The 125000-nt window shown below is 38.6% G+C and overlaps 13 protein-coding genes, 2 long non-coding RNA genes and 3 pseudogenes across 28 annotated transcripts in view; 9 read left to right on the forward strand and 9 right to left on the reverse strand.

Annotated features, from left to right (window-relative positions):
• Positions 1-10019: 10019 nt before the first annotated feature.
• LOC148743270 (uncharacterized) lies at positions 10020-10991 on the reverse strand. Its single transcript, XM_088750607.1, has one exon. The coding sequence runs from the start codon at positions 10989-10991 to the stop codon at positions 10020-10022; it is 972 nt and encodes a 323-aa protein (XP_088606733.1).
• A 1774-nt stretch (positions 10992-12765) lies between these two features.
• LOC148743271 (uncharacterized) lies at positions 12766-14420 on the forward strand (annotated as a pseudogene). Its single transcript, XR_015988700.1, has 3 exons — positions 12766-13034; positions 13126-13348; positions 13426-14420. The product of XR_015988700.1 is annotated as an uncharacterized LOC148743271 (transcript).
• Positions 14421-15057: 637 nt separating this feature from the next.
• LOC148743272 (uncharacterized) lies at positions 15058-17459 on the reverse strand. Its single transcript, XM_088725194.1, has 3 exons — positions 17194-17459; positions 16818-17083; positions 15058-16619 (listed from the first exon to the last, which is right to left on the reverse strand). The coding sequence occupies exons 1-3, from the start codon at positions 17366-17368 to the stop codon at positions 15543-15545; spliced, it is 1518 nt and encodes a 505-aa protein (XP_088581320.1). The 5' UTR covers positions 17369-17459; the 3' UTR covers positions 15058-15542.
• LOC148743273 (uncharacterized) lies at positions 17457-20562 on the reverse strand. Its single transcript, XR_015988705.1, has 3 exons — positions 19420-20562; positions 17813-17886; positions 17457-17475 (listed from the first exon to the last, which is right to left on the reverse strand). It is a non-coding gene; the product is annotated as an uncharacterized LOC148743273 (long non-coding RNA).
• Positions 20563-20572: 10 nt separating this feature from the next.
• On the forward strand, positions 20573-22949 carry LOC111345908 (chromodomain Y-like protein). Its single transcript, XM_022953200.2, has 3 exons — positions 20573-20831; positions 20934-21022; positions 21395-22949. Exons 1-3 carry the CDS (start codon positions 20658-20660, stop codon positions 21810-21812), a joined length of 681 nt encoding a protein of 226 aa, XP_022808935.1. The 5' UTR covers positions 20573-20657; the 3' UTR covers positions 21813-22949.
• Positions 22950-24970: 2021 nt separating this feature from the next.
• On the reverse strand, positions 24971-28298 carry LOC148743274 (uncharacterized; annotated as a pseudogene). The gene is made up of 2 exons (XR_015988706.1): positions 27578-28298; positions 24971-27304 (listed from the first exon to the last, which is right to left on the reverse strand). The product of XR_015988706.1 is annotated as an uncharacterized LOC148743274 (transcript).
• A 203-nt stretch (positions 28299-28501) lies between these two features.
• LOC111324719 (uncharacterized) lies at positions 28502-31100 on the forward strand. Its single transcript, XM_022928344.2, has 2 exons — positions 28502-29415; positions 29973-31100. The coding sequence occupies exons 1-2, from the start codon at positions 29388-29390 to the stop codon at positions 30383-30385; spliced, it is 441 nt and encodes a 146-aa protein (XP_022784079.2). The 5' UTR covers positions 28502-29387; the 3' UTR covers positions 30386-31100.
• A 1552-nt stretch (positions 31101-32652) lies between these two features.
• LOC111333420 (uncharacterized) lies at positions 32653-38432 on the forward strand. Of its 2 annotated transcripts, none has more exons than XM_022938985.2 (5): positions 32653-33419; positions 33653-34123; positions 34622-35479; positions 35928-36224; positions 36518-38432. In XM_022938985.2, exons 1-5 carry the CDS (start codon positions 32853-32855, stop codon positions 37694-37696), a joined length of 3372 nt encoding a protein of 1123 aa, XP_022794720.2. In that variant the 5' UTR covers positions 32653-32852; the 3' UTR covers positions 37697-38432. The 2 variants fall into 2 exon arrangements, with proteins under 2 accessions (XP_022794720.2, XP_088581377.1); XM_088725251.1 differs by having other exon boundaries at positions 34622-34834.
• Positions 38031-41319, reverse strand: LOC111333389 (uncharacterized). Its single transcript, XM_022938938.2, has 2 exons — positions 40442-41319; positions 38031-40202 (listed from the first exon to the last, which is right to left on the reverse strand). Exons 1-2 carry the CDS (start codon positions 40939-40941, stop codon positions 38918-38920), a joined length of 1785 nt encoding a protein of 594 aa, XP_022794673.2. The 5' UTR covers positions 40942-41319; the 3' UTR covers positions 38031-38917.
• On the reverse strand, positions 41143-41652 carry LOC148743275 (uncharacterized). The gene is made up of 2 exons (XM_088725268.1): positions 41445-41652; positions 41143-41373 (listed from the first exon to the last, which is right to left on the reverse strand). The coding sequence occupies exons 1-2, from the start codon at positions 41588-41590 to the stop codon at positions 41190-41192; spliced, it is 330 nt and encodes a 109-aa protein (XP_088581394.1). The 5' UTR covers positions 41591-41652; the 3' UTR covers positions 41143-41189.
• Positions 41653-44562: 2910 nt separating this feature from the next.
• LOC111333421 (uncharacterized) lies at positions 44563-47999 on the reverse strand (annotated as a pseudogene). The gene is made up of 2 exons (XR_015988713.1): positions 45871-47999; positions 44563-45602 (listed from the first exon to the last, which is right to left on the reverse strand). The product of XR_015988713.1 is annotated as an uncharacterized LOC111333421 (transcript).
• A 120-nt stretch (positions 48000-48119) lies between these two features.
• Positions 48120-59458, forward strand: LOC148743276 (uncharacterized). The gene is made up of 3 exons (XR_015988718.1): positions 48120-52431; positions 53531-53679; positions 58457-59458. It is a non-coding gene; the product is annotated as an uncharacterized LOC148743276 (long non-coding RNA).
• On the forward strand, positions 53758-55765 carry LOC111333424 (uncharacterized). Its single transcript, XM_088725292.1, is given in 5 exon segments — positions 53758-54709; positions 55378-55426; positions 55470-55717; positions 55720-55737; positions 55740-55765. Coding segments are annotated over 5 exon segments (735 nt in total). The 5' UTR covers positions 53758-54315.
• Positions 59459-68132: 8674 nt separating the features above from the next.
• LOC111333393 (hematopoietically-expressed homeobox protein HHEX) lies at positions 68133-70284 on the forward strand. The gene is made up of 2 exons (XM_022938946.2): positions 68133-68550; positions 69227-70284. The coding sequence occupies exons 1-2, from the start codon at positions 68259-68261 to the stop codon at positions 69511-69513; spliced, it is 579 nt and encodes a 192-aa protein (XP_022794681.1). The 5' UTR covers positions 68133-68258; the 3' UTR covers positions 69514-70284.
• Positions 70285-81216: 10932 nt separating this feature from the next.
• Positions 81217-100746, forward strand: LOC111333392 (glycerol-3-phosphate acyltransferase 4). Its single transcript, XM_022938945.2, has 15 exons — positions 81217-81378; positions 81712-81757; positions 82830-82951; positions 83486-83528; positions 83931-83985; positions 85216-85281; positions 85746-85820; positions 87682-87771; positions 87887-87980; positions 96728-96843; positions 97442-97497; positions 97972-98057; positions 98389-98517; positions 98655-98734; positions 99154-100746. The coding sequence occupies exons 1-15, from the start codon at positions 81244-81246 to the stop codon at positions 99239-99241; spliced, it is 1281 nt and encodes a 426-aa protein (XP_022794680.2). The 5' UTR covers positions 81217-81243; the 3' UTR covers positions 99242-100746.
• On the forward strand, positions 89296-95357 carry LOC148743277 (uncharacterized). Of its 3 annotated transcripts, none has more exons than XM_088725315.1 (4): positions 89296-93643; positions 93728-93891; positions 94226-94338; positions 94630-95357. In XM_088725315.1, exon 1 carries the CDS (start codon positions 89394-89396, stop codon positions 91131-91133), a length of 1740 nt encoding a protein of 579 aa, XP_088581441.1. In that variant the 5' UTR covers positions 89296-89393; the 3' UTR covers positions 91134-93643; positions 93728-93891; positions 94226-94338; positions 94630-95357. The 3 variants fall into 3 exon arrangements, with proteins under 3 accessions (XP_088581441.1, XP_088581446.1, XP_088581437.1); XM_088725320.1 differs by having other exon boundaries at positions 89296-93586; XM_088725311.1 differs by having other exon boundaries at positions 89296-93891.
• Positions 100747-101266: 520 nt separating the features above from the next.
• LOC111333397 (D(1) dopamine receptor) lies at positions 101267-122190 on the reverse strand. Of its 8 annotated transcripts, none has more exons than XM_022938954.2 (3): positions 122077-122190; positions 114131-114264; positions 101267-104086 (listed from the first exon to the last, which is right to left on the reverse strand). In XM_022938954.2, the coding sequence occupies exon 3, from the start codon at positions 104008-104010 to the stop codon at positions 102505-102507; it is 1506 nt and encodes a 501-aa protein (XP_022794689.2). In that variant the 5' UTR covers positions 104011-104086; positions 114131-114264; positions 122077-122190; the 3' UTR covers positions 101267-102504. The 8 variants fall into 8 exon arrangements, 7 of the variants coding, with proteins under 7 accessions (XP_022794689.2, XP_088581479.1, XP_022794688.2 ...); XM_088725353.1 differs by lacking the exon at positions 122077-122190 and adding an exon at positions 117695-117805; XM_022938953.2 differs by lacking the exon at positions 122077-122190 and adding an exon at positions 114433-114660.
• A 2563-nt stretch (positions 122191-124753) lies between these two features.
• LOC111333401 (kelch-like protein 20) overlaps positions 124754-125000 on the reverse strand; it is a 4432-nt gene continuing 4185 nt past the window's right edge. Inside the window, exon 2 of the mRNA XM_022938963.2 lies at positions 124754-125000. This exon is cut by the window's right edge and continues 1412 nt beyond it. The gene's annotated coding sequence lies outside the window, so the exon portion shown is untranslated.

A 125000-nucleotide genomic window follows, 5' to 3' on the forward strand; every position in this document is an offset into this window, starting at 1 on the left:
AGAAGCTAGCTTATAATCCACATTAAGCAGAGATATGGGCCGCCAATTCCTGGGGTCAAGGCAGTCCCCCTTCTTGAAAGATAAAGTGATGATACCTCTACGCTGAGAGAGGGAAAGAGAACCAGAAAAAGAACAGTCATTAAGTACAGAAACAAGATCAGAGCCAAGCACGTCCCAGAAACGGAGATAAAATTCCATTGGGAGGCCATCCAACCCAGGAGCCTTGTTACGTGCCATGCCTTTGAGAGCATCGAGGACCTCTGTAGGTGTAAGAGGGCCCTCACAACTGTTGGCTTGATCTTGAGAGAGAATGGAAGACAAGTTACCGAGAAGAGAGGATTGGACATGAGGGTCCGTAGGTGAGGCAGAATAAAGACCAGAATAGAAAGAACCAAGAGAAGCGCAGAGAGCAGCGGAAGACGAAACAATTGAGCCATCAGGCTCTCTCAGCGCAGAGATACGACGGTCAGCAGAGCGCTTTTTCTCCAAACGAAGAAAATACTGCGAGGAGGACTCCCCCTCCTCAACCCATCTTACTCTCGCCCTCACCTGGGCCCCCCTCGCAGTATGGGTATCAAGACGAGCAAGCTCAGACGAGGCAGACCGCAGAGGATCCATACAAGAAGTTATCCCAGCATCAACTTTGGCCTGAAGGTGCTGGACGAGGCGCACCAGGGCGTCTCTAGATGAGGATGTCGTGCGGGTCTTGTTATCACAGAAACGGATGGTAAGCCCTTTGATTCGACTCTTACCACGATCCCACCACTTAGCCAGGGAAGGAAAGCGGGGGATGGCAAGGCGCCAAGTGGACCATTCGTCTCGGACGAGCTGCTGGTAGTCCGGATCGTCAAGGATAGACACGTTCAACTTCCAGTAACCTGGGCCAGGTGGGACGACGTCAGGAACGGACAACGACAAACACAAACCACGATGATCCGAGAACGGACAAACATATACGGAACAAGAAGACACTGAAGGAACCCACGCAAAAGGGACCCCAAACAGGTCGATACGCGACGCCAAACTCCGGTCCCACCTGGTCCAGGTGTACCCAGGAGTAGTGGGGTGGAGGTACCGCCAGATATCGGTGACGCAGCATGCCTCGAAAAGGTGGCCAAGCGAGGGCGAACTATCTCTAGACAAGGAGGCATGGTCAGGGCCACGCCTATCTCGAGCCCTATCAAAAACGGCATTAAAGTCTCCAGCCAGGACCGTTGGGATAGATGGGTCAATCTTAGAATGAAGACCATCAAAAAACAGGTCTCGTGCAGGGTTGCGATTAGGAGCATAGACACAGACCACTCTGAAAATTTTATCATGAAACGAAAATTCACACTGCAAAAAACGACCATCGGAAGACCAAGAATTAAGAAGAGAGATAGAAGGACGATAGAGAACAACACACCCACAAGAGTGAATAGAACCAGGAGCTAGCACAGACAAAAAACCAGAAGAGGAGAACCATGATGAGCATTCAGCTAAGGTAACACAATGAGTCTCCTGAAGGCAGATAACATCCACCTTCACCGGGAGAGATCGCAACCACTGCACGAGACCATCACGCTTAGATCGGTCTCGGATACCATTGACATTTAAGGTAAGCAGAGACAAAGCCATAATTAAAAGGAATGAAGAAAGACCCATCACTATTTCTTTTTAGAGACACCCGGATAAGCAGACAATGTGGCCGCATCCGTAAGACGATTAGGAAAAGAATGTTTGCCAGAAATCTTAGTAGACCTTTTCAAAGGACTACGTGACCTCGAACGCCCAGAGTCAGAAAGTTCATCTGGAGAAGCAGATGATGAGCTTATAAGAGGAGCAGAGGCATGAGGCAATTCAGACTCATCCTGAGTGTCAGTGTCACTATCAGAAGAAGGAAGCACGTTCAAAGTCCTAGCCACAGGAGGCTCGACCAGAACTGGTTCCGAGACAACAGCCAAATTACCACCCGGAGTCAACACGTTATCACTGATATAACTAGAATTATTTACTAAAGTATCATTACTATTTATGTTGGTAGCATTTGCGCTACTTTCCCTACTTTCATTATCTACATTATTTTCAGTAACTCCATTATTATTTATGTTGGTAGTAGCATTTGCGCTACTTTCCCTACTTTCATTATCTACATTATTTTCAATAATACCTAAAGTATTTAAGTTGGTAAGATCAGGAGGAGGGGGGAGGTCCTCACCCTCCACCACAACCTCAGACCAGTCTGCAATGCCACTATCATCACCAGGGGGTGGAGGGGGACCTTGATTGAGGACATCAGTCTGCATAGCATCCTCAAAACCAACACCATTCAAAGCCTCATCTCCTAATTCAGGAGCTGGAACGGAAGGGACTTCTGGAACAGTGGTACCTCCAGGGACGGCTGGGACAGCCGCAGTGCCCCATACAGTCACAGTTGGGCACTGACGAGCATGGTGGCCAGGCTGAAGACAGCTAAGGCATTTCCCTCTAGCTGGGCAGGTTGCAGCCTTATGCCCCTCGCTCCTACAAATATCGCAGCGGAGTGGCTGCCCCTTATACCAAACTTTACAGCGCACCCCATTGATGGTGATGAAGCGAGGGATTTCTTTTTTTAACACCATGTTCACCACTTTAGAACCAGTGGAGACGGAGGGTCTACCAGACCAGGATTGATTCCTCACCCCCTTGACTGAGCCAAAAGCAGAAAGGGTGGACTCAACAGCACTATCCGGACCTTCATAAGGGTACCAGTAAACAACCACAGTAGTAACTGGAGGAGGGGGAGGGGGCGGCACGACCACCGGACACTCCACTCCAAGAAGGATCACCTTTCCCTCGTCCTCAAAATGCTTTTTGGAAGTTTCACCCCCTTCCTCAAAAGTCACTCTGGCCATACGGCCAGGGCACTCTTGTATAGACACCACCTTGTGGTCAGACATTCCCTCAAAATAATCGTACAAACCATTAAATATTTCAAATCGGTTTGTACCCCGGGGAACTGGACTGAGATTGATGTCAATCGTCCGGGTGAAAGAAACACGAGAAGCCATGTTGGGAGGCATAAAGGAGGGCAACGCCCTAAAGCCCCACAAAACAACTGGCAAAAACGAAGTTCGGACCCACCAGAAAAAGTTGGAAAGTGGATGGGTGACGAACAAACAAGAAAAAAAGACTGGCGTTCCCTCCCGGCAGGTACTTAGCACAGTCGAGTTTAATTAAGTAATAGGTGATACTTACGAAATCCTTGCCCACAAAAGAGGTTTTGGATCAACACTTGCCCACAGCCCTCGGGATGTATATGGATTAATACCTCCGTTCTCGGTATTTATCTCTTACATAGAACGACACACATGTGACACCCATCTAGAACGTGATACTCCTTTGTCCTTGTGAAACTACTTTCACCAGTCTTTGATGAACCGATGCGACTCCAGTGATTTTTTAAACCACTCTGGGGAATATTTTTCACATGTCAATGTTACCAGTTCACTCATGGCCTCTGCATGACTTAACATGGGATTACGAAACGAGGCAAAGACTTCTGTCACATCATCGATAAAAAAGTTATTTTTCCTTAATCGTTCTCCCAACTGCTCAAACGTTTCCCAATGTTCAAACATGAAGAGTTGCATGTGACCTCCTATGGGGTTTGGCCAGTCGTTGACTTCTCTCACGGTATCATCAAATACTTTTTCACAGGCATCCATGAATCTATACTTGCTGGCTGGGTCTTTCATCTCGAGATCAGGAAATTTCTTTTCAAATACGGCTTGTAAATACCGCAAGAAATAATACACTTTCATGAAATCACGCGATGTAGAAATGATTTCGTAGCGTCTCTTTAGAGATAAAGGGGTGTTGAAATATCCCAATATTCCACATATGACTTCTCGAGGTCCGCTTACTTTTTTAGCGGTATTCAAAACAAACAGATACTTGTTCTGATATAACAATTCATTATCGTTCAATATTCTCCCGTTACTCATGATGTGAATGCTTTACTTGCTTCGCACGAAATGATGAATCCCTGTCTATCACTAACGTTTTTTATGGAATATCCATGGGCTTTTCGTTGACCACTATCCGAACCGGTAAATGACATCTCAGACAATTACTGCAATAATGAGGTGTATAATACCAACAGTTTGTACATTGTAACCATCTTTCTGCCAGTTTTTGGGCGAATCCTTTATTCCAAATGTAGTGATGAGGCATTATTCAATTTTAACCGCGGAGACCCAGGTTTACAAAAAGTAAAACAATGTTCAACATGAATGTTCACATGTCTTCTTTTTCTTTCTGCGAGTCTTCCTTTTCTGACGTTTCTTTCTTTCCAACTTTTTCTACTCTCTTCATTTGGTCCTCCAGCTTACGCGAGCAGATGTGACGAAGGACCTTTCTCACGCTATAATAATAATAATAATAATAATAATAATAATTTTATTTATATAGCGCTGAAATCCACTAATTGTCCAAAGCGCTGTAAACCCACCCAACCCACCCCAGGGGAGGACATCCATCACACAGTAATCTCGTGCGTGGGAAATTAACGTCTCCTGCCCCTAACCCTGCAGGAGACGGGAGCTCCATTTATTCGTCCCTATCCGAGAAGACTAGACAGACAGACAGACAGACATCTATATTTATACAGGATAGCCCCTTCAGTGTAGTAAACACTGGTATCAACGGGGGTCCTGTTACCCACCCAACCCACCCCAGGGGAGGACATCCATCACACAGTAATCTCGTGCGTGGGAAATTAACGTCTCCTGCCCCTAACCCTGCAGGAGACGGGACCTCCATTTATTCGTCCCTATCCGAGAAGACTAGAATATCTAACCAATTCTTGATGTTAAAGAAAGGAAGCATATTCTTCTCAGTTAATTTTAAGACCCTGAGTGTTGGTCCGGCCGGTATTGAACTCTCGACCTCCCGCACAGCAGTCCGGCGCTCTCCCAATTGAGCTAACCAGGCGAGGGCTTCCCTCTTTTTCGCCATATACTTGAGATCTCCATCTACTCCTTCAATTCGCGGCTGACTGATGTCAGTTTCAATGCTTTCCAACATCATTCTCACCGAAATCTCGTCTTCCTTTCTTTAAATGTCGAGAATGGTATCGAGGAGTAGCAGTATCTGCTCCGGGACGAGTCTGGTTATGTATGGTTTCTCTTGTGATGCCATGGAGTAGAAATCTTCTGCTGCTCCTTTAGGTTCAGTTATACGTCTTCTCGGACTTGGAAGGAAAGAGGACGACTCGTGGTTTGACTCTCTCTGATATATACTCTTTATGTTGATCCAGAAATTTTAGGTATTCTGTTTCAAATAAGACTTGTAGTAGATCATAGGCCATCTCCATGGGTCGATGCTTTACATCCCCATATTCTATCGTGGTGTACACTTCAGTCAGGGAACCAGAACTACTACCTCTCTTGCGATAAGCGACTCTAGACGATCTGAGTATGGCTGATCCATCGGATAATCCTTTGAGAAAAGGTGTTTAAGATCGATTCTGATGGTAAGGAAACGTTTGACATTCCCACTTCCCACTCTCCTTCCAAATCCAAACGTTAATATGTAAGTAAGCCGACAACCTTTGCCTGGCGAGAGCTATTTGTCTCACCAAAGCGTGGTACCACAAGAATGACGATAAGGATGGCTATGGGTATGACCTTATAATCTTAATCTCATTCATCTTATAGGGAATCTTATTAACCTCAATCTTAACGATCTTTCAGGTATTACCGAAATCTGAAATGGAACCCCTCGGTGCTTGCTCGTTGTGCCAAATACCTGCACTCCCAAGCCGGAGTACCTGGTCTCAACAACTGTTCAAGTTCTGTGATGGCTTGCTGGCGTAAAAACTCGCGATGTTCGTCATCGGAATGGTCGAAATCGTTGGGTGTATCGTTTTCTTCGTCGAGTGGAATGGCTGCTGGACGGTACCTGGCAAGAAAATCGGAGGGATAAGGGGTCTGGCAGAGGCCGCATGCATTGGCTGTCTGGACGTGGTTTCGCAGACACCTTCTATGGACCCAATTCTGGCAACATGGGGTCGCTGTCGCACTGATCATGTTTACGCAGATTTGAATCATGCATATAAAGCAGTTTACTGGATTACCATCTCTTTGCGGGGATTGATTTCGAAGTCTGCTAGACCGTCTAGGATTATTCATCATCTGTGAAAAAAATATTACTGTGTGTAAATACATTACTTTTTTAAAACATAATGTATTCAAAAGTGATACTTACGAGAAGACAAAGAAAATGCGAGACTCAAAGCAGCTACGAGTACAGAATGATCTGCGAGAGGAGAATGATCATGTATGTAGTTCTCGTTCCTGCGACATGAGTGACAGGTGTCACAACATAGGGGAAATAATACAAAGTTTACAAGCTGCCAATCACCCAAACGACGCAGTAAAATTAATATTCCACCGTTAAAAATATTCAAATATGATTGGTTATGTATCCTCACGTGGGGGACGCTATAATTTTCCTATATAACTAGCGGAGGTTCTAGCTTTAACACAGTAGTTGATTCCTCCAGCTAGAAGAAGAAGCTAAACTTTCATTACAAGAAAGCTAGAAGTCTTACAACAACAACTATCATGCCTAACAACGTAAGTGTTTGTATTCTTTTAAAACTCCCTCTGAGAGTTGACACCCGTGTAGGATATTCAAATTTCGTTCACTTTTCAGACGTGTGTGCATAATTAGTGGTTGTTATTGAACCGTTAATTTTTTAAATGATTCTATTATGAATCCATTTAATGGCGCGTGTACTTTTTAATTGAATTACTTTAACGGTGTGTGTTTCAATGACTGATGCGTGCATATGTTTTTTAAATTGAAAAGGGTAAACGTACATTTGAAGAAGAATTTGGTGATGACGGCATCTCCGATGCAGAGTTAAACGAAATGGGGGAATTATTCGATAGTCCAACAGTATCAGACTCACAACTGGTGGAACTAGGAGAGGACATGGAGAGGAAGTCTTCGCCGTTGTTCCATTTTGAATATCATCCTGTGGGCCGCCCCAAGAAAGCCTTAAATACTGTCAAAAAGCAGTGTGGGACAGCCCAAAAAGAAACAGTTGCGACCAGCCACCAAAAAAGATAATATCGGTCAAGAAATAACACGTGGCGTGGCTGACATGGCACGTCGCGTGATTGAAACATCCAAGGCTCCCGATGGATGAGATCTCAAACAAAACAATCGGGTCATGTTCAAAGGTCCCTGTGGTCGGGCGGAATTACAGAAATTCCAAGACTACCTGGCCCCCGACTACAGACTGAAAGTGATGAGTGTCAGGTATGCTAGAATCTATGACTTACTCATTCCATGACGTAGTTATTCCATGACTTACTCCATGACTTATGCCATTTCAGGTACCCTTATTCTATAACGTTTGAGGGGAAGGTCACTGCACCGTTGGTCCTGAGTCTTCTATTTGAATCTGACCTGGAGGGAGGTATTGGGCATTACCACGGTTGTACTTCGTATGCGGCCTTTCTAGAGAGAAGTTATTTTTGCAACGAATGCAACCGTGGTTTTGACAGCGACGAGTACCGCCACCACCCCTGTGAAGGTCGCAGATGTTCCGCTTGTAAGACGATAGAATGTGGTCCAAAAGAATCTCTGCCTACACTTCACTGCACTCACTGCAATCGACACTTCTTTGACAATTCCTGTATGTCACTCCACCGGGAAAAGGGCCTCTGTCAAAAGTTGATTCGTTGTGGAATCTGTTGTCACGAATTTAAGCCGGAAAAGAAGGATCCACACCGTTGCTACTGGGGTGAATGCAGGAATTGCAAAGAAGGTGTCGACCATCCTTAATATCACCTGAAAGCCTACATACAAACCCTACTGAATTTTGACTGAGCTGACGGAGAAACCATTTTAGCCCCTGCTGATTGGAGAAACGATATCGATTCTCCTCAAACGTACACAGCAAATGGTGTCAAGTCAGACGAAGACGATTTGGAGCCTTATCCGCCAGCCAGCAAGCCAGCATCTTGGCCCAGAAAGCAGATGCCCAAAATTATTATGTGGGAGGGAAGAGCAGAGTACTGAGAATGGTCCCCTTTGTGGATATTTTTCATCAAGGGAAATGGCTAGCACCCAGTACAGAGATAGATTTAAAATTTTATTTCAATCCAGTGGCGTTGTACTTTAACGCAGAATCCGAACCTGGTGCCGAACAAGTGAGACAACATGTAGACGATATCAAACTCACCTTTTACGTCTGCTTTGTGTCCCTCAACCCCTCGGTGTACGATAATGCCATGAGTATCATCACCAAAACTCCAGCCAAATACCCTATCATTCGCACAGAAATGCGACAGTTCCCCCTTGATACTGCGGCTGTGTACAAAGAAATCATCAATCTTTTTAACGGAAAATTCCTCAGAGAGTCGTGATGGGACTTTTAGCCACCAATGGCTTTAATGGGCAATACGATGAAGAACCTTTTGCCTTTGGGAAATTTGGAGTGGAATGGGTGAAACAGATTTGGAATGGAGATTTGGAATGTCGCATCATTCTTCTCAAAGATTGCTTATCGGCAAAAGAAATAATATCCAGGATACTTTCTAACTCGATAACAGCTGCGTTTGGATTGTCCACAATGTAATGTCTTCTATCGATCGCATTCATGGTCATCCTTGACTAGTTTTGAATATTCCAACACCGCTTTAAATATCTGGTTCCTCTTTTCAACTAGTTCACCCGTTTCATAGTCCGAACAAGGTCCTTCTGGATCTTGGTAGTACAATTCTCCTCTCATTATAATTCGCTCTAATGTGTCAGTGTCTGCAAATCTAGCAGTGCTTTCCAATATTTCGTTTATGTAACTGAGACCGAGATTGGGAGAAATCATCTCGCTCTCTTGAATGTTGAATGTAAGAAAAAATTAAACGAAATCACTGCTCTTATTTGACACCGTCGATACATTCATGACCAGTCTTGACGCGTATACTAGTAGTGAATATTCAACACGGTATTTAAATATCACTCTGGTCGATATTTGACTTGTGAATAAGTCACATATGCTAGAAAAGCTGTCATCATGTCCTTGTACAATTGACAATTCTTGTAACAGACACAAAAACACAAGTTTTGTGAATTCTAAAAGACATTGTTTTAAAAAACAATGTTGTATTTATTTGGAAAAAAAATAAAAAAACCAATATTTAACACGCTAAAAAGTCTACCAAGTCATGATCTTCCTCATCCATCCTATTGTAACCGTAGGGAAAAGACCTAAACGCACCATCTTCCATGACACGTTTATCAAATACTAATCTATAACTTTTAATTTGCGTTTCGGTCCTTATTTTCTTTTTGATAGGGTCTCTCACAAAATGAACGGGGTTCATAATGTCTGTTTTTCTGGACTCCTCCAACGGATGTTGGATTTCATCCAAAATGTTCTGTTTCATAATTTGGTAATTTAACTGTTCCATACCACGAACATTGAGGGAAAACCCTTTCACTTTCACACAACACTTTCCATGGAGCGTCACATAACCATAATTTTTGGCACCGGCCGATATAAATTCCACGATATGATCACCGTCCTCTAATTCATTCGTCATATCGCCCAAGTAGTCTCCGAGGGGGATTTCTGTCTCGCCAGGTTTCCACTTGTAGACCACAGAGTCTGTATCGTAATACAGGACTCGTTCCTGTAGTACCTCCAGCGACTCGTAGAGTTTTAAACGGGCCTGACAGGTCGTAAAGGCCGCGATAAACACGTTGGTGGCCTTCCCTTTCTCTGGATCTTGAACATTCCGTTTCGCTACGATTTCTACCAACTCTGGTGACAGGATACGCACATCTTGGACTTCTTGTAATGGATCGTCAATAAGATCGAGCAGTTTGGCGGGGTGGCTGAACTGATGGACTTTGGACTTGTTACAGTTCTGGCCAAACTTTCCCCAGAAGGAATTTAACAGAAGTTTAGCGGTCGCCTTCCTTCCGGGGTTCTTGACGATCATGGCGGGGTCTAGAGCGATGCCCTCTTTTTCTTGGTACTGCTAGACGTACTGGGCTTTTTGCTCCTCCGTCTGGCACCAGGCGGGGTAACCGCTACTTTCTTGCTTGATTTTCAACCAAGTGTCGACGTAAGGAGCAAAGAGCCCACGCTGTCTTTTCTCGAAATGCCACACTTCGTGAATACGGATGAGACGGTACCCCATTTGGATGGCTTTCTGTATTTCTGGACTACACCAGGTACCGGTCAGCATACGCTCCTCGTCTGAGTGAGGACAGACGAAATTTCTTTCTGGCAGGGGTTTCAGGGTTTCTTCTGTCACACAGGAACGGCATAGGGGGAAGGTGAGTTTGGTGGCGGAACCAATCTTTTGACGATGCGGAAGGACGGGATTGAAGAGATTGGTGGGTGGCAGAATAGAGATTTTCATCAGGCCATAGTAGGCGTATGGATCTTGGTTGGCGGGTTCCAGGATGATGGTTGGATGACCAATGGGGTATTCACCGTATTTATTCACCCAAGGGTACTCGGAGGTGACATCCACGTACCGGATCTGTTCCCCTTGGGTAGAATCAATACGGTGGTAGAGTGTCGTGGCACCCGTTCTACCGCAAAAGAATGCCTTGCGAGGTTGCAGGGGTGTGGTAATCTGGAGGGACTGCGTGAAGGCACAGAGATCTGGACTGGTCTTTTTTTGCTGCTCCCATTGACACTGCCACATTTCAACGACGGTATACCCCAATCGTTGCAATGTGGCAGTTTTTTGTGCGGTCTGACGGCGAAGAGCTTCGACGGTCATGCCAGCAGACGAGAAGGCAATCTGATTTCTCTTAGGGAAACAGGAACTACAGCCATGGAACAAACACCCATGAAACTCGTATATAGTACGCGTCTCTGCATGGTACCCATCCACCGTATATATACGAGATCCATGGGGTATGCTATACTCTCCTCCCTGGTGCGCGTGTTGGGTTCTGGAACCCAGACCCCTCTCCGTCGACATCAACCATTCCATTGCCACGTGGGAGTGGTTTGGCATGGCACCTTCCCACCCATTTTCGGTTCAATGGCAATACAATCCGGTGCCATGACACACTTTCGCCAATACCTATAAAAAATCAAAGAATATTATTTAATATTTAATGATATCATGGTGATTTTCCAGAACACAGCATGAAATTTTGAATTTACGGTTCCGTAAAGACGTCGTAAAGAAAGCGTTAAGATCCTCTTTACTTATCTTTACGAGCTTCTTTAGACTTTCGTAAAGAAAGTCTTTAGCGATGTAAATGGTTGAATATAAAGATCACGCAGTGAGACTATAAACGGTTTCTTTACGCGTATTGTAAAAAATCGTAAAGCAAATGTTTACGATATTTTACGGTGATTGTAAAGTGTTTCGAAAGGCGATCTTTACGCCTATTGTAAAAATTCGTAAAAAGGATGTTTGCTAATTTTTATGGCGACTGTAAAGCTTTTGTAGTTTTCCGTTTTCTTCAGTTTTAATCCGACCATTGCAAACGTAGATTTGAGTTAATTTAACGACTTACTCTTATCAAACGCGCATCGTTCAGGGTCTATTCAGAATTTTACGATATTTTACGCTTCAATAAAACGGTCAAACCTCTCAGAATGCACCCAGTCCCAGGAAGAACTACAACACATTTCGCACTTTACAATTTATTTTATTGTCTTACTGTAACGAAACGTTCATAGATACAAGAAAAGAATTGAAAATTTTATAAATATTCTATTATAGACATTACTGAAATATATATTATTTGTTATAAAAATACATTGTCTCATTGGTGTCACACACCCAGCATACCCTTTGCACGCATGGTTTTCTTTCTTTTCAAATTATGGTACAATGCAGCAAAAAATAACCAGAAAATATACACATGTGGAAGAGATTTCTAAAAGAAAATAATGGTTTTTCCCATTCCAAAATTGGCACTGGTCTGTCTTCTAAAGTTACCTGGGAAAAACAATGCAACTGGAACAATAAAAATGTAAAAAATGGTTAAAATACCTATAAATTCTCCTTTTGGATTTGTTGATGGTTGGAAACAACCACTTAAATTGACTTTATTCTAAAAATCATATTTTTTGACGATTGAAAAATCCTGTGCAATGCCATGTATGTGGATGAATGTAAGTACAGTAGTTATATTACATTATCAGTTTAGCCACAGCTGTTCGTTTAAAAAAAAAATACAAAAATAGTAAAAGTGACATTATATATATTTAAGGTATTAGAAACAACAAGAATAGGGATTTTTCTACACCCCATTTGAGAAAATTATTTCCTCAACCTTTTTTTTCTGTTACTTAAAAAAAAAAAACATTTTATTGTGGCTGAAGACACTAAACAAGAAAATCGGGTATGAAAGGGCTAGCCATCCTCATTCAGTTATTAATCACAAAAGCATGAATAAATGACTAACATGTGCCTTCCTTCAGTGATTATTGGCTGATTTTTTTCATTTTTAAAAGAAACTTTGGCTTAAAGCAAGAGAAACCTACAATTTACATGCAATTTCACCAATGCGATTTTTTGGCTTCATGAAATTTTTTTAAGACAGTAGCTATAGTTCAAAGTATATACCAAAAATCGAAGGTGTTAATCAAGGTTGCTAGCCCTTTCAAAGCAACACTCCCTGATTAATGTCTTCCCCGTGCAGGAGTGCTAGTAGCCACTGGAGTGGAACCACTGGTACTCTTGAATGCCCATTTTGGGGCAAATGGAGGTGGACCTCTTGCAGACTGATAGCATCTGACACTATTGCAAATGCTTCTTTATTCGCCTTTGTCACGGTATCGCCATCTTGAAAATGACGTAATGCTTTTTGGCATGAAAACGAGGTCACGCGTGGTTCTTGACACACTGAACACTCGAGCGATCATGCCGAACAAAGATCACTGTTGTGTTCCTAAGTGCAATAACAATAGATCAAAAGTGCAGTCTAATATAACCTTTCATCAATTCCCGAAAGACAAAGACTTAAGAAGACAGTGGATTATAAAAATTAAGCGTGATGTCGGCCGGTCCTTCAAGGTAAATGGCCTTTTATATATCATAGTTCAGTTTAGCGTCGTTTCAGCGTTGTTTATATAGCAAACCTTATATTTTTTCCGATATCTTTCAGATAACCAACAGTACAAGAGTTTGCTCTGATCATTTTAAACCCACAGATATAAAAAAAACGCTAACAGGAAAAAGTGTACTCGTTAATGGTGCTGTACCATCCGTTTTTGAATGGACAACTTTATCAAAGAAACGAAAGTCACCAACGAAACGCGAATGCACAACACGTACTAACACAACCGAGATTGATGTCGTGGATAATATACAGCCAATCTCCTCTACAGGTATTTATTTTTTATGAAATCGTACTTTAGGCCCGCCCTAAATATTTCTAAACATGTTATTTTCTATATTCCCACAGTCGAAATTGGGCCCATCGAAGATTCAAGCGTAGACGAAAATGTCATCGATACTAGCAGCCACATGGAGGACTCCACCGTAACTACTGACACCACAATCATAACACCTACTGTCAACCTACATGATTATTTATTTACTGAACCCGAAAAGCCTGTAGAAGAGCTACTTGAGGCAGCGCAAGCTCGTATCGAACAATTAGAACAGCTGCTTTCAAAACAATCTTTTTACAGACAACTGAAAGGGATGTCAGACAAACGCGTTAGATTCCATACTGGCTTTTCGTCATTTGCTATTTTTGTGAATACCTTCAATGCCCTTAGACCCACAGCTGAAAGTATGTTTTCATGGTCCCAAGTACAGAGAGCACGAGCAAAAAGTGGGAAAGATATAAGTAACATGAGAGACACTCTCAAGACATGCAAACTTAGCTTATTTGATCAGTTTTATTTATGCATTACTAAGCTGAGGCTGGGTACTTTTAATGAGAAACTAGCCAGTGAATTTGATATTTCTATTTCAACTGTGAGTAGAGTTTTTATTTCTTGGGTTAACTTTCTCTATTTTGTTTTGGGAACCATTCCTATATGGCCCTCTCGGGCAAAAATTGACAAACATATGCCTAAGTGTTTTAAATTGTTATATCCTAAATGCCGTGGTATTATTGATGCCTCAGAGATAAAGGTACAAGCACCATCTAGTATGGTTTTGAATAGCAATTGCTATTCATCATATAAGAGCCACACAACTTACAAAGGCAATGTTGTAATATCTCCATCTGGGGAAATTATTCATGTAAGTTCTCTTTTTGAAGGAAGTATTTCTGACAAGGAGCTTGTTAAGCAATCAGGTTTGTTGAATTTACTTGAGCCAGGTGATCAAATAATGGCTGATAAAGGATTTACTATAGAGGATCTATTAAAGCCAATAGGTTGTGGAGTAGCAATGCCTGCCTTTTTGTCAAGTAAGGGTCAATTTTCAAAGAAAGAACTTTCAACCAGTAAACAGATACATAATTTAAGAGTCCATGTGGAAAGGGCCATAAGAAGGGTGAAAGAGTTTCACTATTTTGATAAAGTTATACCTCTTACAGTAGCTGGCAGCATTAATCAAATATGGACAGTGGCATGTCTTATTACCAATTTCCAGGGGCCTTTGTTGCATGAAAAGCAATATATCTAAATATGTATACAACTGTTGTAAAATAGATGGAAGAGTAAGCATCATTTAAAGTAAAGTATGTAAGGATCTGTAATACAAATAGTACTAACAACTTTTAACAACTAAGAGTTAGTTGACATTGAGTGAGGGTACACTACGTATTAGGTCCAACCTAGGTAAGAACTATGCCATCTGTTAACATGTGATGTGGAAGGGTGAATAGTAGGGTGGCCCTATCCCCTAGGGGCACCCTTTTCGTATGTACATGGCATATTGGTTAGGCATTAAAATAAACAGTAAAATCAGTAAAAATTATATTGTTAGTACTATTTTTGTTTTACAGATTCAATGCAAGCTTTCAAACTAGCTTTTTGGAAAAAAAATTATGAATTTAATAACTTTACATTTATTCACAAATTTCATTAATTGCCAAATATTATAAAAATGCCCTTTTGGGGTTTAAATACAAAACCTGTTGAAGTCATTCATGTATTTTTATTTATCATGTTTGTACAGAATGTTCTGTTTAATAACAGTAAAAAACTATTAAATGGCTTGAAATACACCCAACTTAGTCACAGTATTTGAATGCATGATAAACAATGAAATATGTACAGCTGTTTGTAAAAATTATGGCGCTTACAATATATTACAGACATATAGGCTTAAATGAAACTGAATTATCATAAGTATTGTATTTTTGGAAAAAATACAAAAACTATTAAATTACCAATCATGAACCCAATGTTTTTAAATTTGTGGCAATAATTTCTGCAAACAGCTGTGTAATGATAATTACTAGAACAAGTTCTGAGTCTAAGTAGGTTTGACTTGTAATATTTTAACATTTTAAGAATGCTGATTCAAATGTCTTTACTCCACTTCCCACCAAACTTTGTCACACACAATTAGCTTGTTACTTAGGCACGAAGTTATTTTGTATAAGAGACATACAATAAATTATTGAACACATGTATTCAGGTGATAATCAAAAAAAAATAAATTCAGTTTGTCCAGCATTTCAGAAAAGAGAAGTTCATCAAAATATACTCGTTCACAGTGAAATTCGTCCTTGCAGTAAACAAAGAAATCGCACCACTGACTTCCTGTTAAACCAAGGCATCCCATAACTTGATAATAATACTTGTGTGTCTTCTTCAATGAATATGACCCATTTCGTTCATTAAACTTTAAATACTGAAGGTTATCTAGATGACTTGCTGGAGAGCACTTTATTTCTATCAGGCCCCATGGATGTTGCTCAGTGTCGTCAAACACTCTTCTGTCTGGGCTACAGCCTAGGTGTGGGAGACATGGGTTTATAAGAAAACCTACTAGGTGAGTGTCTCTGCCAAACTGTGTTTTGTACATATCAGCAGCTACCCCCTCATTTTGTATCCCATATTTCATGGCTGCAGTTTGGATTACTTTTCCCTTTAGTAAACGCGTAGAAAGGATTTCATGGTCTTTTCTTCTTGAGCATATATCTTTGAAATTTGAAGCTGTAAGCCTAAACTTCCGTAGTTCATGCCATGCTGTTGTAGTTGACTGTTCCCTTGTCTCCATTTCAAAGTCAATAGACTGTTGACCTGATATTGCAAGGGAGCTGAAGAAAAGGTCTTGTTTTTCATTGAGCACTGTATCTGGATAGCTTAAAGATGGAAAGTTGAATGCAGGTAGCTGTATGTTAATATTGCTCTTAACTTTCAACGGCTGTTGATAGCTTATGACACAGCCTTTTGGCACCTTTCCAAAGGCCGAGTCTACTAAAATTGGAGGCTCACTTTGTTCATCTTCCCATATTCTCATAAATCCAGGTTGATTGTTGAGATTTTCAAACTGTGGCGACAGCACACTAGTCAAGTCAAGGCTACTTAATGATTGCTGGAAGGGTTTGTAGATCGTGCTTGCCACACCACACACCTTTCTCTTCTTTTTAGGTTCATGCAATTTATCTTTTGGCTTTGACTTTTGTATAATCAAATCTGTCACTGGCCTTGCTTTAATGCCCTCTTTACGACTGGGGATATGCCATCTCTGCAAAAAAATAATATACAAATATACTATATGAATTCAAAATTGCTTATTGTGTTATGTTTAAAAACAGCAGTGTGATTAAAAGGAGTTTTTAAGGAAAAATATTGCTAAGATACAGTCAAATCTCTATACATTAATGACTGTTTTTTCTTATTGTTTATCATCAAATCTATTATTATTATTATTATTAAATTTTACCTGTGCCTTTGATGTTTTAGAAACCATTGGCGGGACACTTTTTAAGCCTAATAGCTGGAAATGGGCAAGAGTATAGAGCAATCCAAGAACATGATGGCAAAGACCTTGTCCAGCAGCACAACTACACATATACTTGTTGATGCTAGCCTCAATAGAGGAGCTCTCGAACACAACAGACAACTTGTGAGGATCTTCGTTCTTTTTCATACTTCTGAAGCATTTAGCCCGAGCCACTACTCCTGAATCCTCTTCCTTGCAAAGTTTTACTGTTAAAAACCGAGAAAAAAGAGTTAAAACTCAAAACACTGAGCACAGAAACAAAATATTGGAAAGACAGTCAAACAAAGAAAGCTACCACGAGGTCAACGAGGCTCACCTTCAATATCGTGAATATATTCTTCGTGAAAGAATTTATATCCTCTTGTTACAGTGGCTTTGATCGGTAGGTTCTTCTCAGCAAAATCCTCAACAAAAGAGTTTGTAACTTTGGGTATTTTTGTTATATTTTTGTGCCAAAATTCGAGTTCAACGCTATCGCTACTAGTCGCCATTTTGTTTGTGAACTTACCACGCGTGGCCTCGACCTCATGTAAAATATTCAATGACGTAATCCAAGATGGCGGGCCGTGACAAAGGCGAATTCCGTGCAGAGGAAGCACTAAAAACAAAAAGAAGTTGCTTATTTACTACAAAAACATAACTTCAAAATTCGTTAACTGTTTTAACAGTAAACAAATGAACATCATCTAACAGCAAGGGAAGGTACAAATAAAAGTTACAATTCTATGCAGATCAAAACCTTTGAACTCATATACACAGCTGGGCATAGAGGCCCATTTGAACCACTCATTATGGAAACAATGTCAAAAGTTCTGACTTATTCTTCAGCAAATTATGTTTATAACTCATTTTTATTCGTGCACTGTAAGCAATTTTTTAGAGTTTTCTCTAGAGGAAGTTGTTAGACACCATAAAGGCTTGCAGCTGTATGTTACCTTTCTTCCAGATAAAACCCTTGGAAGCTAGCATCATCGTCCATGAGGCATCAATACATTCTCCTAAATTCAGTCTGAAAGGAGATGAAATAATATAATGTGAACATGTTCATTATGTAAGTCAGTTATGTTTGGCCCGAAATCTTATCTTTGATGGAGCAATCTGACTGGAGGGTTTAAATCACAGTGGTAAGATACATGTACAATGTAGGGGAGAGGACAGGCAGGTATTGGAAATTCAAATGTTACCACATTCATTTTTCAAATGACCTCAAATTGTTAAGCACATTGTCCCATATTTTGGGTTACCAGAGTAAAGACAAAAATTACAAAAGTTATGGATTTACAGCTGATTTTCAAAACATAATGCGACCATCAGTCATGTTTCCTGGTCGATTGAGTGATTGAGTGATTAACTGTCAAATGATATGTTCTACATATAACACTAAAATCAGCTACACCGGCGTATCCAATCGAATACAGGGCTGTGCTCTAAGGGCGCCCGGTGGCCTCAGGCGACTAACTTTTGCCTTTGGGCGACCAGATAAACTTACTTTTTCCATATAAGCTTTATACTGGGCGACCTGGATTTCATAGTTTGAAACCTTTGGGCTCCTTGTAATTTTTCTTAGAGCACAGCCTTGGAACAGTTCGGCAATCAAACCCAATCACAGACCAATAGTAACCCGACGTAACTAATAGAATATTTGATTAATCAAACTCAATCGAATTCAATCGAACTTAATCACACGATTCGGTTCGATTAAGTTCCATAATCGAACAAAATCGAACTGTCATAAAAGTTCTGAGAATTGGAACTAATCAAACTGTTCGATTAAGTTCGAGTAGTTCGATTGAGTTCGAATAGATTCGATTTTGATAGAAACAAACAGCGGTCAGATAGTATTCTAATTGAAATGGGGCAATACAAGTGGCATAAACGCGGGATTCCCCAAATAGAGAATAAAAAAAAAGAAAATTGCTCTCTTTAATATTATTATAATTCCTGTTCCGTCGGGGGGATGTGAATCCCTGACGACTCTCTCATTTTCCCAGCGTCTAAAAACAAAAAGGCTCTCTTGCTCAGTTGTCCATTTCTTCGATTTCTTTCACCGTGTTCTGTACACTGAAAATTTCCAGTCGCGCAGGCTTTACTTAGGCTATTTTAAAAAGGCCCTGCAGGGTCAGGAGTAAAACATAAATTATAGAATCGTTAAAGTGAAGTTAGATTAATTTTCCCAGGTAATTTTCTATTGCCAGTTGAACTGTTGTTCAGTTTTAAAGTCAGTGTATTCTCTCGTTTGCAAAATGGTGAAATCAATGTAATTTCCACTCTAGTGATATTTGTGGTGAAGTTAAGACTATTTCAATGGTGTTCGATTGGGTTCGATTGTGTTTGAACGTAATCGAACTGTCACAGAAGTTTTTCAGTTCGATTTTTTTCGACTATTGAACTAATCCAACCGAATCGTTCGATTAAGTTCGATTGGGTTCGATAAAGTTCGATTACCGAACAGTTCGATTAGTTACGTCGGGTACATATGCAAACAAGCTAGGAATCAATGCATCTGCAACAAATGTATTATAATTTATTACAGCTTACTTACCCGACACCTTGAAGGCACATGGATCTTGGATTGGCCTTTTGATTTTGATTCCTTGTTTACCGATCGTGAGTTGTTCTCGGAGATAAGTTTACACAAAGAGTCGACTTTGTTTGTCAGGTCTTGGAACCTTTCAGCATTTTCTTCATCGCGCTGTCTAAACTGCTCCCGTAATATTTGAGTTTCTTTGAGAGAATCGTCAAGAAGAACAACATAACTATCGCTCAGGCTGATACTGTTTGACATTCTTGATTTCTCGATAGAAAAACGGCTCACAAATCACTTCTCACAGCGAAAGTAACTCAGAATTGATAGCAAACGAGGTGAGAAGACACTAAACCTCGTGCGATAAAATGTCTCACCTTTTGATAGGCCCATTTAAGTCTCGTGATCACGATCTTTTACCGAACATTACCGATTTTGTCGGAAGCAGGTCGGAAGGAAAGGCCGAACTAGCGACGAACCGGCGGAAATCTCGTTTCCATAGTTATTGGTCGTTCCCAGGACTCTTCCGTGAATGTCTATAGCTGCATCAGCGAAGGAGAACATGTCTGAAGACACGAAATCCCAGTTTTTTTTGTGGCCACTGCAAAGAATATCTTACAAAGTCAACATTTTATAGACACAGAAGGAGTGACTACAATACCGCGGAGAAAACGTGGCGACTTGCTGAGGACACTAGCCCAAAGGCGAACACGTCTCGAACTTCGCACTCGTCCTAGTACTTTCAAGACGATGGGCCGCTCTTTGACGATGACTTTTTGGAACAAAGCTTACATGAACATCAAGGTAACAGCACTTACTAAATAAAAAGGTGCACTCCTTTCTAAATGGCTTTAATCTTCGCAGCAACTAGGTGAATTGCCCAGTTGAAGGTTTTCAGCTCTTACAGCTCTTATACTCTTACAGCGATTTTTAGCAATCTAAACAGTCGAGGTATCGTGAAAAGTGTTTATGTAAATATCTGCTAGTTCTAAAGGGCGAGCGGATCGATTTTTACAGCAGAAGTGAATTCCAGATGTTTTCAGCGATTTCCGGCCGCCATTACTGTGTCCCAGACTGGGACACAGTAATGGCGTAATGGAATAGAAAACACGCAGGCCAAGGCAATCAGCTGATCTTATGGCTCGAAAAGCTTCCTGTAACATCGCCAGAAATCACGGACATTTCGAGCCCGCTAACAATTATCAGCGGTATATCGTATTACACTCCAGAACAATAGAATATCAAGAGAATTCAATATGGCGGCGATCATGGCTCGATCTGCAAAGAAGCGTGTTTCGTACCACGACTTACACAATTTGAGCACCGCGGATCCTCTATTTGATGAAAATAAAAAGAAAAGAAGAACAGCACGTAAATCTTTGGGATTGTTCGAGGCAGAGCGAATTATTACAAGCCGGGAGGACTCAGAGGTAAAACGCGAAGCTTTGATTATATTCAGTTATATTTCATGATAAGTTTATGAAAGGAAAAAATTGACACGTTAATTAGTTTATCCATATTACATTTTTAAGGGAACGAAATACCTTATTAAGTGGAAAGGCTTCAGCGCATTTCAGAATACTTGGGAGCCTGAAGAACACCTTTCCCAACTTTTGTTGAGGTAATTTATATTCACCATTAACCGCATTAGCAATATATTGATCAATTTGGTCAACTTGCTGTCTGATTGTTAACACAAGGGTACTCTAACTTTCAACAGACTTCCCTGATACCATACACATGGAAAGAATATGAAAGAAAGCACATAAGAAAACAGTAATGAATCACTGTTTTGGTTATACAAGACTGTTCACTCTGGCCGCTATCAACTTTGCATTGGTACATGTACTTGCTGTTAGTGTTGACTTTTATAATGCTTTTGTGTAGCTCTCAATATTGACTAACCAAGTGAGCTTGGAAGTACACATCCTAAGAACTGGGTTGTGAAAGTAAAACGTTTAAGTTTTAAATTAAAATTAACTATTTTTTGCAGGTACTTTGAGTCTCCAAAACCACATGTGGACACTGTCCAGGAGTGTGTGGACAGACTGAGAGTCTCCTTATCGGATGCTCTCAGGCACAAAGGTCCAACACAGGCTGTATCACTGGAATTTCGCCATGATGTCTTCAAATATCTATTTAGTGGAAAGGGAAGACATGCTGAGGAAAAGAACTGGCAATTATACGAAGAAAACGATTTTAGTAGATGTAAGCTTCCTACCAACTGGAGCTGTATATTAGATAAACATGGAGATGGAGTTAGGATTAGGTTTCCAGTTAAAATGAGGAGATTCCTTAGCCTATCTCCAAAAACCTATGAAAGGGTGGCTGAGGTTGTTGTTGAAGCCCCGAGGGCCTATACTGAAAAGATTTCAGTCAAGTTTGTTAAAGTCTCATCATCATGTAATTAGTCAAATTTATATAACATTTTGATATACAGTAACCAGTAAATGAGTACAAGGAGGACTAAATTAGTTAACCTATTATTCTCAGTGCTTCATTGTTTTTGCATGGTGAAATGAATTTTAACAGACTTACTGAATAATGTTATTTCCTAAGTAAATTTACAGATTATATTTATTGTACTTGAGAATTTTCGACAAGAGCCACTAGGTCTTTTTTTTTAAATTTAGTTATATTTTTCACTTTCATTCCTTTTCTTTTGATGACTTCTTTGAGTTGTGCAATTGTCATCTTGTTATAATCTTGGGTGGCACAAGTGGGGCTTTCATCAGATATTTCATCATCCTCGACCCGTTCCATGTACATGGATGTGCTTGCCGAAGAAGCCCGTTGTTCTTTCCTTTTTCGATGGATTTCATCCTCCCAGTAATCTAGCTTCCTTTTAGTGTAGGTGGCTTTCTTACGTTCATGGTGCTTTAGTTCCCACTGCCTACTTTCTGTGCAAAGTATGTCTCTGGCAGCATCCCACTTATTTGACTTGTGAAAGTGGATTCTCTTAGCATCATCGTTATTTTTTTCTACTCCTTGCCCGGTAAATTGTTTGAGACAACCATGCTTTTGCACAAAGAAAGGAAGGTGGTAGGGAATAAGGTGCATATAGGGGGTTACTCTGGGTCTGGTATACCCTTGGCGAACACCTCGTAGAGAACAGAAAAGTTCAATCCAAGCCTTTGCATCAAGAAATATGTCATGAGCAGAAGTGTTGGTGAGGTTAAAATCAGAAATCTTGTCATACAAGTGGCCAAAATCAACCCACAGTTGTTTAACTGTTGCAGATGTATTTGGGTACAGGAATTCCTGAAGGTTAGAGGGCAATCCACTCAGGAGTTTCTTTTTCTGGGACCCAAGGAGACTTGTAAATTCTTTGACCTGGCTTTCAGAGCCATCAGCATTCTTTTTGTTCCAGACAGAAAAAGATATTCCCAGGTCATTTATAGCTTTCACTAGTCTTGTAAGGTATATCCCTTTAGGTTGGCCTCTAGGCTTATCAAAATCCTCCACAGCATCCCTCTCCAGTACCTCATCAATGATATTCTGTAGTAGTTTGTCAGTTATTCGTAACAATAAATGAAGTTCATCAGGTATTACATGTGTTAGTGGAATGTTTAGAAGTGGCTCATGAATGCATCCAAAGTTATCTTTAGAAGAGCAGAGTGTTTTCATTTCTTCGAGAGTGCGCCTCATTGGTTCCTCATTGTAATGGTGGATGGGCTTGCTTGTGTCCCACCTGTCATCTTTGTGAATTTTGCACCAGGCACAAGCATAATCAGCTGTAGCTGAGCTCAACCCCAGGATCATGAGAAGGAACTTCATATCCCCACCTAGAAAAAATTCTAGTTCAACATCCTCTCCATCAATTGCTATTGTACCTGTGCTAATTAGTTGATTTACCTCATCAAAAAAATTTGAGAGTGATGTTTTTAGGGTTTCATATTTCTCTGGCCCATTGATGATTGCTACTGTTCTGTTATGCTTAGGGGACATGACACTTTCATTCAACTGTAGTAATGTAAAGGACATCATCATAAAGTTTGTTGTTCTTGACATACGAGCACCATCCCCACTCAATTTGACTTGAATTTTTCCTTCTTTCAGTTCAGGTTCCTTCATAAGGAGCTCCCTGACATGATCCTTTAATGTAGAAGTGAAATTTAAACATGATCCTGAATACTTTCCAGGTGTTCTCTCGATATGATATAGTTTGTTCATTGCTGTTCTTGACTGTTTCACAAGATAGGATTTGGGTAGGCCTTCAGTGATCATGGAAAGTTCATGATACGTTTCATCACCTACACAAAACTTATCAAGCAGGAACAAAACCTGTTCCACTTTGTTTTTCTCTTCTTCATCCAAATTTGCATGTCCATGAGGGGTAGAATTGGATGCAGAGTAATTTAAGCTGTGAATTAAGCCCTCTTCATCCTGTAGTTTTATCTCTGTCAGTTCCAGTCCAAAGCTTTTGCAAAACCACAAGGCACATTGTGCTTTGCTTTTTAAAAGGCGAAGCTTCCTACCTTGTTGTTTAGTTCCTAGCTGATTATATTTTTTCCCCTGACATTGTAGTGATGCACTTTTTTCAAGGGCTTCCACATAATCTGCTAAGTCTTTGTTGACCTGTTTCAGATCTGTTATTTCTTCTTGCAGTTCATTGATCTCCCTTATCATGTCATCATACAATTTCTCCTTTTCTGCTGCCAAATCATTGAACTTTCTTTTCCATTCGTCAAGTTCATGCTGAGATTTTTCAATTTCAGACTTAAGGGATTCAAATGTCTCCACTTCATTCCTTCTTATACTCAGTTTATATACTTTATCATCCAGTTGCTTCTTTTTTCTCCCACTTGTTTTCCTGTAGGTACTCTTCACCACAGCTGCTGTCTTATATAATAGTTTCTCTACACGTTCGCAGCCCCTCTTGACCATAAACCACCCATCAACCACAGTTGAGTTGAGAAGGTCTAAGTAAGTTGCTTTGATGGCTGTATCTTCCAAAATCTCACCCCATAAGCGTAGCAATGGCCAAGGAATCTCCACACAAAAAAGAAATTCATATTGTTGAGCAGCCTGCTGCTTAACGTAACGAAGAGGGAACTCGGTGCTCAGGCTTAATTTCCATTCAAGCTCACGTTTTTTGTAATCAGTCAATATCTCAGACATGATGTCAGAATTTTGAATTGCTTTTTTAAAATTCTCGCGCCAAGACTACTGAATTTGCATTCAACGCCTGGCATATTTTTATTCCGCAAAGGACCTGAGAACTAATTTATTCCCAGCAAGAACATAAACAAATATGGCCGACGATTCGAAGATCAGCGATGCTCGTGTTTAACCATTTCAATCATAGTTTTCAAAATGGCGTCTCGTCACTTACTCAACATGGAATATAAGGGATATTCTGGCGCGTTGGGAAGTTTTTTGATGGGAGGAAATGGCAATTTTACAGGATATTTGGACGCTTCGAACTCAGTAGCAGTCAATTCGATTGAGAGCAATTGACTTCATTGATGCACTTTCCTGTAATAGGCGAGTGTTTGGGATGGAGAACGACGGATTTTGAAGAACTGTATGGCGACTTAGGTCAATGAACAATGACAAAAGAACTGGCTCGGGAAGTAAGTGGTTTTTATTTATCGAGTCACTGTGAGGTTTGATGAATAGCAGAATCAGTACTGAATATGTCTAGATCGAGAGCAGACGGGACCACGAGCTCCTGATTGTTATATTTTAGAAATTGTACAAATTTCCATACAGTTTCTTATATTATTTGGACGCCATTATGGACGAAATACGCAAGCGCGGCCGCCATCTTGTCCAATATTTCTGCCAATGATAGGCATTATGTAGCTTGTACGCATTTTTGTTCGTCCAATCATACATGTTTCAAAAAGAAAAAAAAAACTAATCTCTCGAGCTCGAAATGGGGAGCGCCTATTTTAGGTTATTAAATATATTGACGCGGACAGCAGGTTTATGCCTGTGTATTGTTTTTATAACTATATAGTATATAGGCTAATCATGGGGATGAGCATAGAGTTTTAAAAAATATAAAAAACTTTGGTTCCAGCCTCCAGTTAAAGTAAAGCAAAATTTTTGGGGTGAATTTCCACCACAATTTTCTTTGTAACTTTTGACAAAGTAAAGCTACAGAAAAATCCTTTGCTCATCCCCAGATACTCTTTGAAAGCAATAAACATTGAAAATTTCAAGTCAATGGGTTAAATCCTCTATGAGATATGTTTTCTAGAATGCGCAAAATGCACATTTTGAGAAAAGTGCGATTAAAGTTAAAAAGCTAAAACGAAGATTGTCTGCACAAATTTGCATGGCTATGAACTATCCAATATCATAGCAAATGTTTCTTTCAGTCACTTAGAAGCCTCCAGGTTCATAGGTATCACCATCAGCCTCCCGTAGGGCATCTTCTCTGCGTGTGCGCCTCATTTGCTCTCCTTGCCGGCGCTTCTTTTCTTTAGCAGAGGTCTGAAGGTCCGATTTTCTCAACCGCCTCTTGTCCTTTTCTTCTGAGGCCTTCTGAGTGTACTCCCCTGCTGGAATTGCCAGTCTCTGCATTATTCTTGCTCTGCTGGCAGCTCCACTATGAAAATGGCACACAGTAGAAGCAACTGCACATCTAATCACCTTGGCACCGTGATGCTTGTGTTTTGGGCAGCGTGCCCACACCAGTCCGTTGATGCATTCATTGCGATTTTGGGTGGCGCCACGCACACACCTTTGGAGCAGCTTATTTTCACTAAGTGTGATGAATGTTGGCTTCAGCAGTTCAAAGAACACTTCAGGCAAACAGTCACCTGCTTCATAAGTATTTGTTCCAGTAGCACAATCTTGTTGCCATTTACACCAGGAATCCTCACCAACAGGGCAGAAGCGAGGTTGTTTAGCAGCATCTTGTGACTGGACACTGTGATGGAGGATGGCAATGATATTTTTCTTCATGGTGTAAACAGCAACATCAACCTCTCTTTCTGTTAGGTTTGCTTTAGTTAGGGTGTTTTGTCTAATGGCTATACCATAGTACTTCTGAAGGCGTTTAATGCGGCTCTCAGTCAGTCGGCCCCATCCTCCAATGGGTTTGCCATCTGCAAGTTTACCTTTGGTTCTTGCTTTAAGATTAAGTAGGTGCTTGCCCATGCGTTTTTGCACGTGCCCAACACAATCCAGCTTTTCCACCTTGCAGTCATCGCCATATATATTCTCCACAGTATTGAATGCCTTACTGTCTCCGTCAGAAACCATCCATTTATACCTTATTTTATGCAGTTCCACAGATCTACTCCAAACAACTATGGCACCCTCAGCTTCCATTGCAAGTGAGCTTCCATTAAAATTAATGTCACACTCATTGGAAGCAAGATGCTCAATCTGCCATGCTTCGAACTCCTCGTCAGTTTGACACTGAGACCTTTTCATGGTACATTTCCGGCATTCTTTTGAAAGGACATGATAGTCAAGAACCTCTCCAGTGTCTACAGATATAACAAAACAACTCCAGTCAGAGAGGTAAACCCCCTTTTCGCCCATGTACCATCAAACGAAACGGCTGCATCGACTACATCATCATTGACTTCATCTCCACTTTCCTTCAGGATGTACTCGCGAACTCTTATCCCTGCCTGTGTCATTTCATCTTTGGCTTCAGCTTCTAAAGCCTCAAGTATTGTGTCTACTTGTTTGTAATAAGCAGGTAGTGATAGACATGGCATGTTCATGATGCTGCAAAAGGTTACTAGCCCTTCATAGCCACCTCCTGTCTCCAGAGAATGATAGACTGCACGACGATTTACGTCAAAAGATTGCCCTTTCTTTGTTATTGTATCTGATGTTTTCAATGGTGTAGCTTCAAGGCAGGAGCTACACTCCACAGAGAGGTCTGCCATTAGCCCATTTCTCCCAGAAGAATTCTCCTTCAGTGTTAAACTCCCTAGAACATAATAACAGTATAGACTAAAGTTATTTTGTGCATTCTCATACATGTATATGAGTCACAAAATTTATTCACCACATACCACACAACAGACAGTTACAACTGTAATTTTTAATCAATGAAAACAATAAAGATAGTACTAAAGAGAAGTAAAAAAACATTCTTAGAGAAAAAAATTAAAACTGCACACTGTTACTTGCATATGCTACGAGACATGAACAGTAAAGAAAAGGTTAAAAGTAAAACAGATGTTCACTTATGTTTTCTCACCTTCCTCGCACACATGTGCTTCAGACAACGTGGCATATAATTTCTTGAGGTCTACAAGTCTGTATCCCTCTCCCTGAAAATCATTTACATCAGAAATCTTTGATGAACTATCTGGTGAATCTTCTGGTCTCATCTTGAGTCTCGAAGCACTGATGGAAGCACTTTCGGCATCTGACAGAGCCTCATCACACGATGAACTCGACGCTGAGTTTGTGACTTCTCTATCCGCACGCGGCATTTTTTTCGCTTTCTTTGCGTATCTCTGCACTCCAGTAAAAGGCTTTCCTTTCCGCTTTCTTCTATATACAGTATTCTTCTTCCCTCCTGGCATTTTAGACAAAAACTTCGCTGATATAAAACTCGAATCTCGCTCTCACAGTATCTCCACAGTTGAAAACACGCCAGCTTTCAATCCCACGCCACCTCCGACTAGCTATACTTCATGTAAGGGGTCATATAGCTTCCTCTTGAAAATACTGAGGAAATTCTGGGAATTGGATGGACTTTCGGGCTTCAAATTGGAGCAAAACTGAAAGATGCTACGTTGCGTTGCCATGGTAACCAAAAATATTTTTTTACTAGCTTGCAGAAAACTTATCGTAGGCAACAAAATAAAGCAAATTAGTCTTAAAAACTCATGTCATGGCTTTCTTCTATGCCTGAAGTTTCAGATTTCTCCAAAAACAAAAATTGCATTTTGTAGTCAAATTTTAGGTTAAGTCCCACCTTAAGAAAGCAACTTTTGTTTTAATAACACGTTTTAAGATTATTATCCTGTGATATATGCTATAGATTTGGAGCATACGTAATTTACTGTACTCACTCGTTTTGCGTAGAACCGGTTTGTCGGCGATAGCGTAATAATGGCCCCACTTGCATCAGTACTGTCGGGTTGATCAAGGCTGAGAAATCTTCGTGTTGTGTTATACACTTTATATTAGGGACCTTAAGATACGACGACGGGAGATCTACGACGGGGAGCTTGAACCGTGTTAAGACTGGAACGAGTACGTCGTTCGTTATTGCTCGACTCCTCTTTAAGTAGTAGTAGTAGTAGTAGAAGTAGTAGAAACTTTATTAAAGTGTCAAAAAACCGTCTAGCCAGGGAACAAATCCCTTACTAATTTGGGGACACCAGGTTAGTCTGAAACACAACTACTACGGAGAGTAATTATGGCGACCTTTCAACGAACGAGAGATGCTCTTTTGCTTGCATTAGATGATGATTTAATAGAAGAAGAGGAATTTTTGATGCTGTTCGACCTTCATACGTCGAAAAATCCAAATTTACCGTACCACGATGTTGAAAAGTTCGACTTAGATCTTATCGATCCGGCCGAGTGCAAAGCCGAGTTTCGCGTTGAGAAAAACGACCTGCCTCTTCTCTGCAATGCGTTGAGGATTCCCGAGACCATCGAGTGCAGACAAGGGAGCATTTGTGATGGCATGGAAGGGCTTTGTATGCTTCTTCGTCGCCTTGCTTATCCTTGCAGTATTCGGAAATGATATCTCGGTTTCCCAGACCGGTGCCAGTGCTAAGTATGATCAACACAACTGTGATGGACTATGTTTATCAACAACACTATCACAGAATCTCCCATTGGAACAGGTTTTTATGAGACCCAAGGAAACTTGAACAGTATGCAATGGCAATCTCACAGAAAGGCAGTGCTTTGGACAACTGCTTCGGTTTTATATAGATGGGACGGTTCGGCCAATTTGCCGCCCTGATGAAAAACAGCGCATCGTTTATAATGGCCACAAAAGAGTGCATGCACTCAAGTACCAGTCTGTGGTTGTGCCAAGTGGAATGATAGCTGTTATGCATGGTCCATTCGGTATGTATCTCTTATCATTCATTTTACTTCATTTTAATTAAAAACAAAAAATTCAAAGTCCATGATTTTTTCATAACCTTGGTTTTTCCTTAATTTCTAGTTCTAGAAAATGAACTTTGAAATTTGCTGTTGAAAGAAAAGCTAGAGGAGCATCTAATTATGATCAATAAAACTCCATTTTTTTTAGAACATTGTTTTTTCAGCCCAGACTGAATGGTCTTTTTTTCACCAATTTTAGCTAAAAAAAACTGTGTTATTAAGTCATTGTTTATGATATTTTGTGTTGGAATGGATAGAGATTTCATTACAAGTATCTGTTGTTTATTAATCATTTTTTAACATTTGGCTTCAAAAGTGTAGTTTAATTCATTTTGATGACCAGTTTTGACACAAGAATAATCCCAACCTTGTGTTTATTCTTAAAATGTTCTTAAAAGCTTGCAAATTAAAGCATCAATATTCTAACATAAAGTAGTAATGTAAAATTAGAAGCCATAGCTCTAATAAACTGCATTATTTCTTCCTTTTTTGTTGACTTATCTTTCCTTTTTGTACAGAAGGTAAAAGACATGATGCTGGGATGCTGCATGAATCAGGCTTATATGATCTACTTGAGCAGCACGCATTTTCAACCACTGGGCAGCAGATGTGCTTATATGGGGATCCAGCCTATCCACTACGAGTCCATTTACAAGGGCCCTTCAAACATGCAAATCTAACAGCCAATGAACATGCATTCAATCGTTCAATGAGTGCAGTCAGAACCTCTGTTGAGTGGATATTCGGGGACATAATTAATTACTTTAAATTCCTTGATTTCAAAAAGAACTTAAAACTTCAACTGAGTGCTGTAGGAAAGTGCTATCTTGTTGCAGCCATTCTGAGAAATGCTCTAACATGCCTTTATCCAAATGAAACCTCAAAGTTTTTTGATGTAGAACCACCAACTCTGGATAAATATTTTTCATAAGACTGAAACATTGACCAGCACATGTCATGTAAATAAAGTAGTTTAATTGAAGACATCACAGAAAACAGTAACTATATTTTTCTTAGGGAGTGTTCATTATTTATGGAATGTACTGGATCACAAAATTTTTCCTCTTCCTCTTTATGGACTGTGAAATTTTAGTGGGAAAACAAGTCATAGTAATATATAATTCACAAATATTTGGATGGGTATCAAAATTTTATGTGCTGAACAAAACAGGCCATGAAAATGTTTAAACTTTTGTAAATTACCTTCCAGACCCAGTATATTTTACAAATGATGACTGGTCCCTTAAAAAAAAAAACATTCTTGTACTAATTTGCCATATTGAAAAATTTTAAGTTTATCTCTTCCATAAAAAATGTTCTTGGAAATTGCTTGCACTTTGTAATGAGAGGTTTTTCAACTATTTTCATAAACACTAACTCAAATTACAAAATTTTTGTGTTTAAAACTTTTTAAATCTTTTAAATAAACTCAACTCTGGCGGTAGAAATATCCTTGCAAATTGCTTGGGGTAAAGGTTATTTTTTCTGAACAAGAACCACAACATATGTGAACAAATTGTCGTTGATTGTTACTCTGATCATGATCTATTTGACATATCATCCCTTGATATGAACTTGATCTTTTTTCAGTAATACCTCAAAAATATAATTTATAGAGATATAAATGTATTTTGAATTTTTTAAAACCAAACTTTAAATCATCCTTGCAAATAAAATATTCATTCAAATGTTCATACTGTGTTACCATGGTAGAAGTTTACTTTTGTGTCAGCTTATTCATCATGGCTAGTATCATGGCCTGAAAGTCTTGTTGCTGCTGCAACTGCTGCTGCTGGGCAAGCATAACTCTAAGAAAATCATCGTGTTTTTTGTCTTGCAGCTCAATGTCTTTTTTCTTTAATTCCATTTCCTGTTTTTTCATCTCATCCATCATTTCACTTTTTTCTTTTAAAAACATAAGAGTGTCACTGCCATTCGATCTCCTTTTCTGCTTTTTATTCCCATTCTCTGCATCATCTCCCTTCTTCCCAAGGCTCTCGCCGAGTGATTCCATTGCTCTTTTCCTCATGGTTTCTGCCTGTGCTCTATCTGCATTTTCATTTTTCTTCTTCTCGTTTGAACCATCTTTTAGTGCTCTTTCAGCTTCATCTTCAATCTCAATAATTTCCTGCAATGCCTCTTCGACTTCAGTCATTTTTGTGGCGATTCCGCTTGCTTTTTCCTCTTCTTTTAACTTGTTCCGAAGTTTACCTGCCAAATAAGCGTACTTTTCGCGGACAGCCCGCGCATCTACTGTGAATTTCGGTTTCTCGATCGCCATCAAATTGTGGGCGATAGCCTTCCAATTCGCCCCTCTTTGGATCGACCCCTTCCTTGTGCCAGTGAACGGGTCCACAGCTAAGATTTCACGGCAAAGAAGCATACAATGCTCATCCGACCATAGCATTCTGTAAACATTTACAAAAATCACGTAGTCAACCAAAATGAATCCTTCTTAGATTTTATCCTTTTAAATGTTCGCAGCAGTTAAATGCACCTCATGAGTGCCAATCTTTTGTCCTTGTAATGTCTCAAGGGATTGTATTAAAACGATCAATACTAGGATGAAATGGCATTTTGAAATGCGCTATTTGAGCGTCTATTGTAAATACTTAGGAAGATTTTCGCTGCGATGGTTTCTTCCCGCCTTGGTCCTGCACCTGGTTGCTTGTCGTACCAGCCACGTTATCCATATTTGTAACTTTTTCGCGTTAAAAGTGTATTTTGGCTGCACTTTTAGACACAATATTATTATATAAAGACTTAAGGTTATACAAAACTTTTAAAAGATCCAAAAACTAGCAGAATTTAACACAAAATTTCCTTCGTAGTAGCCACTACGGCAAAACACCTCAACTCTCGTAGTAGACGCAACGCGACGGGAAGATGACGAGCTTATCGCACATTCTACGCATGACCGGATGTAAAATCTCGTTTCCGGCACTCGTACTAGATTCTCCCGTCCTCGAATCTTAAGGTCGCTATTCTCTATAGAACCATCAAACACTAATTTACCGATGGCATTTATTACTTTATGACAGCAACGAAACTCTACCCTGGTCCCAGAGGCTTTACTTACTCTTTCGTCTCTGTGGTTTTACGAGCCGCGAAGCGGCGAGAAAATTTGACGAGCCGCGAAGCGGTGAGAAGTAAGCGAAAGCCTCTGGTTGGAGACGGTTAGAAACTCACTTCCATGCAAAATAACCTGTCAATCAAACAGAATTAATCCCGTTAGCAAATAGCCAATCAAAACAGAGTTTCCCCCGTGACTTTCTTTATGCTTAGGGAGGGGAGGTCTAAACATTAAGACTACTTTAGGGGGGATAGCACAGTTTTGTTATTACACACACACCTGCTGCATAGGAATGTGACAGATCAGTGTTTACATCCTCGGACGAATGTCAAATACGATTCAAAATAATACTACTCCTTCAAAAAGTGCTAGGTCTCATCCATCGAAAATATGCCGTCATTGCAGAAGTAATATCGCTTGCGGAAGACCAAGAATCCATCTTTTTGGACCGAAATCGCGTAACGAAAATCTGCTCAAACGACTGTCTGACGTTCTTGATGCGGAGGTTCAGCCTCACGACAGCCTTTCAGAATATTTTTGTCAAAGTTGCTATCGAGAATTCTTGAAGGTTGAGAAAGTACTGCTTCAGAGCAAACAGATTGAAGCTTTTAGAGGCAAACATAAAACTTCCATCGAAGAACAACTTACTAAAGGTGTTCAAGGTGGCGAAGGCCGACAAAAGCGATGTAACCGAAATTCTCCTGCTTCAGTAGAACGTCAGAAGAGGCCAAAACCGCTCGGTCCTGCAAATGAGTCCAAGAAGAATTGTATACCGAGTGCTCGAAGAATATTACTTCCAAAAACGGATGACTTTGCCAGTAATAGTCATGAAACGATAGAAGGAGTAACGCGAATTGAAGAGGGACCAATTCTTGACACTTGCAAAACAGAGGTGAGAAATATTCTCGTTGTCGAGTTAAGTCAGGAGCCATTAGTAATGGGCTCCTGGTTAGGTGTAGTATTCTTTAAAATTTTCCTTCTTCTTGGTAAACGCAATGGAATTTTTTAATTGGGATAGCTTAAATTTAAAAGACCAAATTACTATTCACGGAGGCCAAAATAGATTTTTTTAGTGTCTTTAATTTCTGCCTTTTTAAGTATGAGCTATTCCATTTTTTTTTTCAGGTCCATTTAAGCTACCCTTCAAAGAAAGTAATCAAAGTTATCAAAGATGCTACAGATGCTAAAATTATTCGACAACTGGCTGACAGCTCATACAATTATGCAGCAAATGCTATTTGGAGCAAAATCCAGCTAAAAAATGAACTGGCCAAGAAAATTGAAAAGGAAATTGACCAAGAATGCCAGAATATCTGCTGTACAAAACAACCCTCCATGCTGAGAAAATGTGATCCCAATAGTTTGATGAAGTTTTCAGATAAGGAATTTGAAGAGGAGCTTCAACTTCGTACACCGGTGTTCCACACATTTCTTAAGTCAGCTATGGGTGTTGAAAAACAGAAAAAAGTTAAGTCCTCTGCACCTGCAATGACAATGGCTGCTTCAGTCCTTTTGAAGCACAGGTGCCAAAGCATGTCAGCTCATGCTTACAGATATTCAGTTGGGGTCCTCTGGCACAGTGGTGCTAAAAAGCAGGTGCAACATAAATTACAAAGTCACATATAGTGTTAGCTCAGCCTAGTCCTAGGGCATTCCTATCTGAGAAGCACGTGAAGCACTGGGACTGTGAAAGAATAAAATATTGAGGAACAGGATAAACCTGGGGACTAGGCTGGTTTTTAGCTGATGAGATTAATTTTGCATTTGTTGTTGTTGTTGTTTTCATTATTTTCTCTCTTAGAGCACAAGCACTTAAAAAGTGTGCAACATAGTACTAAATAATTGATAAAGTATTTTTCATCAGCATGATTTTCTACAATATAGTGCAAATTGTTGAACAGTTTTAGTGTTTGCACTCTAGTGTTACTGATGAGTATTATTATTAATACAATTTTATTATTAATTTCAAATGAAAGTAAATTTGGACTTGAATTATCCAAAAAACTTCATGAAGCAAGGTTTTACTTAAGTTGGACTTAAGTAAGACTGCAATTAATTAGTATCGTATTAATAATTATGACTTCTTTTGAACAGGGTTTCCTCAGAAGCAACAGGTGGGATGTCTCTGCTAGCCATTCTAGCACTTTAAGCAAACTGGATGAAATGGGTCTGTTATCTGGGAGAGAATTGAAAGACTGGAAAGAAAATCTAGAGAGACATGCTTACATAAAAAAGGCATTATTAGAGGCAAGAAAGCACTGCCACAAGCCAGAGGAATGTATACCACAGGGATTTGTTACCACTGATGTCAGTGACCTCAATTTGTGCTTTCCAGCCCTTTCAATGTCTATGGACATTGACTTACCAAGCAGTGTCAATAATAATCCTCTTCATCACAATAACATGCATGTGGAACTTGAAATCGATATGGTAAATGATGGCAAGGACAATATGAAAGAAATCTTAATGAGGCAAGGCTGTGTTGAAACCTCAATATATAACATGTTTGAACTTATTGAGAAGGAGTTCCCTGACCTGAACTATGGTGACATTGATACATCTATGATTGATAAAGTACTAAAGATCCATGAAAGTCAGAAGCCAAAGAGTTATCAGATCATAGGTGACAATATTGACTTGTATGCAAAGGTAAAACACATGAGCTCTGAAAACAAGAACAAAAGCATTCATTGGTTTGCAATGAATGCTGTTCAAGATCGTATCACTAGGTTGGACCTACCGGATGATATGCCCATTAAAGATATCCTCGAAATGGAAAATATTGAGTTTTTACCATCATCAATTGATAATGAGAAATTTCTGCATGACTTAATTCCCTTATGTGCACGAATTGGCATTGAAAAGTTACCTGCACTGAAATGTTTCAAAGATGTCCAGATCAACCACATTCCTCACCAGTACTCAAAAGAAGCAAAAACAAAGTCAACTCAGGTACATAATGTAATATTTAGCTCTTGTAAGTTTGTCAGGGAGAGGTGATAGACAGATGTGGGAATTAATGTTCAATAAAATAAGACCAAAAAATAAATGGATAAACTAAGTAAAAAGGAAATAAAACAACCATTCAATAAAATAGCTGTAATTCTTTCAAGGTAGTGCTTTGGGATCAAAAAGACTGGAAACTTGATATGATAAATGCAGTATCTGCTGCAGATACTGCATTTATCATGTCACGGTAACATGCTACTGTGATATCACCGTTTGCTCTTGTCTAATCAGAAGTTAATAGTAAAATGTATAGTAAATTTTGTTAAATATGATATTAAATCTACTGTAATGCAATCTTTTTTCAAAAGTCCCTTCCGATATTCTTATAAATACACCCAAAGTCCCTCAACTGTGTATAGCAAAATTGTTGATTGATTTGATTGAATTTCAGGAACCTCTTGGTATTGTTTTCAAGAATGAAAACTTGAATGATGAAATGATTGACATCATCCAAACCATCCATGAAAAATTCCTTCCTGTAACATTACAAGAAAAACTCACAGAAGATGGGGATACCATCCTAGCAACTGAGGTCGCAGAGAAAATTTTCTTCGGTGGTGACCAGCTCACAGATGAAAGAGCCCGAAATTCTGTGTATGCCAGAAGTGACGGTGATTCAGAGTTTGAAAGACTGGAGGGCCTTATCCCTAAAGTAGAAGACTGGCATGCCATCAGACTTGTGTATCAGGTACATAGAAATCAAACTCTGCCATGAAAGTTATGGCCTTCAAGGCTTCTGGAGTACTCATGCTCTAATAGTATTTATCAAATTCCCTCGAATGTTTGCCGGTTAAATATTAACCAAAAACTTGCTTCTATTAAAATTTACATTTCGAAAAAGTAAAATTTATTTTTTTCCATAATTTTGTAAAAGTATTGTATTCATTTCGTAGTTATATTTAAGTTATATTTAATTTCAAGTAGACAAATGAAGGTTTCATTTTACTGCTAAAGGCAATGTTTATTAATTTTATGTTCCAGATAATGTATGATATACTATATCATCCAGGCTCTGCCAACGATGTGGGCAGCATGTGCTCGAACATGAATGTCACCAATAACATCAATGCAAAAACAACAAATGTCCTTGACAATTTTAACTACTGTAAAGATTATGTTAAAGTTGAGACAGAAGCATTTGTTGTGGCTGGTATCATGTCTCATTTCAACATGGAATCCTTAAATTGCAACATAACCATCCCCAATTATGTTGAAAATGCGACAAAGGAAGTTCGAATTATATGGCTGCACAAGCAAATGAAAGAAATGCTGGAAAGATTCATTATGACAAAGCAAAAAGAGGAGCTGGACCAACTACTTCAAGAAGTCCATCAAGCCAATCAACCTCGTCAGAAAAAAGTGTATTTGTGTCGATGCTGCAACAAGTCATACGTGTACAAGAAGTGCCTTGATCGCCATGAAAAAAAAGAGCATCCTGAATTTGAACAGCCAACAGAATTAAAGACAACAGAAATACACGATTCCAAGTCAATAAGAGAGAAAGACGACTGCATCTACAACTATGCTTGTGCACGATTGGGTTTGGGATTACTGCTTCACAATTTTGATGATTCGGTTAGGGAAGGAGATGGTGAGAGAACATTACGGTGCTGGAAGTTTTTAATGTTGATATACAAGTGCTACAACCATACAAAGTATGCAGTGGCTGCTTTACAGCTATTGGCAAATGTCAATGCCATGCTGTCTCCAAGAAAGGCTCACTCCCTTGTGTGGAACAGGACCATAAATAATAAAGGAGGAAAAGGAAAGAACATATCCTTGGATTTACGAATGGAACATATTGTTCACCTGCACAAAGAGATGCTTGCCAACCTTGGAGTTAACCTCACCCCTGAATGTGCTGCTAGAAGTAGTAATGCTGTAAAACCTGTGGAAGAACTATTGAGAACAGTTGATAATGAACTTTTGTGCAAGAGACCATCTGGAAAGCACACAGTCACTCGATCTCAAAATGATTTTGAGCTCATTGTTAATGAGCTCCACAGTAAAGGAAGGGTGTTCCAGTGGAGGCCTGAGGAACACAGGCATTATCAATGTTTTCCCGAATTTAAGAAAACGCTGGTGAACAACCTTAATTACAAAACACTCAACAAATGGATTAATGAGCACAAGAAGCAGTGGTCCAAAAGAGGAAATTGAAGAGCAAGCTGAACAGATTAAAGATTTTTGATGATTTTTCCTCAGTATTGTTTTCAAAAGCTGTAGATTTTCTTCAACCTTTAACAAAGGAATTATTTAAATAATTTAATGAAGACCTTGTATTTTTATACCAAAGGCATAGACATTCATTGAATTGCACTTGTTTATGGTGAGGTTACTTCAGCAAGACCAGTATAACTTTAACAGCTAAAACACCAAAAACTTCCAAATGCATTAAATTAAATGAATAGCGTGAGTTTTGCATTAATGTTCTGGTTGCTTGTGAATGTTTTTATGGTTGAACATTATTTGTTATTGCATAATTCTATATAGGTAGGTTTACAGAAAAGATTTATTGCCACATGTGAATGCATTACAACCTGCATAGTTACTGTGTAATAGTTTATAAGCCCCTTTTGTCTGTACAACAAGAATAATATTCTAACAGTTAAAAAGGTTTTGTTATATTGTCAAGACACTCTCATGTTGACAAAAAATACGTGGGTAGTTGAGTACCCCCAAGTTCAAAGAAGTAAAACTGTAACTCTTGAATCAGTCTAGTTAAATAACAAAACTTAAACATCATGGGTCTATAGAGACAAAACTAGCTATACTTAATGTTTTAACAGAACTTTATCCTAAAGTCTAATGGTCAGTATGTCATGTGTTTTAAACATGGCTTAAAATAAAAAACAACAACTTCAAACTAATTGTTGTTGTTATTGTTTTGCTGTTTTGTTTTTGTCTTGTTTTGTTTTTTTAATTTAATTGCTATTTGGTTGGAATCTTTTTGTCCTCATGAGACAAGACCATATCACCGACAATTTTGAATCACATCAACAATAGTTGTTTTGCATCATACTCTTCTCTCTATACAGTTAAATTCCATCTGAAAAATATATTCTACCGCGTGGAAAGCATAATAGAAATGAGATATATGCAAAATACTTGTAGTTATGTCATGCCTGTGAAAAACAGCAATAGAGTGGTAAAGTGTGACGTCACAAAAAGATTTTTGTCCGAAATTCTTGAATTGTTTGAGGAAATCGAACATGATGCCCTTTCAGAATATGCAAGCAGATTTTGAAAATTCTCAAAGTTTTATTTTATGATTTCATCACTTTACTACTCTATACAATATGATAAACTAAGTTGAAAGTAGAGCTTTTGTCTAGTTTGGCTAATTATAATATTGTTCATAGTAAATGCAATGTACTATCTTCAATTTGAGTTCTCCTCTCCTGCGGATGTACCACTAGACTGGGATTCATCAAAGGTTTTTCCATATGTAAGGTCATACCTTTCCTGAGGCACGTCTGGCTCCACTTGCTGTACTAAGTCAATTTCTTGAAAGCTTACATCCTCAAAGATTTCTGCAAACATTTGTAGGATAACAACTGCATGGGACTTCTTTAGCACAGGTAGATAAGTTACAATGTCATCGAGAGTAAAGATGTATTTACAGTGTTCAAGGACAGCTTTCACCAGAGACTTGCTAAAACCAGCTGTACATTCTGGGTTAAGGTAGGTACAGAGCCCTTTTTGCTCAGCTTGCATTTCTTCTATGAGGAGATCTTGCAAGAGCTTCCCGTCCTCTTTTGAGACAGTCCTCTTCTTTCTATCTTGCCTTGCAGTGCCATTTGTTTTGACAAATGATGGAATTGGTATTGGGCATTTCTCTTCGCAGTTGCAATCACTGTGACAGTTAACACAACACTTATGAGACCCACATTCAAATGTCAATTCATTAATTTGTTGAAATTCTGATGCAATTTGTTTTCTCAAACAAGTTTTAGTATTGTCACAATAACTCAAAATGGCATCCTCGCATTTCTTTAAATGGTGTCCATTATAAAGTAGGACAGCAAGAGCAGGTTGGCCATCTCGTCCTGCTCTTCCAATTTGCTGAACAAATTCTTCTACTTCTCTTGGAGGTCCATAATTGATCACCGTCCTTACATTGGGGAAGTTGACGCCCATACCCAATGCATTTGTGGCAAAAACAACTCTGCACACTCCATCTTTTTCATATAAAGAGTTCAAAATTCTCTCCTTTTGTTTAGCCAGTGTATTGTGGTGAAACATTCCAAATAATAAATTTGTGGACTCTTTTTCACAACCAGGAGGGAAATAACTTTCATCACCAAGCTCTGATTTAAACAACTGAAATAACTGCCCACAATCCTTGATGGACTTGCAATAGATAATTGTCCTCTCTAGTGCATTTTTTTGATCTCTTAGCCTTTCAATCAGCCATGCAAAGGTTTTCCAAATCTTAGTAGAAACAATCAACTTTGTAAGGTATATGTTTGCCCTGTATGGACTTACATAGATCAGTTCAAAGTCATCTCTCAAGGCAAGTGCATTTATAACAGCAGTTTGAGTTTCTAGCTTTGCTGTCGCAGTCAAAGATAGCATTGGAGTACCATTAGGTCCAAGGGATCGCAATTCGCCAATTCTTGAAAAGCATTTCCTAAAGGCAGCTTTCTGTGCTTTGTCAAATCCCCTGAAACAAGTTAAATGTTATAGGAAGTTTTAGAGAATTTTGTGAAATGAAGCAAGGCAGCACTATGATGGATTTGCATTTGCGCATTCGTGAATGTAATCATAATTATTAATAGTTCAGGTATTCATTCAAACACTCGTTGTATACAAAAATAACACAAATATCTCATGAAATATTCACCCGTGTTCCATCAACATATATACCAGAAATGACAAGACTAAGTTTTATAGTGTACCTACCATTTCGGTACGACGTGGGCTTCGTCTGTAACAAACGTTAACAGTCTGCTTTGGTAGTCTTTGCTAAGCAGCATCTGCCTCCACTTCTCATTTTGAAGAAAGCTTTCGGGACTGCCAAACACAAACGAATACTCTCCTCGAAGAATGGCATCATCATTGACTTCGTCGCCGCTCACAGCCGCCGCTGTTAGACCATAGCTTTGTAGTTCGCGAATGTGCGATTCTATCAATGATTTAAGAGGACAAATGACCATAATTATTGGATTCGTTGGATAAGAATATCCTCTTACTGACAACTGACGGCAAAGATCAGGCAGAAGCTGAAAAATCAATGACTTTCCATGTCCTGTTGGCAATATGGCGAAGACGTCTTTCCTGTTAATGAGGCCGTGAAGTGCTTTCTTTTGCTCTTCTGACAGGGCTTGGATGTTCTGAAAGCGGTATTCGAGAGCTATAGACACTATCTCTCCGAAAACAGCCTCCGAAACGAATTGATTCATGAAGAAATTTTAGAAAATGCAGAATACTTGAAAATACAACAAATGTTGGCTCAGAGTGACAAACTTGAAAAAAAAAAACCCATCCCTACCCTGGTCAAAAGTCAAATGGAAGTAAAAACTCCCTAACCCCTCACCCCTATGACAAACTCTTTTAAACCAATCACAGGCGAGGTGAAAAATTGACCAATCAATGAGCCAGAACAAATTTGTGAAATCTTTAATTTGATTGGCGCGGTGAGATCAGTAAATTAACCGTCTCCAACCAGAGGCTTTCGCTTACTTCTCACCGCTTCGCGGCTCGTCAAATTTTCTCGCCGCTTCGCGGCTCGTAAAACCACAGAGACGAAAGAGTAAGTAAAGCCTCTGGGACCAGGGTAACGAAACTCCATTGCGCCCTCCAAAGCTTCGCCATGACAGTGTTGACATTTGCACCTATAAACATCGAGAATCGCTTAGAGATCATTGTAATATACTCCATAAAAACTATGACATAAGGCTCTTACCATTCGTTAACGTTAATCTGGCCTTCAAATCGAGCCTCTAAAGTAGATGGTCGAAGGCCATCGACGTCTGTTTCTTCGTCTCCGTCTTCTAGATCTTGATCGCTATCGCTGGCTAGCGGTTCGTCTTGATATGGCTCCTCTACCATATTTTCTTCTTCGGAATTGCCTAATTCTGCACGAGATGATGAGCTTGAAGATTCTGAGTTGTCGGATTCGTTACAGGATTCGTCTGAATCACTAAAACTCTGGAGGTTTCCTCTGGACATGTTCGATTCGTTTTAGTATTCTTAGGATAGGTACACCATATGACATCACGCATAAATTAACTTACAAATATTCATTACCAGGCTCCGGTAAGATAATGGCCGAAACTAGCGCAGTTTTGAAGGGAAAAAAGTATATTAAATTTCTTTACAGAACAAATCTAAATATTTCAGGCGTGAACCAAAGACTATAAACTAAGAAAATTCATGGAAAAAAAAAACTTGTCATTTGCACTTTAAAGTGAAGTTTCAGGTGTAAACAAAGCAAGCGGATATTTGGAAGGATACCGAAACCCTCATGAGACCAGTTGATATTTTCGCGAAAATGGGAACTCGGCGAGATAATAGAGAGGACATATGGCGGATTTCAAGCATTTTTGCGCTGAGAAAGATCGGATTTGGGAACCGGTTTAACCACCACGAAAATATCAACAACGTGATTGCTCAGGTTGTACGAGATGTTAACTTTGTTTTAAGATTTTTGGACCTTGGGCTGAAGCTTCCAAAGGGATGTAATAACGGAGAATAATCCGAGGTAACTCAAAATCTCACTGTTTTCTTTGTAACGGCTTGAATTACGCGTTTGTATTCTAAGATTGTATTCGGTATCAATGCGCCTGCTCGGCGGACATGCTGTCTCGGATTTCTGGCCATGCTGGACCAGTCTCTTAGGAACTGACAAAAGAATTATGTTAGAGACACTGCCAAACAAGTTGAAAAGCTGCTTGCGCCCCCAAACTTCAGATGCAGTTGTTAAGGTTTGGAAAGGGTTTTGGACATCTCTATCGAATTGTAAACAACTGGGCTCCAGACAAAGAGCCCAATGCTTTCTTCTCTCAAGCTAAGGGGTGGATCAGCAATTTTTTCGAGTTCAATGGCAAAAGGGAGGGCTACGAGCGAAGCAGAATCACACCTTATATGCACATCATGGTGTCCCACATTCCCAAATTTTCAGATAAGTACAAAAATGTCAAAATCTTCACAGGCCAAGGGGTGGAGAGAAACAATGATGTGGCACGTTGTGTGATCCTCCGAAAATGTAACAAATGGGATTCAGCCGGGGATGTCCTGCGACAAGAGCAATGGGTGTTACACAGTCGTGAGAGGGAGGTGCACTCATACGTTAAAAGAAAACCCACTTAGGGACCGGTCATTATTTATCGCCTGGGGGGGGTCGGAGTATTTAGGGGGGGATCACATGGTTTTTTGAAGACCTTTAGGGGGGATCAGCCGTAATTGACAAGCATAATGGGGGGGATCAGACCAAAAAAAAAGGAATTTTAGGTCGCGCCAGGACCCCGGGTGATTGCATTTGTAAATACTTTGGTAGGATTTGCCGCTGGGACTCCCCCAACCATATATTCAAGACCACGTTCAGTTGTATTTTGTATTATATAAACTCTATTCTAGCCCAGACACAAAACCCAAACCCTTTTACAGACCCTCCATTTTGTAAAAAAGAATCACTATCGTAGTCTAACATACACGTTTTTATTCAGGCACGATCTAAATTAGAAAGGTAATCAAGATTTTGAGAATGGAATACTTACAATTGCTCAAAATTGTTTCATAACGTTTCAGTTTGTTTTATAGAGAATCGTAATCTAAAATCATAAACTTTCATTATTTTAATACGCGGCCGAATGAAAAAAACAACTAAAAAAGTGTTTATTTTGGTGAGGCTGTATCTTGTTCCGCTTCCGTGTCAGAATCTTCGGCAGCCCTCTCCACTGGCTCTTGCACAGTCTCCTCGTCAGATTCATCTGAATCCTCGCCCGAACTTGACCCTTTTTCAGCACCATTACTGCTATTCTCTTCGTTCATTCTGGCCACTACCACTTTCAAATTGCGTGCCAGCTCTGTTTCAAACACGCCTCTTTCCAAAAGCCATAGCAGAGGATCCAGGTGGAGACGCTTGACAAATCTCGCAGTGAATCCTGCATTAATACTTGAGACACATTTGTAAGTATTCTTTTCGAGTGAATCGAAAACCTCTTTAGCTACCTCTTTTGAGGTAAGTTTTTCTAGGAGAAGTGCTGCTCGCTGATGCAACCTTTTCTCCTTGATTTTTTTCACTTTTCTCTTGTTTTCTTTTTTTCTTCGGGATTGGCCGTTGTTCCCCATGGGAGATGGGAACTTTCTCTTCAAGCTCATGAGGGTGGTCGTGAGCGCATTGGAGGCTTTCTGCAGCTCTTGGTGTATGGCCTTCACTCGCTCTTGAGCTTCCTGGAAATATTTGAGCTCATCACTTGCAAACGACCTTAAAGTGGAGAGGCAGAGAGCGACGATGACTATGTTTTCGTGGATTTGGATGAACAGCCTGAGATTGGCACTTCCTCGACAATTCAGTTCGTATCTGACGAGCAAATATTTACCGTTGTGGTTCAAGGTCCATGAGACGTAAGTACCACTATTAAAATATCACTTGCATATTCAAAAAGTTATTTGGCGGTGGCTGGGAGAAAAGGGGGGGGGGATCATGAAACTTTCCACTACCGATAAGGGGGGATCTCTAAAAAACCAGATACTCTACGGGGGGATCAGGTAAATGCTTCGATGTGACAACAAAAATACTCCGACCCCCCCCAGGCGATAAATAATGACCGGTCCCTTATTGGGATGAGGAAATCAGAGAAAAAAGACAAAACAAACGCAAGAGCCAAGGTAATCAACAATCAAGTGAAGCTGACCCTGAATTGCATACTTCTCAGCCCACTAGCCTAACCGAACCTGACTTTGAAAAAATGTCAGTAAAGGAATTAAAAAATGAACTTAAGCAGAAAAATGGCAAAGGATTCAGTCATAAAAAAAAAGCTGAACTCATTAAACAACTAAAGGAAATTTGTGCACAGGAAAGTACACATCCAAGGCAGTCAGCTCAGTGCAGTGGCAGCTCATGAAACTATCAAAAATTCAAAAGCTTTTACACTACATAGAATTTAAAAATGTAAGACACTTTAAATATAATAAGCTGTCAATCCAAAGCAGACACTCTGGAAGGTATTAAAGAAAATGATAACTTTGCCTGATAGAATCTTAAGAAGAAAACTAACTTTCAGCAAGACCTAGTGGACCATTCTTTGGTACTGGTCAATAAACATCATGTGTAATAACTACATTTGTAAATTATAGCAAAGAAACTAACCTAAAATGAAAGAAAGTCTATCAACCTTCCATAAGTGTCTGCTTTGAATTGCCATTGATTCTAGAGAACCCTTTTACTCCCAATGGTTAACTTCAAAAAAGGGTTAAAGGAGTGCCAAACAACAAAAAGTGAAAAATTAAAAAAAACAAAGACGAACTACAACAAACAAAAGAATATAATGCAAACAAGAGAAAAACAAAGGCCAAAGGATCAAGTATACAACACATTCAGTAATTGTGACTTCTGCTGGTCTCCTTTCAATTCCCCCCCAAAAAAAGAAAAATCGAACAAATAGTAATTGGGGAAAAGGGTTGAATTAAAAAGCACTAACCTATGGTACAAAGGTACATGGCTGTCGGCTGAAGTCCAGGGAAAGCTTCTCAATAAGCATTCGTTGATCTTCTTGAAGCTTTCCCTGTACTACAGAAAAGGTTTTTGGGTGACTTAAAAAGAAATAGCCTCACTTTAATAGGATATTTTACCCGAACCCCATCCCCATTACTGTCACACACAACATCCCAGTTTTCAGGAAATTTGCACCTATCAAAATCAGTTTTTTCTAATAAAATATGCCCTTTCTGCCTAGCTTCCCTCCCCTTTCCATGAAACAAAAACCTTGAACAATCATAATTAAAATCTAAAATAAAATTGCCCCTATTTTTATTTTTCAATTTGGCAAGAATTGATGCCCTAAGGGCATCAATGTTTTGAATAAGCCTTTCCTGGCTTATGTTTGGCTTGTTGTAGGATCTGTTGTAAGAGAAAGAAAAAGAAAACCAGGATAAGTTAACAGGGTTTCACAGACGTTATTCATTATAAATAAACAATGTTGCAATACTACATCGTTATTGTAGAGTGATATAAAAATTATTACAAAGGGCAGAAAGGAGAAATTACTATTCCTGGAATCAATCTTAGCTTATGATAAACTTGCAGTTTCTGAGTTCATTTTTGTCTTCTTACTTACATTACAGTATGAAATATTGTATGTTCTCTGTAAAGATAAGAACCAAAATACCTGATTAGATCGGTAGTGAGGTTTTCTTCATCCTCCCAACTATTAAAGAAGGCGCTAAAGCCTTTCCACTTGATTAAAAATTGGGTCTGGAAGTGGAAGGTAAAAGGCCTTAAATATGCACCACAAGGGTAATATAATAACACCACAAGGCTAATATAATAATTATTTACTCACCGTCGATCGTGTGGTCCTCTTCGACACGAGCCTCTCAACGGGAAAATAGTCCTTGGAGGCAGTAGTTTTCTTTTTCTTGAGATTCTGATGTCCCCATACAAGATCAGCAGAGGATATTTTCTGCATTTGCCGAAACAAACCGCGGGTATTTCGGCTCGAACTTCTCACTCCGTCTGCCATTATGCATGAATCATTCTACTCACCGTAATCGGATAGTAGAGCGCATGTGCAGTAAGAATTTGTCTGGATTTGTGTGCCCCCATTTCAAACCGCTGGCTGTCTTGGATTTCTGGCCATGTCTTCATATCCAGGCCAAATGCTATATGCTATGCAACTTTTATAATCTGCATCTAATGGAAATGTCATTTCTTATTAAATAGAGGCTGACTGGTTTTCTTTGTCAGTAATGCCCTTCAATAATTGTACAAACTGGTGTTTTGTTTTCTTAGAAATGTTTTTAATTCCTCGTTTCTTTAATTTTCCTTAAGCTGAGGCAATCTCATTTTTGTAAAGTCAATTGAGCTCAAAGGCCCAGTAGATTGAGTTTGAGATGCAACAGCACTTTAGCCAACATGCAGATCAGATTGAGATGGAGTAGTAACTTCTGGGGGTGAATTTTTTTTTCTTTTTTTGGAATATGTCCTCCTCCCAGTACTCTGTTTTGTGTTTCTGATAGCATCTGGGCTCCCGTTCCCTTTTTCGTAGATGCCATTGACGTGACTCTTGACGGAGAACGTCACCAACCGAGTCCCACTTGTTTGATTTCCTTAAAACAATGGACCTTGCAACATCATTGTTTTTTTCTACTCCTTGCCCTGTGAATAGTTTGACTGCTTTGTACATTTGAAAAAACCATGGGATGTGGGAAACCATTATATGCATGTATGGGGTAACTCTTTTTCGTTCATAACCTTGCTTTAATCCTGCAAGAGAGATAAAATCATTCACCCATTGTTTTTCTTTCAACCAAAACTCTGTGGGGCTGGTATTTGGTTGCCAGTTACTGAGACCTTTTGTACAGGGCTGCGAAGGTCACCCATATTTTTATGATCTTTTCAGCAGTTTCAGGCCTCAAGAAAACAGTCATTTTCTCTGAAAGGTGATACAGCAGTGCTTTCTTATCGTTTCCCATGAGACTTGTCCAGTCGTGAACAGAACTTTCTTTGCCATCTGCATTCGTTCTTTTCCAAATATTGAAAGATACTCCACAAGACCTTATGCTGTTAATCAACTTATTTAGGTGTCCCTGTTTGTTGCTGGTGTTTAGAATACTCTCCTCAATATCCCAATCAATAACTTCTGTTATTAAATTGGAAGTTGACACATCAGTTATTCTTAAAAAGAGGTGAAGTTTATCAACAATAATATGGTCCAACTCAATGTGCAGAAAGGGTTCCTTACAGCAGCCATAATTATCCTTGATTTTTTTCATATTTCTCTCATTTACTGTAAAGACCTTGATAGTGGCTTTGAATTGAATTAAGTGAAATGTTCATCTGTGTTCCATCTGTCATCCTTGTGGAACTTACACCATGCACATGCGTAGTTAGCTGTTGCTCCATTTAAACCTAACATGATAAGAATGAATTTGTAGTCACCACCAAGGAAAAATTCTGTTTTGATTTCAGTATGGCCAACAGTGACTTTAGCTTCTGTAATGATACAGTTAATTTCACTAAAAATGTTTCCAAAGGACTCTTTGAGAGAGGTATAGTCTTCTTTCCCATTAAGGATAGCAAGAGTTCTGTTTCCTTTGGCTGTCATAACTTGATGACCTGTCTGTAAAATTGAAAAGGACAACAATACAAAGCTGGAATTCCGAGTCATACGAGCCCCATCACCATTTATATTGATTTGGATTTTTTCAGTTGCTGGGTTTTCTCTCAGGTACTCTACTACATGCTCCTTGATAAGCTCCTTAACAGCACTAACTTTTGCCTCAGGTGCTTTTCCTAGTAGGCTGTCTATGTGGCATAGCTTATATAAATTAGCTCTGCATTGCTGAATCAGATATGACTTTGGAAGTCCATCTGTGACCATAGTAAGTTCATGGACAAAAGAATCACCCACACAAAACTTGTCCAAGAGGAAGAGTATTTCTTCGACTTGCTTTTTTTCTTCCTCAGAGAGGGAATTGTACTTCAGGGTGGTTGCTTGCTCATTTGGTCCTGCCAAATCACAAGGCAAAATTTTCTTAATGGATAAGGTGTGTTTCACACCTGAGTCACTCTCCTTTACCAAAATCCTTTTAATGTCTAATTCAAAATATTTGCTGAACCTAAGAGCAGTTTCAGCCCTAGTGAGAAAGTTTTTTAATTTTCTTGCTTTGTTTTGACTGGAAGAAACTGGCTTCCCTTTGAATTCAGCATTAATAGATAATTTTTCCAGATAAACCAAATATTCTTCCAATTGCTTATTTGTGTTTTGTAGGTAACTAATAACTCTATCCTTCTCCTCAATAGTCTGAGTCATTTCTTTGAATAACTCCTCTTTTTCCTGTTCAATGTTCTTGTTTTTAGTTCTCCATTCATTGATTTCGCTCTCCTTTCATTGATTTCGCTAATGTAATGTAATTATTTTCCTGTGGAGATCCTGAGAGGATTTTACCTGGCCCTCAAAAATGTGGACTGACTTCTTGACCCTGTCATTTAAGGCCTCTCTTGCTCTACCTTTTGTTGTCCTGTAGAGATTTGCCACTGAACCAGCTCTTTTGGCCAATGTTTGGTTCATCTCATGTCTCGTGGTGGTGTCCTCAGTGAAGAACAATGCATGGTCCCTAACTGCCCCTTCTAACAGAGCAACATAAACTGACACAAGCTGTAGGCCGGGCGAACCTTGTGAGGTTTACTCAGAGGTGTCCTCAGTGATCATTTTGTGCCATTCCCTTAGCAATGGATAGGGTATTTCCAGGGCGAATATTGGTTTCGTCTCTAACGCTTTAGCCGCATATCTAAGTTCCGGTTGAATGAACTTAACTTCTCTTGCATATTCATGATCACAAACTTGTTTCGTCCGACATTTTAAAGAAACCCGCGAAAATCTATTGTTTTGCAACTCAGAAAACAGGAGAAGAGGTTACGTAGTTAGAAGAGACTTTTTAAAATGGTGGACGAAATGAGGCTGAATTCAGCATGGTTGCACGAAGGGTGTCTGAGCGAGCGGGTGAAAGTGACAGCTGCGGATGAACTCACCTAGTTCGAGAGGAAGATTTTAACCCTTTTTTAGGGGGTTTAGGAACCGTCAATTCCAGTTTTTAGGGGACGTTTTTAGCGTAGAACTCGACTTTAGCCTTCGAACAAGACATTCCGATCTGGGGACATCTTACATGAGCAACAGAGAACTCATCTGAAACGTTTTACGTCACCACGTTCGGACAAATTTAACGGAAATTAGAGTAGAAGTATGGCAGATTTTCTCAGGAACTGGAGAAAATCTCAAAAGCTTTGGGAACCGTCCATTCATCAACTTTTTTGTAAACAATATTGCTCAAAGGCAAGGGGACATCTTCTTCTTTTGAATTAGATTTGGGAACCTGAAAAAAATTTTAGTTATAAAATTATGAAAGCAAGGGTTTGACTACGGTAAGTCCAGTTTTCACTGTTTTCTTTGTAATTTCATACGCGCTGAAACATAATGTAAGTCCACAGAGTAACACGATTCGCATGCGCGACGGCCATGATGTATCAAATTGTTCGCCATGGTTCTCTTCAAATTCAACGGTGAATTTGATATTTGCGTGACATTTATTGAGGTAGTGAAGAAACTGGGTTGCTGTGTTGTTATTGTCGAATAAGGTGAAGGTATCGTCGACGTATCGAAACCAAACTGAAGGGGGAGCGTTGTTGCTAAGGACCCATTTCTCTTGAAAATGACAAATAAAGATGTTGGCCAAAATAGGACCAATTTGGTCGTAGTATTGACCATTAAATATGAAGCTGCTCTTCTTTGCGGCAAACTCAAGTAGAACTTTTAAGACTGAGCGGGGCATTGTTGGGGGATCGGAGATAGCATACAATTTGTCTAGACAAATTTGTATTGTTTCATCTAGCGGAACGTTTGTGAACAAAGAACTAACGTCAAACGAGCACATGATTTCATTGTTATTGTTATGTCTTGGCCCAGTCCGCAAAACTGAAAGAGTCCTTGATCGTGAATTTATTCCTGGAGATGGGCTGAAGCATGCGTACGAGATATGATGCCAGATTATAATTTGCAAATGTTTTCATTGCTTGAATTGGTAGCCAAAAAATCCCATGCCCATGCATTGAAGGTTCAAAACCCCCATGAATAAATTCTAATATGTTTGTAGTTTCTTTCCTTTTCCTGTATCTAGTGCTTGACTGGTAATCATTACTGAATCATCTGAACAGCACTCCTTCGTCCTCGAGAATAATCCTTCTGCTCCAACAGCTTTTTCACTTTTTCATATGCCGCCTTTAGTTCTTTCAGTGTCTCCTCTGCTTCACTTATTTCTTTGTCTAGTGTCTCTTTCTATCCTTTTGATTTTTGTAGTTCTCTTTCTATAAACGAGGATTGGAAATCATCATTAAAATAAAAACAATTCCAAAACTGCAATTAAATGAATAAATGATAGTCAATCATACATACAGACAAACAAACAACAACAATAACAGATACACATACAGACAAACAAGCAACAACAATGGACGAACGCAGAGACAGAGACTAAGAAGAGGAAAAGAACAACGCATCATCAGCAACAACAGCAGCAGCAGCAACAAAGACCTACATATAAGCGGACAATTATTATTAGTATATACTAAAACAGTGGATAGCGTTGAAGGCGCGCTCTGATTGGCTAGTCAAACTCCGAATATCCTTTGCTATTTACCTCTGAGCAACTCGGGAAAATTGGCATCCCAGTTTGTATCCATGACAAGCCAAGGAATCACTCAAATCAATTTTTGGTGGTGTATATTATCTCACTGTTTTAGTATATACTAAAACAACTATTCACCTCAGTGTCGGTGGTTAGCAGTGGATATTTACCTCGCCGCTTCGCGGCTCGGTAAATATCCACCACTAACCATCTCCACTTTGGTGAATAGTTGTTAATTATTAACTGTTATTACTATAGTTGTTTTCATATGTATTGTTACATACTATATATTTGATCACTAAACAGATATCAGATATTATATGATTGATGAGAGATCAGGTGGACCATATAAAGTTTCTTAAACCTGTTAAATGTTTTTATTTTTTTCAATGCCAAGGGGACAGTTTCCCATATAACAGAAGCAGAGTACTTAAAAGTAAATTTGCCTATGTTTGTTCTGACTTGTGGTCGGTAGAAGTTAAGTTTGGCTGATTGTCTGGTGTTATAGGAGTGGACATCTGTTATAGGTATTAAAAAAAGTATGGAAAATTGCAGGAATAGTTGTTGGATTGTTATATAGTTTGAATGCAAGTAAGCAGATTTTGAATCTCACAACACTTTCAAATATCAAGGATTTGGTAGTAAGGGGAAGAGGGTTCCTGTTTGTTTTTGCAAAAAAGATACTTCGGATGCATTTATTTTGTTTAGTACTGATCTTCTTTAAATTAGTCTGATAAGTGTTGCCCCAACACATTGCACCATAATTAAGATAAGGGTAAGTAAGTGCATAATACAGTTGTCTTAGCATCTTTAAATTTAGGTAATTCCGCAGTTGGTAGAAGATTCCAAGGTTTTTTGTCAGTTTGCTTTGTACATGTGCTATTTGAGTTTTCCAATTCAAATGCTCATCTAAATAAATGCCTAAATATTTGATACTAGCTTTACGATCAATGTTTGAAATATTAATATTGTGTATAGTTGGCTTCTGTGGAGATGTTATCATCATAGAGTTTGTTTTCTTCATGTTAATAGACAGTTTATTGAGGTTACAGTAGCTAATTACTTTCTGAAGTTCTGAGTTCATAACTGCCTCAAGGTCTTTTGATGTTTTAGTGGCGTAGAAAATATTAGCATCAGCAAAAAGTCGAAAGGAAAGCATATTTGAAGAGTTGGCAAGATCGTTCATGTAAACAAGAAATAATAGTGGTCCGAGGGTTGATCCCTGAGGAATTCCACAAACAATCTGAAGATAATTCGATTCAACATTACCTAGTTTCACATATTGAGTTCTATTAGTAAGGTAACTTGTGAACCAATCTAAAGCTTTTCCACGTACTCCATGCTGATGTAATTTCCTTAGCAGTATCTCGTGGATGACAGTATCAAAGGCTTTGGAGAAATCTAGAAAGACCCCGCATGTCATGACATTGTTATCAATTGAGGTTTTAAGAGTGTCAGTTATTTCTAAAATAGTAAGCTCAGTGAAATAGTCTTTTCTAAACCCAAACTGGTATTTGAACAAGATATTGTATTTGTCTAGAAATGAGGTGAGTTGATCATTAATAATTTTTTCTAGGATTTTACTAAATAGTGATAAAACTGCTATGGGTCTATAATTTGCAGGATCTGTTGCATCCCCAGATTTGAATATTGGAGTTACTCTTTAGACTTTAAGTACATTAGGTACAATACCTTGTATGATTGACTGATTGTAAATGTATGTGAAAGGTTTAGATAATTCACGACTAGCAAGTTTTATTAACTTATTAAGAATATCTAATGAAGCCTTTCTTTCATTTAGATTTGAAAATAGCCTAGCCGCATAGTCTTCAGTGACAACTGATAAGTAGAAGCTATTTGTGGGGCTATTGCGTACTTATTTAGTGGGGTCGTCGTAAGTAGGATTAATTACACTAGCAAGATCAGGACCAATAGTAGTGAAGTGCTGATTAAATTGGTGAGCAATGCCAAAGAAGGGTAATTTGATTAAGCTTTGAATAAAGGCTGATAGTTTCTAAGGAAACTGTTTGGGGCTGCGTCGTTGGGAGTAACGAAATAATTTGGATATATCAACAAAGTTGAAATGGTAAATTGGCCACCGTAATGATTACAAAAGCTAATCATTACGGCAATCATTACGGTGGCCAATTTACCATTTCAACTTTGTTGATATATCCAAATTATTTGATTAAGCTTTGGTTTTCCTTTTAATGATCGTACCAATAAGCTTCTATGTCTCTTTCAGATTTCTTTGTATAGCTAAAAATATTTGTTATAATACTTATCTTTTGCTTTGGCCTTTATTTTGTTAAGTAGATTGGAGTATTGTTTGTACTCTTTTATCTTTCTTGAATTCTTTCTGAGAAAATGCGATTTATACATCTTTTGTTTCCTTTTAATTGATTTTAAAAGCCCTTCTGTTAACCAAGGTTTGTTGAATTGTTTATTTTAGAATTGGTTATTTTTTTTAAAGGGCATGCTTATTGACAATATATTTCACTTTGTTTATACATGCATTAGTTATCTCATGAAGATCAGTGAAGGTGGAATATAAATCTGGCCAGTTAACTTGGCTGAGCTCAGCTAAATATTGCTCTTTGCAAAAACTACTGTAATCTCTATAATGTGTTATCTGCTTGTTTTTAGAAGTGAATATATTACAGATGCAGAAAACAGGCAGATGGTCAGATATGTCAGCCAGAGCTCTACCAGAAGTGGTGTATTGAATGGGAGTATTAGTATAAATATGATCGATCAAGGTAGAAGAGTGATCTGTGAATCTACTGGGCTTAGTGGTGAGTGGGAGAAAATTATTAGACTGCAGCATATTAAGATAATCTTGAGTGTTAGCATGTTCATTGTACTTTAGGAAATTTATTTCCATCTCCTGTTATATAGACATGTTGTTTCCTATTGCTTAAGGTTTCAATTATGTTTTTTAGTTCATGTGCAAAATCTGGTACATTAGCTAAAGGATGTCTATATATGCATCCTATAATAATATTTGGTTTGTTATTGCTGGTAATAATTTCTATCCAGTAGGACTCAACTAGAGGCATGGTAAACTTTATATCTGCCCTATGTATGGTTTTAAGATTGTTGTTAATGTAAAGAGCAGCACCCCCCGGCAGCTGTTTCGGAGTCAGTATGGAAAAAATGGTACAGGGGTATATCAATGTTGATTATAGATCTGCTGTTCAGGGCCCAGTTGTTCAAAAGACAGGTTAAACTAACCTCTGGTTAGGCCTAACCGGAGATTAAATTTCCTAACCGTGAGTTTGTTAACTCGCTGTTAAAATTGCGTTGTTCGAAGCGCGGTTAGAGGACAGGTTAGCTAACCTCTGGTTAAGCGCGTTTAACCCGCGGTTAGCGTCCCATAATAAACTATTCGTATAATGTTGCCATGGTGAGCAAGTTGCGAGCTCTGCAAAATGGCTTCCTCAGCTATCTCACTCATAGCTCGAAAACAAAATTTTAGCGCTTCAGAAATTGCCGTTTTGACGGAAAAAGTCGAACAAAACCTTTCGCTGATACAAAGCAAGTTTATCAACAGCGTCACCAATCAGAAAAAAAATGAAATGTGGAAAAAAATCGCCGATGCTGTAAACGCTATTTGTGTGGCAATGCGGACAACAGCCGAAGTTCGCGAGAAGTGGCGAAACTTGCAGTCGCAGGCAAAGAAAGAATTTAGTGAAATGGCAAAGGAGCATAAGAAAACTGGTGGAGGGCAAGCTCCGAAGATACCGTTGGCATTAACAGCCAAAGTTATTGACATTTTTAAGGAAAGACCTTCTTTCATCGGCCTCGAGGGTTTCGAGTCCACAGGTAAGGATTTTAAAATATCCTTTTATCACTTTAAACCTGAAAGTAAGTACTTGTTTCTTTAAGAATGATCTATTTTAAGTATTGTTTACAAATACCAAGATAAATTTTCGACATGAACAACAGCTACAGCAGCGGCTGGTATTGTTTATATGATAACTGGTTGTGTATACACAATGTCACGCAACCAACGACGCGCATAATATTCTGGAACCTGGCGAAGCTTTGTACCAAGACATTTTAATTTGTTGTTGAGCTTGCTATTTTTTGTGTCTCCCAAAGCTTCCCAGAAAAATAACGCTCTTGAAACAGAGCAGCAATTTCTCTAACATAATTTGATTTTTTAAACATGCTAAAGGCAAGAACAAACTGCTTTAACTGTCTCAATGGTAAATGTTCATAATATTGGCTAGAATTTTTAAAATGACTACTATTTACAAGGCTATAAAGATTTTAAAAAATTAAGCCTAAGCCATCTCCAGGGTCATCTGAAGATTGCTTAGTACCAAAAATGTTTGGTTTTTTTACTTTTTTAAAAAACCTTTTCCGCCTTTTAATATTAGGTAAACACTTACTGCATGTTGAATCTTGTAATGATATGAAATTAATTAGTTGAAACAAAAGGTTAGTTTTTATCTCTAATATTTGGGGATGGAATTTTTGTTTTTTAGGCCCTGAAGCAAACCTACCCACTGAGGCAGCTGAACAAGTAGCAACCAAGTCACAGATCATCTGGTGGTTGCTACTTGTTCAGCTGCCTCAGCACAGTGGAGGTTAACAACAGTTTGCTTGAACAATTGCAGGAAGCTGTACAGGATGGACCGAAACCTCAAGTCAAAGTGGTTAATGTTCAAAAAGCAGAAAATCAAAGCAAAAAAAATAAGAGAAAGATTACCCAAGAAGACATTCTTGAGAAGCAATACAAAGCTCTAATTGCCAAGCAGGAAAATATAAAGTTAAAAAAAGGGAAACTTGAATTAGAAGTCTCCCTTTTGGAACAAAAGGTATCTTCAGTCCTGGTTACCAAGTTTCCATAAATTTAAGTCCGTAAGCCCTTAAAAGGTGTACCTCTCCCCAAAGCATCTTTATCACAAAACAATTCTTTGCACTCGCTCAAAACACATTGCGCCTTCTTGCGCCTTTCTTAACCATATCTTGACTTTTTTTAGGCTGAAAAAGTTTGGAAATGCAGCCATAATCTGTCACTCTTGTTTTGGCGTGAGCGTCATTGAAGGCTTCTTGCGCTGCACTTCGTGCTCTTATGTATGGCGTCATCAAGAATGGGCTGCAAGCGTACCCACTGTCCCCCAGAAGGACGCCATCGTCGAGGGAACGATGGTTGAATTGAATTGAATTGAATCTTTATTAAGTCATAAGATAAATAATCACATATCCTATGTTACAACATTAAAAGAAGGTATATATATAAATTACAGAGAAAATCAAGATAAAAATTATAAGACTAGATTATGTTTAAAAATTAAGCGATTAACAAACGTGTTTTTGAACCTATCAGTGTTTATTTTAGGATGGTGACTTGTCTCTTTCCTCAGATTGTACTTGGTTGATTTCTTTTTTGGCATTCTTGTTTTGCAAATAAGTGCAAATGTTACTTGTGCGGAACACGTGACTATCGTGAGTACTTCCTGGCCAGCGGGCAACGACATTGGTGAACATTCCTTCAAATTAAACATTTTTGTTGAGGTTAGAGATACCAACATATACATACATTTTTCGTTCGTGTTCGAATTATCTCGTAAAACTGTTGCGCGTTTTGCGTAAGCAGAAAGTCTATTCACCTTCATGGTTGCAGACACCTTGCACATTGATGAAATGAAAACCTTTCCTGTTGACATAATTATTTTCGTGTTATGAGGGCGCTTTGACGTGGGTTCCGTCAACGCATCCAATTACACAAGGAAATCCTCCGCGAAGGTAAAGTTCGTTTTAAATTGTGGCACGTTCGTCGTTCCTCGAAGGCCACTTGATAAAGTGGGGCTGTTTCACGATTAAAGCCCGGGACACATCGGTAATTACTCTGGAAACGGTGGACTTATATACACCGAAGGTGTCGCCAGTAACTTGTGGGAGACTTCCACTGGCGTAAAACCTGAGAGCAATTAAAACTTGATGGAGCGGCGGTAAGACATGATTCCGTCGAGTGTTGCGACTGATATCACCGGCAACAAGATTGCTAATAAATAAAATAGACTCTCGTCGAAAGCGGTATCGAGCACGCAGCTCTTCCTCTGTGAAATCGCCGATCTCACGTTGAGTTCCGGCTCTAAATCTCCTTTCTCGTCTTCGCCTTCTGCGGAAATCGCAAGATAACAAGTGTGCCATTTTAATTTTTATCCCTGATTTAACCGGAGGTTAACAATTTAACCCTGCTCGCTCGGTGGGTTAAATTTAACCCATCGTTTAACCCGAGGTTAGTGTTAACCTTCCGTTGAACAACGCAACTAACCTCCGCTTAAAATGTAACCCAGGGTTAGGCCGATTTAACCCTGGGTTTAGACTTACTCTCTTTTGAACAACCGGGCCCAGCTTTGTTTCTGAAATGGCTATTAAGACAAGTTTTTTTTCTAAAGAGTATAGCCAATCCTCTAAGATAGGTAGATTTTTTGATAGGCTTCTAATATTACGGTGGAATATACTAAGACTATCCCTAGAGCTGTAAGATGAATTGAGTAACTAATTTAGAAGTTTCATAATATTCTGAGCATGGAGAATTAAGCATAAGGTCAGACTCCCTTTCCTCGTGTTTGTCAGGATTAGGGAGCACATTCTGAAGATAAATGTTATCAGCGAGTTTTTCAGACAGGCTGGGGGTGCAGGAACCAATTAAATTACATCAAACATTACATCTAAGATGTAATGCATTCATTACATCTAAGCTAGATAACACCAACTCGCTACTATATACGGACTGCCCAAATTCCTGATAGATCGCTTACAAAATGTCCAGAATGCCGCAGCTCGTGTCGTCACTCGTACAAGAAAGTGCGACCACATCAAACCTATCTTAAAGCAGCTGCACTGGCTCCCAGTTAGCCAGCGCATAGATTACAAGATACCACTTCTGACCTACAAAGCGCTCAACGGCCAGGCCCCTAGTTACATCACTGAACTGTTGAAGCCTTATGTAGCAACCAGAAATCTGAGGTCCTCCTCTAAAAACTTACTTAAAGTACCATCTGTTAAGCTAGCAAGTTATGGTCATAGGTGTTTCTCTTTTGTAGCACCGACTCTATGGAACTCTCTTCCAAACAACATAAGAGTGAGCGGCTCGCTATCACATTTTAAGACCAGTATAAAGACATACCTTTTAAACAAATTTTATAATTAGACTATTGCTTAGTGAGTAATTTAATTATTTAAGTAGTTAGTTAGGCCGCTAGATAGTTGGTTAGTTAATCAGTTGATTAGTTAGTGAGCTAGTTAATTGGCTAGTAAATTAGTTAATTTCATTATAAGTTTTAAAGTTTTTACTCTCATTATTACAGACTACCTTATTAGCTAGTTTCTTCTACTCTGGTTTTAGAGATTTTTATGGATTTATAATTTTATCGGTGCAGTGTATAAAAATAGTGTACAGCGCTATTGGATAGTGATAGAAATAGCGCTAAATAAATGCCGCATTATTATTATTATTATTATTATTATTATTATTATTATCATCATCATCATCATCATCATCATCAATTTCCATTTATCTTGCCGCTGTTAACAATTTACGGTCTCCTTCAGGGCTACAGATGAAATCAAACACTCAAGATTGAGCCTAAGGAAATTCAAGATGGCGGCCTAAACTGATCAACAGAGAAAATCGAGGAAATTTTCTTACCTAGATTCCTCCGAAGAAATCGGCGAAAACGACGCCTTTTTGATCAAAGTTCACTTTCAACTTTCGACTTATGGCATGCTGGGTAACTAGACGGTCAAAATTATACTTTTTAGGGAGGAGGACAGGTATTTTGGGTATATTTTCTTTTTGTTCTGCGTTTACCTTAACAGTGGAGCCCCCTGAGTAAAAAATGTTCTCTCAGTCCCAGGACTCTAGAAATACCGAAATCACAACGGTTACGTTGACGTGTTGGCTTCTGTAAACCCGTCGTTAGCCTTCTGTAAACCCGTTTCGTGGAGAAGTCCGTCGAAAAGCCTGATTTTTCTTTCTTCTGCAATAAGTGAAGGGCCATAGCCATTCAATATAAAAAAAAAAAAAAAAACAAGAAGGTTGATAAGCTTTATCCAATCCAAAAATAAAAGGGAAAAACGACTGAAAAAAAGCCCTTTAGCTTGTCGCTTAAATCTGCTCAAGCCGTGAACGCGTCGTCACGTAACCTGTAAGATAGCAACGGGAGGAATCTACATAGCAACCGACCATCGTGGAAAGAAAAAACGGTGCGCCAGCCACTGCCTGGTTTTAACCTCATCACAAACTTCTTCTGGGACTTTTTACCGATTCGTTCAAGAGAGACAAATTAAAGGGAGGAAAGTTAATTTGAAATTAGACAAAAGCAAAATAGAAAGCGATGAATTCATTTGTTCATTATTGCAGTGGTACATCGGGTACCTTCCTTTTTGAACAAAATCGGCTTGACGATGAAACATCTTGAAATTGCACTCGATTTGAATGGGGCGCTGAAGGAGGCGTAGAGTGTATTTGTGGAGGCCCTTTCTGATTAGTGACACATTTATTTTTTCTTTTTTTTCTTTTGCGTTTATAATAAAATTCAATTCAGTAAACAATGTTTTTCTGTTACTTTGTTTGTCTCGTTTGCATTTCATTTTGAGGTGATAGTCAGTACTATTTTTTTTTTCAACCACCAAGAACTTGAACCATCAGTTTCTGTTCAGTTTCAAATTATCAAGAACCTTAACCATTTACTTGTAACAACAGCAAAATATCACAACGCAGAGTAAGCAAGAGACCTTTGATATTTGGATGCGGCAAAAAGTAACCAATCATTGTTTGACGACTCCTCGTGTATCATGACATTACCATTCAACTAAAACGGCCAACAACCTATGACAAATAGTTGATAACCAAGGAATAAAAAAAACGTCTTAATTTCATAACATCTTGAAGTTATTAAAAAAAAATTCATCCTTAAATTCTCAATTTACAGCTAATTTCAAGAACCTGCATTTCAACAACCTGTAAAAGGCAAGCAACGTAACGTGCTGGATTTTGTAATTTCTGATCATCCGAAAATTAGGACTGAGTGTTTCATTTCTTGCCAAAGCAACACCGAGAAAATGCTAACTCTTAAGAGTAATAATAGTCTCTCTCAGAGGACGTAGGGGAATGGTGCCTGTTGGTCTTAGCAACTGTAACAGATTACTACAGGTGTGGCCTCCAGAGAAGGGCTTAAACCTTTATCGAGTCCTTGTGTTCCTCGAATTTTCATTTCCGTGGTTAGTATTAACTTCAATGTCTTGAAAAATTTATAGCATTTTGATCACCTAAATTTAGAAGACTGACTTGCATGCATGACTACCCCCTGCACCAACACCAAACTGATTGTTTAGATTATTTACTGCTGCGATGTTCGATATTGTTAATTTGATTGCTCTCGTTACTGGTAAGGTGAAACTTCTCCATCGCCTTGGTCAGGCTTTTTCAAGTGTTAGTTTTTCGGTGTTCACTATTTTGTTTTGAGTCTTGGGATTACTCAGGCCACACAATGTCTGGTGTGTGTCTGGATGCAAACACATGCATTATTTATCGGGGGGGGGGAGTCACAGGGATTTCCCGAGGGAATGGGGGTGTATTAGTCTTCGCTAACAAAGTCTTAAGAGGTGACTTGAGGATATTGATGAAACATAAATAATTAGATAGATTCCTTCTCACCATATGTGAACAATAGCCTCTATTTGGCAAGAAAATATGCGCGCATAATTTGTCCGCGGACATTGTCTGTTCTAAGATACGAATAGCGAGCTTCGAGGAACAGAGAGTGTCCAAGGACTAACATGCGGGCATGTTTTCGCGCAAAATAGAAGCTGTTGTGAACTAACGCGAGTTAAAAATATTTACGAAACAACTTACTCTTTGCTGCTCAAGATTTATTCTCCAGAGTGATCTCTAGTACGACTATATGAACAGATATTTGCCTACTTCTGTAACAACCAAATCACTTGGGTGATACCCTCGAATGTCCCCAAGTTTTAGCTGGGAAATATTCAGTCTCGTGATGTGGGTGGACCATTCGCGCGCGAGCAAAATTATTTGATGGATCAAGAACAAAATTTGATATACTTTTTAAAAAAAATCTTCTATAATAACTTCATATCATACCCTAAAAACAACACTGTCGAAAACCAGTTAAATTCCTCGTGGAATAACACTTTGGACACAGAGTTGCAAGTGTAAACAATATCCGGATCAAACGTCTCAATAATGACTTTCTTATAGCCTACAACTAGTGTTACTTTGGAAGTATTTCCGCCAGATAAAGTTCTCATTCCCGAAGGCATTGAATCCCGCAATTTTACAGTTCTTTTGAAACAACTATGTTGAAAAAGAGACGTTCTACACTTGGAGGGGTGATAAACGAATGAACTGCTATGGCGAATGGACCTATTAGTGGGGATCATTCTATTACTACGGAGCCAAAATGTGATATACCGTAGCAAACACCATCGCCATTCTTAACACAGCTTTATTTCGCTAAGCACTCTTAGCAGATTGTCGAAGTCGCAAAAAGATGAACCAGTCATTCACAGTACAATTTTTAAGGCCATCCGATGGTTTGACTCCAACAATTTAGTTTTCGTACATAACAAGCGACGGAGCCACAGTCACGGATTCTGGTAGTTTAACTTTCACCTAATCATATCGCCCTGCGCTTCTGATTCTGGCTCCCAGTCTGACTCCGTCTCGGATGTTTGGGAAAGCCGACCGAGAGAGATGCAAAACTTAAGGTTACCGTGCACCTTTTGGGGTGTCTCACGTGCAAGCGATGTAGCCCGTCCGGTTTAAACTGTAGATATCTGAACCCCTACATCAAATTAAAGCTTATAGGACTGGCTATCAGACTATACCAAAAATTTTGAAAAAAAATCAATTGTCGAATTTTTCACGACTTCTAAATGCGAGCGCCCGAATCACCTTCTAAAGTGCACCTAAACCGATAACATTTTTTTCGCTTAACGAAATAAGCGTATTTTTTGGAGTATTTCTGTGCAAAGGTTGTAGTCGATAATTGTCCGAAATATGCCGACCAAGTGTGTTGTAGAAGGATGTAGCAACGTGCGAAATTTGCTAGAGGGTATCGCGCTTCATACATTCCTCATACAACACACCTAGTCGGCATATTTCGGACAATATCGACAACCTTCCCAAACAAATGAAAAATGTGTGAAATGCAGACTTTCGTGTTCTCGATTTGACGTCACATTACCCGCTAGAGCCATTCCTCTTTAAACGCGGTCGTGGAGCAAGATGGCGGCCGATTTTCCGTATTTTGACTGGGCACAGAAAATTAAAGATTTGAGCAAATTAAAAAATTTTTGTACAGAAATACTCCAAAAAATAAGCTTATTTCGTTAAGCGAAGAAAACATTTTTGGGTTTAGGTGCACTTTAAGAGCTACAAATCAAAGGGAATTTTTTCGATTGCTCTCAAATTTTGACAGTAGCTAGTTTTACATATAAACAACATAAACGTGTCTCCGAATTTTTTATTTCTAAATACTTTTTTTTTTCAAGAGCGATTTTTGTACGATCACTCCACATTTTTTTAATCCTATTTCAAAAATGTTCTGTAACTTTTCACTTAAATTGAATATGGCAAATCGTAGACACGTTTTTTTAGCGCGTTGGCTCCGGAAACGGAGGAACACATTAAATAAGCGTTAAACAAAATTCGCTTTAACGTGTAACGTTCAAAATGTGATTCGGGCGCTCGCATTTAGAAGTCGTGAAAAACTCGACAATTCGATTTTTTTTTTTTTCAAAATTTTTAGTATAGTCTGATAGCCAGTCCTATAAGCTTTAATTTGATATGGGGTTTAGATATCTACAGTTTAAACCGGACGCGCTACATCGCTTGCACGCGAGACACCCCTGAAGGTGCACGGTAACCTTAAGTAGGAAGATGTTATCAAACGAAAACAAAGTTTGCAACCTCTTGTAAATGAAGAGAAATGTTCTAACAGGGAGGCTCTATTAATGCATTTATCAAGACCGGTGGGTTGTGCAGCCGGGGAAATTTTTTCCCGCCTGTCTCTTTTGTGAATGCATTACTTTTGTTGATGCATTACTTTTGTTAATGCATTACTTTTGTTAATGCACTCTTTTGTTAATGCATTACTTTTGTTAATGCATTACTTTTGTTAATGCACTCTTTTGTTAATGCATTACTTTTGGTAATGCACTGAGGCACCATGGATCGATCAGGTGCCGTTATTTTGCCATAATGAATGGGCGAGATCTAAAATATGTTGCTTTGCAAGCTTTGAATGGGTATCACCTTTGAACTGTTGCCAGCATTTTAATATATTTTTTTTTCTTTTAATTTTGACTCAGGAACACAATCGCCAGCAGCTGGTCAAAGAGGATTTGGTGATGGTAATCCCGATCTGTTCAAATCAGGATAAACACATGGAGGAAAAGCAGTCTCAGCCGATAAAAAGGACGCTCTAACGGGAATAATTGTGTTAGCTGCATTATTTAGTGGAATCTGGTTTCAAGATATTCTTGTACTGGTGCAGCTTAACAAGACGAACTTCCTGTGAAATCCATGGGTCTCTACAAGGCGATAACGTGCTTGTAGCTCAGTTTTGCTTATCAGTGTACTGTAACCAGACAAACAGATATAAGGATATCTTTCAGCCTTTGTCAAGGCCGGAAGCGCGACAAACCCCTGTTCTTAAATGTTGGGGATCTTGGGTAAATGGTTGCCAATTATGAGGACGAATAAGCCTCTTTTGAAGAACTTCATTACTTCTTTTCACGACCAATATTACCTCCGCATCTAAATGAGTTTTGAATGAGCAATTGTGGATGGAGTGGTGTCTTAACAACAAGCTCAATTTCTGTGTTATTGATCAACCCTGAGGCTGATAAACTCCAGGTCTACTTGACTTACACAGGAAACTGTTCTCTTGTTGAGGTTTCAGCACAATCGTGAACCGAGAATCTTCGGGTTAAAAGGTGCCCACTGCAACAATAGGCAAAACTTTTGCAGTTTTCCCCTCCTTCAACACGCGTTTTCGTTCAAAACGTAGAACATTAAGGTTGTTTCTCTAAAGTGCTTGCTATCTCCTTGAAAATCTTTGCTGCAAATATGTGATTTTGACGCACTTTTTATCGCAGAGTGAATTGAAGCAAACAATGTTTCAACATTTTTAGAATGTCTCTGTTATCGTTTTGTCCATCTCCATTAAAAGTCCATCACATTGATACCGTGTTAGTGTAAATGGAATGGTTTATTCACAGATATGACCAAAGTTTTCTACAAGTAACTAAAATTGCATCCCACCTGGGAGTAAAGTTGAAATACACTGTAATAATTTGAGAAGTGCGGCAGATCGATTGATCTCCCTTGAAGCAAAAAAAAACTCCCTCTTAGAACGCACTTCTTAACAAAAAAGCAGAAAAATTTGTCCAATGCATGACAACTGATCGAAGTTTTTCCTAACAGCGCTTTGTTTAATTGTCGAGTCTACAAAATTCAAGATCTTAGTTGACCTCGATCTAAATTCCTTGAGTTAACAAGATTTGATTTTCCCTCTTTTAGAAATCAATTCCTTTTCAAGTGACTGACCGTTCAGACAACACGAATTCATTGGAAATCGAAATTGTTATAGTTCAAAGAACCTTAAATTATTAAAGATCGAGAAGCAATCTTTGGAGCTTACTTGGTAATTGCCAAATTTGTAGATATTTATAGGTATGGCTTGCATGCACTTAGCGAAAATATTTTCAGAATTATTGTTAATCAGGATTATCCATGGAAAATAACGGGAAAGGAGAGTTAGCGAATTAGGGATTATAAGAATATTGATTCGAACAAAGCCGTTTTGAACCATCTTAAGTGAAGGTATAAAAGATTAACTAGAGAGAAAGCATCTTAAGCCTGAGGGAGTTAATTTACGATGATTCAGTCCTTTTCTAGAAGGTACTGTTGAATGTGTGAAGACCAAATACTGACACATTATTTCGGCACGTTTGTCTTAAGGTGTACTTTTAACTCCCACCAAACAAGTTAGCAAGATTTGCCCAAGCTGGTTAATAACACCCAGCAAAGGTTGCCGATGATAAAACTGTGGATAGCACTTGACCTCGGCTTTATTGCCAGCTGGGAAAATTGAAATTTTATTCTACAAGGAGCTTCGACTGTAGATAAGCAGTCTGACGAGTTTCTTATCAGGAACGCAACACGATAACAGAAACAGTTACTGAAAGGGTGGTATTTCTTTTACGTTGTTGGAGGTTTCCAGAGGAAGACAGATGAATATCTGCTAATTAAGATGAATTTTCTTCTAATGAATCTTAAAGTAGCGCCCATGACTGTCTGTGAACGTTTCAGCGATGAAATGTATTAGACTGCAATGTAGATGTTTTTCATCAGCCATGTGTTGGTTGAACTTTGACTTACAAATTTTCCCTAAACTTAAAATCGTTGCATCTCAGTAGAGTTGGCCTCCGGATCGGGAGATAACTCTTGAATAGCTCTGTCTAATCTCTGTTGTGAAGAGTCAGTCAACTTCTATTTTACTCTCTCATTTCGATGACAAGTGATCCCTTGCAAAAAAGCATAATAATGTAATTATATACTGAAAGCTGACAATTTCAGGGACTTCGTACATCTTTATTCTATTAAAATCAATAATATTTGTGTGGTAAGTCGATGGCTGCACACGAAATCCGCAAAGATTTCGCTCTCAAATACAAAGTTATCTCTCGACTCTTCATTTTCCTCTTACAATTTGAAAAGCGTAATCCAATTGATTCTATAAGGAATATCAGGAGCAGCTTTCACAATTTGTAACTTATACACCCTTCTTTCTGCTTAGTGTAAAGTTCGCGATTTAGATCAATTGATAACTATACCACACGGCAACCTGTCTTGCTGTTAATTCCTCGCAGGAAATAACACCACATCATTATTTCATCCACTCCCAATTCTTCTGCAACAGTTGCTACTTAATGAAGACCATATCTCTTAAAGGTAATTCAGTTTTTTTTAGTTAAGTTCACATGCTGTTCAGTTTTAAAAGGATAATATATTTAACATAGCGCGAGAGAGGAACGTTAAAAAGCATTCTTGCGCGGAGCGCCTAAGCTTTATAAAGTAGTCGAGTTGACTTATTCTCATTCTTTGAATAGCATCATCACCCGCCCTCTGGGAAACAATTCAAATTATATTAAAGATATCATACACGAGACATGATTAAAAAATTATCCCTAACGTCTATTGAATATTGACATGCCCAAAACGATCGAGAAATTTGGGATTCTTACAGAACAAGAACTTTCCGCTTCGAGGAACGCTTACTTAATGCACACATCGTACGAACTGCTTTGCAGTTCTCGTTCTTTATCAGCGAAAACTTGGGTTCTTAGGCATATGTACAATGCACAGAATATCAGATCCCAAGAGGATATGATCACAGCAAGAAAATACCAACTTTAACACGCTTACACATAATCCCGAACAGAACCCTTGCTTGCTTCGATGGAGGTTGTCATGTAGCGATTTAATTTTCTGGGCGTCGTTCGATGACGTCAACACCGGCAGGTGGCGTGAAACACCCTCTAATAAAGGCCCAGATTGGCTGTTTACTTTATTTTTGAAATAAGACACTCGCTCTCGAGAGAGAGCTGTGAAATTGCCATGTTTAATGGGCAAGTTATCAGGGATTTCATCTAACCTCGTGTTAAGGAGACAGCTAAGAGAAAAATAGCTTCGCTGGGTCTTGATGACACGCTTTCAGCTTCTTGAGTTACCTCAAATCATACCACAGGCCACGATCGGACACACGCTAGACAACACGTAGTTCTTTCTCTAAACTCGTTCCTTGTGCCTTAAAATGCCAATGTTGGGAAAATTAATTGCTCTTTACAAGTCCACCCTTTTAGATAAGTTTTGCATATCGAATTTTGATTCCCCTTCTATTTTTTTCCGTCAGGTACTTAACATATTTTAGCGCGAGCCTTTTGTAATAAAATAATTAAACCGAGAAAACAGATAAAGTATTTTTCCATGGCATCTTTGCTCTCTCAGTAAGCACGTAAAACGCTTCTGATCTCTGTGGCGTAGATAATAGATTTAGGACACCTGGGTTTTTAAGGGACTCTTAATAGGCTTATTGTGTTTCAACTGTGATTTCAAGCGTGTTTCGCGGTGGCATTGAAAGATATACATGACTTTTGAAAGGGTGTAACTTTTAGCACTAATGTGCGATTCCTTTTCAATTGTTCGTTTAGGCTGAGCACAACTTAAGATTTATTTGTTGACTTTCGATTCGAGTTTATAGCTAACTTTTTGTTGCGAGTATTTTTGTGAGTTTAGATGCCGCACTCAAGGTTATTTTTTCGAGTTTCATATCGTTTCGTTTTTCTGCTATCATCACTTAACAGACAATTCAGAACCTTTCAAGAGACTAACCTCAGATGATCACAAACGTTCAGCAAATTATTGATGGATTGAGGGTATCATGTCGCCGATCAGATTTACTCTGTTAGCATATCAAGCTCGCCGTTTCAAAGATATCAGAATGGATTATAAGCGTATTCCTATTTCACTGTGCGGTTAAGATTTGTTGCAATTACATTCTGAAAAATCGATCGGCTTAGCTTTCCCGTACCGACTATTTCCTCTTGTTTAGTTTTTGAATTAGAATTCGATGCTCGGCACCTGTCTTCTCACTGGTCGAACAAAGCAATTTTATGAATGTTGATTACAAAAATAAAAGCGAGGAATGTTGTAAAATGTCTGCTAATTAATTATCACTAATTGATAACACCCTCTATTGTCAACCCAAGTCTACTGGGCGCCCGAGGGTGATGGCCAATCCATTATCAAACACGCTCTCGTAAACCTCGTAAACGAACTCATCGTATCGCCAACGATGGCTTCTCTGCGTCGACCAACGAATCGTCCAATGTGAATCTTCTTGGTGCAGCGTGGCAGCTGGCGAGAATCAATGCGTTTCGTGGTCCATAAAAAAAGGGAAAGTACTATGTAAACTCGAAGTATATGTTTTTTGTTATCAAGTGATACAGTACGGAAGTGAGTTCTGTCGTCTCCTGTGACAAGCAAACCAAAGCGGTTCAATTTCTTGGTTTTGTCACTCAAGCGCTTATCAAACGAAACATCTATTAATAAGTCAAACAGCCAATCAAGACGCTGCATCTAAATTGCGGTCATTAGTTGCTAATTTCAACATAACACAGTCGTTTCAGTTTGTACGCGCACTGGAGACGAGATATATAGCCGTGGACAGAGGCTAGCAGGGATAGATAGTGTCCACAATCTGTGGCGAGAAGATCGCTTACGCAAGTCGTCTGTCTGTAAGCAGCGAACACATCGTTAAAAATGCAACACTGCGAGTGGAATAGAAGCCTTAATGTTTTTCCTCCGTACAATTCATCGTCATTCTACATTGATGACATTCTGAGCACGGGATCACAGCGACCTCAAGCATCTATCTGCACTTCAACAATGTGCGAGGTACCAAAACCACCCTGTCTCACTCCAGCGTTTCATCTGGCTCCGCCGCGGACGTACACAAACTTGAGCAGTCCATTCACGCCTTACCATTCCCCGAGGAGTTTCGGTTTCCACGCGCCGACAATACCCAGTGTATACGAAGCGTACAACGATCACAGTAAGTACAGTGTTGATTGCCGTATTGTCCCGCGGTATCTTGAACGTAAACCTCTGCGGCCAGGTCGTATGCGCAGAGTCATCTATTTCGTTTACCAAGATATCAGAATTGCCGATTGACAAGATTGCGTTCATAGTACTGTTGATAAAGTTGATTTCTCTGGCGCGCTCGCTCTTAGCATGGAAACACTGACAAGATTAACGCTTTAGCTGACGTCCCGTGCGGGGGTTTTGATGACCACAGTTCTTTCTTTCGGCCGCGAAGTAAGTGATAAGAGCATTAGGTTATTAACTGATTCTTTTCGCTTTTCACTTGATTTAAAACCGTACTCTATCATTTCGCAGTTTACGCTAAAAAACGTTTCAATTTGGTTTGCTATCTATTCAGTTCTAAAAACTCGTGCACATATGACAGCCGAGTCGATTTGCATGAATTCCATATTATTTGTACGTCCTGCAGGCAACGCGTCTTTGCCCTAAACTGAGAATTTATCGCATCTAAAATTCCTTGACTTTTGGTTACACTAGTAGCTCAGAGTAGTGAAAATTTGGGAGTAAATCTTAACGGAAATTACTCGCAGCCTTCATTCGCACCCTACAGCGACCTCAAGTTAACCCGCAAAAATTTACTTATTTTCTTGCATTTCTAATCATTTCCGTCCGTTGTTCACTTTAAGGTGCCTGGAATCTGTTTCTACCGAAGCCACAGAAAAAGAAGGGTGGCCAGGTTCGATTCTCCAACGAACAAACCATGGAACTGGAGAAGATTTTCGAGAATCAAAAGTACCTATCGCCACCAGAGCGCAAACAGTTGTCCAAGGTCCTCGGGTTAACAGAGCGTCAAGTAAAAACATGGTTTCAAAACCGCAGGGCAAAATGGAGGCGATTCAAACAGGAATCACAGGGTGATAAATCGGAAAGATTAGAAGCTGAAGAAACAAAGGCCATGGAGAAGACTTCGTAAGTTCTTTGCGGTGCCAAAGGATTCGTATACACATTATCACATTCAATTCAGGGTAGACAGTTGCCCGTCTTTAAAGATGTCTGACGCAAAAGTTCGATTTATTTCGGACAAATAGCTTGAACTAAATGTTTTGAAACTGAAACATAAAGAAGGTTGAAAACGCTGGTTTTAAAGTGTTCAAAGATCAAACAATTTATACCATAAGCAACTGAACGTTGAGGATTCAAGGTGACTCGCGCTGGCGTTGAGTGTGAGTTCTTGTTATGGCAGGGTAGAGGACAATCACTATGCAAAACTTGGTCCGCTTTTATTTGGTCAACGCACTACAATAGTAGGACTATTCTTTATTTCTATTGAAATATCTGATTTGAGTTAGAGAAGAAATTATCTGTAAAGCTGTAGTGGTAAAGCAAAGAGTTGATTCTGAAGTCCGTTTGGTTAATGTAATCAGTAACGAAAGTATTGTAAACTAGTTTTCTCAGTAAATCATAAGTGTTCGCGAATTACACGGTAAAGAAGATTGATCTGCCAAGTCTTTGCCAAGTAATCCAAGAGCGAGAAGTAATTGCCATACGCAAAACACATTTCGTACATAGAGAGAAATTTCTCGCAATTTCGGAAGTTTTTATTTTAAGTTTCTTTGGAATCCGGTAGCTTTTTCAATAGAAGAAAGAGAATGTAAAAAGAAGTAAACAGTAAATTGAATAGTGTGTAATAGATTTGATTTGCAATTAGTCACTTTTACTGAGAGTAAACTCACTGAAACGACAATGTCGTGTGTTTAATGAAGGTTTGTTCTTTTACTCAATAACTTGGCTGGAGATTAAATAACAGCCGCGAAAATTTCCCGCAAAATATTCATTATGTTTCTATTTTAACAGCTGAGGGAACGTTCTTGGTACGCGAAAGGGATTCTTTAGATACTTAGAAAGCAATTTTAGGAGTCTCATGACATGGTATAATTGCTAGCTTTGATATTTGACATTTCCTATGATAAGATTGACACAGTCTTTTAGCGAATTGCGCTCTCATTCCCATTATTAGTCCTTTAATTGCTCTATCGACAGGATGTGTGTTTCCAAACAAGTTCTTCTTCTCTGTGCGAGAAGATTAAAGCCATTCCTTTGGCTACTAATAACAAGTGAGTTGTGTAGAGTCCTTTCCCCTTCTTTCGACCCATTGGTTTTTTTTTTTTAAGATCTGCGGCGATGTCGCTGAACATAGCGATTTGACCGACCATTAACGCTTCCTAATTGGTACTGTGTCCGAGGTAGAAAATTATTTGTTTATATTATGGCGACAAGGAGCTCTCGCCTTTGCGATAAAGTGGGTTCAATCTATAAATGTTATCTGATGGCTTTACTCGCCTTGAGTGAAACGTCCCATGCTCTACGATCTGCACGCTTTTAAAGCGATGCTTTTTTAAAAAACGCCGAGTGAATTGTTTTCATGCGCTACGACTCCACGTATGAAATTAATTGAAAAAGCTTTCTTTTTCAATACAAAGGTGTGAAATCCGATGTGATAAAATAATTACCATGGACTGTACTGTTTGTAAAAGAGACAATGCCTGTTTTAGAGTTCGATTGCGAAAAGCTATTGAGTTCTTTTATTTTGGACGAGGTCGCTTTTTTCCTAATTGAGAGGGGTTTTAATTCTTTTGTAATCAGTCCTGAATTAGTTATCAATTCGCTGCTTTACCCACCCTGTTTTCACAACAATGGGCCTAAAAGACTATTAAACATATCACTTCTTTTGTAAACGATTCTGCCATGTCCTCTGTTTGTTCTCTTTGCACGTTTGCGGAACTAGGGACAAGTGTTCTCAAAAAGGTTTCATTCGGAAAAGGTTTGGCTTTGAAAAATGGACTTGAAGAATGATATTTTTACAGCGAAACAGCGAAGTTGGTTGCGTGTGTGGCCTTGCCATTCTGCGAGTTGTATAGATAACCCTTGTCACACTTTTCATTCACTTCTTGTAATCCTGATTGAAAATAACGCTAATCAAGATGTACGTTTAAACCATTAGCCCCTCTCAGAGTCTGTGTAACTTAACACTAGAGAGTGTTTTCTCGTTATAAAGGACACAAATGCAGATTGTCCACAGATTAACTTGTATCTAATTCGTGTTTGTAGATTGTTTTCAGCCGGGAAGTTTTAGCCTTTCATTGTGCATTAAAAGATTTGACGCGTTAGTATTCTCGCTTTTTTGATGGATTTTCCGGTGTTTTGACGCATTGGATTTTTTTGCCAATTAAACGCCATCTGTTTCCTAAACCGAGCCGAAATAAACTAGCATCAAAGAAAGCTAGAATACACATTAGTATGGCGTGTGTCTTCTCAAAAGTACTCAACTAGTTTTCTTGCCTCAGAATCTATTGTGTCTTCTTTCCTATTTTAGAAGACGAGTTCATACGCTGAGAACAATACATAAACTTTATTATTCAAAGCGCGTTTTCTTTCAACGCTAACTTCTGTTGGCGAGATTTTTACGATCAAAAATACACGCCAAGTTCACTGAGTTTATTTTTAGGAAAACAACGATTTAAGTAGACAAAAAATACATATCGCATTCACTTTTGTTCGCATACATACCTTGTCTTGTTTGACTAAGGAATTACTTCATGGGCGGAAAACACTATCAAGTATATTTAGTATTAATGGTGCTTCAAAGAAAGGGTAAAATTAAAAGCTAGTTAGGATAATTATCGTCTAAAACCTAATTAGGAAGCTTTTTTTAGTCTAACTGAAGCAGGAAAAGTGTATGTTTCGCCCCTAAGTTTCATGATACTCAACTTTAAATGGCTTTTCAAGTTCCGTAAAACTAATTTATAAAATCAATCAGAAAAAAATTTCCTAAATGGTTTGACCAAATGCGGCAGAGCCACTTTAGCCATTAAGTCATATTCAAAGCTAATTCAAAGGAATTTAGGCCAGCGTATTCGTAAAATGATCAATTTTTGTGATAAACACGAACTTATCTTCGCCATAAAGGAATAGAACGAAATTTTAGATAAAATTTATTTAATGTATGGTATGATTTGAATCTTGCTCCGGCCTTAACAAACCGTTCCTTCGATATTTTGTTGTGAAGCACCTAACGCAAAGTTATTACAGTTTTGTTGGAAAAATATCGAACTATTCTAAGCAGTTCCCCGCCTTGACTGTAATCGAAGGAAAAATAAGTTTTCCCACCTTTATACAAGCTATTAAAACTCCTTTTTCGCAAACTCAGAGAACGCTGATTCGAATAGATAAGCCCACCTCAAACACGCCAATATCACCTAAACGGCAAATTGCCGAATAGGCCACTAACATTAATCGCTTCCTTTTTCCCCACCAAACGCACATTGAAAGCTCCCGATAACAGTGTATTATGCACGAAAATCGTTTACCCGAATATACGAGGAGGATTTTTAGCATTTAACCCTAATTCAATTTCTTGGATTGCATCATCTATGATCTGGCACGTTTTTACGTTCAGTAATTGTTTGAGAAATTTCACATTTTGGGTTGAGGAATTCAACTAAGTTAACTTTTTAAATGGATTGCACAGTAAGCCTTTATGTCCGCGCAACAGTTGCGTGATAGTTAAAAAATGAGGTTAAACTCATCAACGTGGTCAGTGGGAGTTGAACGGAACTTACTTTGTCGCTCAAGAGGGGAAGATTTGTCTTTTAAACGAAGCTAAGCTACTTTTTCTCAGTTTAACTATCAGCCATGTCAATAGAATACAGACATCAATTTGGAAGGTTCATTAGATAGCGTAGGAAAAGAACTGTCTTCAAAACCATTCACAACATTTTGGACGCAATACAACAAACAAATGTGTTCGGCATTCAATCTGCTGCTCTTTATTTTGAGTACTATAAAAGTCTTGTATCGACTTACAAAGTTATTCTTATTGGAAAATACGTGTATGATGTTGTTCAATAGCTATCAATCCCTTGTCGTTCTGAGGCGTTTAGTTACAGTAAATTAAAGCAGCTCCTCCCGCAAATTGACGGCGAAGAACACTGAATGAAGCTATTAGAAAGAAGGTCTTCTTAAGACCACATTGACCATATCCTTTTAAAACTAAGGCGCTTTGAAATGCGGTGAAGACAATTTGCAACAAATTATTATAGTGTATGGCTATAGATGGTTGGCCATAACAAAAAGAAGTCAATATTCACACTCAGTAGACATCTCTGCTGTCAGCCGGCACCGAGACAAACTGAAACAGTAAACGAAAAGTTAATGTAGGTACATATTCCAATTAGTGCTGACTATTATCTAAATTATATTCATGTTCAAGTAGTTAAATTTGTGTCATACTCGATCCATGGTTTTATTTCCCACCACAGTTTCAGATATCATAGCATGAACTTGGAATGGGAGATAAAAGCAAGGGATAACAACCTTTGACAAAGTTCTTCTGATCAGAGTGTTTTTAAAATAAAGTAATTCAGTCTAATTCAGTGGTTTTCTTGGTTTCTGATAAAACCGCAAAGCTTTTATCAATTATGATTCCTAAATGATGAAAAAGACAGCATATAAAAGTTCCAAACGTATGTTTCTTTGAATCGATAATTTACAGAATTATGTCCATTTTACCGACTCTAGTTATGGCATAAAAAAACCTAGTGCTATATATGTGGAATTTCGAATCAAAATCCATTCGAATCATCTGTGTTCAGCCATTGTTGCTTTTTGGTAGCTGTGATTCAAACAACCTGTCATGAAGTGTAAAATATAACATACTGCCATTCCTATATTCCTACTTATTAAAAGATTTGTATCATATCTGTAAATGAATTCAGCCAAGGTGAACCTTCTTCTTATTCAAAATAAGCAGCAAAACACCGCTAACATCACAAACTCTCCTTAAATGATGTTATACTTCCAGTATAATGGAACTTCGTAAATTAAGGTTTGGTAAAATGCTACCTGCTTTCAGCACTGGAAAACGGCAAGGAATTCTAGACATCCTCATGTCAATGTAGCACAAAATTAAGCCAATTGATTGAAAGCAAGATACATGATGGCTCACCCGATGATGAACACAATAACGTGGTTGCAATGAATTAAGATATGATTAATAAAAAAGGGGAATGAAGGAACCTTAGTGCAAAATTCAGTTTAGAATTTTGGACCATAGCCTCTAGTTTCTCATACTTTACCATTCGATTTTGCAGAACAGACAGATATCTTAACTCTAATTGCGAACAATTTATGTGTGTAAAACCAGTGAATCACTCTCTGTGACCAGAAAATCTTGTTACAAGTAACACACAATTCAGTATTCGATCGCATTTCCCATTGGAGCCAAAACGCATCATAATTGTCTACTTTGTATGTGTCTCAGTCAAATAATATTCCCAGAGATCCCTAAGTGGTCTTAATGTTCATTTCTCTGTAAAAATTCTAGTGATCAAGCCACATATAGTGATTTTGAAAACTTGCTCGTAAAATATTGCGTGCGAAAGGCAGTCGTAAAGTCCTTGACCTAAATACGTACTGTGACTTCGCAATTAAGAACGTTTATATATGCTTGATTTCATTTGCCACATAGTAACTGATAAATAACTATTTCTTCTTTAATTAATGGCCAAACTTTTTTCTCACTGAAATGTTGGAAAATATGTCTGCTTGAGCTCTGTCATGTTCATACCTGTAGACACACCCAGTAGAGGAAGCAAAAATTTCATTCGTCATTCCAAACCCTTCCCCGTGCAACTTTCCTGAAAACCGAAGCATTTGCGACAATCCACAGGCTGACACTGATTCGCTCACACGCCCACTAAATCATCGAAATGCCTCTTCTACGCGTTAGTAAACACAGTGTGTCATTTTTACAATTAGTTTGTTTACTTCAAGGTGCCATGAAGGCGAGAGCGTGGAAACACTATGGTGGTCCATTATCAAATACAGGAAGCTTAGCTATTCGCTGGGTACTTGAGTCGTTTTTCCGGAGTGCACAGCTAGTAAGAGTTTAAATGAAATTATAGACAAGCTTTTGTTAAAAGAGTTGGTGTATGAACCGGAAATTTTAGCATTTTGATTCATTCATTCTTTGTTGTATCTGCGTGATCACCATAGATAAGCGTGCTCGATAATTGATCAAACAACGGAGTTACTTTATTTCACTTCCTTATCAAGAAATTGTTAAGAAGTTAATCAGTCCATTTACTTAGATCATGCATAAAACAGGTTGCGAAAATTAAGGGTTTTATTGTGTCCTGTTTAAATATATTTTGCATCTGAAGCAAAGTATATAGTGTTTTCTGTTTAAAAATTTCAGGAGATCTTTAGGAGAATTAAGTCGAGTGGGTCAACACCTACTGTCAGTGATACAGGGGATAGCACAGTTCGCTGAGATTTGAATGAAATGAATTATAATTACACTTGTGAATTTGACAAATTACATTAATGGATCTAGCTAGTTACACTGTCGCTAGATCCGAAAACACGTCATTGAAACCACATGAATTGGCCAGCATTGGGCTATTGTGACAACTCTGGTTCAGTTCATATGACACCTTTTCTTCTTCTTCTTAAAGGGAATGACCTTATCGAGGTACAGTGGCCGCCGACTCCTATCTTGTGAAGTGCCAGTTCCCTGGGAAAAGGTGTTCTTTTATAATCGTGGAGTGTTCGCCTTGTTTTATTCAATTTATCGTTACCACGGTACCAAAACATTAATTTTGCACTTGTTGTTTTACAACGCTGTCTTTGTATTGCTGTTCTGCGGTTCAGTGCACTGCATTCGGAGAAGGGGCGCCTTGTATTTTCAGAAAATTATTTCTTATTATCCAACTGTGCTTCGTAGAGTACAAATAACGCGCAAGACGAGTACAAATATCACGCGATATTTGTACTCCAGAAATATCCGCGAAATTCGCCCACACTGAAATAACAATTTGGCATGTAGGATAATAAATCGCTTATTAGACGTTTTGTTGTGTAGTATCGCCGAGTATTTTTACCCGTTTATATTTTTACTCACCCTACAGGCTCGTCAAAATACGGCACAACTCGTAAATATACTCAGCGATACTACACAACAAAACGTCTAATAAGATATTTATATTTACATCGTGGACTAACGAATTATCGTAATAGATCATAAAGCAAAGTAGTCCAATTGTTTTGTCAGCCGTACGCGCGGAAACGAAACAAATAGCAGAGAGAAATTCGGTAAATTGTTTCCGGGGAACCGAAGCGTCTTATGTATATAGAGCTTTGAAAACACCTTATAAAGTTTTATATCATTGTTATTTACTAGATATTTGTTTTGCAGAGGCCTATACTGAGGGCCGTAGGAACTCGGTTGAAAAGTTAACTAAACTGGACTCCTTAGCATAAATCACCGTCATCAAATCAAATCTAATCTTCTCTGTTAGAAAAACTAATCATTAGTATTACTTACACTCGCTTGCCTGAGAGTTAAACTGTAAAGAGTGCCTTGCGAACTCTAAGTTTCATCAAAGCATCCCAAATAAACGGATATCGTCTGGCATTTGGCCTCAAGTTGTTCTCTCCAATTCCCTGGATTTAAGGGTTTGAGGTGGTCATGGGGTACTGATTTGTAATTAGAAAAAAAAAAACGTCAAAACGGCTTCGTTATAAAAGTATAAGAATCGAGTGAAAAGCAAAAATGAATTGCGGATACTGAATCAGTGTTATCACCTATTGAGCCCAACTGTTGCTCGCTACAGAATTTTTACAGAATTCAGTCCACAAGTTCCTATTCGGTGTGAACTCACAGATGCCGACTATATTTCAGCATCCATGGCGATAAACTCGATTGCTTTTTTTTATTATTATTATTTACTTTTTTTTTATTTTCATAGGGAAGATGTGAAGTTAACCCCTTGCTACAAAATGCCCATTTACCATTTTAACTTCCTGAGTGTACTTTTACTTCAGCTGATGGCTGAGAAAAAAAACACAAGGATTATTTCTTAATAATGGTAGTTTACACATCAATGAATGAACAATACTAACAAAGAGATTTTCGTGGTATTTTCATACTGAGGATTTTCTGTGAAGGTTTAGTCGATTCTCAGAAAAGAATCCGCAAAGGTGGTCCATGTCTTGGAGCTCTTTTTACGGTGGAATATTTGTATGAAGGGTGAGCGTTTTGTTATGTCTTTTGGTGGGTAATGAAAAACAAACAACAGCTCGTGTTGAAATCTCGTTAAAATTCATTCTTCAAGAATCGCAACTTTACTTGTGTTATCTCAAGAGTACAAACTACATTTTGGAAAAGTGCAGGGAAAGTATGCAAAGTGGACAATTTGTCGTTTTTACTGGATGAAGTGCCTTCAAAACCCTGGGGTTTCATAGCTGAAAAGAGTGCTCCTTTCTGGTTGTGGCAAAGCAATTATGAAAACAATCAGCCACCGCAATTAGTGAGCTGTCCGCAAATGTACTTTATGTCCGCTATGAGTATTTTGCTTTCGATAACTATCAACACAATAATACGAGCTATTGATTACCAAGGACGAAATAATCCAAGCAGTTTATCGCGGAAAATTTAGTGCAATACGTCTTTTTTCAAAGCAGCTTGGCTGGTGTCGTAGATAAATACGAACATGTGGTTATTTCAAGACGTATAATTCGATGCCAGAGAAAATCTCAGCACTGAGCGAGATTACGAAAGCAATTAACACCCTGGGAATATTGCCCAGTGAGTTATTTCCTGCCGTCTGGTGTCAGCTGATAGGGGGATCTGCGGTATTCAATTGCTTTAATGGATTTTTTGGGTACGCCTCTTGTCGGCGAGCAAACAAAACAAAGAATCTATCGGAATTCTGCTGGTTTGCGTTTGTTTGTGCGCCTTTGAAGCAGACGAAACTCAAACAGCTTTTTTGGAAATGCACTTAAGCGGATTACTTGATTATCATAGCGATAGTTGGAGATGTTTTTGACGCAAAGAGCGTTAAAATTTCGGTTAAAATTTCGGTTAAAATTTCGCAGCACTTTAAGTATTGAAAGACGCTGTTCTCAACCAAAGGGCTTCCCACAATGGATCATACAAACCACTTGCAAAGTTCTTCTTCACTTGTCCCGTAATTGTCAAAGTAGTTAATTGTTAGTCCTCTTTTTTTATTTTTTTGATAAGTTTCTTGAAACTTCTTACAGTAAACATAATAGAAAAATCAAAGTAGTTCAAAATCTTGTCCGAGTAAAAGCTGTTTTGCTTGAAACCATTTAATGTTGTGAAGGCGAATAGCCAAGGAAGGGAATTACCTTGTAGTAAATTGATCAAGATGCCATACTCTCTCACAGAGGAGTTGTTGGCTCCGTTTATTTTCCGAAATCGATCATAGTATCTTAATCTGCTGAAAACACATGTTTAGCTGTCGATATTTTATTATTAAATACTATGCTTTTATATTTTCCTTGGAAAATACGCTCGTTGAAAAAATGGATATCGCCATGTCAATACGGTATACTTCAGTTATTCTTTGATTCAATCGGAAAAAAAAAACTAGTTAACTTTTGTTATCAGAAGAAATTCCAAATATGAACAAACACAAAGTAATTGGTAGATTTAGCAGCCCCCAAAAAATTGTTTTTTCAGAACCGACCAGAGACTTTCATCGTCTCGCAAAACATGCAATCTTTATCACTCTTTGTTTGTAAAGCGGTAAAGTTGGAAGAAGCTCTTAATCATGTGCATTTTAAGGTCTGACAACCCCTCTTAGCCAAGTTGTTCGTGAAATTGTACACATATTGGCACATATCAAGAAAATGCCAGAATTATACTAAGAGAACATTCCTCTTCTCGATGAAAAAAAAGTTACGACTAAAATATTTAATCTACATGAAGAGCTGACGAACAAAAGGGGGCAATTCAACGTATATTTCACCAGGCAAAGTCTTAATTGATTTAAAGCAAATACGAATTTTCTGTACGATTTCCTTTGTTTATCATTCTCTTTTCGCGCAGAAAAGTGATTTATAAAACTATAACCGGGTATCTATCCAAAGCAATCTCCAAAATATGCTTGCGATTGCCGCTGATTAAATTGATCGCTTTCGATTTCCGTTTAGGAAGTGAATTTGCGTCATAGTGATGTCATAACTGGCTTGGGATTTTATTTTCGGATCAGGTAATGATGTGCTGAAATCGTGCTGCTTTTACATTACCGCGGTGTAATTTATTATTTGCGAAAGGAGGTATGTTCTGTGACTGCTACTTATCAAACGTTTAATTCTTAGGTGCGGTTATCTTCGACAGTTGTGATAAATTGCTTTAACTTTTCTGTTGAAAGCCGACACGCGAACTTACGATTTATTGCAGTGTCAAAGTGATTTTTACAAATATTTACACAACTGGATTTTTCAATAATTTGTGCCAGTGGGGTTTTTCCGGAATGTCGTAGGCCCCTTCAAGTTCAATTTTTCTTTTACTTCTTTGAAATCCTCAGAGATATTACAAACATTTGCCTTTGTTTTGTCTGAGGCACTCACAGGCAACCACACCTTGATTTACCCAGTATAATTGAGTTATCACTTTGTCATCCAAGAATACTTCTGTAGCGGTTTCTCCGAAATGAAACATGTGAAAGTCTGAGGAATTTCTAGGGTAGGGTAGGGGTATTTAAGGCTGCTTACTTCATTGCTTAATTGTTTGAAATATGCACTTTTACGGAAGTGAGGTAAAAATCAAATTCTCCTGCAGAATGCAAGCATCACAATTTCGATCAAATTCCATTCTTGGGCGCATAGAGAAATACCTTATTACAATATTCGTTCTGTTCAACATAACCTGGGAGACAGGCTTTATTTGTTTTTTTTTTCCTTTTTGTTTTTGTTTTTTTGTTTTGTTTTTTTTTTTGGTTTGTTTTGTTTTACTTTTTTGCGTTTTTTAGGCGAGAAAATGCAAACTTGACGTTCTTCTCACGCTTCGGGACTGGTCACTAGTCGCCTGGGGAGGGGAGGGGGTGGGAGGATTTTGGTTGTGTCACGATATAATTTACTGATCCCCCATTTTATTTAATTTATTTTTTCTTCGAGAAAATTGTTTTCTATCGTTTCAGTTGTACTCTTAATCCCGGTCCTGTCCCTTTGGTCCAATGCGGAATTCGGGCATGCTTCTGAACGATACAGCATACAACCACATCTCGACTCGACAAGCTTGCTCAATAAAGTATTTCATTACATGACCAAAATAATTCCGCTTCACTGTCGGGCCGGTTAAGTCAAAAAGGAATTCATAAAAGTCGTCTCTGCACAGAAATTACGAAAAATGTACACCCATTTTGTGCAAACTTTTGTCGGTCTCTCTCACTCTTTTTGTCTTTTTTTCTCTCCGTGAGTTACAAGCATTTTTCTAATACAAACCCCTCAAAAAGTTGTCTCTATCAGGTTTATCAGTTTCATGGTTTATTTCCAGGATTTAATTGTATCAAGTCAGGAGTTTGATCATAAAAGAATCATCTGACACTGGTGTGGCTCGTGACTGGAAATAAAGGAACCATTTTCATGCATGTTGTCTGACTCGTTTCTGAGTTTGGCCCTTGAGCGATCAAAGCGAAGGGGTTGTTACAAGTCGATAAACCAACCAGCGTTTCGGACTTCTCAAATTTCCGCGTGAAGCCACGAAATTACGAGACTTTTAACCGAGTACCTTTGCTCCTTGAGGAGTGCTCTGACCCAGAGCCAGAAGAATTCTGGGTAATCGAACACACATGAAAAGAAGCTTGTCAGCGGATATTCAAACCAGAAGAAATTCAAAATGGCGGACATGTGGCTGATATTTTTGTTTTGCTATTTGGCTTTCATCCTTCTGTTCATGGCCATCCCAGCGTCTTTGGGATTTTCGTTTGGAATTAGAAATTTGTATTTAGCCACTCTGCTCAAAATTTTTGAGGTACGCCGTTTGGGTGCTGTTGTAAATTGCTTGCTAATGTTAACGTTGTTGGTATCTCAGATCGCCAATAAATGAGAGTTGTAAAAGACCTGTTAAATTTTGTCTAAAAAATACTTACAAGCGTCCCGTCTTCTTGAAATTGAAGGACTTCGAAATAGAAGCCTTGTTTATCTGTACGTTTCTATCGTTGAAGCGAACATCTATCGCGATATTTTAATATTTACATACTTTTGTTATTCTTTTATTTTAGCTTCTGGAAAATGGCTGCTCATTTTTAACGTGAGGGAAAAAACACAGCTGTGTTAATGAATGTTTCTTTTTTTCGTTTTATAGATTGGAAGGAGAACCATTCAGTCAAAACATGGAGTAAAATCAAATGGTAAAGTAAAGACAGTAAAAGTAGCTGTCAAATCAGCAAGATTTCTGTTATAATTTGAATATATCAACAAAGTTGAAATGGTAAATTGGCCACTGTTACGATTATAAAAGCTGACGCTTCGAGCGTTAGCCCTTCGTCGGAGCCAAAAACACAGCTTTGTTAATGAATGTTTCGCTCCGACGAAGGGCTAACGCTCGAAACGTCAGCTTTTATAATCGTAACGGTGGCCAATTTACCATTTCAACTTTGTTGATATATTCAAATTATTTCGTTACCCCCACTGACGCAGCCCTAAACAGTTTCTTTAGAAACTATCAGCCTTTATAAGATTTGTTATATTTCATTGAGGTCGGGACCAGGAGAACCTTTTGTTACAACGTTCCATGCAGTGAGATTTAAGATTAACCTGAAAACACTCAAGTCAATAGATAATTTGCTCTCCAAACCTTGATTAATAACATGACTCAAGATGAAGGTGTAGTCTGATCGTCCGGGTGAGTGTAGTCCTGAGAAGGACTGTTGTCGGTGGTAGTGACTGACGTTTCGACAACCTGTGCGGAAGTCATCATCAGAGTCAAGTGATGATGACTTCCACACAGGTTGTCGAAACGTCAGTCACTACCACCGACAACAGTCCTTCTCAGGACTACACTCACCTGAACGATCAGACTACACCTTCATATGTTACCCCCGGGTTCAAGCCATTTACTGCATGACTCAAGATGCATGGTGAGGAAATCATGTAGCAGTTGCAATGTTTTTATGGTCAATTTTGAATGCTATTTGCATTCATTGTTATCCATCCTTAAGTCGATATGGAGTTACTCTTACAGTTCTCAGGGTTCAAAGCGAATTGGTGCACAGGGCATCCACTGGTGCACAGGGCATCCACTAGTTTCTCCACTCCTAACAGTCCCATGAAAGCCATGATAGTACTTCAAGTTTCATTGAATCTGTACAGTATGTAATGTTCAGTGCTCTTTAAGGATGCCAATGCATTAACTGACTTTCTGGTTATGCAAGAAAATGTTTAGTAAATGTTTACTGCTATGCATCTTTATTGTTATTTCAGTCATTGAAAAAACACCAGCAAAACCCACGAAAGCTAACTTGCCCAGAAACCGTTCATTTGGAACCTTTCAAAGAGAGTTCCACATGGGTGATGCCATAGAGTTCTGTGTTAATGGAGTTGAGGTGGGTAGAAAAGTTTACTTGTTATGTGCTCTTTATTAGTTATTTGTACATCATATTTATTGTGTGTAAGAGGGGTGTTTTACAGATATTCTAAACTACTGCAGAACCAAATTTTGATTATCCACCTCTTTGTAGTCTGAATGTCGGCCATCCCCTCCCCCGGGGGGGGGGAGGGGAGGGGATGACTGACATTCAGGCTAACCACCTTGTCTTGAAACTTAGCAACTTTAACTTTGAAAATACTAGGGATTGATTGAGAAAGCCCTTTGTCTTAATCATTGGCTTCATCTAATCAGGATAGTTTTTTCCTCTCTGCTCCCTTTCATTCTTATTGAACTTTATAATATAGGAGCCATTCCTTTACTGAAAGGAACTATTTCACAGAACCATTCTGGCTCATGTATCTATTCTGATTTCACTGGTTTCTTGTATTGTGTGTTTTAAATTTTCTGTGTGAGACATTCCTGTTAGTCTTTACCTACTAGGTGGTTAAAATCAAATCCTAATGTCAAATTTCTTTTGTGTGACATGTAGGCGATTATAGATGATGAAGTAACGAAGCGCTTTTCTGCAGAAGGTTTGTATCAGAATTGATCTGGAAAGGCCGAGGCACTCAGGAATGGAAGACTTACATCCCAGCTAAATTTATGTAACAGAAAAAAGACTGATGCTATGGATTCAGCTGGTTTGTAAGAAAGTTTTAAAGGACACAGCTATTTTGTTTAGGGAGAGGATCTGAGTGGAGGTTTTCTTTCAAGACCTTGAAACCCTAACCTTGTTTTAGACAAAGTTGTTTTATTTTGCTTCCTTGTTGAAGATTGAAAAAATATATTGTATTTGCAAAAGGTGACTCACAGACTTCCAGGAGAGAAGTCTAACATATGGATGAAGAATATTTCAAAATTAGTTAAATGTTAAAAAAAAAATGTTTGAGGCTGTACTTTGTTGAATTTCTAACCCTCATTCCTCTTTATCACAGAACTGGAATCTTGGAATCTCCTCACCAGGACAAATGAGAATTATCACTATATTAGGTAAGATGTTCTTCTTAGGTAAGATTATTCAACAACTATTCACCGAAGTGGAGGTGGTTAGAGGTAAATATCCACCGCTGACCACCGACACTGAGGTGAATAGTTGTTTTGGTATATACTAAAACAGTGAGATAGTATACCCCACCGTCGTTAATTTCAGTGATTTCTTCGCTTGTCACGGATGCAAACCAGGACGCCATTTTCCCCTGAGTTGCTCGGAGGTAGATAGCAAAGGATATTCGGAGTTTGATTAGCCAATCAGAGCACGCCTTCAACGCTATCCACTGTTTTAGTATATACTAAATTATATTATTATATTAAGACTATATTAGGTAAGATGTTTTCATAAGGTCCCTCACTCGTGCCTTTCCTACTGTAAATCTTACCTTTTTAAGTCAAGATTTCAGATAAGAATACTAGATTTTATTCACTGAATAGGAGGTCCATATGGGAAAAACTGTGCCTAAGATCTTGCACGAGGACCAAGCAAACAGTACTTTCCCATGTGGATTGACCTAGATCAGTTGATACCTTTAGTTATTCATTTTATCTTTTTCCAATTTGATATTTTGTGAGTGGAAGAAATTTCAGACTGTGTGTCCATAGTGTTAAAAATTGGACCAGTTACAAGCATGTGAATAACCAATAAGATTCAAGGTTCAAACATTCTGGCCTACTAAGATGTTTCAAAAAAAAATAAATGTGTATATATGAACTCATGAAACTCTGTAGAATTGTGTAGATTTGAGTTTGTTGTTGGTCCTTGTCCTTGCCCTGAGGGCTTTTTCCTGGCTCGTCCTGTTTTCCCCCCTACTCCTGTTTCCCTTCCTCCACGAAAAGAAGCATTATAAATTCCAATTTGACCTGGAAACAGTAGACAAGAAGAGCCACCTCCCGGAACATCCACTGCTAAATTCTTATTTTCCCATTCTATTACCATAAATTCTCTCCAGCTCAGTTGGAAGAGGATTTGGTGGCCAAATTAGGTAGACCTGAGGTTTTAATTCTCCTAGGTTATTGGTTTTCTTTCCCCTTGCTGGTTACAAAGGGTCAAGTTCTTCCTCTTTGTTGTAATTAAAATAATAGCTTAGAACAAGGTAAGAACCAATCAGGGAAAAAAATGTATGACTCAGATAGATTTCACATTTTCTGAACACATTTGTGTGAGGTGTATGGCAATCATTAGGGTGAATTTGGACTTTTTATCATGATTACTTTGTTTGTTTTCAGTGTCAAGTTAACCATCATGTGGGTGCTGGGCTGCTTTGTGAGATATGTTATCTTATTTCCCATGCGGTGAGTTAGAACATGGAATTGATGGTTTCTCCTTCATTGCTTTTTTTGATGACAAAAAGTTGCACCAAAGCAACAAGACATGCAGTTTAAATTCTATCACTTTGCAGCATGTTTTGCACACGAAGAAGTCGCGTACAATCTGGCTGAGCAACCATAAGCCTGAACTTGTTTTCAGAAGGTCTTACATTTGATAGTTGTCTGGAACATGTAAATGCTCTTTTATTTAGATGTCTCATTTGTGGTTAACTGAGAAAAATCTTATCTTGAAGGTAACAAAATTAGATGACATCCAACAGCACTTAAAGTAAATAATCACCCTAACTTTCTTAGTCATTTTGGGGCAATATGGCATTTTCACATCCAATCAATTTCAACCCCTTTATGGTGCATGAACTGAAGGTTGTGGCTATGAATTCATATCAACAGCATGATATGAGATAAGAAAATCTCTGTTGTGTTTGTAGATTCACGCTATTTCTTCTTGGCATGGCTTTGTTGATTTCATCAAGAATCTTCATCGTTCAGCTTCCAAAATCCAGGTAAATTGCTAAATAAAAATGTCTTTAAACCCTGCAACTCCTAGAGGTGATTAACATGTAACTTCTCCCTATAATATCCATACATAAGTATAATTTCAGAGCTGAGCAAAGAGTTTCCAGCAATCTGATTGGTCAAGCGGTTCCTTATGTGACGCTATATAAACCGCTCCACACAGTTTATATAAAATGTTAAAATAAAATGTTATTAAATGTTACTAAAATGTCATGATTTTAGAAATTTCTCTGTTGTTCAGCTCTGAAATTATACTAAAACAGTTATTCGCCTCAGGTTCGTTGAATATTGTCGAATATTCACCTCACCTTCGGCGAATAATTGTTAATTATCCAGCAAACAGGTATAGGGAATACCGTAAATCCTCCCTCTAATAATAATACCATAAGCCCCCCCCTCTAATAAGCCCCCCTCTAATAAGCCCCCTCTAATAGGCCCCCCTCTAATAGGCTCCCCTCTAATAGGCCCCCCTCTATAAGCCCTCCCTCTAATAAGCCCCCCCTCTAATAAGTCCCCCTCTAATAAGCCCCCCTCTAATAAGCCCCCTCTAATAAGCTCCCCTCTAATAGGCCCCCCTCCAATAAGCCCCCTCTAATAAGCCCCCTTCTAATAAGCCCCCTCTAATAAGCCCCCCTCTAATAAGCCCCCCTCTATAAGCCCTCCCTCTAATAAGCCCCCCTTCTAATAAGCCCCCTCTAATAAGCCCTCCCTCTATAAGCCCTCCCTCTGTAAGCCCTCCCTCTATAAGCCCTCCCTCTATAAGCCTTCCCTCTATAAGCCCTCCCTCTACAAGCCCTCCCTCTATAAGCCCCCCTCTATAAGCCCTCCCTCTATAAGCCCCCCCCTTTAGAAGAAGAAATTTATTAAGCTCCCCCCTCCATCAAGCCCTCCAGCTCTCCCCCTCAGAAAAAAAAAAATTCAAAATAACACTCCATGTCAGTAAGTAAGATAAATTTATTCAAGTACTGTAATTTTAGTTTGTCTTTATAATTGATTATGGTGATTGATTGATTGATGTTATCATGTTGGCATCAAAAGAATATGGTATACAGAAATTACAGAGCAATGCTTAACATATAACATGGCCAAACAAGGTCCACTTAGAGAGTTAGATCATAAAATTGAGTTCTTTATTGAGTTCTAAATTAATAAGCCCCCTCTCTATGAATCTCCCCATCTAATAAGCCAGCCCCCCCCCCCCCCCCCAAGTACCTGAAATAGATAAACCTCCCAGAGGGCTTAGAGGATTTATGGTAATCAAACTTAGCAGGTAGAAGTTATGATCTTAATTGAATGCCAAATTTTTGTTAAAAAATTTACAAGGAAATATCTAGCAGCTAGAGGGGGGTATTAACCTTCACATCTTGGAAGTTAAAAGGTTAATAATTAAGTGTTTACTTCTGACTGGAAGTAAAAAACAATACAATGTCATGTACCTGCAACATCACCAAGGTGCAGCTCAGAATTATTAATTGTCAATTCAAACCCCTCCCCAGCCCCTTTCTTTTGATGGGCAACCATGCTCCACCCACAGGTCATGGTGTAAGTCTGGCTTCCCATTAGTGTTGATAGTATTGGCAACCATGGGATGTCAGACATCCCAACATATAATGTGTATACAAAATTCCAGTTTGAAAATGGCCCTCATCTGTTTCAATTTTATCCTCAAACTAATTAGTTACTTCTTTTCCATTCAAGCTAGCCAAGAAGTTTTAGCTTTAAAGGTTTTTTTCCATGATTTTTAAACAATCTGTTGAAGCTATGGAGGTTTCCCTCAACTTGTATCTTGCAATAACAGATCAAGGTCTTTCTTGGCACTGTCTTTCATTTATTAGTGTAAATTTTTAGTTTCAGAAACTGGCTGGATACCAAATGCATGCTGGTTTCATTTAGAATTTTTGCAAGGGCTGTGTCAGCCGTGATCACATTTCACAACAAGTAAGTTGTTTGAATCTTTCTGTGTTCTAGATTACAGTGGCATGTCCAGTTAACTTTAGCAGAAGGAAAATAAATCTGAAGGGTTTGTTCTAATATTTTGGCTTTCCACTTTCAGAGAGAACATGGCCAATGGAGGTGGTATTTGTGTGGCAAACCACACCACCCCCCTGGATGTGCTTATATTAATGTGTGACAGATGCTACTCTCTGGTAAAATAGGCAGTTATATACTTAACTGAGAAATTGTTAATGTCCAATGAAATATAAATTGAGGCTGGTTAGCACTCAAAAGCTCTAAAAAGGATGAATGATCAAGGTTCTAATGCCAGTACAGTAGCAAAGCGAAATGCAGATTACAATCTCAATATGAAGTGATTAACATTTAGCCTCTCTCTTTCATAGCCTTATGTTATTCTGGAAACGGGTAATGAAAATGTGACCGGGCACAGGATTTCGTACACTAACGCTTTACCGTTTAACGAATCAATCCATTTACTATCCGTTTACCATCCGTTTAAAACGGATCATTAAAACGTTTAAACGCTTTCTTCATCCGTTTAAACGCTTTGCTCATCCGTTTAACGTTTTCGACAAAACGTTTAAACGGTTAACCTATCCGTTTAAAATAAAATACATCCGTTTAACGGTTACTTGCATCCGTTTAACGTTTTTGAAAAGCAAAGGTATAAAACGGTCCCAAGAGGCGTCCGTTGAATACTAATCAATCACGCTTCGATCGAGCGGCTATGTTGGTCTTCGCTTCAACTTACCGTTTGCAACTCTCTGATATTAGAAGGTCTTCGATTAGAATTCTCAATCGAGATATTGAAACACGAGAGCTCGCATCATTATAACACTATAATGATTCTGCTACTTCATTGTCGTTCCATTCCTTTCTCAGGGTCCAGAGGAGTCTCGCGTGAATAAATGACTTACTTACTTAACGTCTCGCATTGAAAAATGTATATTCCTGTCGCCTAGCTTGTTATTAGCCCAATGGGATCTTTATACGAATCTACTGTAAACGATTTTCTTCTGTTCTAATCTGACCCAGATCGATTTGAAAATCAATAACTGAAAGCCATAATTATCCTCGCTGGCGCTCGCGAGCCCTCGGTCTCATAGTTTCGGTATATACGATGTGTAACAAAACTGTTACGCGATCAAAGTAATCCATTTTGTTTTTTTGTTTTTGTTTTTTTTTTTTTTGGGGGGGGGGGGGGGTTCGACGGGTTTAATAATCAGTCGACAACAACATCTCTGCAGCCTGTGTTCTTTTTTGAAGAGAATCAATTTAGTCATTACCAAGCTACCCGAATCCAGACACGTACCAGTTGCTATGGGTTGAGCAATGCAAGCACACTGCTCGTGTGTGATGATTAGTTTTTCTTTCCGCACCTGTGTGAATACCGTATTGTAAAACATGAATGAAAGGGAATTAAAAACGAGTCAGAATAATATAAGTAAGATAGTACTTTTGTTAAGCCAAATTCTATGCCTGATTTTAATTGTGGGCCTGATTGATTGCTTTTCTATTACTATGACAACAGCATGGCGTTATAAGCCCCCCGTTCTTCAAACCGAAATCATTCACGTGCTTGTGACGCTATAGGGAATTCCGCTATGGATAACAGCGAGCTAAGAGAAAATCAAACTGAAAATGAACGGCCGATTGAGAGAGCTAAGAAACTGTTACGAGAAAGTTGTGGTTGTACTCTTGGTCCAAAGGGCGGTCCATGTTCCGGACAGTTTTCAGAAGTGGTTTTGTTTAAGTTAAATAACTGCCTCGAACTTTCAAGTGACGAACTAGATTTAGTCATTCTTGCTAACATACAAGCTTTAACCAACACCGAAACCATTGGCAGCAAAAGGAAACCTCGAAGCAGCTTTTACTACCAGTCGCAACCCATTTGCAAGGATATGTTTCTGCATTGCTACGGCTTGAGTTATTCCCGTTTACGACGGCTGAAAGAACACTACCAGAATCATGGTCTTTCTTTGAGAACCCACGGCAACAGAAATAGACTGCCTGCAAACACGCTATCTCAGAGAACGATTGAAGAGGTGCATGCATTTTTATTGAACTATGTTGAGGAAAATGCAATCTGCCTACCAGGAAGGATACCCGGCTTCAAAAGCGATGATATCAAAGTGTTATCATCGTCAGAATCAAAGATCGGCGTTTGGCGAGTTTACAATGCGATGTGCCAAACCTCGGACATGACAGCAATAAGCCGCCGAAAGTTTTTGCAACTGTGGGAGGAGTTTTATCCTAATGTGGTCATCTCCAACCCAGTGACAGACCTCTGTTTAACGTGTCAAGAGAATACTAGCCAGCTTCAAAGAGCCAGCAACTTGTCAGAAAGGGAAAAGTCGGAACGCTTGAGAATACATCAAGAGCACCTAAACCGTGCACAGACTGAACGAGAGTTCTATAAACACTCCTGCGCTGAGTCGGAGAAGGCAGTCGAAATGATTGGAACTGAAGCACTGCAAAACAGCAAAAGCCGCGGTGCGTGTTTTTTGACTGCAAAAATTCACTATTCATTTGATTACGCGCAACAAGTTCACATACCTAGCAACCCTATGCAACCTGGGCCGATTTACTTTAAGACCCCGCGAAAGTGTGGAATATTCGGAGTTGTGTGTGAGGGACTACCAAGACAAGTGAACTTTCTTATTGACGAGGCCGCCTCTGCAGGAAAGGGAGCAAACGCGACTGTCAGTTATGTGCATTTTTATTTTGAACATCATGGACTCCAGGAAACCGATGTCCATCTTAATGCGGATAATTGCGCAGGACAGAACAAAAACAACACCTTCCTCTGGTACTTAGCGTGGAGGACTTTGATGAAACTTCATCATTCAATTACTTACTCATTTCTGATAGCAGGACATACAAAATTTGCTCCGGATCGCTGTTTTGGCCTGATCAAGAAAGCATACAAAGTCACGTATGTGTCTTCTCTTTACGAATTTGCGAGACTTGTAGACACTTCCAGTACTTCTGGATTGAACAAATCTCGACTCGTTGGGACACATGACGGGAGAATTCTTGTCCCTGTCTACGACTGGGCTTCGTTTCTTGGACAATACTTCAGAAAGTTGCCGAATATAAAGAGCTACCACCACTTTCATTTTTCAAAGGAAACCCCTGGAAAGGTCTACTACAAGGAGTTTGTAACAAGCCCTGAACAGTCTTTCATGTTACTAAAGAACAATGTGACTCTACCACCTCCAACGACCCTTCCTCATGTGGTCAATCCTGAGGGGCTTACTGAGGAACGAAAGAACTACCTTTATCGAGAGATAAGACAATTTTGTAAACCGGGGACGGAGGATATTGTAGCACCAGCCCCGTGAAGATATTATGTGCGCATGCGAAGCTTCATTGACCTTGTGTATGACTCCTTTTACGACACGAATTGAAATCTGTATGTAACTTTAGCATAAACTTGTAAAAAATTTAAATAATCCCTGTAGATTCGAACATGAAATACAAGTGCCGTTTTTTATCGTCAGCACTTACTCTCTCGAGGTCGCGTTATTTTGTGTTGAAGCAAATTGAAAAAAAGCGTTAATTTTCCTCGCTCGGCAAAGCGTGCGGTATGAAAGTTCTAACTAAAAAGAAATTACCGTCTTGCAAAAATATCTCACCCTTTCACTTGTCAATAGAATTTGAAAACAATTGCGCGTGGAACATAGAAAATGGTTTCACCCAGAAGTAGGCCTCCACTGTAACTCGAAAAACGTTGACCCAAGCATGCGTATGCCCAGAACGAACGTTGAGTAATGCCTTGAAAAACGTGACTTTTCCTGACACCATAAAAATGTTGAAACGAACACGTTGTTTCTTTTACTAAGAATCAGGCGGGGACTGGAGGGTAATTCAAGCACGAAATACAAAAGAGCCGTTTACAAATCTTTATCAAAAAAGTATGACTGATTTTGGTTTTATCTGCAGCACTTACTCTCTCGAGAAGGTCGCGTTTGTTTTGTGTTGAAGCAAATTGAACGCTGTTGAAAGCGTTAATTTTTCTGACTTGGCTAGGTGTGCGGTATGAAAGTTCTAACTAAAAAGAAACTACCGTCTTCCAGAAATATCTCACCCTTTCACCTGTCAATAGAATTTGAAAACAATAGTGCGCGTGGAACATAGAAAATGGGTTCGCCCAGAAGTAGGCCTATTTCCGATAGACGTCACAAAAGACACAATTGACCACTTCACACATGAAAACTATGGCTTTCAAAATATCGAAGCCGCCCTTGAATAGAAGCCGCATTATTTTCCTTTTGAAAAAAAAAATAGAAGCCGCATTATTTTCCTTTTGAAAAAAAAATAGAAGCCGCGGCTTCTATTCAAGAAAAGACGGTATTTATTTCTTACGACTCTCGACCTTTCTTATCAGAAATGATTGTAGTCGGATTAGAGATTCTTATTCTGTTTACCCAGTTCTTTCAATTATGAATAAAGGCTGAAAGTTTCTAAAGAAACTCTCCATTCGCTCTGATGAAGGTTGAAAAGTTAAAGGTTTAAAAGTTTCTAAAAAAACTCTCCACTCGCTCTGACAAAGGGCCAACGCTCGAAACGTCGGCTTTTTTACTCGTTACGGTGGCCAATTTAGAACTTCAACTTAGTTGATATAACCAAATTATCTTTCAATTATGGTCTGGGTCTAGGTCTGGGCGAAACGCTTTGTGTGCGAAACTCGTTATGGGCAAAACCCGCGGCTTCCGAAGCAACTTCTAAAATCACGTTTATCGAATTGCTTAATTTACTGGCGAACAATTTCTAATTCCGTCGGGCTGAGAAACCAAGTATCATTCGCTCCGACGAAGGGCTAACGCTCGAAACGTCAGCTTTTGTAATCATTACGGTGGCCAATTTACCATTTCAACTTTGTTGATATATCCAAATTATTTCGTTACTCCCACCGACGCAGCCCCAAACAGTTTCTTTCGAAACTATCAGCCTTTATTCAAGTATCATTGGTTATGACCAGAATCTTGGTCATGACTTTTTTTCATTTGTTGGCTCTAACAAGAGCCGTTTTATGGAATCTATTCGGACCTGATTTCACAACTTGCTCTAGTCCAGTTCATGTTCCAGCGCGTCCAGATTCGTCAGTGTTGAATCGATGGTCTTTTTGACATCATGGTACTCCTTGAAGTACTGCTGCAAAACTATTTGGGCATCGTAGTGAATAGTTGAATCTGCTAGAACATCTAGTACAATACACAGCATCTGCTGTCTATTTTCTACCGATAACTCGACTAATTCTAGACGCATTGTACGTATGGAGTTAATGGTAAAAACAGCGTCAAAGTTGTCCATAGTTGATCTAAAACACCTCTGAAGGAACGTGCCACAAATAATATTATCTTAGTGCGGACTTCTTAGGAAAAAACTGCAGTGTACTTGGTCGTTTTGTGATTTGTCGATTAGTCGTTGGATTAAAATAAATATTACCATATACTTGTTTTTTTCTTTTTCTTTTTTACTCCAATAAAAAAGCGAGATTTTCGATCCTCCTCATTAAGCATTCTTGGTATATAAAGGCATTTTACTCTTCACTGTTTCTCAATCACTTCTAACGACATTGTTTGACCCGAAATGGCTTTAACTGTAAGACAATTGTGCAAAGAAAGCAGCAGACGACCCCGCAAGGCTCTGTTTTTTTTTCGAGACGAGAAGAAGACGGGAATCGCGCCTACACGCCTCATCATTGGAAATAGTATAGATTTAAAAGGAATGGCGGTGACCGTTACCTGGCAAGGAAGAAAGCCGGTACCCGCTGAACTCTTAGCCTTAAGTGGTAAGTAATGCCTTTCACATCTCGATTACATGGCAGAATTCACAGGAATACATTTGTGTAAGTCAGTTTTATTGCGAATACTCGCTTAAGCGACAAGTCTGAGTTGTAACTAATTGTCGTACTTACGATTTGTTCTTGTAGACGACGAAGAAGTCTTGAATCAGAAAGACTTGGAGTGGTGCGAAATAAACTTGCCGCCGTTACCAAGTCTGGACTGCAACCAACAGCCGGATTCAGACTCTAAGGAAATTGCCCAACAACCGTCCCAAAAGTATGAGGTACAGCGGCCCAACAAGTCAACCAAGGTAATTCTGATTACTACATGGTGCTCTTTAGTAACGCGTTTCATAAAAATGTCGATAACGCCGGCCACTTCAAAATTCAAAGTGGTATTTTTACCTTCTTGTGAAGCGTAAATAATTGAAATTAATTATGTAATGCACGAGCTACCTTTATGATTCTATTATAGTTTTATGTCAGTGGGCATTTACCATCTACAGCGATCGTTTTATATAGATTATAACTATTTTTGAACGTGACTTTTGTTAATAACCCGAACATCAGGAAGTCTAAGATCACGTTTTCTTGCGCGAGACAAAGTGAACGAGCGTGTTTCAACATTGTATTATCACATTTAAGTTTTCAGATGTTATACTACCATAACAGACTTTCGTTTTGATAAATGTCATCACATCACAGTCCGTTTGGGTAGAATTGAGCAAAGATTGGATTCTTTAGAGCAAAACGTTATGGTAAGTTTTAATGTCTTTTTCGTTTACGGCTTTAAAGACGGAGTTCTCGGTAATGGAACTACTGGTTTGACAAACTTTGTTGCAGAAGACTAAACTGTTTGAGTGCCTCTAAACTCTAATTAAACCGGTTTAAGAATTATAAAACACAGGGTATAATGAAATACGGCCATCAAAAGCTAGCGGTTTCAATTTATTTTCTACTTACTCGACTTAATCAAACCAAAATGGCCTTTATTTATTTTTTTAATTCCCTTGCTACAAAATGACATATGATTTTTAACTTTTTAATAGATACAACAACCAGAAACTGAGCAGCCATTATCAGCCAGCAGTATCCTTCAGCAGGATGATCTTCAAACTATAGATTCTGTTGCCTTGGCCAGTCTAAACGAAGATATGGACATCTTCGCGCTATCTCCAGAAACACCAACGGTTCCGACTCCGCCTACAGCTTCAACTTCTTCAACCCCTGCAACCCAAAGCTTCCACGAATTAACAGAAGCTCAAGTTGGCGATGAGCTCATTGGTAGCTGCGTGACCCCAAGAAAGCTACCAGTCGTGAAGAACATTCTGCAGAGCGGATCGGAACGGCACAAATGCGCGCTTAAGCTTCTGCCATACTTCTTTACTAAAGATGAGATGAGCCCCAGCAACACAGACGGAACACACCAGAAACTTCCCCTAGACACTACGAAACTAAACTCATTAAAAGTGTTAGTTTTTTCTAGATTTCCATTCGAGTCCTCTGCGGAGAGAGACAAGGCGTGGAAATTCATCAAAGGCAAAATAAATGCTAAGTGTCGTTTAAGTAAGCATATTATAAAGCAAGCAGGCGACAGGTAGACTTAAAGAGAGTTTTTAACTAAGGCTTTTCGCGATTGTTTCAATATTTGTTTCTACTATTATGATTGTTGAGGATTCATTGAGATTACTGTAGGCTTCTCGTTTTCAAGTTATTGATGTAAAATGGTTGTAGAGACCTTCAATTTTATTTAAAGTTTTGGTTTTCTTTGTTGGAAGAGGGATGTGATTAGCTAACGAAAACAGATGTTCGTTAATTAAGACAAGGAGAGCGAGATTTGTTTTCATGATTATGCAAATTTATTTCGATTGACGTGTACGGCAAAATTTACAAAATCCGTGGCTATCGAGTTTCTCATCTTTTATTTCCATCGATTAAAAGGAAACAGAAATTGCTTTATAAAAGCTGTAATTACACATTACTTTACGAAATCGAATGCTAGATGAAACACGAGCGAAAGAAAGTTGAGTTTTGTTACATGCATATGCAAAATTGTTTCGATTAACCGACGGTGAAATCTACAAAATCAGCGGCATTTCTTAACGTTTTTCACTTGATAGTGCGTTTTCATTTCAGTCAATACGTAGAAACAATGTAGGAACATGAAAAAAAAAATGAGTTTGCTTCTCAATTCTATTTTCTTTCTGTCGAGAATGTTCAGTCCACATGGTATGATTGACAGATTGCTTCAAACGCATTGCGAGCTCTCCAGGGCGAGACTCGCTCTCGGCTCGCTTCACTCGCTCTCGGCTCGCTTCACTCGCCAGTGGATAGCTTAATGGCAGGCTAGTAATTTAATTTTACTTAGTTTTCTATCGTTATCAGTCGAATATTATTAGCATGAAACGTCAGTGTTCCGCATGAACAATTCGTATAATTGTTCACAACGGTTTCTGATCGATATGTGCATGGCATCCCGCTGTTCTTTAGCCCTCCTTATCCGTTCAACGTTTTTGTCCATCCGTTTAACGTTTTGAGCAATCTATTAATAGATGCTGTTCAACCGTTTAACGTTTTAAGCCATCCGTTTATTTTTTTTCTCGGCCGTTTAACGGTTCACGGAATCCGTTTTTGGACTTTGCTCTACCGTTTAACGCTTTGGACTATTCGTTTAAACGGACATGCAAACCGTTTAAACGCCCTTACTACCCGTTTACTATCCGTTTACAAACTGTTTATTTTTACCCGTTTAACGGAAAAGCGTTAGTGTACGAAATCCTGTGCCCGGTCACAAATACTCAAACTTATCAGGTAGAAGTTAACTTACAAGGAAATGTGTGCAAGTTAGAGGGGAGAATTATCAATCAGATCTTGTAAACAAAAGGTGTAAGTCAATTTACAAGTCAGAAGGCCTTGGGTTTCATAGCATGAACTGACTAGATGTGAGTTCTCTCCCCCTCCCATTCCCAACGCTTAGATGAGATGCTACTAATTCACAAATGCCCCCCAGCATTTGTTGTAGTTTTCTTGTCAGTTCTGTGGCACCCGTGTATGCTCTTGGGTGGAGAGTGGCTATGTGAAAGGAGTCTCAAGTCCAAAGACAACACCTACTTATTTACCTGCAAGTATCTGTGAATTTGTTTGTAGGTTGGTCAGAGACAACCTGGTTTGTTTGGTTTCTTCGAGAGAACTCTTGCTAAAACTCAAGATCACATTTGGTTTGAAAGAACGGAAATGAAGGACAGATTGATTGTAACAAAAAGGTACTGTTCATGCTGGAAAAGAATTTTTCGTGATAATATAACTTTGTCAAAAAGTCAAGACATCCAATATTTTCAGAAAAAAAAATATTTTGATTTGAACTGACCTAAGTTACTTTTGAACCTCTTTAAGACCACCATTCTGGTAAAAAAAAGTTCGAAAAACACTAAGCCTGTACAACTTAAATTTCGCTTGTCTGTTCCAGCCGGTCAGTTAGTAAAATAAAGCAAAATGCAAAATGGTTAACAGCGTGATAGCGGCAGAGCGAAAACGAGGGAGGTCTGGGTCAGGTCGCGTAGGGAACCCTTCCCAAACCTCCCTCGTTTTTTAACTCCTCCCCCACTGTCGCGCTTAGTTGTTTGAACTAAAGCTTGGAACAGGCTAAAATTTCGCTTAGTACAACATACTTTACGATATTAAGGTTAGCCACAGACTTTTAATCTCTCTCATATGCACACGATCCAAGTGATTCTAGTTGCTGAAACACCTTGCAAAATCGAGTCACAACTTCCATTAGCGCGATGAAATTATGAAGAAAATATCGGCTGGAAAATGTACACTGCAGTTATTCACTAACTACGAATGGTATTTCATCCCTAGATTAAGAGAACATGTTCAAGATGCAACTAAAAACCCAATATTAATATTTCCTGAAGGTGAGTAGGTTCCTCTGTTGATTGACCCCTTTCTACCATTGAATTTTTTGCATTTACCGTCACGGTTTTCTTACAAAGTTCCAAATATGCTTTTTACTTTTTATGTCTCAGGCGTATTGGGAGAAGGGTAAGGTCGTCAGGCATCGATTGCCGTTCGTTTGGTTCTTTCGCTTCATGGAACAAACAACGCTGTATTTGTTGTTGGAAACGAAAATATTTCTTAACTTTATTTCACATTTACAGTCTGTTTCTTTTGTTAACTCACAACAAGATCTCCGTTGACTTAAATCGGAATTTTGGGCGACTTAACTTAAAAAATTTTGGGCGACATAACCCTAGCTTCGGGCGACATAACTCGGTTTGGGCGAGATGAATTTTCGACGACTCGACCGGTCACCATTTTTCGGCTAACCCAATTCTTTGCCCTGCGCCAGTAGTAGTAGCATGTGTACCTAAGAGTGTTTGTCTTCCCAGGAACTTGCATTAACAACACATCTGTGATGATGTTTAAGAAGGGTAGCTTTGAGATTGGTGGAGATATTTTTCCTGTAGCAATTAAGGTGAGGTCTTGGAACTGTTCATTTCTTTTTAGTTCGTTCTGTCGAACCTTCTGTGAGAAGGCAAATTGAGTGAGTTAAAAAAAAAAAACAACAACAAGAACTCAATCTCAGGAAAGAGAAACGAAACCTTGACTAAGTGTGATTTAGGAAAATTACCATTCAAGATGACGGGAAACAGTTTTCCTACGCTCTGACCGGAAAAGCAGTATTTTTTTTTCTTTTTGGGCAAAAGGACGGGTGAATGAAAATTTGTCAACTTCACACCTCACGTTGTAGTCTTCAAGTTATTGAGAGTTAACGAGTTTTCAATTGATATCACTTTTTTCTTTAGTACGATCCTACTTTTGGAAACGCATTTTGGAACTCCAGTGCTGAAGGTTTCGCCCTATACCTCTTCCTTCTGCTGACAAACTGGGCACTAGTCTGTGATGTGTGGTATCTTCCTAAAATGACTCGTCAGGTAGAAAAAATTGTGTCGATGAATTTTACAACGCTTGATATTGCTTTTTCAATGGCGGGCTTAAGTGGAAACGTTGATGGCTCGATTTTAAACTTCTTGATCGCATTTCACAATTAATGATTTTGCTTGACCTACAGGAAGACGAGAGCGCTGCACAATTTGCAAATCGCGTCAAAACAGAGATTGCTCGTCAGGGAGGGCTAGTTGACCTCATTTGGTAAGTGTTTGTTAAGACAGACAATTTTGTTCAAGGATTTACACTCCGTCTCTGTAGAGCGAACGAACATTCCCGGCTGCAAATCAACGGCACATCAACCAGTCAGGTTTTAAATTCCTTTTCATCTTTCCATGTCGGTGCTTCTAAATGCAATCTAACTTACGCGTCGGCCACCAGTGGCGCGCAGCTGATGCCAAACTAAATCTATTTACCCAGCACCTTGACACTAGGGAAGCCGTTTCTTGTATCAGCTGACAGGTGAATTACTTAGCTGTTTATTACGCGAACGTTAAATGGAAAGAAAAGAACTGAACCTCGGAACCAATTGTGAAAAGCTCGCTTTCATAGTTCTGCCGAGAGTTTTGCCAACTCGAACAGCGTTGACTTAACGTTTCGTTTCTTCTCTTTGTTTTTTTCAGGGATGGACAACTGAAACGAACATCTGTGAAACCAGAATTCCGTCAACAGAGGCAAGAGGACTACGCTAGCACATTGAAGATCGACTAGAGATGCCAGAAATTTACTTGAGAAGAGAAAATGTGTCACAGCTATGCAAGATGCAAGGAGTATTCAAAAGTCCTCCATTCTGTAAATCTTTGTGAATTATTTTCCAGAATACTTGCACTACTCTCTCAACTCATAACATGCCAAACTAAAACCAATTGCAACTTGGTCACCTGCGTTTTCCCGCGCTTTCCCGCGCTTTGGACAGTTTGCGTGTGATTGGCTTGTTGTGATCTTTTTCTCTCTTCCGATTGGCTGCTATGATTACTAGGGTTAGGTTTGCAGTTCTTAATCGAAATGCGCTCTACGAATTTATTGGTGGAAAATTTAATTTAATTTATTAATTTTTTTCAATGAAGTCAAAAGGCCATATCGGAAGGGATTTATTTTGGCAGCGTTAGGGATAATCATCCAACTATTTGTTTTATAGTTTGCTAGGTAGATATGGTGCGGATTGGAGAATACGTATTTGATACAGATGATATTTTTTGCTATACTTACTCAACAATATTTTGATATGAAGGATTGGGAATGGATGCAGTTTGATACTTCGTTAGGACTATGACGTGGGTTTATGCAAGGAAACGATCTTAATTTATGCAACCAGACGTTTATACAAATCTTAAGTCGATGATGACCATGCTTTCGCGTCAGAGCTCGACAAACCCTGGTGTGTGACTACATTTGTCAACTTAGGGGAAATGTGCGAGCTCTATTTCGTCTGATTGGCGAAGGGAAAGTAGCTTATAGGAAAACAGAAAGCACCTTGAACACGTCTGTTTTATACGGTCAGGTCTTAAACGTCTGAGTAAGCCATTCTTGATCGTATTTTCTCTTTCTAATTTGCGAAAATTAGGGAGCCTCATTTCGCATTTACTTATTTTCGCAGTTGAAATAGCGTGGTAGCAAACGTGTCCATCATTTCGCGATTTTCTCTGTGATTTATTTCCTCAAACCCTGAGCTGAAACAAATGACTCTAATTATGGTAATGAATTTTGGGTGTTTAATTTCGCGCAAGCGATAGTTCGTGCGTGTGAAGTTTCGCGATTTTTTTCTCAAATAGGGAAAATCACTAAATTAAGTGAAACAGGGTATTTTTAAAGGAGAAAATTATTATGATTTCCATTGTTTTGTTAATCCAAATCTTTTCGAGAAAATATTAAGTTATTGAATATGGAACAGTTTATGGCTTTGATTTTGAGTAGGGAACAGCCATGAGAAAAATTTTGATGTAATATGAATGCCAGTATGCGAGAACTGGCACACGTGAATTTATAAATCCAAAAGAAATCTGATTATTTTTTGTTTACTTGGGCCGTCATGTAATATTTTGGGGAGCAAAGTGTTGTGTGGCGAGCCGTAGAGTAAATGACAACTATATATTTGCCAATTGTGTAACCATTTAGTTACTTTGTTGTGTGGCGGGTGTTACTAACAGAGCCGTGAATGTAAATAAAATCCGGTACTAACTGCACAGACAAATTAAAATCAATTTTGATTATCATGATTAAGTGCTCAGTTGGTAGCAGCGCCCAACTAGTACCTGGGGAGCCCGGGTTCTAGTTCCGTCGAAGCCTTAATTTTTTCAGGGTTCTTTTCTTCGATTGCTTAAATTGCCGCTCACTTACAAATATTTTTTTTTTCACTTGAATTGTAATTCTGTTTCCTTGATGTGCTACTCTGGCATTACCAGCTGGTAATGTTTTACTCTGAATCAAGTCTCGAGATTCTGCAATCAGTTTTCAAAATGTTTCGATGACGTCACTGGTTTGTTTCGCTCCGACGAATTGGCTAACGCTCGAAACGTCAGCTTTTGTAATCGTTACGGTGGCCAATTTACCATTTCAACTTTGTTGATATATCCAAATTATACTGTTTTGTTTTGTCTGTTTGTTTTGTTTTCCGTTCAGTTCAGCGTGGACGAAAACCATTTGTTGAGAGCGCGGTTTTGAAATTTCTTTGGCATGTTGTGGACTAGGCCTTAAGTGGAACTACTCGGTATAAAACTTTCCTCATGAAATCGCAAATTATTAAAACTTTTAACAATTTACTTTTAAGATAACTTTTCCCTGTAATTGTCAACGATTTCGATATAACTCATTTCGAAATGATGAATGTAGTTTACTGATTTTTCTATGCCTACCCTCGTAACTTAGCGGCCTGCTTCTAATTCCGATTGATTGTCTGAATTGAAATAAGTCGTGATTAAATGTGTTTAGCCCCTCGTTTATTTCCGATAGGAAACGGCGATCGAAAATGAAACCTGTAGCTATTTGTGACCTACAAGATAATTTGGGTATTATTAACTGTGTTGATAATGTCAATTGGCCGCTGTTAAGAGTCTCGAGCGTTAGCTTTTCGCCATTTGCTCTGACAAAGATCGAACGCTCGAAACGCCACCTTTAATTAGAGACTCTACGGTGGGAAATTTACAGTACATTCATTTATCAACTCAGTTAATAAAACCAAATTATCTTGCAATACCGCCACCGACGTAGCACCGCCGTTTCTTTGGAAACTTAATCAGTTTTTTATCTGTGACTTTAATAATCTCGGTTACCTACAGACAAGGGAAGCTCAAATCGAGCAATTGAATCCCTTACATGAGCCCGGCGTGAATCCAGATATAAAACCTCAAAAAATGGATTGGCTTATTCATATGCAGTGGCATCAGTCTCTCATTGAGATCTTCTCCCGCTTCTTTAGAGCAGTTTTCAACTGTGTGTCGAAAATAAAAACCAGTTATCACAACTACCAATCAGAACAAAAGATAAGGTCATCATTAACCAATGAGAACACAAAGTAAACACAGGCAACCCGCTAAAAGCGCGGGAAACCCGAGTGACCAATGAGAATTCAGAGTAAAAAGAGAGGTAACCTGGTTGAAGCGCGGGAAAACACGTTGACCAAGTTAGGATTGATTTCAGTTTTGCGTTTGATTGGTTGAGAAAGTGGCGCAAAATTTCTAGACCAATCACAGCGAAGTTGAGCAAAATGAAAGAAATTCCGGTTTACTTTCGACACTTAGTTGAAAATGTCTCTTACTGCTTAAAACTAATTGTCTATAAGTATTTTTATCATTATGATATGAAAGGGGATGTTAAACTTATTCAGTTATTAATATGTCTTTATCTGTATAACGCTCTTAACTTCTTCCTAAATATTGTCTAGCAAGAGGTAAGAATCGTTACACCAGTCACATAGCACTGAAAAAAACTTCACTAAACTTTAGTGACTTGAACGCCAAAATCCATAATGTTTTGTTTCATACATCGGTTGTTCGGATTTCACCGTCTGGAATCTGTACTCCATCGACGAGTAAGAAAGTCTGATTGCTCTTCTCGTCATGGTAGGTAGAGAAATGACCTTCCAACGCAGGCATATCGCTAGCTGTCTCCTCTGGTGGCTTTTCACCGCATATCGTAACGTCATCCAAAAAGGACACAGTTCTGTCGCACTGTATGGGGTATGTTTGCTTCGGTACTTCCGTAAAATTTCCATTTATTGCGACGGGGACACCACTGCGACTTGTTTGTGATACATCATTGCTATTGCTGTTTTTTAACTGATAACAATCCTCATAGGATGGCGGAGGCGTTGCAGCACAAAACGGGTTACCGAAGTATTTGTCTTCGGGTGTTTCAATACCGCGTTCTACACTGCCATCATCGCTGATAGAGTCATGCTTAACAATACCATTCGTCTTAGTATTCCCTTTTTTCATAAGAGGACTCTTATAAAAAGATGCATTGCCGTTGGGAACATTGGGTGATTTGTCCTTCCCATTCTCGTTACTCTTTACGGAGGCATACGTGTCTCGTCGGCGAAATGATGCAAATGATGTTTCAGTATCTAAAGAGTTTAAAGTCTCTTTGCCACACATCCTCCTAATAAGGTTCCTGAACGCCATCTTGAAGGTGGGATTTAAAAACGCGTAAATTATGGGATTCAAACAGCTATTTAAGTAATGTAGCCACTTCACCCCGGAGGTGATTGCTGGAATACTATCAATGTCTCTTTGACAAGAATAGCAATACCAATACACCAAAGAAGCGACGAAGAATGGAAGCCAGCATGCTACAAAGGCACCGGTCACGACGCCTAGACTTTTGGCTGTTTTGTATTCATTGGAAAGGCGTTTCCCGTGACGATGTGTAAGTCGAGACCTTGAGACTACCACGTGAAGGATCCCACCGTAACAAAAGAGTATGACTAGGAGAGGGATTAGGAATCCAAATAGGAAGATCACTATGTACCTCCAATTTTCGTCCAAAAGATAGAGACACGAGGTACCCACTGCATGCACCCAGGAAAGCAGGATAATCCATTTGCACTTGCCTGGTGTCATCTTCGTGTGATGGATTAGAGGATGCTTGATGGCAAAGAACCGATCCACGGAGATAAACATCAAATTAGAGATTGATGAAATTGCACATACGATGTCGATCATGGTCCAAACATTGATGAAGGTTTCCAGATCTATTTCTGGTGGATATTGCCAAGCGATGATCTCGCCAGCCAACCAAATGGGCTCCGTTATAATCGCTACCATCATGTCACTTATAGCCAGGCTGAGTATAAACCAGTTCGTGACGCTTTTACGAATCCGTTTGAACACATAAAAAGCGGAAATGACAAGACCATTGCCAAAGAGTGTCAGAATGATGAGAATTATTATTGCTATGGAAGATATGATTTTGTGAGACAGGCTGTTCTCTGGAACCCCAGCTTGTTCGAGTATAGGCGCACTAGTGCTGTTATTGACGCTCATGGTGGACCAAATACTTCCTGTTGTAGGCCCGGCGTTTCCTGCTCAAATTTAATGTTGATATTTGGTGTTGCCGCTTCTATGAGTTTAAAGAAACAAAGAGAATAAAACAAATGTTATTATACTTTAGCCGTTATGAATTAGTGGAATAAGCAATTTTGTTTTATTTTATTTTATTTAGCTTCGCCAACCGGCAGGGACACCGCGACAGCTTGCGCCGATTACTGCGGGCCCAATAAACTCACCCATCCCACCCCATCACACAGTAATCTCGTGCGTGGGAAATTAACGTCTCCTACCCCAACCCTGCAGGAGACGTGACCTCCATTTATTCGTCGCTATCCGACAAGGCTAGAATATCTAACCATTTCTTGATGTTATAGAAAGGCAGCAAAATATTCTCAATTATTTTAAGACCCTGAGTGTTGGTCCGGCCAGGGCTCGAACCCTCGACCTCCCGCACAACAGTCCAGCGCTCTATCCATTGAGCTAACTGAGAGGCGGTTAGTGATTCCTGACAAAATTTCAGCGGTACGGGTCTCGTTCAAGGTCAACTTGACAATTGTAACGAAGAAATCATAAACTATTGTCGGATGATTCTGCTAGAATGTACGAGCCTTTCAATTACTAAAGCGCGCGACAGTTAGGTTTCATATGGATTACTTTAGACGTCTGTCTCTCAACACAGTTTTCTTCACATGTTTTTGGTTTCAAAAAATTGTGCGGATTGATACTATAAGCTCTGTGTGACCCCACCTGAGTCCAATTTACCGAACTATCAGTTACTACGATTTTCCTCAGCATACCTGTCTCAAGCTGGGCGGAATTTGCATAGATCGCGTATTAAGAGTGTGCGTCTTCAGTTTGGGAATAAATTTTTACATAAGGAGAGAACGTGGACGTCGCATTTTGGAACCACCTGACAAGTTCTGGAGGAGCTGTAGAGAACTTGTGTGTCTCATGTAGAGTCTCGCTTATGAGAGACCGAGGAATACGCGGTCAGAAATACTTACAGTTTAGGTTCATTGATGCATTAGTGGTCCCTCTTTCTATGGAAACACTGGAACTTTTTGTAAAAGATGATGAAACGCGATTTTAGTGAGAACCGCGCACTGAGAATAATCTCTTCATTTTTCTACGAGACAGTGACTTTGAAGTGGTGGCACATTCAATCAAAAGTTATTCTCTGGGCTCGAATCCGGTCAAACAATGGCGATTCAATCATCTTTGTTCTAAATGGCAAAGGAGTATTTCAACCGTTCAGTTATACACGGTTACGTGGCAACGGTCGTCTTTCAGTCTTCCCAGCTGTTACCACGAAATGCTTGTTTGATTTGTCAAATATTATCATAACTGCAAAGAGTTACGTTTCTGAGCATTAAGAGACTCTTGAATGACTGGTATGATCCACGCCGCTGATCATCGAGAACATGCATGAAAAAAACGTTTTAATCTTTTGTCGATCCAAACTGGTGATGCGTTTAGGGGGCTTTGTTTTAGTAGATAATTTGATAAGTGCACACACTCGGTTCTTGTCAGGACTAATAATTGTTTTACACAGAGACGGACAAACCGATTTTGTGTCAAGAATGCAACGATACAATTGCAAGTTATGATAAGATATTCTTGAATAAAAAACACTTTTTACAGCTTTTTCAAACAACCCACCAGGTGGTTTTTGAAAAGGACCATCGCTTGGAACGATGCCCAATAATGTCTAATGAACCTTAATGCAATTGCACTGTCAAACAAAGCTTGTTCTATTCACATCTCGCGTCAATAGGAAAACAAACTACTCAAATACAGGCTTTTATTAAAACCAAAATGACGCTTTAAAATTTGCAATAACCAAGAGCTGCTACACGGTGTAACAACTCAAATTGTTCAAAAATATTTTCCTGACTTGTGTTTATCGCCGATAGGTGTAGAGATATTTGATCTCAGTTCTGACGTAATTTCAATCTTTTCCAAATGTTGAGTCGCGTTTAGCAACCTGCAAAGTCCGAATATTTGCTTTGAATGATCTACTCACGACAGCAAGAACCTGTGAATTACCAGAAAATAAACTCAAAAAATCTATCTTCCTTTTTGTCCTGTTGTTATGAAAGGTTATTTAAAGAAATTGTACACGCGATACCCTAATCAAAGAAACACCTGTACCCTACTAAAAACCAACCTCGACAACCGATTGTAGTAAACCCTGTACTTCGACATGAAGAACGACCATATTCTAATATCTTAAACCTCTTTAGCCCGGTAAAACAAGACTCTATACCCCGATATAACAAACCCCTTTAACCCGGTCAAACGATTCCCTACAACTCAGTAGAACGAACAACTGGTGCACCCAAAACACATAGAGCAGAACACACGTCATACATGACCTACACAGACATTTGCAATCCCCCCTTTCCCCCTGGCAGCTCGCTATATCTAACAAATGAATAATTGTTCAACCACTTGAGCTCTTTATGACCAATTATGGTGTCACTCTTTCGTTATCATCAACCAATATCTATTAAACATTCCTGCTATATCTATATATACTGTTTAAGTGTAAGATAAGGTTTTGTTTCAGAAAGACTCCCGGGCTGCTTTTCTCACAATAGATAGTAAACGCCAAGTTCAGAGCTTTTTGTTTACATCTGTGGTTATCATTTTAACGGCATAAGAACACAGCGGGGGGTCTGGTAATGAACGTCTTTATTCCGGCCGTCTTTTGATGTATGTTTTCGCTGTGAAACGCAAGGCACCGAGGCAGTCGACCGGAATCAAATGTTTTGAGTTAATAGCCGTCGATTAGCTCTGACAAAAAAGATTGACAAAAGAAATACCACGACAAAGTCTTCGAAATTACTTCAACCGTTTTTCGTTAGTCTCCAACCAGACCGGCTATGACTGAGTTTATACGCTCTAAGTAAATGTCCTGTGATAGAAAACGAAACAATTCATAAAACTTTTTAATGCAAAAATGTTTGGAAAAATTGACTTACACACTTTTCATTGCAAATTTCGACACTTGGGCACTGATTATACGTCATAGCCAATTAAAATCCATATTGGCTCAGAAGTAAGTGATAAATGTGGCCTAACCTAGCGATAAGGTATGCTAGCAAGTATCGTATCAACCTAAAACACGAGATAATTACAGAGCTTGGTTAGATTATAAGATACATCTGTAATTCAATTTTTAGATTATCAATGAAGCTTCAGAAACCACGTAATATCTAAAACTTCCGATTAAAGGTAACTTTGTTACTTCCTTTAATTTCATTTTTCGCATTTTGCCAAGTTTCTTTCTAAGTTTTTCGACAATTTTTTTTATCTCTTCGCTCTAGCATTAAAATTTGAAGTGAAAGAAACTTGCCTTAATGGAATGAGGTTAAATTAAAGACCTCGCATATCTGCGAGGATGATCTTTTCAGACCTTAATCTTAATTAATGCTCTATTTATAGGATAAACTCATTAATAACAGCGACCGACGTAACCTTTATCAACTTTCTGAGTTTATCTCGATAAGAAATACGTTCCTCGATGGATAAGTCATGTTTTTCCTTTCTTTTCCGCATTAATCCTTTCACAATTCTTGCTGTTGGACTAATGAAATAAGACAAGTATTGGTCAGTTACTCTGTGTAATATTTTAAAAGGCGTGAGACCTGTATCAACAATTAAAGCTCATGTCATTCGCGAAATTGTAGCCAGGATTTGCTATTTTTCTGCTCAGAATTATATAATGAAGATAACCCAGGTAGATAACTATGCGCTATACTATTACTATAACTTTTTCCTTTAAAGGCAGTTTTTTCTGTTTATTCAACTATCCAACGATCGAGTCATTGGAAAAATGAATTGGTCACTGCAAGATTTACGACAGAGTTGCATCAAAGTGCAAGCAAAAACCTTTGCTTGGGAAGCTTAAATCAGGATTGGATTGAAGAACTACGTATACGCGTTTAGCGTACAAAACAACTATTAACTAATATAAATCTCCATTGTTTGTCAAGGCACAAGCAAACCACACAGCTATCAGATAGATATTACTAAATCAAGACTGGAAAAGTAAAACTTACTAAAACCCAGCAGCTTTCCAAAAATATCATCAATAAACAGTAATGTTCCAGGCAGAAACGAAAGATAAGCACTGAATCAAAGAGTGTGCCAATAATTTCGAAAAACATGAATTACGACTTAATGTTATGTTATCGGAAGTTCGTTTCAGTTATGAGTTTGAAGTTCGGCAAAATATTCCTCTTTCTTGTCATCATGATTGATGCGCTTAATCCATAGCGGTAATCTTTTTCATCTAACGTAAACAACCTATATTTCGTTCCATCCAACAGATGTACAGCCCTTTTAGCGAGAAAGTATTTAAAAGAAACTTGGTGTAAGAGTTGCGTCAAATCTTTGGATAAAGCAAATCCACATAATCATTTCAGCTAGGGGGCAAGTTTCTCAAACATAAGTTTCTCAAAACTTATGTTTTGTCTCGAATTCTCAGATTATACAGCTGGATAAATCTTGATCGATAACAAAACTAAGCTCCTTAATAGTTTCTGACAAACAAGGTTAGCAAGAAAGAAGCATTACAAAAAGATACAGTAACTCTTCGGTTTGAAACTTGCTCGTTTTATGGAGAACTATGTTATTTGGCACAAATACATCGTTTTCAAGTTTAATATTTGTTGTACTATACAACACGTGCACAAAGTTATCAAAAGGAGGCCGCGTTATATTTTTAGCCCTTGCTCCATTTCACAGCGGTGACCAATTTACGAAACATAATAAAAGCATTTTGTCTTCATGAGACATGACGCAAACAAAACTTAACCAAAACGAACATTTTAGTTGCAATTAAAATTACCCGTCTGTTTAAGTTTTTCAAACAATGTACAAGGATCATTGACTGAGTCTAGCAGTGGAGTTTCCGAATGAAGAACTTGACAAAGCACTTAAGGGTCTATCGTCTTACAATTTAACACAGTACTTAGTTGAAGTAAGTCAGGCAGATAGCACGTATAGAGTGTCATCCCCTAGGGTGCTCACGATCAATGTTGGCTCAATCAACCCATATGAATGTCGATTTCTTTAAACGCTAGATTCTGACAGTACTGAACAAAGACCGTTTTCATGTGGAACTTATTTTGGTCACATCTGGAAAATTTGTACAGCAAATGATATTATGTGAGAGGGTTGCATACCAGAAATGATTCAGTTTTGCCAAGTTGCAAAGAACCGTGACTCCATCCTTATTAATGCATAAATAACTCAATGTTTCAAGTGTACTAAAAAATTTCTCATTTGAACACTTTTTCATGTTTGACCTCCAATTCATATAAGTTGTTCGTAAAGTTGTATTTTCAAGGCAATTGAAATTTTGAATGGGAGGTAGGGGTCGTTTCCGCGGGTAGTTATGATAATATAAACAGTCTCTTGACACAGATCTCCTAAATGAGAAGGTTAACGTTAGGATATCGCCTAACCAACCACAGATCCTGAGTACTTTAAGACATGCTTAATCCCTAAAGCGGATTTCAATGCAGATAATGACCACTATGTGTGTTTTCGTTGATACTAAACAAATACGCTGTATACAGAATAAACAAAGACGCTTACTGAAGGAATTTCAATGATAGGGAAATTCTTACCTTGCAAGAATTTTGTGCACTAGTAGTACCAAGTTGTCGCTAGAAACAGCTTCAAGTACCGGGAGCTCCAAGAAAAAAAAGCAAACGAAATAAAATAAAGATCCTCGCAAGTTGAGGAAACAAACCGGTTAACGGAGATAATGCCTGTTGTCTTTAAACCCTTTTGCACCCACTTCTGTTCTCAAAATAAAGAAACTGACTTCTAACTTTCTGAAGCATGTTGACTCACAGTGTTTCGATTGGACGGAACATCTACCTGAAGATGCTATTGATACAGTTCATTGTCTCAAGTAGCTCAGCGAAACAAATTTTCTCAGCAAGTTGCTCGATGAAAGAGGCATGACCAGGAGAGAAATAGCATAATACGGACGTCATCTGTAAAGGATAAACAATGAAAAAGCCTCGAGGATATGATGACCTCTCCACTCCCTGCTTTGCATCGACTTTGAGAAACATGAGACATTTTATTAATTTGCGTCACCAACAAAACACTTTCACAATTTATCACGAATCAGCCCTACACAAGGAGCGCAATCAAAGCATTTAGACACTGTTGATGGAAATGCCAAACTTATTAAATTAAGACGCGTAGGTTAAGAGCATTTCAATGTAGCTGATCAGTGCGATCTATTTCGGTCAGCTAGCAAGATTTGCTTGGACGGTTTCCTAATAGAAGAGAAGTCTTCGACTCCGAATAAACGGGAGGAAATGTCATTGGGCTTTCCGGCTAGCAAACGGTCAGGTGTTTTAATTTAAGAAAGAGGGAGGCTGGCTAAGGCAAACGTGTTAAGGAATTTGAATAAAAGAGTCCAAAAGCTGTCCGTTTGACCAGCATGATATTTGAATCACGACTCAATCTCGCCGTTTGCATAACGACTGCGAAGGACGTAGTCGTGTCGGCTGAAGGATGCTATTGCCATTGAGGAAAAAGATTAAGTTACGATGAGTAGTTTCCCTTGTGCCACCAATTCTATCAAAAACTTAAGTTTATTGCAAGTGCCATAGATCGGTAGTGCAAACCAGGCTATCAATGCGGGGATTGTTTATAAAGCAAAGTTGGCGAATTTTCTAGGAATCATATCGACTGTCCAGGAGATTGATGGTCCCTGTAGCAGACAATAGTATGTTGTACGTGAGTGGGTAATAAAAGACAGAAATCACTTTGTCCCTGCGCTTCAATTATAGAAACTAGATGTCAATGAAACAATGAAGACAGGAAATGGTTATGCGGTCTAAAAAATTAAATTTACAGGTATGCTAATTGCATATTTTTGTTCCACAACGGTTGCGGTTGTGGCCTGGCTCAAAGAAAATATGTTTACATCACGTGGCATCATGCGCGTGCACATCCCGCAATGCAACTTAAAACGTGCAGTATTTTGAGTTCTGTGTGTATCCGTGTGATGATAGAAAACGCGCAAATTTTCAGCTCAGCGCATCTCTGTGCCTTTCGTGTGAGAATGTGTGGCTACAAGATGCCTAGAAAAAAAGAATTCAGTTAATCCAAAGTGCAAAAGTAATCGAGAGATCAAATCCGCTCACCGAGGTATTTCTTCTTTTCCTGATAACCTCTTTGAGGTTTCAAGACAAACGAAATTAGTCTATGGCATTTGAGACAGATAGGCGACATACACCTTTTGTGGGTTACATACAGATGCTAATTTTTATTCCGATCTATCGTTTGGTCAAAGAACTTGAAAACCATTCTTTGACGATGACAAGTCTACAGGACAATGTTTAAATCATGTACTATATACACAATTGAAGTAAGCATCACGATTGTGGCACCTCTACTCAGGGCGTACTCAGTTTTAGTTGATAATCCGCTCCAGCTTCTTTTTGTTGTTGCTGTAGTTGTTTTTGTTTTCTCTCGAGAAAAGAGATTATAAACTGCTTTCGACCTTTGTCCAGCTCTGTAGGGACAACACCGCAGAAACTGGACTATTTTTGTAGTTCAGCTTATGGTTTGACTCTTCAACAACAAACTTTTCCATGGACTTTAGACTAATTTTTTTATCGTCTCTCCTTTGCTAAAAGAAATATCTAAAAATGAGAAAGCGTTATGAGTATTCAGATTTTTCATCACTTAGTACTTTTTCACCAGAATTATCAATCTTACTCTTTCGGCAAGAATGATATGATGTTAAAATGCAACTTTTCATCTAACCAATGTTCTACGGTCTTTACAGTCCTGGCATATGGATGGCACATTTTCTATGTCACTAGAGTGTCATAAGTGTCTGTGATTAAATTCCTCCTGCTCCTATCTGAAGAAAGCGAAGCATATTAATGACTTTAAAACAAATCCAAAAATTTGCAGAAAGGAAAAAAAAGCAGTCAATGTGAGTGAAGAAGAATCATTAGTTTAAGAGCCGGGTATCCAGGGCGAGCAGCAGCATCAAGTTATGTCAAGTACATGCAAGTTTTTGGGCTTTACAAGAAGAATGGTGTAGCGATTATATGGTGTAAAGTTCCAAAGAATGTGGTAATTGGGTTTGTACGTCAAGGTGAGTCATTACACCTCAGATGTTTGGGTACTTATAGAGTTTTCATGTTTCTACAGATTGGAAAAAACGATAAAGAACATCGATATCCCATATACGAGCCGGCAAAATTTCAGAAATCTGCAGCACGTCACAACGCTTAGTCAATACTAGTTCTAATAAACAGGCCTGAACATTTGCCTGAACAAAAAAATATTGCAGGTGGTTAAATGATCTGAAAAGATGACCAGAAAAACAGTATACAGAACGATAGAACCTCAGAGACATCGGTGCTGGGTTTGAAATCACTTTTTTTAGGCCAAAGATTGGTTTGGTGAAGGTGGTATGTTTTAACAATGGAATCGTTAGTTTTTTTACTCTGCTTTTTGCTTTTTGAAAGATGGAAATCTTACGCTCTTGTTTGAAGAAACAGCTAAGATTATATATTTATTAGGAAAATGTCGTAATAAATCTGTCAGCATAAGTTTACCCCGCATTGAATTCTGTCGCGATTTGCTTTAAATTTCTTTCCTCATCATTTCGGGCTTGTCTTTCATTTGGGTACATCTGGGAAAGAGCACATGTGATAAAGAGATTAAGTTCAATATGGACTGATTTGCTCTCCAGAAAAATGATCATTCTACATCGATCCTGCAAACAAGTATTTGTTTTGTGTTGTACAAATTATCTGTTCAGATAACGTATTTGAGTTCGTCCTAAAACTGAACAGCCTGAAGAATTTTTAGTCAGGTGCGAGGGAAAAACAGCAACTAAGGATTTGAGTCGAAGTGTATTAGGTTGGCACTTTTTGTGCGGTATTGATACTTTAAGAGGATTTTACAGTCACAGCCACCTTAAGATTTTAAGCCTCGAAAGACAAGTTATGATGATTTGCTAGCCGGCGGGCTCGAACAAAGGCTATCTCCTCAAACAGAACACGGTCGCCAACCTTTTCGTCTTGGAACGGAACTTTAAGTTAATCTAAAGCGGAAACGTGAAACCACTTGAAATGATATAAACGTTTTGAAGTCAACTAGTGTATTTACTAAAATGCTTCCACTTTTTTGAAAGAAAAATTTTATCATGAACACTGATCGTGAAATTGGAGTAGCAAAATTATTGGCTGCGATATCGGACGATTGGGCTCTTTAATTGCGCTGTCTGCGATAGCAAAGTGTTTACAAAAGGTACTTAATTTGTGAGACTTCAACCTTTTTTTTGAACAAAAATGCCCAGCTTTCCTGAAAGATTGAAAGATAAAAGTTGAGGTTTTTGAAATGTAGTTAACGAAGTTTAATCCGACGCCTGGAATGTCTACGAAAAAACTGCATCGCAGATAATTTCAACCCTCTAACGAACAGCTGTTCCCCTTTCAAGCCGTTGCTGAACATAACACGAACGTTTCGTCATAAAAGACCATAATAAACCAACCGCCGACATGTTAAAGTCATCAATGATATCAATGTAATCTTAAATGCTTTTATAAGGGGTATGGAAAAACAATTAACTGCAGTGAAAACAGTTACAACAACACTCCAAACCCCTAGAAATTAACTGTGAACGAACTGAGCGAGACATCATGTAATAACTTTCAGAGCCTCACTTTGCGATAGAACTGGGTGTTAAAGTGATAATATCTCTATCGCCAGTCTGGAATAGGATGGATGGAATACCTTACGTGATATAAAGTGCTAAGCTAAGGCGCGCACAGCTCTAAAATGTGGCGCTCGTTTTGATATTGTTTTTATTAAAGATTTAAATTCGATGCTTTCTGCAAACACCTTGTTGAAACTTTTCTTTGAGTGTCTGTAGTCATGCAAAGTGGAAATTTGTGAATCATACAATCGTGCAAGCATTGTTAAATCAGTCAGTGAAACCAAAAACGTACGCGGCTCAGGCCCTCAAACCCTGCTCACGGTTAAACGGATGCAAGGCCCTTTAAACGCTCTTTAACATTACACTTGGTTTGTTAAAGTACAAAGGCTTCCCTACCTTAAACTTGGTTATGCAATTCCTGACCAAACAGTACCTCTCTTTTGCGACAAAGAGAGCCTTGGATTTAATGAGATGAGATGAACTCAAAATTGTACCTTTGTTCTAGTTACCTCTGATCTCAAATGGCAGATCTAAAACAAGAAAGCAAAACACTATCATTAGGTGAGCTTAATGATCTCTTTTACGAATGGAACTCGCTAAGGACGTGACTAACTACCTTAACGAGCAGGCTGCAGTTGAATTATTGCTGTCAGTGCTTACAGACCCAATAAAAAATTGAAAATTATCAACCAGCCCACCAGAAAATGAACAAAACGTGTTCGCGTCCTTCAAATGATGTCCCCAAGCTGCATGCTACCTTCGTAAATACTATCTTTGCATCTTGTCTGATTAGTTGATTTGTTATTTTCCGAACTCGGTGTCATTTTTCGAGTTCACAAAATGCTTGGCGTGATTATTTACTTGTTTTTATTGCGCTGTTTAGAGAGCGCGTTCTGTCGTTTATCTCCTTCACCAACCAATCAAATCAAAGAACACGAGATAGCGCTGCAATTGGCACGTCATTTTTGACTGTGAGTGTGGAGTAATGAAGATAAGTTAAACGATTCCCGCTTGGCAAGGCGTTCACAACCACATACCATATAATTGCTTTTTAAATCAAGATAGAACTGGACCCGCTTGTTCGAAGGTTGGATAACCCTGTTGACTGGATCAATCTTTATCCAGTGGATAGCACAGCACGTTTTGCTATCACCTATCCGCTGGATAGCGATTTAACCGTTGGAAAGCGTTATCCGCCCTAGGCCTTTACACAACCGGACCGTGGATTATATCAGCGTCAATAATGTAGCAAAACTATTCGTTTTTGGTGGCCTAAACGTTACCAAAAACGAAACAATCTCATTTTGTTTTGGCTATTCCTTGATGGCAGATTTCAATATTCTAAACTTTGCCCTTGTCCCTTAGCTCGGATAACAATGATTAAAAAAACACTTAAGGTATATTTCCTTTGTTATAAACTATATCATTGACCAAAGATGAACTCTGCGGTGTCGCAGGATGGAACAAAATCTCCAGATCTAACCTCCTGACAAACGCAAGTAGGGGACCCACCTACGCAGCCCCAAACAGTTTCTTTCGAAACTATCAGCCTTTATTCATTGTAACAAGCCTGTGGTTTTCTTCCGTATGGGTTCGCAATTTTGAAGAATATCATTTAATGAGTCGTGTTAGGCGCCAGACCTCCTGCGGCGTACTAATTGAAGTTTATGATTATCGGCGCGTGGCTATTCTGCCATACAAACATTTTTGACGGGAAGACAGCTTCTAACTTAAAAGACTATGAGTATATCATTTTCGATACAGCAAAATTCAAGACAATGTATATTTATAGGAAAATATTAAGGCCGCCTCAAATTATTTTTCACAATAGCATACAGTTTTTTTGGCTTCCCAGTGAGAAAGGATTATTACAAATCCGATTAGCTTTGGTTAGCCCATCGTGGAAATTTTTTTAATGGTTCACGCTTGGCTTGATCCATTTTCAATGAGCGTTGTAAAAATCAAAGGCGAAACCTGAAAATATAATTCGTTTATTGCAGATCTCGAGGTAATGCCTTTGGATAGTTGGTTTTAAACTCAAAATCAATCTGATTCTAGTAAGAACGACATAAATTTGTTTTACTTGTTTGCATCACTTTTTTTTTTTATATTCTCTAGTAGCATCTGAACAGATGAAAATAGTGAAGGTTTTCTACCGTGAGATTATCTTTCCATTTTTTTTTCGTTGTTCCAGCAAGTTTCAAAGGAGTTATCTCATAATTAGTTGACACTAGAAATTTTTTTCACTGTCTAATTGAATTATTCCCCTTTAATACCTCAAGAACATATCACACGTTCAGAGGAACCTCAAATGCTTAAAGCCTTTTGTGGGTTTTTATTTAAAAAATTTGTCATTTGTGGTGGCCCTTTTTTTCTATTGAATAAAGGCTGATAGTTTCTAAAGAAACTGTTTGGGGCTGCGTCGGTGGGGGTAACGAAATAATTTGGATATATCAACAGAGTTGAAATGGTAAATTGGCCACCGTAACAATTACAAAAGCTGACGTTTCGAGCGTTAGCCCTTCGTCGGAGGGCTAACGCTCGAAACATCAGCTTTTGTAATCGTTACGGTGGCCAATTTACCATTTCAACTGTGTTGATATATCCTTTTTTTCTATTGTTGTGGTCAGAAAAACACATTCGCGTGACTAGACACTCTCAAACTCATTTGGTTCGGTATAAAACTGAATTTATAACTGAGTTCGAGAATTGAACAAGTTTGAGCGATGCCAGTAAAAAAAAACATTAGAAGTCTCTCAGCTAAATCCACATGCCTGCCACAAAATAGGAGAAAAGCAAACCAATCTTTGAATGACTACATGAAAAAGAAATGATAATTAACCGCCAAATATGTACATTCTTAAAATAGACCAGCCTGCCTGATGGGAACGCTCCTTTCACGATGATTTTCCAACCACAGGTGCCGACTCTCGATGGAGTCAAGCTATTTAGTAATTTGTTTGTTTCTGCTGTGGCTAACCAACCTCTTGTGTCCTTTGGAGATCTTAAGAGAGTTTCGTGATAAATTATAAACTAACAGCGCCAAGATTAGGAGAAAAGGAGAAAAAAAAAATCTAAAAAAGAAACGGAAACCAGCCCGTTACCAACAATTTTAGTAGTCGAACATTTTTTGCACCATTTAGCAGGTCGGGATTGACGGTGAAGTAATTTTGATTAGGAATATCATTGGATCTAAAATCAAGATATATTTTTTAAAAACCCCAAAATTTCCTTCGACACTGACTGCTTAGAATACTCTTCTCGCTTATCCTGCGTTGCTACATAAAGAAGAGAGAAATCTTTTAAGAAGAAATAATTGTTACCAATGAGGCACAAAAAATAATGATACATGACAAGTTTGATTCAATCAATACCGTTTCGTTAACATCGCAGCTAAAACCCTGCAGCGTCTTTGTGGTAGTGTTTTTCAAGACGAGCCAGTTTTGATCAGCTTTTCTAATTATTTCTTAGTAAGTGTCTTTGAAGGCTAGTTTTGAGTAACGTTAACTTATTCACAATTTTTTTCTGTTTGACTTAGCTTCGCATGGAAGTCTGCAGTTTTAGTTTTTCTTAGTGTGAGTTTGGTTTGAAAATTATTCAATGAAGCTAACAACTTTTAGTGACAATAACCAATGTTTCACAAAAGTAGTTTTGTGAAAGGTGATATCTTCTAAATTGATGGCATTGTCTTTTCTTTGTTGTTGTTATTTCAAACAGGTGACTGAAGAAGGGGAATTCAAATTTAGAATGAACTGGTGAAATGTACTGAACCACACACCCCCAATTTAAATTTGTATCTATCCTTGGAAATAAGTCAGTTCTGTTTCATTCTGCTGTATGGCATAGTATTGAACTCTATGGAACATATATACGTCTAAGTATAGAGTTTATGTTACACCAAATGTTGCGCTGTAAAGAAGCTCTTCAAATTTGACATTCGTTTCCCAACAAAAATCATACCTTCAGATTCTTCTGCAAGATCAAATGAAAGGATCATCTACGTCACCTTTCTCCATGTAAACAAAACTTAAATCGACTAGACTAAGTGTAACGAAAGTGTAACAGCTCCCAAAGGATTGTTCGAGAAATTGAAAGTGTTTAAAAAATTGCAATCTGTATTCTACCCTCAAAAAAACTCCAGCTGACAGTTGTTTTCACCTGCTAATACACTGCTGTGCAGCCGTAAAAGCCCAGGCTTTCAGTTCTCGTTCTATTCAGAGAACCTGGATAATAACTGTTGCGGCCCGATTAGCTAGGCTGAAACAAATATTTTAAGAGAACGATGTAATTGCAATGACTTCGAAGATTTATTTCATGCCTACAGGGAAGCAACCAGAAATCTATTTTGGGTATAAATTTCATTCCTGTGGACGCTTGACGAGGGCAATTTTTTGCGTAAATTGAGCTAAGAAAAGAATACGTGAAAGGAAAAATATAACGTGGTGAACTTCATCTGTTTCCAGTTTGTATCGCTGATTCTGGAAGCGATGTCTTTAAACTGTTTTTACATCTTCATTTCAAAAAATAGATCAGGCAAATATCCCTTTTCGTGTCATTTTTTCGTTACGAAAGAATGCATGTCTTTAAATGCATGTCTAGTGATATTAACTTAAATATTCACAACTACATTCAGTACTGCAATAGCAAATCCCGCCGTGGCAGCTCAGGCATTCAGTATCTTAATACGCCGCTTTTCAAATCTTGTTTGTTTCGCGATTCCTTTTTCAACCGTCTAGCTAATTTATGGAACGCCATTCGTGATAATATTAAGTCACAGGCTTCCATTTTTTTTTTAAAAAAATAAGTTAAAGTATTTCTTCTTTGAAAGGCTTAAATTGGTATTTGATGGAGACAACATTCGTTCATATAATTTAATTTGTCCTAAATGTCGTAGAGTTGATCGCATGAATATTTGTAGTTGCTAATTGTTGTTACTTCCTCTTTTCTTACGTAAAAAAAAAAAAAAAAAAAATTAATGGATACTTTGGGTTGGGATTGGTTTCAGTTCCACTTTTCTCTTTCATCCTCGGGGTTGGGTTTGGGTGTTAATATTTTATAGGGGACCTAGAGTCCTATTATATTATCACCTGCCCTCGGGCGAATCATTAAATAAATAAATAATAGACAAATAATTAAATAATCTTATTAGTAAAATTGTAGCTTGCTGAAATAAAAATAAAAAATGATGAAACCAAAACAAAAAGGAGTCTTAAAACTGATTGGCAAAACGCTACAATACATTCGTTGTTTTCTTTCTTTGATGTTTTCTGTAAGATACAAGAAAAGATATTGGGATAAAGGTTTTTAGCGAGCTAAATTTTAGTCTTGTGATATCATCCCGGCACTCAGGTTTTAAATCACATCTTTTAAAATAGAAAATGAATGAAGTTCCAAGAAATCTCGACGTTCCAAAATAAAGCAGATTTCAAGTAACGACTTATGAAAAGCTCGGGAAAAGTCACTCAACTTAAATCGCCTTTGGTTCTTACTCGTTTATGATTGGGATGGAAGACCCAGCCTTCAGATTGGCTAAAGAACACTGCAGGAAATCGCCAAACAGACGGTCGAATGGTCTCAACTGCGTGTGAAAATGTATGTCACAGAGCATAACGTCAATGCATTTTGCATTTGATCGGCGAAAAAAAAGAAAAGAACATTACTATGTAACGGCAGTAGGCCCCGAATTCTTGAACATAGCCGTATATAGGAAGAACTCAAGAAAATGATTCGGCAAAGACATTTTTCCTGTTTACAATCGCTTGATCAGTACGCTCAGCTCTCTCCCAAGTGGTCGGAAACCTTAGAAAGCAACCTATCTTAGTAGATTTGATATTCTCGGAAATAAAAGTCGGTGTATAATGATAATGAGGTCGATAGCTTGGTAACAAAGTCCCAACTTAGTCCGCGGTTCCGCCTTACGAAAAACAAATAAAGAATTGGTCACGAATACGGCAGAGATTCTTATATTTTTTAAGTCTATCTGGTGATTTGTGGCTATTAAAAATTCATGGTCTGAATTACTGTACCATAACATTAGCTCGTATCCTCCTTCAGAAGTTACCATGGACGTCATTTTCAAGATGAGTGAAAATGCTGCATGTCAAAGAGGGAGCAATGGTTTATGCAGTTTTTCACGTTTAGAAATAACTCGCCTATATGTTCTGCTTCATAAATTATAACCGTTGAAATCGTGCTAGGTGACAAAATTCATCATGCAGTTTTCGGGCTGGCGAGACCATTTTAATCCACAGATTCGTGGTCTAATTTTATATATCGACGAAATTTTTATCGCTCTCAGCTTTCAGACCGGAAAGATTTGAAACTACCAAAAACTCTTATTAAATACTATTTCCTTTTTTTAAATTTCTTTTTTTACATGCGTATTGTCATTTATAGAAATAAAAACACTGAATTATACAATACTATCCTAAAATATTACGGACCTTACACGGAGTAAATTAGTTCATGGGAAAAATTACCAAGAAGTTTCTAAAAATAATTGAATTTTGTAGCCTTCATTTGAAAAAACCATATGCCTTGGAAGGTTTCAAGCATCGGCGTTTTCCTTCCAGAACCTGGCTTTGCCTGAAGTGATAATGACATCTTGAGCTCGACAAAGTCTTTCTCACGTCAAATCAAAATTTTTGAATCACTAATTTTGAAATTGAGTTATTAAAACTGGTCTCAATTTAACAGAATTCACAGTTAACCAAAAATTATCATTAGGATTCTTGAATGCCGTGCTTAGTTGGGAAAGTTTTCTTTTACAACTCGTTCGGACCAGAGCGTTCATCAGAAATACGCCTAAATCGTTTTTCACATACATAATAGGCCATTTCAGTTTTAGCATGATTGCAACTTTGTTCTGTTATGCATCATCAACAATGGAAATGTTCTCCATCATGCAATCGTCTGAAAATCTAACTGTAACAATATAGAATTATTGAATTAAGAAGACTCTTAAATTTTCACCGTTTTCAATGACTTTTTTCCTCAACTGGTGATAAAAAAATTCTGACCTTGTTGTGAAACGAAGCAAGTGAATGCTAGACACAACCCGAGCCACAAAAAAACCTGAACCAAAAGACCTTCGAAACATGATTTCTCTATCTAAATTCTTACATTCATTTATTCATGAAATATCCGCAAATATTTTATTTGACTGATTTGAAATGTTTCAAAGGCCTGGCATTTTGCTCTTTCGCAATCATGCAGTGGTTATAGTACGACGTGAATTGAAACAAATATTTCGTCTTGGTTCAATAGCTACCGATATTTGCCTTTGTTTAGGGTCAAAAGCACCTAATTATTTCGTTTCCGGGTGATAAGGGTCTTATATACTTTCCGTATTGACCATGGCTTATACATATTTCAAATTAAAAAAAAGAGACCTTTCCTTCCTTCCTTTGCACAGATTCACATCGTGATTCTGTTCCCTTACTTTGCTGAGTTTGTTTCAGTGTGTTTTACAATCATCGGAAATGTTAACATTCCTAATGAATAAATATTTAATGCTTCTTTAAAGCGAATAATAATTCTGGACCCAAAATGCGGCAAACATATTTTACATTTTGTGTTAAGAGAGTTCAAAGATTGTTTGAGTCTTTTATCAACAAGTTCCAGAAATGCAAATACAAGGTTCCCCTTCTCAAGAAGTCATTGATTCTCAAGCTTTGACTTCTCCATGAAATACAATCACACTTTTGTATGAGCAGAAATAAACATCTGATTGCTGTGGTTTTTATTTTTATTTTGGGCCACAAATTTAAGGATTAATTCAATATACTGACCCATGGCCACCAAAAACTGCTCGAATTGTTTCCAATAAGATTCGTTTTTATTACGAAGGTATCGGTGAAACCTTTCCGCCTTCAGTCGAACGCGAGTTAACTTTTGAATGTTGGGGGGAAATCATTTAGTGCTAAATAATCCCTTGGCGAAAATGATTTCATGCTGAAAGTTCTACATACAGTTCATCGTTAACAATAGATTTAATGCTAGGAAACATAACTGTAAAAAAATTTCGCTCTGCTTTTGTGGAGTGTCGATATTGCTTTTGTAAAAGCAGCCAAGAAACAAAATTACCATCGAAAGAAACTTTGCAACCGGCCGACCATTCAGTATTGAGATCGAGAAACAAACTGTTCATTTACAAGTAGGCTTTTTAATCTACAAACATGTTCATTTGAACGAACCGAAGCAAAAGCTTCAACTGACCATCATTCAAAACTTTTACTGTCCCTCCTATCTCCCCCACTGAGATAATCTTCGACATATATTGTCGCTTAAAAAAATATCCATCCCTCGGCTATGATATTTAAAAATCTCAGATTTACACTCACCAAAACATATGTGGATTGGCTTCAGTCAGACACACATTTACGCCTTCTCCGTCGGTGTTCTGGGATTAAAGAATCTTTGCTCCGGTATAATACCTTAAACTGCCTCAACAACTACGCAATTAGTTAACTGCGAGGCAAACAAATTTATTGAAAGGGCCTCATGAATAAAATACTAATATCAATTACTTCTTCATTTAATCCTGCTAATCGCTGATTGTCTCGTGGAAAACCATCGAAGTGGCACGTCTGAAAAAAGCTGCCCAATATAATACTTGCATTCATGAGCTGTTAAGAGTACTTTAGAACTTCAAAACTGTTCATGCTTTTCTAACACGTCCCATTGTCTTGAAAGAATGAAATAGAAAGCTTTGGGTTTGATTGGTCTGGAATAAACAAAAACTATTGCCGGAACCCATTTGTTGTATTTGTTTGACATATGTCGATGTCAGTTATTTCGTTGTGAAAAACCTTTCAGAATTAACATTTGCTGACAATCAACTTATCAAGTTGTTAAAACGAAATTACATCGCTACAAAGCGGTTAGATCAAAACTGTCTCTGCATTTCTTAGACGTGCGGGGCTAAACGTCAAAAGTAAAATCAGGAATTAATGCTGTTTCTGACCTCTAAAAAAAATTGAGCGCCAGTTGACCCTGAAATAAACAATTTGTTTTGTAACTACAGCCATGAAATCGTTTATTAAAACAAAACATCGTACATAAAAAGTCATTTCATTCCGAAGAATCAATTAACCTTCTTTTTTTTTTTTAACCTGGTAGCTTTCGTGAGAGAAACCAAGCATATATATTTAACGACCGAAAACAATTAGAGATCTTTTAACTCTGTAATAGTGCTACACCTGCCAAAACTAAAAAAAAACTCAGCGGTTTTTTTTCAGTTCTCTAGGTGAGTTCTAGGAATTCTTTTTTTTGTCAGTTTTACATAGAGAGAATTAAAAAAAAAAAAACGCATCGACTGAATGACATTTCAATCGCGAGTGAGATTTCAGTTGATTTTGCTAAAGACAGTTATCGTCGCAAAGCCAACACCTTGAGGTCGATTTCAAAAATTTCATATGCAAAGTAGTTCATGGAAGGGAAGTCTCGCATAATACAGTAAATTGAAAATTATTAATTCAAACCACCCTAAGCGGGAAATACAGGAAAAAAGCGTTCATTATTTTTTCTTGCCTACAGCATCCTGTATAAATTGTATTTCTTGAAATCAATTAATCGTCTGTGCTGCTAAATTGCGCTTTAATCATTTACATTGTCAGTGGTTGTAACAGCAGGCACACAAAAAAATTGTTAGGCCCAAACCACGTTACTAGTTTCCGGGTGAAAAGCTCGACTATTTATATTTTGTGCAAGTTTGTTTTATTTTTCGATATCATTATTCTAAACAAATGCCCAACTGGGAAGAGATCAATATCCCATCACACAAGGAAAAAGAACTCATTGAAAGGACGAGTTCCCTTTCTGTTTCCAATCAAGACTGATACAGCTGTTTCCATGCAGTGCTACAGGGAGTATGTTTAGGCATAATTTACCTGCATAAACTAACACGATGGACAAATCCAGCCCAAAGTTAAAAAATGGCCGAACCAGTGAAATTGTTCAACATGCCAAAGAGTCAAGAAACGCGGTGAACACAGGTATTAAAGTTATTCCTGCAACTTGGAATCACGTAGTACATGATGTCTCCGTTAGCCGGGGAGAGTTAAAAAAAAAGCACGCTAAACACCCTCCAAGTTTGTCATCCAGGGCTTTAGTAAAACAAGATTTATCTTTAGGTTCAATTGTAGCTGAAAATGTCAGTGGGTGATTGATGAAGTTATAATTTTGGAGCCTTCATATTGATGAAGACGATAAGAAATAGGTAGGCTAAAATTTTATTCGAAAGTTCCGAATGTGTCACGCCCACAAAGTCAGATTGACCCTTCAAGAGTTGTGTTCCCACAGAAGCGCTGCGAGAAACTATTAATTTTGAAAAGAGTTTACCCCTTGCAAGAATAAAGATCTTCCTAGACAAATTTCCTCTCCGTATCGGAAGACTGACCAAAAGTATAGTCACCGGCTGGGTCGACAAAATTCATCGCATTCTGGGGAACCAGAGAGTATACGTGTAAGATTGTTCCTACTCTCTTGCCTGTAAATTCTCGACTTAGACCTCGAAAATATTGGATGAAGCAAAAGTACTGCGTGCTTGTTTTCATAGTTTCGAAGATTCTAATTACTTTCCTCAGCCCAGTGGATAGGACCGTTTCAATTTGCCACGAAAATTGATGATTCCTCTCCAAGTGGCCACTGTTCGAAAGACGTGCGTATTGCGCCGCTTGCATTCTGAACTTTACCTTATCAATGGGAATGAAAGTTTGCACGTAGGCTTGCCTTAAAAGTAAAAGGTAAACACAGCCTCCATGGTTGATTTACCGCACTAATGACGTCAAACTCGATTGCTCGATTGCAATCTAGTGGCCTACTGTAAACATTTCTAATTGTATTTTGACAGAATTGGGTGAGTGATGATATTTCACGCCTATAGAAAGTCTCATAGAAAATTAAATAAAATAGTTTATCTACAGTGATCTTTGTAGACCAGTTCGATCGTTCTGAAAATCATGTAGCCAGGGTAATCTTAGGAGCCTTGAGAGAAACATAATGTCATTTAAATCAAAGTCGCGTTTTCTTTTTTTTTATTAAAAAAAAGGAGAAAAGAGCGTTTAATTTTATCGGAAGTTAGTCCACTGCTTAAGAAAGGATTGATGTCGTCATTTTAGGCTTCTTCCCCTTCTTAATTGGCACGTTGTCAAATAACGAAAAGGAGAAAGAACACTATATCTGTCACGCACTCGTTGTTTGTCATGGTCACGCAATTGCTCACTCCAATGCGTTACGTGACGAGCCTACACGAAGCATGCCCTTA

Source organism: Stylophora pistillata, chromosome 1, assembly GCF_964205215.1.
Source record: "Stylophora pistillata chromosome 1, jaStyPist1.2, whole genome shotgun sequence".
Taxonomy (NCBI): domain Eukaryota; kingdom Metazoa; phylum Cnidaria; class Anthozoa; order Scleractinia; family Pocilloporidae; genus Stylophora; species Stylophora pistillata.

Bases quoted from the DNA above. Each gene is read 5' to 3' on its own strand.
- LOC148743270 (XM_088750607.1), bottom strand. From the start codon at position 10,991: ATGGAATGGTTGATGTCGACGGAGAGGGGTCTGGGTTCCAGAACCCAA.
- LOC148743272 (XM_088725194.1), bottom strand. From the start codon at position 17,368: ATGGCGACTAGTAGCGATAGCGTTGAACTCGAATTTTGGCACAAAAAT. The intron at 17,084-17,193 runs GTGAGCCTCGTT...GGTTTTTAACAG, and splicing joins ATATATTCACGATATTGAAG to TAAAACTTTGCAAGGAAGAG. The intron at 16,620-16,817 runs GTAAAATTTAAT...ATTTTTTTGCAG, and splicing joins CTAAAACATCAAAGGCACAG to AGATGGCATATCCCCAGTCG.
- LOC111345908 (XM_022953200.2), top strand. From the start codon at position 20,658: ATGGCGGCGATCATGGCTCGATCTGCAAAGAAGCGTGTTTCGTACCAC. The intron at 20,832-20,933 runs GTAAAACGCGAA...TACATTTTTAAG, and splicing joins CAAGCCGGGAGGACTCAGAG to GGAACGAAATACCTTATTAA. The intron at 21,023-21,394 runs GTAATTTATATT...TATTTTTTGCAG, and splicing joins CTTTCCCAACTTTTGTTGAG to GTACTTTGAGTCTCCAAAAC.
- LOC111324719 (XM_022928344.2), top strand. From the start codon at position 29,388: ATGATAGCTGTTATGCATGGTCCATTCG. The intron at 29,416-29,972 runs GTATGTATCTCT...CTTTTTGTACAG, and splicing joins TGTTATGCATGGTCCATTCG to AAGGTAAAAGACATGATGCT.
- LOC111333420 (XM_022938985.2), top strand. From the start codon at position 32,853: ATGTCAAATACGATTCAAAATAATACTACTCCTTCAAAAAGTGCTAGG. The intron at 34,124-34,621 runs GTGCAACATAAA...TCTTTTGAACAG, and splicing joins ACAGTGGTGCTAAAAAGCAG to GGTTTCCTCAGAAGCAACAG. The intron at 36,225-36,517 runs GTACATAGAAAT...TTTATGTTCCAG, and splicing joins CCATCAGACTTGTGTATCAG to ATAATGTATGATATACTATA.
- LOC111333389 (XM_022938938.2), bottom strand. From the start codon at position 40,941: ATGAATCAATTCGTTTCGGAGGCTGTTTTCGGAGAGATAGTGTCTATA. The intron at 40,203-40,441 runs GTAGGTACACTA...AACTTGTTTCAG, and splicing joins GCCCACGTCGTACCGAAATG to GGGATTTGACAAAGCACAGA.
- LOC148743275 (XM_088725268.1), bottom strand. From the start codon at position 41,590: ATGGTAGAGGAGCCATATCAAGACGAACCGCTAGCCAGCGATAGCGAT. The intron at 41,374-41,444 runs GTAAGAGCCTTA...CGATGTTTATAG, and splicing joins CAGATTAACGTTAACGAATG to GTGCAAATGTCAACACTGTC.
- LOC111333393 (XM_022938946.2), top strand. From the start codon at position 68,259: ATGCAACACTGCGAGTGGAATAGAAGCCTTAATGTTTTTCCTCCGTAC. The intron at 68,551-69,226 runs GTAAGTACAGTG...GTTCACTTTAAG, and splicing joins CGAAGCGTACAACGATCACA to GTGCCTGGAATCTGTTTCTA.
- LOC111333392 (XM_022938945.2), top strand. From the start codon at position 81,244: ATGGCGGACATGTGGCTGATATTTTTGTTTTGCTATTTGGCTTTCATC. The intron at 81,758-82,829 runs GTAAAGTAAAGA...TTGTTATTTCAG, and splicing joins ACATGGAGTAAAATCAAATG to TCATTGAAAAAACACCAGCA. The intron at 87,981-96,727 runs GTAAAATAGGCA...ATTTGTTTGTAG, and splicing joins GTGACAGATGCTACTCTCTG to GTTGGTCAGAGACAACCTGG.
- LOC148743277 (XM_088725311.1), top strand. From the start codon at position 89,394: ATGGATAACAGCGAGCTAAGAGAAAATCAAACTGAAAATGAACGGCCG.
- LOC111333397 (XM_022938954.2), bottom strand. From the start codon at position 104,010: ATGAGCGTCAATAACAGCACTAGTGCGCCTATACTCGAACAAGCTGGG.